The 144,179-nt window shown below is 46.7% G+C and overlaps 2 protein-coding genes across 4 annotated transcripts; one reads left to right on the top strand and one right to left on the bottom strand.

Annotated features, from left to right (window-relative positions):
- The first annotated feature begins 54,945 nt into the window (after positions 1 to 54,945).
- On the top strand, positions 54,946 to 86,683 carry DHRS7 (dehydrogenase/reductase 7). Its single transcript, XM_056851196.1, has 7 exons — positions 54,946 to 55,177; positions 67,803 to 67,955; positions 71,175 to 71,281; positions 73,900 to 74,139; positions 75,207 to 75,329; positions 85,512 to 85,727; positions 86,648 to 86,683. Exons 1-7 carry the CDS (start codon positions 54,946 to 54,948, stop codon positions 86,681 to 86,683), a joined length of 1,107 nt encoding a protein of 368 aa, XP_056707174.1.
- Positions 86,684 to 89,453: 2,770 nt separating this feature from the next.
- Positions 89,454 to 112,886, bottom strand: PCNX4 (pecanex 4). Of its 3 annotated transcripts, XM_056851713.1 has the most exons (12): positions 112,195 to 112,886; positions 110,927 to 111,106; positions 107,664 to 108,178; positions 105,440 to 105,540; positions 103,053 to 103,175; positions 102,027 to 102,390; positions 97,540 to 97,643; positions 96,325 to 96,804; positions 96,201 to 96,234; positions 95,585 to 96,131; positions 91,867 to 92,053; positions 89,454 to 89,705 (listed from the first exon to the last, which is right to left on the bottom strand). In XM_056851713.1, exons 1-12 carry the CDS (start codon positions 112,884 to 112,886, stop codon positions 89,454 to 89,456), a joined length of 3,579 nt encoding a protein of 1,192 aa, XP_056707691.1. The 3 variants fall into 3 exon arrangements, with proteins under 3 accessions (XP_056707691.1, XP_056707690.1, XP_056707692.1); XM_056851712.1 differs by lacking the exon at positions 96,201 to 96,234 and having other exon boundaries at positions 95,585 to 96,117; positions 96,292 to 96,804; XM_056851714.1 differs by lacking the exon at positions 96,201 to 96,234 and having other exon boundaries at positions 96,312 to 96,804.
- Positions 112,887 to 144,179: the final 31,293 nt, after the last annotated feature.

Raw genomic sequence — 144,179 nt, 5'->3', positions numbered from 1 at the left:
AGGGAGAGGGGGGGAACAGCCCATGGAAAGGGGGGGGAATCCTGCATTGGTAAGCTTGGAAGGCTTGCCACTGTCTTTGTAATGCATAATTAATCATATCATCAGCTTCTTGCTGAGTAAAATGGCGAATTCCCACCTCTTCAAGAGGGGGGGGGTACGTTACCAACTCCAGCCCTGGAGGGATCATCCACTGGAACAGGGGAGACAGCCGCTGGAGGAGTCGCGGGTGCTCTCACAGGCGCAGATACAGGGAAAGAATGAGGCTTCTTTCCCCCTTTCACCTTGTGGCTGGTAAGTTTTGAAGAACCGGCAGGCTTGGGGCCGCGTTTCTTCTTCCCGGGTCCGTATCTGGCTGGCGCGGACTTTCGCGCCTTTTTCGGCGCTGCTTGCAGCAGCTCGGACTCCGCGCTTCCCCGCGCGTCCTCCGCTTCAATCCCTAAGGGCTCGCTATTGCGGCCGTTGGGAGAATCGGGAGGAGCTTTGCCTGATTGTACCAGACCTAGCTGGTAATCCTCCACAGACAATAGGTCGTCTTCCCGGGGCTTAATGGCGTCGGCCATCTTGGATCGCTCCCCCGATCCCCTCAGCTTACAAAAAACCCCAGAGGGAGGTAGAAAACGCACACGGGGAAGGTTGGGAGGGTAAGAGAGGAGGATTAGAAAGATAGGAATAAAGTTTTAGACAGGAAGGAAGAGAAGTAAATAGTAAACTACGCTGACTAAGCACAGAGCTAGGTCAGAGACCTACTTTCCCCATACGAAGGCAGGAGGAAACTGGGCTGCTCCAGGCTATTTTCCCGCCAGGAAGACAGGAAGTTCGATTTTTTGTCCTGCCTTCCCCGGATGGATCAAGGAAAATAACCCATTGCTCAAGACGCCTGGAGCGTCAGAGGAGAACTGGATTTGTTTCCCCACTTCTCCGCATGAAGCCAGCCGGGTGACCTTGGACTAGTTATAGTTCTCTCAGCCCCACCTACCTCACAGGGTGTCTGTTGTGGGGAGGGAAGGTGATTGTAAGCCGAGTTGATTCTTCCTTAAGTGGTAGAGAAAGTCGGCATATAAAAACCAACTCCTTCTTCTACTTATAATGCAAATGAGACCACGTGGCTTTTTGCAAGGACATCTTTAATCAGTAACTTCTCACACTATCATTAGGTTTTTCAGTCTTGTACATCTCATATATACTACTGTAGAGATGTCTCAGTGTGTTGCCTTATTTACCAGGAATCCTCATTATTCTGTGGGGAAACTAAGATACAATCAGAGAAGTGCACACATTACAGGTTAAAACATGGTTGCCGCTCTTGTGCAAGACAGGTAGGCAACAGACAACAAAGTTTAGCCTGTAATAAAAGGACATCATACAGCTGTAGTGAAGACTTGGAGTATATTACTGTTATAAGCATGTTATTATCACATGAGCATATTACTGTTATTAGTACACATGAGATTGTTCCCAGCCCCAAGCTAGTTTACATGACCTTGGGGAAAACAGAGGAAGGGGAAAGGAGAACAGGAAAAGACAGGTAGCAAGAGATGAATGTAAGCAAGTGCGATTACTGATTATGCAAACTATAAATTATGCATTTTTGCTGTTAAATCAGCAAGAGTGGTTTAGGATAGCATGCAAGTATTGCATATATTTCCATTCCCCACCCCAAAACAATTCAAGTTTTTTTTCCTGTGACTGCAGACTTTCCAGAATTGTTATCTTTCTACATAGGGTCTATATTGTCAGGGTAACACTTCAGGTGTATTTATTATATGTATTTAGCACTTTACAATCTGAATCTTCCTCGGGAGGTGGTAAGCTCTCCTTCCCTGGAGGTTTTGAAGCAGAGGCTAGATGGCCTTCTGTCAGCAATGCTGATTCTATGGCCTTAAGCAGATGATGAGAGGAAGGGCCTATTGGCCATCTTCTGGGCATGGAGTAGGGGTCACTGGGGGTGTGGGGAGGAGGAAGTTGTGAATTTCCTGCATTGTGCAGGGGGTTGAACTAGATGACCCTGGTGGTCCTACTCTATGATTCTCACCTAGAATTTCCAAGGGTGCCAAAAGAGGGGTGATTTCCAGCAATTCCCCTCCCCAAGCTATCCTTGGGATCCCCTGACCCCCCAGGAGCAGAATTTCTGGGGGCATTTTGAGCTGCCAGATAAGAAAGCGGGGAGGGGCCGTGGCTCAGTGGCAGAGCATCTGCTTGGCATGCAGAAGGCCCCAGCTTCAATCCCCGGCATCTCCAGTTAAAGGGACTAGGCAGGCAGGTGATGTGAAAGACCCCTGCCTGAGACCCTGGAGAGCCGCTGCTGGTCTTAGACAATACTGACTTTGATGGACCAAGGGTCTGATTCAGTATAAGGCAGCTTCACTTGTGAAAATTGCCCCTGCTCCTTGTGCATACAAAAATGCTAGGTGAGAATAAACTTCTAAAGCTTCCAAAATGTTTGCTTGAATAGCTGTTTTCCCACCAGTTGCCCTTCATTATTTTCAGGGAAAAAACTCTTCTGTTAATCAAAAAGGACACCTTGGTGAAAAGACTAATAAGCACATATATACACACACATATACACCAAGATGATCATGAGGAAGTCCACACATATCCTCATTGCCACAACTATTTATTTGCTGCTAGTTTCTGTGTAAACTGCTACATGATTTTGGAAACCTAGCTTCAGCCCCAAACCAGCGAGTACAGGAAAATGAAAACACCCTAATGAGGATATAGTAATGGAAAAGTTTTCAAAGCGGCAGAAGGTATTTTCAGACATCATATTTACCCCATGACAACCAGCCACTTAAAGTGTCCAATGTTATCATCAGTTTGTTTATGGAAGCAGTACACATGTCCTTTTAATAACCGTGCCGATGTTGTCAGCGCTAGAGATTTGGACAAATCATCAGATATTATCTTCTGAGAAAGCTTTTATACAGCTATGTTTAAAAAAAAAAAAAAAAAAAAACAACTACCAGCACTCTCAGGATTGCTGAAAGGACAGATGAGAAGTGTGGTTTCAAAAGTAACATATGCCAAGGGGTATGACGAAGACCCCCAAATATTTTCTGTGTTGCCTACCATGCTATAAAGTGATGTGATGACAAATTGCTATACAGGATATTCTAGTGATTGCATGCATGCTTTGTGGAGGCTGCCAGCGCCGGAGAGTAAATATAGCTTCTAAAAGCACCCCCTCAGACAGGAAAGCGTAGGAATATACAGTCAATGTCATCAAGGTACAAGATCAACAGGGTATCTTAAGCTCCTGCATCCAAGCAACTTCTTTTAGCCACACGCTCACTCTCTATACTGAGGCACAGTGAGGCAGCAAAACTCGCACTCCGTGTGAGCAAACAAGTTAGCTAGCAAGCAAGCTCTTGTGACAAGCCTCCTCGGAGTAAATTTTAAAAGCATAGATATTCATTGTAAACATCAGAAAGCAGGTATGCCTAGATCCAGTTCCACAAGACAGCGCCCACCCCCTCCACAGCTTCCCATTGCCATGAATAAGAACAGAGGGAGGGCAGGAAGCTGCCCCCACCTCTCCATTGTTCCTGAATGTGCTCTGACTGACAGCATTAGGAGGAGTAGGAGGAGAGTTGGATTTTATATGCCGACTTTCTCTACTACTTAAGGCAGAATCAAACCGGCTTACAATCCCCTTCCCTTTCCCTCCCCACAACAGACACCCGGTGAGGTAGGTGGGGCCGAGAGAGTTCTTAATGGAACTGTGACTAGCCTAAGGTGTCCCAGCTGGCTTCATGTGGACGAGTGGGGAAACCAACCCGATTCACCAGATCAGAGTCCACCACTCCAAACCACCGCTCTTGACAATGCTTGACAATTCTATCTTTAATAACGCTTTCCACTAATTTACCCGGACCTGGACCCAGGTTAGCTCAAAATGCACCCCCCTCCTTGAGGAATATTTTTTACTGACCTTGGTCATTTCTTAGATTCTGACTCATGTGAGCCACTCTGGGTAAAGCAGGAGGATCTTATATTTAATTCTGCACATGACTGTAGATAGGGATTCTTGGATCTGCAGATTAAGGCCATGTACAGAGAGGGGAGATCTTTATAAGAAAGAAGAAAAACCAAAAGAACTAGAAAAGGCGGCACGGACTTAAAAGTCCCAGAACTTTCAAAAAAGACTCAGGACATCACAAGATTTCAGCTGCCACCTTGAGAGTTGTCAAGCGGTGCCAAGATGCTTTGGTGGGGATGGAGGAGACTTCTGGAATGGAAAAGACACAGGCAGCTGGGGAACGCAGGCGCTGAGCACCAGCAGAGTTTGGACAACTGCCACTGCCCCTCAGCCCTCTTCCACCTCCTCCTCACCACCAGGAGGCAAAGATGAGGTAGTTGTTAATTTCCTGCATTGTGCAGGGGGTTGAACTGAACCAGAGGACTGGAGAATGGCCAATGTAACACCCATTTATAAAAAAGGTTCCAGGGGGGACCCAGGAAATTACAGTCCAGTTAGCTTAACGTCTGTTCCGGGTAAATTAGTGGAAAGCGTTATTAAAGATAGAATTGTCAAGCATATAGAAGGGCAAGGTCTGCTGGGCAAAACCCAACATGGCTTCTGTAAGGGTAGGTCCTGTCTCACTAACCTATTAGAGTTTTTTGAAAGCGTCAATAAGCATGTGGACAGGAATGAGCCTGTGGATATTGTGATTTGGATTTCCAAAAAGTTTTGGACAAAGTCTCCCACCAAAGACTGCTAAGCAAACTTCATAGTCATGGGATAAGAGGACAAGTCCTCTTATGGATTGAGAGCTGGCTGAAAAATAGGAAGCAGAGAGTAGGAATCAATGGTCAGTTCTCCCAATGGCGGGATGTGAGCAGTGGGATGCCTCAGGGATCTGTGTTGGGACCGGAGCTTTTCAACCTGTTCATCAATGACCTGGAGTTGGGGTTAAACAGTGAAGTAGCCAAGTTTGCAGATGACACCAAATTATTTAGGGTGGTTGTGACGACTTTGGACCGTGTCCCTGGGTTCCACCCTAGCCGTGGCACTCCCTGTCCACTCGAGAGGAGTTTCCTTGGCCTCAGACCACTCAGCAGGCGAGTCTGAGCTGTCCTCGCCTACCGTGTCAGCCAGCGTGTCAGCCTGCAGAGCTTGCTCCAGCCACTGCCGCCCACTTGTCTCTGGCTCTCTCCTCCTCGGCCTCCACTCTCTCTCCCCTTATCTACCCTCGACCCTGCCCCCTCCCACCTTATAAGTGGGCAGCCTACTTCCGGCTCCGCCCCGCCTGTTCTCCGGTGGAAGAGTGGGCCGTGGCGCACGGAGGTTGCTCCTCCGCGCTCGCCCCCCGCCTGGTGGCACCTGCCGAACCCGGCCTCCCGGCTGGGACCCACTCCTTCCTAGCTGGCCCGTGGCTGCCAGCCCGTCGGGCCCATGCTCGCCTCTTCCCTGAGGCAGGGGCCGCCGCCTGCTGGGATCTCCAGCGGCGTCGCGCTCCCCCGCCCCCGCACAACCGCGTCCCGCACCATCTCCGCCTCCTCGCCCCTCCGCTGATGCGGCCGACCAGGCCGAGGCGCCTTGCCCGCCTGCGGCCTCCACTCCGGTGCCGGCCACCGAGGCGGCCACTCCCCGACCTCGCGCTGCCCTCAGAGGGCCAAGACACCGGCCCGGTCCCGTGCCCTGCCGGGACCCGCCACACCACACCTCGCTCTCCGCTGGTCTGAAGGTGAGTGGGGCTGTGGGAGGCCCGTCGGGGGGGTTCCTGCCAGAGTCCTGGGGCGGGCTTGAAGGCGACCCAGGACAGTGGTTAAAACAAAATCGGACTGTGAAGAGCTCCAAAAGGATCTCTACATACTGGAAGAATGGGCATTAAAATGGCAAATGGAATTCAATGTAAGTGTAAAGTGATGCATATTGGGGCAAAAAAATCCCAGCTTCACATATACACTGATGGGATCTGTGCTGGCAGCGACAGACCAAGAAAGGGATCTTGGGGTGGTAGTGGATAGCTCAATGAAGATGTCAACCCAGTGTGCGGCTGCTGTAAAAAAGGCAAATTCCATGCTGGCCATAATTAGATGAGGAATAGAGAATAAAACTGCTGATATCATACTGCCCTTGTACAAATCTATGGTGAGACCACATTGGAATACTGTGTACAGTTCTGGTCACCACACCTAAAAAAGGATATTACAGAGCTTGAGAAGGTGCAGAAAAGAGCAACCAAAATGATTAGGGGACTAGAGCAACTGTCCTATGGGGAGCGGTTAAGACGCTTAGGGCTGTTTAGCTTGGAAAGAAGGCGGCTGAGGGGAGACATGATAGAGATCTATAACGTTATGCATGGTTTGGAGAGAGTGGACATGGAGAAGTTTTTCTTCCTCTCCCATAATACTAGAACGCGGGGTCATCTGCTGAAGCTGGGGAGTGGACATATTCATGGAGGAAAGGGGTATTCATGACTATTAGTTAGAATGGATACTAGTCATGCTGCATACCTATTCTCTCTAGTATCAGATGAGCATGCCTATTATATTGGGTGCGGTGGAACACAGGCAGGATGGTGTTGCTGCAGTCGTCTTATTTGTGGCTTCCTAGAGGCACCTGGGTTGGTCACTGTGTGAACAGACTGCTGGACTTGATGGGCCTTGGTCTGATCCAGCAGGGCCTTTCTTATGTTCTTATGACCCTGGTGGTCCCTTCCAACTCTATGATTCTAGGAGAGCAGCAAGGAAAATTGGCCACAAGCATGCATGCTGTTTGGGCTGCCACCTTCCCCCTTCCTCCTCCCCATCATATCCCCTTCAGACCAGCAAACTCACAGATGATGGGTGCTGAATGTCAGTGGCGTGGTGGGCTGCAAGGGAGACTGGGCATCTGCAGTCAGCTGTCATCATCATCATCATTTATTTATTACGGTCAAAGACCAGTTTATACAAAAAGAGATATCATAATAATTAAAACAGAATGTCTGATATTTGGTAAAATAGTCTATTTAACATAAAAATCATTTTAGCAGCTTCTTTTGCCTTATTGCACATGCCCTAGCACAGAATCTCGCAACCTGATAGGTAATATCTTTAACAGAATCTTCTAATAATAGAGTGGTATAGCGAACTCCGTCTCTATCTGGGAAGCTAGACAAAATTGGATCAATGAGCATTTTGTGTATGTCTTGATAAAATGGGCAGTGTAATAGCACATGTTCAACAGTTTCCACCATTCCAGATTGGCATGGACAGAGGCGGAATTCGTAAGGGAGGCTGGCATACCTCCCGTCAAGAAGAGCAGATGGAAGGGCATTAAAACGTGCTAAGGTGAAGGCTCTCCGGTGTTTAGGGTGTTCTAAGGTATTGAGATAATTTGGAGGGGCCAAAATTTTTTTGCGGTTCTCCACTACTGGGACCGAGTAAGCCCTTGATTTGTCATCTTGAAGGGCAATGTCCCAAAGCCTCTGTTTGACTATTGCTTTTGCTCCTTGATAGCCAAGATTTAGAAGAGTTGTACTTGATAAACCTAAATGTTGGAGTTTATCCTCGATTAGATTAATCCATTTTGAGGAGAAATTATCTGCAAAGATTAGGGGAGTTAAACCAGATGAGGACAATTTAATCTTTAACCAATAAGAAATGGAATGGTACCAGGCTCGTGTTTCTAATGGTACCATCCCGGCTTCCAGTCTAATCAGTGCATTTGAAATACATTGAGGGACACCGAATAAGGATCTGAGAAATTTTGACTGGACTACTTCTAATTTGTGAAAACTGTTATAGAGGCATATCTGCGACCCAAACGTGAGTTGAGGGATCACTTTCCCCTGGAAGACTTTCATGGCAGAAGGTATATGGGCACCCCCTTTAGTAAGGGAGAATCTCAAAGTTGCCATGGCAGTCCTCTGGGATGTCTCAGACACTTGGGACAGCTGAGCTGACCATGAGCCAGAGGCTTGAAATGTTATGCCAAGGTATCTAAACATCTTGACTTGGTCGATCTCATGGCCATCTATCTGCCACTTATGTTTTCTGGTCTTGTGAGAGAAGACCATGATTTTGGTCTTAGTAAAATTAATTAATAAGTGCTCCTTTTTGCAGTAAAACGCCAAAGCTCTAAGGGCTCTTCTAAGTCCTACCTCTGTATGCGCTAAGATTACTGTGTCATCCGCATACAAGAGTGTGGAGATTGGTCTGTTTGCCATGATGGGTGGGTGGAAATTAGGGTTAGATAGGCATCGTACCATAGAGTTTACATAAAAGTTAAAGAGCAGTGGAGCTAAAATACATCCTTGCTTCACTCCTCTTTTAACTGGTATCTTGTGTGATAAATGGCCATGGATGTTACATCTCACTGCCAAATGATTATTTTCATGAAGTGTGCGTATGAGGACAAGCAGTCTCCGATCTATAGTAGAAGATTCTAATTTTTTCCAGAGTCTGTTACGCGAGATGCTATCGAATGCCATCTTGTAATCAACGAAGGCTGCATAAAGGCCCCCCCGCGATCTATCAGTGTATTTCTCCACCAAGTGGCGTAGAATCAGGCATTGGTCTATTATGGAACGGCCTCTTCTAAATCCAGCTTGTTCTTCTGCTAGAATCTCCTCTCTATCGAGCCAGTCCCAGAGCTTCCAGGACAGGTGTCTAGCATAAAGTTTGCTCACCACACTAAGAAGGCTTATAGGGCGATAATTTGATGGATCTGACTTCATCCCTTTTTTGTAAATTGGAATGATAATGGCCAAACCCCAGTCTCTGGGAATCTGTGCCGTTTGACCTATATAAGTGAAGAGCTTTGCGAGAACTGGTGCCCACCAGTCTATATCTGTCATGTCCTGGCAGTGCCAGCCCTCAGCAGTGCTGCAAACTTATTTAGGGGCAGTTGAGCACCAGCAGTGCTTCGACTGGGGGGGGGGGGAGAACCTGCAGCTCCCTGGACTCCCTCCCACCCCAAACACTGGTAGCACTCAGCGTCCACCTCTCTCAGCTGCCCCTCTCTTTCCCGTCTAGCAGCAGAGGCAGCATTTCCCCGCATGTTTTTCACAGGTCCCCGCTTGTAAAAATATAATAAAGGAAGAACAGTCTCTTCTCAGCTGGGAAGCATGGTTTAATACCCAGAACAGCACCCCCCCCAAAAAAAAAGGCTTAAAAGCTCTTTCCCTAACCCAAGAGGGAGAAGCTGCCTACTGGGTTGTGCTGATTCTGGGAAGGCATCTCCCCAACCTCCAAATCCCTACTTTCTGAGGCTCAAAAGCTCAACTTCTGCAATGGTGACTTGGGAAAGGAACTTGCATATTCCTGCAGACACATCTGTGGGCAATCCCAACGCAATGCTTGGCACCCACACAACTTAAGTAAAACATAAAGTGGTACTATGACAGGAATCATAGAATCAGAGTTGGAAAGGACCACCAGGGTCATCCAGTCCAACCCCCTGCACAATGCAGGAAATTCACAACTACCTCCCCCACACACACACACCCCAGCGACCAGAAGATGGCCAAGATGCCCTCCCTCTCATGATCTGCCTAAGGTAATAGAATCAGCATTGCTGACAGATGGCCATCTAGCCTCTGCTTCAAAACCTCCAGGGAAGGAGAGCCCACCACCTCCCGGAAACTCTTTTGATTTAATTTCAACCCGTTGGTTCTGGTCAGACCTTCTGGGGCAACAGAAAACATCTCGGCACTATCCTCTATTTGACAGCCCTTCAAGTAGTTGAAGATGGTTATCATATCACCTCTTCAGGCTAAACATACCCAGCTCCTTCAACCTTTACTCATAGGACTTGGTCTCCAGACCCCTCACCATCTTCGTTGCCCTCCTCTGGACACGTTCCAGCATGTCTACATCCTTCTTAAATTGCGGTGCCCAAAACTGAACACAATACTCTAGGTGAGGTCTAAGCAGAGCAGTGTAATTCTCCCCCTAAATAAAAATTTTTTGGGGGGGAGACACCCAACAAAAAAGAAATCCTATAAATGTGAAGCTAGACTGGTTAAGGAAGAGAGGGAAAACTGATGGCTTTTCTTTTTCGCCACATAAAAGCGTTTTTTGACCATCTCAAAAAAATGCACGTGTTCTAAACGGAATGGAGGTAACACTAGATGGGGCCTAGGTAAAGTCTCCAAAGATATACCTCTACTGTCACAAGAAACGGTTTTCAGATATTCTCTTAGGGGTTTAGGTAAAGTCTCCAAAGATATGCCTCTACTGTCACAAGAAACGGTTTTCAGATATTCTCTTAGGGGTTTTCTCTTATATTAGATGTTTCTCGTTTCCCTCTTACCGATTCTCTTGTTTTTGTTTAACATCCCTTGTACTGATTCTCTTGCTTCTGTTTAATAAACAAAACTGCTACTTCTGCCTTTGTTCCACAAACGTTCTACAAAAGTATGCTTACATGAGCACTCAGCAATCCAATCAACAATACTCACTCTTTACCCATGTAAAGAATGCGCCTCCCCCCTGTAACAATCCCCTAACTCCCATGACTTCTCCTCTTTGATCCTCTTGCAATCTCTCCAAAACAAATCTGCCATTCATGCTCTCATACCTCTCAAGCCTTCCATGTCTATTTAGGCCCTTGCAGCTTCTTTTGCTTGTGTGTAATCCAAGAACTGAGAGTAAGTCTTTTATAGGGCACAGCACCCAGCGGTCCCCCAGAGCTCTGAGAATGTAACCAGAACTAGCCGAATTCACTAGCTCCAGTTCCATTCACAGAGCTCAGTGATGAAACAGTTCTTCAGGATGTATTCAATTGCCCTGGCTCAGGGCTTTGGCAAGTTCTCAGCAAGGTAAGGGGCAGCCACCAAGAGCGCGTTTACACAAGCTTCTGTTCTCCACACATGACATTTAGATAGAATAATTAGAAGGGTGTTCTCGACTGCTCCAAAAAGATCACGGTGCGATAACCGAGGAGCCATTCTCTTAGGCAAGCTGGCCCCAATCATAAAAGGTTTATATAGGTCAGAACCACCACCCTGAATCATGCCAGGAAGAAAAGAGGAAGTCAGGTGAAACAGTGATGCAATGCACTCTTGATGTCTCACTAGGGTTGCCAACCTCCAGGTACTAGCTGGAGATCTCCCGCTATTACAACTGATCTCCAGTCGATAGAAATCAGTGCACCTGGAGAAAATGGCTGCCTTGGCAGTTGGACTCTATGGTATTGAAGTTCCTTCACTCCCCAAACCTCTCCCTCCTCAGGCTCTGCCCCCAAAAACCTCCTGAAGAGGTACCTGGCAACCCTATGCTCACCCATATCAGCAAGTGGACCACATTCTGTAACAACTGAGGCATTAGGACACTTTATCAGGGCAGCCCAATGTACAATGCCCTGCATCAACAGAACTTCAAGATTGTGAAGACACATATGGTCGATTATCAGGCACTGACTGAAAAGACTGCAGACTCAACTAGCTGAAGAGGTGGGAAAGGCAACCCTTGCCAGCATGCCAGGAGAGAATAAAAATTAAAAAGTGTATGAGTTCAACCGTTTCAAATGTTTGTAATGGCAAAGGAGGAAGAGCAAACTGCTAAATGTAAAACCCAATCAAATGTCGGAAGACATCAGAATCAGAAAACCAGTAAGGGTAATAGCTCCCTTAAATTACAAAAAGTAAAATGGGTGATGAAGTCTTTGCAGTATCACTAACTGCGAAGAAGTGAAACAAGTTCTTTACATCAGTCTTGGCTACCTATTAGACGAGATTATAGAGTTGGGCCATATAGGCCATCTAGTCCAATCCCCTAGTCAATAAAGGATCAGCCTAAAGCATCCCTGTCAAGTGTTTGTCCAGCCTCTGCTTAAGGACTGCCAGTGAAGGGGAGTTCACCACCTCCCTAGGCAGCCGATTCCACTGCTGAACAATTCTTATTGTGGGGAAAAAATTTCCCCTAATATCCATCCGGTACCTTTTCAACCCACTGGTGTGAGTCCTATCCTCTGCTGCCAATAGGAACAGCTCCCTGCCCTCCTCTAAGTGACAGCTCTTCTAATACTTAAAGAGAGCAATCATGATACTCACACTTGAAGCATTGTTCCTGAGGGGAATGCAACTAAAGGACCATGTCTAAAAGGATCAAAAGAAATTATAAATAACTGGCAAATTAAGAACAGCAATTAAGGGGGGATCATACGGAATTTACCCAGAAGTTATTAAATCTCATATGTAGTGTTAATTCTTTACAATGGGTGTGAGAATACAGCTAAGAAGCCAAGTACCTATTTTTCCCCACAGAAGACCCCAGGTTCAATCCCTAGCATCGTCACTTAAAAGGTTCAGCTAGTAGGTGATGTGAGAAACTTTAATCTGAAATCCTGGAGAGCTGTTGCCAATTATAGTAGCCAATACTGACCTTGACAGACCATTGTTCTGACTCTATATGAAGCAGCTACATGTGTTTATGTGTTTAGGTAAAAATCACCAGCCAGCTTTCCGGGCTGCCTTCCAATCCACAAAGAAGATCTTGGGGTCATAGTTCTTTGAAAACAGGTACAGTTAAGTGTGCTGTAGTAGCAAAACAGCCATTCAGCACTAGGAAAAAAGGTTAAAGTATCATAAAACCATTATATAAGTCTGCGGTTCAACCACATTCAGATTTTTGCCCATGCTGCTCCATCTTAAAAAGGATGTAGAGCCAGAAAAGGCAAGACAACCACAATGATAAAGGAGCTGAAGCATTTCTCTTATAAGAAAAACTAAACATGCTTAGCAAACAGTGAACTAGCAGATTAACATATTTCGAATGGTCCTGGGGGAGAATTTTTATAGGTATTTAGAACCAAAATACATGTTGTATTCCACCTCAAATTGACAACTTACGGAAAGAACTTTATCAATATGCAATTTCAGCTGCCAGAATTATCTCTGCTAGAAACTGGAAACTTTCAACAATACCAAGAATATCAGAGTGGAAGGATAAACTTTATGAATTTGCTTTAATGGCCAAGCTTACAAATCAAGTAAATATGAAAACTTCTGATTTATTTCAAGAGAGATGGAAGCTGTTTTATCATTATTGATTTTATTATGATTATTTCAAAATGATATTAGAGCTTATAATACACAGTAATATAGTAAATCATATTTTAAATTATATCGTAAATATCTACATGCAGTTTTACATATACAGGCATGTCTTACTGTGTTATTGTTTATTACAATTTAATGTGTTATAACTGAGTTTGTATATTAAGAAATGAAGAAAGGAAGATAAGACGAGAAAGAAAGACAGGACAAGAAGTGTTGAAAACATCCAATATTATTTTTAGTGGATAGTTTTTAATGTATTAGTTTATCGCAACATATTTTGGGTGCCAAGGAAGAAAGGAGAAAACAGTGTATTGTACATAATTCCTTATTATCTTTTCCTGACTTTTCCCCTCCCCTTTTCTATCTTTTTTTTTTAAATATTTAAAAAAAACTATTAAAAAAGTGAACAGGCAGATTAACGTATTTCAAATGTGCTGGGGGAGAATTTTTACAGATTACTCTCATATAATACCAGAACTAGGACCTAAGGTACATGTTATGAGGAATGCGCTGATGTCACCAAAGCACATCTCCCTATGTTTTCTGGGAAATATTTAATGCGAGAACAATTGCTATATTGCACACAGGTTTACTCTGCTCCTCTCCCCGCCCCCAGTTCAATTTCACTGGCAGCTGCTGCTTGAAGATAGAGAGAAAACTGAGCATGACAACATGGCTGACATCTTGATGCTCACCAAGGAGCACTTTGATGGGTTTCAGGTCATAACAAAAGCGTCTTCACGTAACATAATTTATATTTACTACCACAAATAGTGTGACTTCTTAACTAGGGTTGCCAACCTCCAGGTACTAGCTGGAGATCTCCTGCTATTCCAACTGATCGCCAACCGATAGAGATCAGTTCACCTAGAGAAAATGCCCACTTCGGCAACTGGACTCTACAGCAACTGGATTCTATGGCATTCAAGTCCCTCCCCTCCCCAAACCCTGCCCTCCGTAGGCTCCGACCCAAAAACCTCCCGCCCGTGGTGAAGAGGGACTTTGCCACCCTACTTCTAACTCCGATTACTTTCAAACCAAAATGATTACACAAACTAAGAGAAGGTAAGCTATCAGTCCTGGCAACGAAACCGGATCTATGTCCCCTGGTAGAATACAGTAGCTTCAATTATTAGATGATGGAGACAAATAAGGAGGCTATGAAGGTGGTAACTGTCCTTGCTCGTCAGCTTCCAGAGGCACCTGGCTGCCCACTGATGAAATGATTTTAGTCTTGTTTCAAGCAAGTTAATTCTTATACTCTCCATACGAACTCAGCACTACTGGTTTTGGCCACATATTTCCCCCATTTCTTAAGTGCAAACTGTTACCGGTAAATGTTTGGAAAAATCACCTGATTTACAAACCTTACCTCTCTCTCTCTCTCTCTCTAGTACCTGTTACTTACATATAAAGTACTTCTAAAACCTTTATAATCAAGCAAACTGATTTCACCTTCTACACAGTATGAAAACTGCAACACTGATGTAGCTATTCATCACAGCCAATAATAATGAAAGTCAGTTTATCAAAAATGAAATTCAAAAATTAGTTTTGGGCATTTGTAACAGCAATTGAGCCAATGAACTACTGTACAATTGTTTGAGGTCTGTTGAGAGCCAGCGTGTTGTAGTGGTTAAGAGCGGTGGTTTGGAGTGGTGGACTCTGATCTGGAGAACCAGGTTTAATTCCCCCACATGAGCGGCGGAAGCTAATCTGGTGAACTGGATTTGTTTCCCCGCTCCTCCACAAGAAGCCAGCTGGGTGACCTTGGGCTAGTCACAGCTCTCTCAGCCCCACCTACCTCACAGGGTGTCTGTTGTGGGGAGGGGAAGGGAAGGTGATCGTAAGCCGGTTTGAGTCTCCCTTAAGTGGTAGAGAAAGTCGGCATATAAAAACCAACTCTTCTTCTTCTTAATACAACTGTTATTTAACACTGCAGGAAAACATGTGAAATGAGTAGTTTTGTTTTTGTCCAGTGCACTGCTGCATTAGTTTCACTTAACAAGAGCCATAAAGTAGGTTAAAAAGATATCTTTCACTACACTATCCAGTGGCTAGCTGATCCAATAAGGTATTAATCTATGCTAAGACAATCACGTTTTAATTAAGAGCTTTTCCCTCCTCAGCTTAACAGGAGATTATCAATCATGATAAACATGTTTTGTCATCTGCTGGCAGGTTTTCAAGCCTAAAACATCATCCAGCAATAATGTGAATCACTATATTTCAGCTCTCAGTCCAGAAAACCAAATAAACATATGTATTTAAGGCTAGGTATTTAAAGTCAGTGGAACTTCTCACATACTTCTAAATTAAAATGTGCAGAGTAATATTTAGCTGAATAAAAGCCAAAATAAGACAAAATATATCACTTGACCTATGTTGTCTATTCTTTAACAGGTATTAAGAAATTTTACCATCTAATAGACAAAGTTAGAAATAGGTAAAGATGGATAGCCATGTTCATTTTAGTTTATGTTCATTTTACCACATCAGTTTTAAACTTTGTTGGAAGTGTGTGTTATGTGTGTTAAGTGCCGTCAAGTCGCTTCCGACTCATGGCGACCCTATGAATGAAAGTCCTCCAGAATGTCCTATCTTTGACAGCCTTGCTCAGACCTTGCAAATTGAAGGCTGTGGCTTCCTTTATTGAGTCAATCCATCTCTTGTTGGGTCTTCCTCTTTTCCTGCTGTTGGAAGTACAAAGCTTTAAACATGGACTGCTCCACACAGGAACTGTGGACGTATTTTGACTGAAGTGAACAAACAGGGATATTACTATTCCAAGAAGCATTTTATGCTGATCTCTGGACATGTTTGAAGATGTAGAACAGGGATGGAGAATGTCCGGCCCGGGGGCCGTATGTGGCCCCCAAGGACATTTTCAGTGGCCCTTGGGAGCTCCAGGGCCCAGCTGCGGAGGTGCAGCACAGCGCAGCCCTCCCAGAGGGTGTTCCTGGGGCCGTGGCGCCCTTTGGACCTCCTCTTGTTGACTGTTGGTTGGCGAGAGGAGGGGGGAGGGGGAGGGACGCTTCCCCCAAAGCTGCCCCCTACAGTCGCGGCATGCAGGAACTCCACGGCACACTGTAAGCCCCTCTCGCCACCTGTCAAGCGGAGGGGGGGGGGAGAGGCCGGTGGCGGAACATGTGCGCGGGAGCTGATCGGGCTTGGAGGGCCTTTTGTGGACTCGGGGTGGGAGGGCGTGGAGGCTGGGGCCCGGTCACGCAGGGCTGCGTGTGCTGCCGTGTGTGTTGGGGGAGGCGGGGAGCCTGGGGCCCGGTTGCGTGGGGCCGGCGGGTGTGTGTGTGGGGGGAAGGCTTTTCTTTCTTCCTCTTTTTCTGTCACTCTTTCTCCCCCTCATCTCTTTGTCTCCTTCCGTCCTTTTCTCCCCCTCCATTTCTCTGTTTTCCTTCCTTCCTTCCCTGAGGATCGGCTGCAGGCTGCGCCCCCCTGGCGCCTCATTTGCTCGGGGCCCACTGCTGGCAGCCCTCCCGCCTGGGAGGGGGGAGGGAGGGGGAGCGGGGTGCCCTCCTGGCCTTCTCTATGTGGCCTCCCCTGTGGTTGCCAACCTCCAGGTGGTGGCTGGAGACCGGGCAACCCTAGCCTCTCCCCCCCCCCCTGCGCCGGGAGAGCTACACCTGGTTATGGCCCCGAATGATGTTATAAATGAGCAAATGGCCCTTGGCAGGAAAAAGGTTCCCCACCCCTGATGTAGAGTTTTAAATCTTGTTTGTGCCATCAAGTCACAGCTGACTTATGGCGACCTTGTAGAGCAGGGATGTTAAACTCATTTGTTACAAGGGCCAGATATGACATAAATGTCATTTCGTTGGGCGGGGCCATGTGTACCAGCCCACAAAAGGCTCACCAGCCCAGATAGGGAGGGGGCCCCTGCTTCCTCAGCAGGTGAGCCCGTAGCACACCTGCCAGCCCAGATCGGGAGCGGCGGGGGGTAGCTTCCTCAGCTGGTGAGCCCAGTGCATACATCATCCTCCCCAGCCGCCCCTGACTTGGGAGGGGGGGAGGCAGCGGGGGAGGGCGATCTACGTGCTGGGCTGGAGCCCCCGCCTTCCCACCCCCACTGCCTGCAGGCTCAGATTTCCATGTGGAGGTCCCAGCTGGCAAGTGGCATGGATCAGAAGGCCCCTGCAGCCCAGAATCAGGAGCAGGGGAGGCTGCCTCAGCTCGTGTACCAAATAACACTCAAAGGGCCAGATACAGCTGGCGGGCTTTATCTTTGACACCCTCGCTGTAGAGTTTTCAAGGCAAGAGAGGTTCAGAGGTAGTTTGCCGTTGCCAGCCTCCGCGTCACAACCCTGGTGTTCCTTGGAGGTTTCCCATCCAAATATTCACCAAGGCCGACCCAGCTTGGCTTCTGAGTTCAGGCTAGCCTGGGGCTATCTAGGTCAGTGTGGAGAGATTCTGACGTAAATCTCAGGAACTCAAAAGGATGAGATGGAGGAAGGAAACCATGGGGTGGAAAGATGATCAGCACTGAAGGGAAGGAGTATAGAAAACAGGGACAACAAACCCTGGAGCTTTCGACTGCTGGGCCCAATTCCACGAGGCTCCTTCAACGTCCAAGTGACTTCTCAGTGACTACTTTCCATCTCTCACATATTAGAGCAGACAAATCCGTTTCCAATCCTCTGGAACTCAGGCAGCAGGGGGCCCCCAAATCTTCCCTCAGCTCTTACTTCTGAGCTACTACTGCTCCTCACCTCAGATTCTCTCTAGATGTAGACATTCTTCTATGAGGAACTGACCGATACATTTAGATACAGCCTGCAAACCATGTCACTGCCTCACAGAAAAGTAGTTCCCACTGGCTGAGACTCTCTAAACATTTTATTTATTGACTTCAATAAATTTATTTATTGACTTTCTCCCCAACTAGACCCAAAGCAACATCCTTCTCCATTTTGTCTTTGCAATGCCACTGTGATGCAGGTTAGGCCGAGAGCATGTGAGTGACTCAAGGTCACCCAGCCAGCTTCCCAAAATCCCAGCAGGCACCTAGGAATCTGAAGATATTTTCCATTGTAGTTCTGCGCCGTCATCTTAAAAAATTGATTTTGGTGATTCTGATACCCAAGAAATTGAAATGATTTTGAGACGAGTGGCAATTGTCCTATCGTTACTTTTTCTCCTATAGTACTTACAAAAACCTGACTTAAGAACAAAGAATGATCTCACTAGGAAATGGGGGCTTGTGATTGCATGATATATGCCTGCAGAATGCATTTTAACAATTGAAAAAATTAATCTCACAAGTCCCTCTGCAACATCTTCATTTCAAACATTACAGCATATTTACAGACTTTGTAGAATGATTTAAACTAATTTAAAAAGTTTAATATCTGCTGCTTAGTTTTCAGGCATTGCTTCTCTCGGGTTTGACTCTTCGCTTTTACAAAATCTGGGTATAACACAGCATGAATTGATAAAGGTACATTTGCTAAAATTTTGATATGCTTTCAATAGTGAGTTATATTACATTTGGTACAATATTGCCTGGATCCAGCAATATATATATGTATAATTGGGTGAAAATCCATATACCCAGAACATTCTCACACACATACGGTACCTTGCTCAGCCAGCAAGCTCCACCTCTGAAGAGGCAAAACATACCTTCCAAGTGATTTTTCCAAACTCTTGCTTCAAATGCTATATACTGCTTGTATGGGTAGATAACCCACGCACAGATAACCCACGCACACAAAAAGACAGAGCAGAAAGTGACCTGTGAACCAGCCCCAAGTTTGGATGTAGAATGGTTCTGCTTATTTCCCATCATAGCTCTAATCCATTCATTACATTACTTATGTTGTCACCTTCACTGATGGACTAAACTGCTTCTGCCTTATACAATGCTGACAGCAGCTATATAAACTTTGCACAACTCTACCTTTGTACTATATTTTGACTCAGAACATGTTTATTGTGTCTGTAGACTGTTGCATAAGCACTTAGACCGCACTTCCAAGAGGATAAGCTTGCTCTCCTTTTGAAACAACTGAGCCTGCTCTTGTTCAAACCAAATACATTGTATCAATTAACTGACTATTTTAAAAGCCAGGTCTTGGTTCAAGTCTATACAACTTTAAAAACCGTAACAAAAACTCTAAATTTCATTCTGCTTTATATGCAGAAAACTATTGTTAAATGAGTTACACCCTGATTTGAGCTAATTTGCATCTCAGTTCTAAGCATGCTGGGCATATGCTTGACTCACAGGCTCAATGCTTTTAGTGCATTTTCAAGACCCAATTAACGCCATAGGGTGAAATGCAACTGTTACGACATGGCAGCCTATGCCACTCACATGAGCTGTGGCTCAGTGGTAGAGCATCTGCTTGGCTTGCAGAAGGTCCCAGCTTCAATCCCTGGCATCTCCAGTTAAAGGGACTAGGCAAGTAGGTGATGTGAAAGACCTCTGCCTGAGATCTTGGAGAGCAGCTGCCGGTCAGAGTAGACAAGACTGACTTTGATGGACCAAGGGTCTGATTCAGTAGAAGGCAGCTTCATGTGTTCATGTGACCCAGGATATTGCGACAGTACTGCAGTCTAGGAATTGGCATCACTTTACCAGAACACCCTCCTTTGCGTCAAAGCACCAATAGGCAGAACTCCAAACTAACATACAGTCAAGCAGGATGGGTGCAGGACAAAGATGGGGTAAAACTTAGACAAAAGAGCCACCAACCTAAGTGCATTTTAATCTCTACAGAACGAGCCTCTACAGCTCACATTATGTACCTAGTGAGCTATCAGCATAGGGCTTCCCATTAAATGCAGGATGGTAGGAGAGATTGATTCCATTTAAGAACATAAGACAGGTCATGCTGGATCAGACCAAGGTCCACCAAGTCCAGCAGTCTGTTCACACAGGGGCCAACCAAGTGCCTCCAGGAAGCCCACAAACAAGATGACTGCAGCAGCATTGTCCTGCCTGTGTTCCAATGCACCTAATACAATAGGCATGCTCCTCTGATCCTGGAGAGAATAGATATGAATCATGACTAGCATCCATAGCCATGGATAGCCCTCTCCTCCATGAACATGTCCACTCCCCTCTTAAAGCCTTCCAAGTTGGCAGCCATCACCACATCCTGGGGCAGAGAGTTCCACAATTTAACTATCTCAGAGGGACGCCAAAGTTACATGGACACCTGCTGCTCTGCGCCCCATACCAGTTTTATCTTCAGGACGAAGGTAGAAATGCTTGATCCCAAAAACGTAACCTGAAAGTACAGTCAACTGAAATCAATAGAATCCCATATTTTTTTTCAGACAAACAGTAAAGAACCTAAAACATAAGCCAGCCAAAGCCTAGCCAGCTGGCTGACCAGAATATGTCTGGTCTATGGCTCTGACTACACACATCTGATGCCCCCTTTTCTCGGCTTCTGTGTTCTACTTTGGTGATCAGTTACACTTGGAGAAGGGGGGGTCTTGTCTTTGGTGGACTCTTCCCACTTCTTATCCTAGGTCAGAGGGATGCCAGGAGCTCATGAATATCACACTGCATTTGGGAAGCACCTGGAATGCTTTCAAAGCACAGTGTGACCACAAGGATCATTCTCTGCCATCCTTTGCATCTTCAAGCTTTGCAGAAAGGCAGGTGTTCATTGTTTTCTTAGCCAGCTATCCACAGTTCTATATCCAGCTTGACTTTGATGCAAATATGTGCAAGTAAATTATCCCCAGTTAATTCAATCCCATCAAATGCACTTTAAAGCATTAATGACTTCAATGGGACAATTAAGAATGTGCCTCTCCCCCTGAAAATAATTTGGAGCTAAAGGTGCTCAAATTTGGCTGGATCATGCTCACTGTATTCCAGGTAACACTGTCAGGCCTTTGCTGTTAGCAGGAGTAAAGGCTCTTGACATGAGTAGGCTACACGTCGTCCTTGGTTCTCATGCCTGTAACCTCTGTGTACAGTTTCGCTTGTCCTGTTTTCCACAGCTGCACTCTAATGTTTAGTTTTCCTTCCTGGGAATCGCTTATCTCGGGGTTGCTTAGCCATGTTTACCTTCACAGCCTGTAGTGCTTTTAAACATGTAACCTGCCTATGTTTCGCCATTACCAGCCTCACCTGCCTGTAGGAAGTCAGTCCTTTAATCTTGTCTTTTTGCTCCTAATAAAGTATTACTGCTTTAGAGCTACCTGCCTGGATGAGTTTGCTTATGGGATGCTAGGGACAGACGCCTGATCCTGACAAACACTACCAATCTCACTTAAGTCTGTGGAACTAGTAGCCTGAACAAACCACATAGGATAGGACATAATTTCCACTGTATTAGTATTCCATCATAATCTTAACCCACTGCATTTCACCAGTACACCACTGCAGTCCTCTTGCAACTCAGAAAATTCATAGTTTAAGATAATCAACTTTTCAATTAGCTTTTGAATACTCAGCAGCTCAAATTTATTTCGTTTACATTACAGAAATAAAAAGAAATATCCTGTTTAAAGAATCAAAAATTACACACTAAAAACCAAGCCCAATAAACTGGTGAACTGGCTGCCTATTGCTTGTTCATGGTTGAATACTGACAAATGTTGCATGAAGTCATGAACAGCCTTGTGTAAGGTGCAACCTGCCTTTTTAATTGAATCATGGTGTCCACCTAATAGACAAGAGCATAGATTCTTTGCTCCCAAGCCCTTGAGAAGTATGAATACACTACAGACTTCACTCTGCCACTCCCCTGCCTTATAACCACACTTAAGAACCGAATACATCTTCACTATCATTCCAGTAAGTTCATGTCTTAAATACTGAACCAATACTCAAATCATAGGAACAATCATTCTCAGGAACAAGTCATGTACCAATGAATAAAAGGATGAAGCCCTGGAAGCCAACCTAAGAAGTGTTGCCTCCAAGGTAGAATGGGGAGGGGAAGGGCTAAATTTTTGTCCTGCTGTTTCTTAGGATGATAGGAAGTCAGACTTGCATCTCCACTAGCCCCTTCCTTCCACCCATCCCACACAGACAGGAAAGCAGAACTGAATTCCAACCACTCCCTAGAGCAGCGGTTCCCAAACTGTGCTCCACGGAGAACTTGGTGCTTCGCGAAACATCTCCTAGTACTCCATGAAGATACTGGAAAGAAAAAAACTAGTGTCATTCAGTTTAGTATATAGGTGCTAGGTGAAAATTAATGCTCCGTGATTAATTTCTCTCCTGAAAAGTGCTCCGTGACTCAAAAAGTATGGGAACTGCTGCTCTATATAGTTAAAGAAGCAAAATACATTTAGGTTTGATAGGAAACCCAGCTTGCTGGGGGTAAAGGGAAGATGACTGGGGAAGGCACTGGCAAACCACCCCATAAACAAAGTCTGCCTAGGAAACGTTGGGATGTGACATCACCCCATGGGTCAGGAATGACCCGGTGCTTGCACAGGGGACTTTTACCTTTTTGATAGGAAAGTATTACATATATTTCCGTTTCCCCCAACATTTTCATCTTTTTCCAAAGAAGTTTTTCCATGGCTCTAAGATTTCTGGACATTTTAAATTTCTAACCCAGGAACAAGCTCCATTTCCATATCATTTGAGATATATCTGTATATTTATATTGTTGTTAAAACTGCAGCTATATTAACCTAACTTATAGGGGTGCTGAGTCCTACCTTGTAATTACCCTCTCTCATGGAGCAAGTCATTTGCTCTGAGCAACTATTTTATCGGACCTCTTGAGGAAAACTGTAGCACAGATGCATATGCAGATGGATAGATTGGTAAATCCATACTCATCTGAAAGGAGAACAAATATAGAAAATGTATAAAGAATCAGTGGGCAAAGATTACAAGAGCTACTGCAGTTCACTAGGTGAGAGAGATCATTTTTAGGCCTAGGAAAACACTGTCAACATACACAACAAACTTACTGTATAGCCTTCAGTTAAAAGACTATTATTGGGAGGGGCCGTGGCTCAGTGTTAGAGCATCTGCTTGGCATGCAGAAGGTCCCAGGTTCAATCCCGGTCTCTCCAATTAAAGGGTCTAGGCAAGTAGGTGATGTGAAAGGCCTCTGCCTGAGACCCTGGAGAGCCGCTGCCGGTCTGAGTAGACAATATTGACCTTGATGGACCAAGGGTCTGATTCAGTATAAGGAAACTTCATGTGTTCATTCAACCTCAGTTCCCCATCTATCAAATGAGAATATCCTACCATACCAAGTTAACAGCTAATCAAACTAATGAGAATGAAGTGCTTTTTGTACGTAACATATATAGGCTTGGGTCCACTACAGAATTTCCAAGGATGGAAAAATTTTCTCATCACCCCACCCAATCCGGCTCCTTTAGGGCAGCAGACCGCCAGGAGAACAATCCCTGGAACACTTGGGGCTGCAGCGGCGGGGGGAGGGAGAAAGGCATGCTCTGTGGTAGGAAATCCTTCCGCTGGATCCAAGCCATGATGGCCACAATATATTTTATACCGCTTTGCAATCAGAAATTGATCCTTAAAGCATCTCATTGGAACAAAACCCAAAACGAATCAATTTTTTATGAAAAATGACCCCTGCAGAAGAGATTCCAAGCTTAGCTGGATTCAGATACCACTGAGGGCTGCTTGGCTGCCTTCCCTCTGACACCCTTACCAATGGTAACTGGAAGAAGGGGGGAGGGGGTTCAACGAGAGCTAGTTTTGGCCACGATGGAGGGACATGTGGCCGCTTCCTGTCCTTCTTTAGTACCTTAATCCTAAATATACTCTTTAGGCTTGAAGGCAATGTGACTTGACTGCCTGAAAGATATTTCATGTCAGGGCGTTTAAAGTGTGCCATATTTAAAAAGGGAGAAGGAAAGTCTGCCACATGGGATCTAGCAGAAGAGGCCACGAACCCAGCTCCAATAGGTAGAAAACAGTATGAGGAGAGCTCTAAAATTATTTTGCCATGTTTAACATTACTCTCTAGCTGTCATCTGCATGTATAAATATTCCACCCATCTGGCTCTTGAAAGAAAGCAGAAACATGGAGGAAGGTTACCTGGCTTTGCTACATCTTTATATATTCAGCTATTTCCCCCCCACCCCAGAGCTTGCTTCCAAGAGCTCCCCTTGGACTGCTCCTTACAGCTTCATAAAGGAAGAGAAAGGAAACTGACAGACCTCTACGGTTCTACTGCTTCCTTCAGGGCTCTGGATAGGTAAGGCCCAAGAGGATCGCAATCTTAATTTCATTCTTGGAGCCCGACAACGCCTTCAGCAGCATAAGCACTGCAGCACTCTTGGTCTGCAGACTCAGGAGGGGAAAAAACTGCTGGGTCACATTTGGACTGCTGCTACTGTTATAATGAAGAAGCCCTTTGTAAAACAAGATTAGGCTTCATAAACCGGTTAAGTCAGATCACAGACACATACCAACAAAAAAGTGTCACGACCGAAAACTTAGATATTAAATTACAAGTTATTTCAACAAGACCCTTGTTGTTGTTGTTTTAGAAAATACAGCATTCAGATTAATGCCTGAACAGTGAGTCCTTAATAAGCACAAAGGTGCAATCCCAGTGAAAAGTCACATTAACTCAAAATAACTAATCAATCAGAAGCAAGACCAATAATTATCAGACTGAAGCAACTGCAAATGAACAACTGGGAATGCCCACACTTGCTGCTGTCCGTCTCTACAACTGCACATTTCTGAAGTCATACTTCCACCTCCACTTTGTGTTTTAAATCAATCCCAAAACCTGTGTTTTCGAAACACACCCTGCTGAGCAGAATTACGTACACCTCTGTCTTTGAAACTTTCAGCATCAGGGCGGTTGTGTATTCTGCAGTCACACCACACAACCACATGATTGCCTGTTGGGTGCAGCGCTCAGCATCCAGGCAACCTCCACTCTCCAGCTCTCTTTTACAACATCTATATCATTTATGGTTGTTAAGGGAGGCTTGGAAATGTGTGAGCAATGCCCCATGAGATCCGGGGATGAGAGAGGTAAGCAGGATTTCTAGCAATCTGGTACAGGACTTCTGTGCCCTGCATAACTTTTCCCCGTCCCAACTACTACCATAAATAGAATATACACATGTAAATCATATAAACAAATCCGCTTGACTCATAGAATTTACAGAGGCTTTCCTTGGTACAAAATCTGAATTGCTTTTCATGCAGAATAGATGGAGCCTTGACCATAACATGTAGACAAATAAATGCAGGAGCATTGCTTGGTAAAATATCACTTAAAACAGCTAATTTCAATGACAGCGTAAAAAAGAGCCATTTAATTACTTTCAGTATTTCATTGGGTGGTGATGCAATCCTCTCTTAAAATAACAAAGTCTCACGCCCAGTTCGAATATTTGAAATATGACAAGAGGCAGCATATTTACATAACCCTTTTTTGTTTGGGCTCATAATTCACCCCTTCCCACAACATTTTGTCTTTAAAAAGGCAGCCACAAGAAGCTGAGTATAGGAAAGCAATCACTGAAGCAGACTGCTTTATAAATATTACACATTTAAAAACATATACCTAGTGAAGTGGATTATCCAGCAGGGTGGGGTGCTTTATAAATAGATTTATTAATCGTTCTCTGAGCGACAGGAGAATGCTGAGCTGGAGGTGGGCTGAACGAGGAAAATGTGTACTTGCAACCATTATTAATAAATCCTGGCAGTCAAGGAGGCCTTTCGCCCACCGCGGCCGCCATCGCCCTCCAGGGAAAGGAACAGACATCGCGCTACGTCACCACAGGATTGGGCTGACACCAACAATGAATGCGGAGCAACCAAATCCCAGCTTGGCCTTTATCTTGAGGCCCCCATTCACTGATTAACTGAGGCTGCAAAGCACGCTTACCTGAAAACAAGTTAACCGATAAGGGCTTTTTCCTCCATGTGAGTGTGGACGGCATGATTTATAGGCCTCCATGTGTCACCCGAAGACTTGCTACCCACACTTGTTTTTTTTAAGCACTCTGAAGCATAGGACTCTTTTATGTTGACAGGTTTTAAAAAGAAAACCACCAACCACTGCGTTTCCAGCTTTTGAATGACAATCCCGATGCTCAGCCATTACCTGCTTTTGAAGCCCCTCTCTCACACTACCACCCCCTCCCCAGAGAGGGGAAAAAAGGCTGATGGAAAGGAATTCACCTCCACCTCTAAATGGCCACAGCTGCCCTCACCCCCTCTATTTCCCCCCTTCTTCCCTGCGCTTTAAACTGTACACTGCAAGCTCCTCAGGGCAGAGAACTTTTCATATTTCAAACAATCAAACTGGGTGCGAGACTGCAAGCTCCTCAGGGCAGAGACCAGTCTTCACCCCTTCTACTTCCCAACCCCTTCTGTTCCCCCCGCCCCTTCATCCCTGCACTTTAAATTTTACACTGCAAGCTCCTCAGGGCAGAGAACGTTTCATATTTCAAACACTCAAACTGGGTGCGAGACTGCAAGCTCCTCAGGGCAGAGACCAGTCCTCACCCCTTCTATTTCCCAACCCCTTCTGTTCCCCCCCCCCGCCCCTTCATCCCTGCACTTTAAATGTTACACTGCAAGCTCCTCAGGGCAGAGAACGTTTCCTATTTCAAACACTCAAGCTGGGTGCGAGACTGCAAGCTCCTCAGGGCAGAGACCAGTCCTCACCCCTTCTATTTCCCAACCCCTTCTGTTCCCCCCCGCCCCTTCATCCCTGCACTTTAAATGTTACACTGCAAGCTCCTCAGGGCAGAGAACGTTTCCTATTTCAAACACTCAAACTGGGTGCGAGACTGCAAGCTCCTCAGGGTGGAGACCAGCTCTCACCCCTTCCATTTCCCCCGCCCCTTCATCCCTGCACTTTAAATTTTACACTGCAAGCTCCTCAGGGCAGAGAACGTTTCATATTTCAAACACTCAAACTGGGTGCGAGACTGCAAGCTCCTCAGGGCAGAGACCAGTCCTTTTTGGGGAGGGGGGGGGAAGAAAAGAGTGCATTACTTCCAAACCAGCGTCATGCACGGTGACGACGGCGCAAAATAAAACCTGCAAGGAAAATGGGGAAGGAGAAAAGGGGGGGGGAGAGAAAGGATGCGTGTGTGCAGGGATAATTTTCTACTCAGTAGAGACGCAGCCCGTATTTCCAAAAAACGGGTTGCATCCATGCCCCCCCTTCCCAAGTGCCAGATGTTGGTGGGGGAGGGGGGCGATCCTTTGCAGAGGATTACGACCCCCACCCCCAGAGGCGCCCAGCCCCTTCCTCCACCCCCAAGCAAGCAGGGCCGCTTCCCCTCCTCTCCTCCGCTTGTTTACGGGCCCGGGGATCCGGATCCAGGCGGCGGCGGCGGCCTCCTCCTCGTAGCCCACCCACTCCCCCTTACCCCGTCCTCCTGCATTCACTCACCCCGCAGCCTCGGCGGCCAGAAAGGGGAGCGGTGGTGGTCGGTGGTGGTGCGGGGGGGGGGGGCTCGCCGGCGACCAGGGCCTCGCGTGGCTCAGTTCATTCGCACGGCGGAGGCGACGACAGCCGCCGCCGCCTCTCCTCCTGCCGCTGCTGCTCGCCCGCTCTGGCCCAGGGGGGGCACCGAGCGCTCATCGCTCCCGCCGAGCCCGACGCCTCCCGCACCCCCCGGCTCCGGCCGCCCCGGCCTTGCCTCGCCTCGCCCGCCGCCGCCGCCGCCCTCCCTTCTCCCCCCTCAGCGCCGCTCAATCCCCTCAGGCGGGCCTGGGCAGAGCGGGCGGGCGTCCACGCATGCGCGAGGAGAGAGGCGCGGGGAGGGGAAACTCCCCGCGCGAACCCCGCACGCGCAGAAGAGGAAGGGGGAAGGGAGGCCGCCCGCCCCGCGCGCACGTCCGGCCGGGCGCCGACCGCGCAGGCGCCGGCGGGATGCCCCTCCCTCTTTTTTTTCCTGCCTTCCCTAACCAATAAGCGCCGCCGCCTCCCTCGTCCCCCCCTCCCTTTCTCTCTTCCCCCTCCCTTTCTCTCTTCCCCCTCCCTTTTTTTTTCTCTTTAAAGCAGTTGCGTCAACTGGGTTTTTTTGCTTTTGCCGAGTCTGGCGCAGCGAGAGTCCCGGATGTGGGGAGCGGGGGAGGGGAGAGCGGCTCCGCTTCGCTGAGGCCGGGGTTCTTATTACGTCACCCTTGTGTGCTCTGCCGCGCCTGCGCGCTTCTCCGGGGCCGGAGAGGAAGGAAGCGAGAGGGGAATGGCGCTGGGAGGGCCTGGAGCGAGGCGAGGCAGCCGACGTCTCCCCCTCTCAGCTCCTGCCTCTTCAGACGTGCAAGGCTGCAGAGTGGGAGCTGTGGGGACAGCCAAAACACACACCACACCATTAAAAGTTGCCAAATGACAGGGTTAAGAAAGCCGGAAGAATTTGACTCTTAATATGGGAAATGGGGGGTGGGGGGTTAGAGGAAAAATGATAGCAACTTAATTTTTTACTTTTATAAAGCTTTTTAAGATCTATTCCGTTTTTTACGACAGATGAGTGACTGGAGAAAATTATGTTGATTAGTTTTGTTAGGTCTCTGTTTTTATTTTATTTTTTAATGATTTTCTTTTTTTCTCTTTATTATTAATACTATATTATTATTGCTTATCGAAATGTATTAAATAAAGGGAAAGTATAGCATTAAAATAATGACATAAGGATTAGAAAATATTAATACAAAGGAGACACCAGATATTTGTAGGGAGGGAGGAAGTCGGTGGGGAAGTCAATTATAATTAATTGTATTTAATACTGAAGACATACACCTAATAAGTCTTTTAATTTTTTATCAGTTCAAAGATTGGTATATAGGATGTACTGTCAAATGAGATGTATAGTAGTTATTGAAATATATATATATATATATATATATTTATATATATATATAAAAAGTTGCCAAATGACAAGCGCCTCCTTGCGTTATTCATTTCAGGGGCTAGGCTGTAGCTCAGGTGGGGAACTTTTTTTCCTCCAAGGGCCGTTTGGATATTTATAACATCATTCGCAGCCCGTACAAAATTATCAACTTAAACATTAGCCCGCCAAGCCCCAAGCCGCCGGCTGCCCCAGATGACCCGCACATGGGCAAGCAGGCAGGCATCCAACTGGTGGCGCACTCGCCCAACTGGTGGCACAGGATGGCCTGTTGCACCAGTCAGGCGTAGCTGTCCAGCTACACGCTGGAGTTGCTCTTGCTCTGCATGGTCGGGGCCGGATTCTACAGCCAGCTCCTGCTATCTCCACCTGCAGGGGTGAAGTGAGGACACGCTGGCTAGGAACTCCTTCCCCCGCCCCCCCCCCATGCATTCTGGCGCTGCCCCCCTTTAACCCCTCCATTGTCACCACTTCCGCCCCCTGCCCTCTTGCAGTACAGAGGGAATACGTTTCTCCATGACCCGGGTGGGAAAGGGTTAACACAGTTTCTTGGGCGGTCCTAGCAGCTCCATAGCTAAGGACTCTTCTGCAAGGGGGGGGGAAGTTTCCTTTTCTCAGCAAAACAAACTCACATCCGCCTTGAATAGAGGCTATTCCTGTGGTTGGATCACCAGTCTTAGATCCTTCTGAGCTAGAGATCTGCCAGGACCCACAAAGGGCCAGACCAAATGATTTCGCAGGCCTGATGTTTCCCACCCCTGCTGTAGCTTGTTCAGGGAATGGCTCCTAGCTGACCTGAGGCAGGTTGAAGCAAGAGTCCAGTAGCACCTTAAAGACTAACAAAATTTCTGGCAGGATATATGAGCTCAGGGCAGCCATGAAGGAGCTAGAAAATATTTTGAAGTGTAAGGATGTGTCACAGGCCACCAAGACTATATTAATTCGTGCCATCGTATTCCCTATTGCTATGTATGGGGGTGAAGGCTGGACAGTGAAGAAAGCTGATAGGAAGAAAGTAGATTCCTTTGAAATGTGGTGTTGGAGGAGAGTCTGACGGATTCCGTGGACTGCCAAAAAAACAAATCAGTGGGTCATAGATCAAATCCAGCCTGAACTGACCCTAGAAGCTAAAATGACTAAACTGAGGCTATCGTATTTTGGTCACGTCATGAGAAGACAAGAGTCACTGGAAAAGACGGTCATGCTAGGAAAAGTTGAGGGCAGCAGGAAAAGAGGAAGACCCAACAAGAGATGGACTGACTCAATAAAGAAAGCCACAGCCTTCAATTTGCAAGATCTGAGCAAGGCTGTCAAAGATAGGACATTTTGGGGGACTTTCATTCATAGGGTCGCCATGAGTCGGAAGCGACTTGACGGCACTTAACACACACGCATACACATATGAGCTTTCGGGAGCCACAGCTCACTTCTTCAGATACAGCTAGAATGTGAGTCCATCGATCCTTAAGTGGAGACGACTGAATTAGACACACAATGGCAATGTAAATGTTAACAGCAAGTAAATTAGAAACAATCAGCATAAGCCAAAAAGGTGCAATGTATCAAAAAGTATCACAACCAAAAAGTATATGTCAATAACACATTCACAGACAGAGCAATAAACAAATATATATCACATACTATAGAAATATTAAGACTGACACATAGTATTTTCTTGGTCTCTTGCAAGAGATGTGAACAATGAATAAATCACAGAAGAAAGGTAAGAGGAAAAATACTAGTCCATATGGCTTGAAGCTTGTATTTCCCCCCCACTTAAATACAGCTAGAATGTGAGTCCATTGATCCTTAAGTAGAGACGACTGAATTAGACACACAATGGCAATGTAAATGTCAAAAGCAAGTAAATGACATTAGCAGGCGTGATTGGATTAGGTGTGATATGCAGAGGGGTAGTAGGCATGGAGAAATTAGCATTGGTAAGGGGACAGGAATCCCAGATCTCTATTAAGTCCCAGAAAATTGCACAGTCTTGAGCTTCATTATTAGTTGTAGTTCAGCAGTCTCTCTTTCTAATCTCCCTTTGAAATCCCTTGGTAAGAGAACTGCTACTCAAGGCAGATTAGTTACCTCACAACTCCTAGCTATTTTATGCCATTAAAGGTATTGGTAACTCCTAGCTATTCTGTCATTTTGGGGTTTGCCCCCTTGAGGTGACCAGCTATAAATGACCCCCCACACACACACTGGAAAAATAATTGCATACACTAATTAGCACTCATAGATGCACATTTTTTTAATTTACACAATTGCTATAATTTAACACAGCAAGGGAAGGAGGCATGGTATAGCCTGATCTTGTGAGGTCTTGGAAGCTCAGCAGGGTCAGTATTTGAGAGCCAGCGTGGTGTACTGATTAAGAGCAGTGGTTTGGAGCAGTGGACTCTCATCTGGAGAACTGGATTTGTTTCCCCACTCCTCCACACGAAGCCAGCTGGGTGACCTTGGGCTAGTCACAGCTCTCTCAGCCTCACCTACCTCACAGGGTGTCTGCTGTGGGGAGGGGAAGGGGAGGTGATTGTAAGCCGGTTTGATTCTGCCTTAAGTGGTAGAGAAAGTCGGCATATAAAAACCAACTCTTCTTCTTTGAACGAGAGATCACCAAGGAAGAATGCAGAGGACAGCAATGGCAAACCACCTCTGCCTCTCTTGAAAGCCCCTTGCTGAGGCTGACATAAGTTGGAAGCTGAGCAGGGTCGGTACATGGATGGGAGACCACCAAGGAAGACTCTGCAGAGAAAGGCAATGGCAAACCACCTCTGCTCATCTCTTGCCTTGAAAGCCCCTTGCTGGGGCTGCCACTGGTCAGATACAACTTGACCGCACTTTACACATGTAATTTCATACAACTCACCATAGTGCCAGCAGCGCCTGGGACTGCCAGAAGAGCTCAGCTCCTTGAGTGATAACCTGTAATGCCAATGTCCATAAAATGCTTCAGGAAAAATAAAAACTTCAGCTGCAATTTAGTGAACGGAGGCAGAATTTAGACATTTCAGAGGACAGCCCTCAATGCAGAGGACTATCCCTGGTTAAAAATAAAAAAAGGTTGCCTGGCCAGCCTACTGCCACCAGTCTGCAACCAAGTGGACATTGCTGTGAACTGCCTTCTCTTGGGGAAAAAAACCCCATCAGATCAGATCTTACTCTAAAATATTTCTTTAGACTAATATGGTTATTAACTGCTTTTATGCCTAAACCGACACACTGCCCTAAAGCGATCAAATGGTTCAGAACATCCCTGTATTTTTAAACAGCTGTGGAGGAGTGTCGAGTTCAGAAAACTGCAGCATCATTCAGGATTTGGGGGAAAATTTAGCTCCTGCTAAAACTCCTTTTGAAGTGTAAGGATGTGTCACTGGCCACCAAGACTAGATTAATTCATGCCATCGTATTTCCTATGTATGGGTGTGAAAGCTGGACAGTGAAGAAAGCTGATAGGAAGAAAGTAGATTCATTTGAAATGTGGTGTTGGAGGAGTGTTACGGATACCGTGGACTGCCAAAAAAAAACAAATCAGTGGTCTCTAGATCAAATCAAGTCTGAACTGACCCTAGAAGCTAAAATGACTAAACTGAGGCTGTCGTACTTTGGTCACATCATGAGACGACAAGAGTCACTGGAAAAGACAGTCATGCTAGGAAAAGTTGAGGGCAGCAGGAAAAGAGGAAGACCCAACAAGAGATGGATGGACTCCATCAAGGAAGCCACAGCCCTCAATTTGCAAGATCTGAGCAAGGCTGTCAAAGATAGGAGATTTTGGAGGATTTTCATTCATGGGGTCGCCATGAGTCGGAAGCGACTTGACGGCACTTAACACACACACGAAACTCCTTCTGCTACGCAATTGAGTACAGGAAACCTCTTCCCTTGATTTGGATCATGAGTTGCGTTGGGGCTGTTAAAGACTGAAGCTGGGTCCCCAAATCTTTTGAGCCTGCAGGAGCCTTTGGATTAAAGACATAGGGTGGTGGGTACAACCACAAAACGACTGCCACAGGAGGTGGAATCAACAACATAATGGACTTGGTGGCCTTGTACCCACTGTTAGGTCTCTGTTAGGGTTGCCAGCTCCCAGGCACTTATGCTGAATTAACAATGTTCCAAGCCAAACAACAGCATACAGGCTCAACTTAACTTAAACGATTTATTAGCTTATTCTAAAGGCATCAATACTAACAATTAAAATACTAACAAAAATCCCTCCTACAACCATCCACTCATAACATAAACTAATTCCCACTGTTCTAGTACAGTACAGAAATATGCATCGAAAACACACTGAATGATAAAGTCAGATAAAAGTAATAGGATTATTGAAAAAAAAGATTTTTCACCACTAATTAGCAACAAAAGTGGTGCTGGAGACGGATAAGTTCACTACTAGAGGTTTTTTTCTTCTAGAAGAGATAGGAACCCTTGGTGGTCCAGTGTTCTCCGATTTTATGAGGTGATTTCACCTGTGGGGATTTGTGTTAAACATGGGCAATTCGCTAGAAAACATGTCTTTGTAGAGGAGACCAACTAGCTGATGAAGCTGGCGAAACGCACACTGATCTAGAGGTGGCGTCCGGGTTGGGCCCCACCTTTTGCAGTTTGATTTACCATCTTCTCTCATCGGGAGACAGGATGAGCTCCGGACAAGCTTCGACTTGATTTAGTACAACTTGTGAGCCTTGTGCTGTCCTTTTTGGATTTGACTTGCTGATTAATACAGCACAATTTCCTATTTCTCCAGCAGTACCCTAGCAACAGGACCTCTTTAGGGTGGAACTACAGATTGCAAAAGAAACAGACTCTGCTGAAGAAAATGTCTTCTGATGTCACTGCATGGGTATTCCCTCGCTCCTATTTCACATCATCTGTTGCCACTGGTGAAGGCGGGGAAACCCGTATCTTAATGACATCAGGACACGGAGCAATTTCAAGCTGGTATTACAGAGGCAGAGGAGGATTCCTGGCAGCCCTGCGTTGTTTGCCAGGCAGCGCCCCGCCCTTCTGTGCCCTCGGAGGAGCCGGGTTGGCACAGCGAGCCGAGGCATTTCCGCCCCCTCTCTGGCCTAGTTCTCACCAAGGCGGGATAACTGTGGCCAGGGCCTACAAGGGCACAGCGGCGGTGCCCTGGCTCTCTCCCAAGTTTCCAGCGCCAGCCCTGCCCACCATTTGGTGTGTCGCCTTGTTAATTTGGGGGTGGTTTCTTGCTACTGGGAGTCAGGCCAGCCCCACCCTGCCAAGCAGATCAGGCAGGGATTGATGGATTCCCCTCAGACTCCACCCCCCAAATCTCCAGCTATTTCCTAACCCAGAGCTGGCAACCCAACCTGTAATGGTGGCCAGCATTCTCCTGTTCACAGCCGACTGGCATCACTTAAAAGACGGAGCGGGCAGCAAAATACAGGTGTGGCCGCGAGCGTTTTTGTCGTCCACAACGCTTTCACGGAACGGAAGTGTTTCAAAGTGCAGGGGCTGCTGGTAAACCTCACAAACCACAGGGGAGGCCGGATTCCCCTTTCAGTGCCCATATTTGAATAACGACCGCAACGAGGAAGCTGGCAGAATTTCGGACCACAACGGATGGGAAGGTGTAGGCTGGCCAAAACAGAGGCCGTGTTGTTTACATTGACGCAGGTTGGAACAACCTTTGCTCTGTTGCCTCCAGTGTGCCGTCCGGTCGTTAGTCTTTTCACACGTTCGTGGGATGGCAGAGATCCGTATCAGATCTCCTGATGTCCTTGATTTTCTTTAAAAGCAGCCAGGTGGGGGGACAATTTGGATTGAGGCCAGCGCACTGTTAGGGTTGCCAACCTCCAGGTACTAGCTCATGTGGAGGAGTGGGGCATCAAACCCGGTTCTCCAGATTAGCCTCCGCCGCTCATGTGGAGAAGTGGGGAATCAAACCCGGTTCTCCAGATCAGAGTCCACCACTCCAAACCACTGCTCTTAACCACTACACCTCACTGGCTGAGAAGAAAAGTTGGTTTTTATGTGCCGATTTTCTCTACCTTTTAAGGAAAATCCAACCAGTTTACAATCTCCTTCCCTTCTTCTCCCCACAGCAAACACCCTGTGAAGTAGGTAGGACTGAGAGAGTGTGACTAGCCCAAGGTCACCCAGCTTGCTTCATGTGTAGGAGAGGGGAAACCAACCTGGTTTACCAGAGTCTGCTGCTCTTAACACTTGTGATAGGGGAAGTGCTTTTTAGATTAGGCTTCTCTCTCTTCCTTTCACGCTTCTATGACTGGGCAAACTCTACTATACTAACCAAATATCCCAATAACAACATGGCAAATGAGGTTCAATGTCTGTAAGTGTAAGGTGCTGCTCACTGGAACAAAAGAAATCATAACTTTGAACATATGCCAATAGGGTCATAACTGTCTAGGGCTGAAGTTGAAAGTGATCTTGGGTTTGTAGTGGGGGGGAGAGGAGGAGGAGGAGAAGAAGAAGAAGAAGAAGAGGAGGAGGAGGAGGAGGAGGAGTTGGTTTTTATATGCCAACTTTCTCTACCTTTTAAGGAGAATCAAACCAGCTTACAATCTCCTTCCCTTCCTCTCCCCACAACAGACACCTTGTGAGGTAGGTGAGGCTGAGGGAGTTCGGACAGAACGGTGACTACCCCATGATCACCAGCAGGCTTTGTGTGTAGGAATGGGGAAACCAACCCGGTTCACCAGATTACAGTCCACCGCTCCTAACCATTACACTACGCTGGACTTCTCAAAGTACATATTTGATGTGGCTTAGTGGTACATCGACAGACGGTCCCTGGCTCAAACCACAGAATCTACAGTTAAAAGGACTGGGTAATAGGTGATGTGAATACTTACCTTGATGGACCAAGGGTCTAATTCAGTATAAGGCTGCTTTATGTCTGAGGGTACAAGATAGTGGAGGGTGGTGGATAGGGTTGCCAGCTAGTGGCAGACAACTGGCGGGAGTCGGGGGGGGAGGATATGGGGAGTCAACATTGGCGATGAGTACTTTCCCTATCACAAGTGGCCGGCTGATCCGGCGTCATGTCTGTAGAAGTATGAGGCATTGTTCCTACAGGAGAGGCCTGTAGATACGTGTGACTCCATGAAAACCCATGTAGAAAGTGAGAAGAACGTAGAGAGAGAGAGGAGGGGTCAGAGGACAGCTCCCAGGTTAAGACAAAGAGAGGGACATCCCATTCAAGGAGATAACACTTAGAATCATGGAAGGGGCCATACAGGCCATCTAGTCCAACCCCCTGCTCAATGCACGATCAGCCTAGAGCAGAGATTCCCAAACTTTTTGAGTGATGGAGCCCTTTTCAGGAGAGAAATTCATCACGGAACACTAATTTTCACCTAGCACCTATATACTAAACCGAATGACAGTAGTATTTTTCTTTCCAATCTCTTCATGGAGCACTAGGAGATGTTTCGCAGAGCACCAAGTGCTCCTTGGAGCACCATTTGGGAACCTCTGGCCTAGAGCATCCCTGACAAGTGCTTGTCCAGCCTCTGCTTAAAGACTGCCGGTGAGGGGGAGCTCACCACCTCCCTAAGTAGCTGATTCCACTGTCGAACAACCCTTACTGTAAAAAAAACGTTTCCCTAATATCCAGCTAATATTTATACACACTTAGAGTGGTGTAGCACCCCCAATATCCAGGCATGCTGAGTCACTCACTCCAATACGCCCTCCAGACTCTGTAGGCCAGTGAGCTTCACAATGTTCAGGTTGTCGCACAGGCCTTGATATTTGTCTCTTGTAACAGTTTGGTGAATATGTCCTCTGTCATTTTCTCAGTGGGACGGTAGTGTGGCTTGACAACTCCTTGCCCCTGCGGGACCCTTACGCACAGGTTCCTGATTCTAATGTGCTTTGTCCGCACACTGTTCTTTCCTGAAAGAGAGGGCTATATAGCTCTGGTTATCCTCCAGCAGTTGAACTGGTGATGGTTCCTTAATACCAAAATGCTCTCGTAACGTTATAAGCTGGGCTAATTCTCTGCATGCTTTGGAAGAGGATACAAATTCTGCTTCAGTAGATGAGTGGGCAACCATTTCTTATTTACAACTTGCCAAGCTTATAGCAAAGGGGTGGGCAACGTCAGGCCCGGGGGCCGTTTAAGGCCTGCGAAATCATTTGGTCTGGCCCTTCATGGGTCCTGGCAGATCTCTAGCTCAGAAGGATCTAAGACTGGCGATCCGCCCCCTCCCACGGACAGGAATAGCCTCTATTCAAGGCGGATGTGAGTTAGTTTTGCCAAGAAAAGGAACCTCCCCCCCCCCTTGCAGAAGAATAGTTAGCTATGGAGTTGCTAGGACAGCCCAAGAAACTCTTTCCCACCCGGGCCATGGAGAAACGTATTCCCTCTGTACTAGAAGAGGCCTGGGAGTGGAAGTGGTGACAATGGAGGGGTAAAGGAGGCAGGGCCAGAATGTGCGGGGTGGGGGGCGATTTCTTAGCCAGTGTGTCTTCATTTCATCCCTGCAGGAGGAGTAAGCAGGAGCCAGCTGTAGAATCCGGCCCCTACCACGCAAAGCAGGAGCAACTCCGGCATGCGGCTGGACGGCTACGCCCGGCTGGTGCAACAGACCATCCTGTGCCATCAGGTGGGCGAGTGTGCCACCGGTTGGATGCCTACCTGGCCGCGTGAGGGGGGTCATCTGGGGCAGCTACCTGCTTGGGGCTTGGTGGGCTAATTTTTCAGTTGATAATTTTATATAGCCCGCAAATGATGTTATAAATATCCAAATGGCCCTTGGCAGAAAAAAGTTTCCCCACCCCTGCCATAGATGGTGCAGATGACCAATCTCGGTGATCTGTTTTCTCCCGTTCTGGAGGGGGCAGAATTATGCAAACTGGGCCTCCCGCATGGAGAGTCTTCCTCTGTACTGTAACAGGGAAGATGGGTGACCAACCCTCAGGCCGATAGCGCAATCCTAGGCAGCATTATTGGAGTAACGCTGTATAGGATTGCACCGCATGTGTCGGAACAGGCCCACAGTAACCTAAGAACGGAAACAGCCGCCAATGTGAAGGTGACTTTCCCCAATCAATCTAAGTTCCTTGATCTATGTGCCAGCATGAAGATAACCAGCGGGCGATAATAAAATGCTGAACGAATGGTATTTTTATCTAAACAGATGAGTACATTTTTTATGTTTTTACTCAAACAACTTCAGATGTAGTGTCTATAAAAACCTGTTCTGCAAAACCTGTTCTCCAAATTCTTTTTTAGGGGGGTTTGTGGGGGGCGTGGAGAGGGGGCAAAAATCCTTATTAAAGGGCTTGAACAATTTGTCCCATCAAACAAGACAATGGACAGTGTTGTGAGGACTTGCAATTAAAAATCTATCAAACGAAAATAGCACAATTACAACAAATCAGAGGAGCATGCCTATTAGGTGCTTTGGAACACTGGCAGGATAATGCTGCTGTGGTCGTCTTGCTTGTGGGCTTCCTAGAGGCACCAGTTGTTGGAAGGGAAGGACTTCGTGCTGCCTCTTAACCTCAGACTCCAGAGGGGGACAAGACTAGTGAGTCAGTGAGACAGAGAGGACAAGACACTGGGTCATCCTTTCTCTACTGCTCTCAACTATCCCTTTGATGTGTAGATTGCTACTCTTAGGGAAACTTCCTTCCTTCCTGCTTCTTCCTCACCTCACACACACTGTCCCTCTTCTGCATCTTGCCACCATGAGGGAAGGACGCATGTCCTGGATCTCCCTCCATCCTAGTTAAATAGAATAGAAAGGCAACTATACTTTATCCTGCCCAGAAATGGATTCCTACAATAAATGAACTATATTAGTTAAATAGACAAAAGGCTCCTAGAAATTTTGTTCCTGGCGCACACAGAGGTTTGGATGAGCGTCTCTGTGCACAACAGCCTTTGTGCACTCTGCTAATTTAACAAGGATTTGGGCACAACGAAGCCCTTCATAATCCAACACCAGCTTGGCCACTGTGTGAACAGACTGCTGGACTTGATGGGCCTTGGTCTGATCCAGCAGGGCCTTTCTTATGTTCTTATGGCACGGAAGGGTCAGAACTGTTTCCCTTACCAGCCCTGTTGCCCCCTTTCATGGAAGAGAGGGCTATTTGTGGCTACTACTCCAAATGAATACTGGTCATGACACACACCTATTCTCTCCAGTATCATAGGAGCATGCTTATTAGAACACAGGCAGGATGGTGTTGCTGCAGTTGTCTTGCTGGTGGGCTTCCTAGAGGCACCTAGTCAGCCACTCTGTGAACAGACTGCTGGAATTGATGGGCCTAGGTCTGATCCAACAGGGCCTTTCTTATGAATCTATAACACAAAATGTGACACACTTTAAATCAGGGATGTCGAACTCAATTGTTATGAGGGCTGGATATGACATAAATGTGACTCGGTCAGGCCAGCCCAGATCGAGAGTTGGGAGGGGGTGGCTGCCTCGGCTGGCTCACGGGCCGGATAAGAGCTCTCGAGGGGCTGGAACCGGCCCACGGGCATTATGTTTGACATCTAGGGTTACCAGGTCCCTCTTCGCCACTGGTGGTAGGTTTTTGGGGCGGAGCCTGAGGGTTTGAGAAGGGGACGGACTTCAATGCCACCGAATCCTATTGCCAAAGCGGCCCTTTTCTCCAGGGGAACCGATCTCTATTGGATGGAGATCAGTTGTAATAGCAGGAGATCTCCAGCTAGTACCTCAGAAAGCGCAAGCGACCATTATACAGGCAAGAATCAACTCGCAGACTACTATGTAGCATTAAGAAAGTAACAAGGCTGAAGAAGCCATTATTGATGAAAGCGTCTATTACCTGGAAGACGTTTCCATTTAACATTAAGTGCCAGCTTGGTCCTCGTTTGAATCTCCCGCAGCACACGGCCAGCGGATTAAAGAGTCTGATTCCTCACACGGACTTTATGAAAAATCCACAGGAATCTTTTCCACTTTTTGGACCAGCTCTTACAAAGACTGATATTATTACTGGAAGTCTTAAAGATTTAGAGGGAAACATTAGACTATGGGGGTTACCGCACTTTGTATTCCCAGCAATGTATCAAGACTTTGAAAATGTTGTAAAAAACATCGCTTTAAAAGGGTTTTTGGATACCACGGCTTATAAATGGTTGGAAGACGTCTTCACAGCTAAAGGGGCCAAACAAAGTGCGAACAGTATTTTTTATAACGTTTTCAAACTCTTAATACATTGGTGGGAATACTTAGAAAGTGCGAACAGTATTTTTTATAACATTTCCAAACTCTTAATACATTGCTGGGAATACAAGTGCGGTAACCCCCATAGATTTGTTATATATTATGTTCTTTGACTTGTTCTTCGATACTTGTACTATGTTCTCTTGTTTGACTATCGCTCACTTGTAGATATTGCGTGCACTACTTTTTGTACTGACTTTCTTCCTTTGAACATATGTATAGAACTGAGCCTAGTGTTGATCATTTTTTGCATTGCCTATTAGCATCGCACTGTGAATTGTTTTGCAGTACCTGGAGATTGGCAACCCTGTTGACACCCCTGCTTTAAATGGTTTTTTGGGAAAACGCTCCTGTAGCCCATTAAGCTAAGTAGCCAAATGCCTGTGTTATGATTGTCTTCTAAAATTGGGGCAGAGCCATCCGCTTGGGCCTTCCTGGGGTGGGAATTCCACCACTGGGATGCCACAACAAAGAAAGCCCCTCGCTCTCCCTATTGCCAACTGTGTACCTCTGGAAAGGAAAGTCTGTGCCACAGGGCCTTCTTTCCCAATCTTAAAGTGTGCAGGGATGTATGGAGTCACTGAGCTTACTTTGCTAGGGTTGCCAACCTCCAGGTGGGACCTGGAGATCTCCCAGGATTACAATGGATCTCCAAACAACCGTGATCAGTTCCCTGGGAGAAAACGCCTACTTCGGAGGGTGGGCTCCATGACATTATACCCCCCCAAGGTCCCTCCCCAAACCCTGCCCTCCTTAGGCCACACCTCCAAATCTCCAGGAACTTCCAAACATGGAGCTAGCAACCAAATACCTTGCCACTCCTCTCAGTGTGTGTTCCAAGAGAGGCCAGAGGGTGGAGCCCTTGCTCTGTACACATGCGCACTAGCTGCACGTCTTTCAAAAAAGCATCCGGGAAAACATGATAGCTCCATAACATCTCAGGACCCAGCATTAAAAAAAACCCTTTACATACCACTGGATCACAATAAAGATTGCTAACCTCCAGGTGGGGCCTGGAGATCTCCAGCTACTACAACTGATCTCCACACAATAGAGATCAGTTCCCCTGGAGAAAACGGCTACTTTGGAGGGCAGGGCTCTATGGTATTATACCCCCCTGAGGTCCCTCCCCTCCCCAAACCCCGCCCTCCCCAGGCTCCACCCCAGAAATCTCCAGGTATTTCCCAATCCAGAGCTGGAAATCCTAGCCACAATCCATGGGCTGAAGACCATTGTCCCAGAGCTTGGTCTTTATTTATTTTATTAAAATGTTTCTATCCCGGGCTTTGCCTCAGTCGTGGTCGGGCCTTGAGGCTGCACATCTTGTGTATACCACACAAAGTCTTTTTTGTTTGTTTGTTTGCAAACCTGGGCAGCATCTAAAGTTGCCGACTCCATGCTGGGAAATTCCTGGAGATTTTGGGAGTGGAGTCTGGGGACAGTGGGGTTTGGGGAGGGGAGGGGCCTCAGAAGGGTATAATGCCCTAGAGTCCACCCTCAAAAGCAGCTGTTTTCTCCCTGGGAATTGATCTCTTTCATCTGGAGATAAATGTAATTCTGGGTGGCCTCTAGGCTGCACCTGGAGGTTGGCAACCCTAGCAGCATGCTCGCTCCAAGTTTGCAGAACCCCCGCTGTTAAGAACATAAGAACGGCCCTGCTGGATCAGACCCAGGCCCATCAAGTCCAGCAGTCTCTTCACACAGTGGCCAACCGGGTGCCTCTAGGAAGCCCACAAACAAGACGGCTGCAGCAACACCATCCTGCCTGTGTAGGGTTGTCAGGTCCCTCTTCGCCACCGGCAGGAGGCTTTGGTGGGCGGAGCCTGAGGAGGGCGTGGTTTGGGGAGGGGAGGGACTTCAATGCCATCAAGTCCAATTGCCAAAACAGCCATTTTCTCCAGGTGAACTGATCTCTTATGGGCAGGAGATCAGTTGTAATAGCAGGAAATCTCCAGCTAGTACGCCAGTGCAGCAATGATTTGATTCTGGTTGACAAGAATCATTGGGAGATTGCTACATGGCATGGAGCAGTAAAATGATAATGTGGCGGCGGAGGCTTGGAACAAATCTTAAAGCGACAGTACATCATTAGGATGCTTGTAACAGGTTACTGAAGAAGAAAACAACAAAAACAGGGAGAAACTACCAGATACCTGTACCACCCTCTTCTTTGGACTTTTGCATCTTCTCCCCACCCCCTTTTTTGGACTGTTGCCACATGTATTAATTTAAGTTTTGGTAACTGAAAAGTTCTATGTGTATTATGTTATGCACTTCTAGAGATTGATGAAAACATAACTCGGTGGGAGTTCAGTTTAATATTGAAGCTATGTTTTGTTGCAACTCATTTAAATGCTAAACTATATGCCATAGTGGCTGCATATTCTTTTATCAATTACGATTTTGGCAGCTCGAGTTTTTATTTTGTATTGACTTTCCAAGTGTAGGCACACATGCACAGATGATCTTTCTAGATATTAGACCGTTTCAATTCCATTTCTTCAGTGGGCCACTTATAACTCATATCCAGTCTCAATAACTCATATGCTTAATTGCATCTTGGAATGCTATGTCATGCTCATGGCAACGCAAAGTGGTATCTGTGTGGTATCTCTGTGGTGTAGTGGTTAGTGTCGGACTAGGATCTGGGAGGCCCAGGTTCGAATCCCCACTCGCACCATGGAAGCCTGCTTGGGTGACCTTGGGCGCTCGCAGCCTAAACTACCTCACAGGGTTGTTGTGATGATAAAATGCAAGGGAAGAGGATGATGTAAGCCGCTCTGGGTCCCTGTTGGGAGGTAGGTGGGTTATAAAATAAGTCAGTCAATCGATATTTGATGCCAGCATTTTGCAGTTCTGTTCATGGTCATGAAATACTCAAACTGTGCTTTTGAAAGCCTGCAAAGTTCACTTCTTTCCATAGATTGCAATCCATTTGTGGGCTACCTTCTTGGTACCAGATTTCCAAATACGTACGGCTATAAGGTGCTCCAGCGTGGTGTAGTGGTTAAGAGTGGTGGCTTGGAGCAGTGGACTCTGATCTGGAGAACCGGGCTTGATTCCCCACTCCTCCACATGAGCAGAGGACTCTAATCTGCTGAACTGGATTTGTTTCCCCACTCCTACACACTAAGGCAGCTGGGTGACCTTATGCTAGTCACACACTCTCAGCCCCACCTACCTCACAGGGTGTCTGTTTTGGAGAGGGGAAGGGAAGGTGATTGTAAGCTGGTTTGATTCTTCCTTAAGTGGCAGAGAAAGTCGGCATATAAAAACCAACTCTTCTTCTTCCGATGTTACGACATTTGCCACAGGCAAATGCAGCTCTACTCCAGAGTAAAAATAACAGCTTTCAGAGAGAATTCCCTTTCCTTTTCTGGCATTTAGAATGGTTTGTGTTCTGTGGCGGAAGAACCAGTAGAGGGCGCACATGTCAACCTTCCAAGTTGCTTATGTCTCTATAAAGGTAAAGGCCCCATGGGGTGACGTCACATCACGACATTTACTTTTTGCCAAGAGTTTACCTGCGAAAAGAATTTTATTTCAAACAAGGATTACAGAATTCTACGGTGAGGCCACGTTTGGCATACTGTGCACAGTTCTGATCACCACACCTAAAAAAAGATATTGCAGAGAAGGTGCAGAAAAGAGCAACCAAAATGATCAGGGGGCTACAGCAACTGCCCCATAAGGAGCGGTTAAAATGCTAAGGGCTGCTTAGCCTGTAAAGAAGGTGGTTAAGGGGGTACATGATAGGGGTCTATTAAAATTATGCATGGTCTGGAGAGAGTGGACTGGGAGAAGCTTTTCTCCCTCATAATACTAGAACGTGGGGTCATCTGCTGAAGCTGGAGGGTGAGATATTCAAAACAGATAAAAGGAAGTTTTTCTTCACACAATGCATAGTTAAATTGTGGAACTCCCTGCCCCAGGATGTGGTGATGGCTGCCAACTTGGAAGGCTTGAAGAGGGGAGTGGACATGTTCACGGAGGAGAGGAATATTCATGGCTACTAGTCAAAATGGATACTAGTCATGATGCATACCTATTCTCTCCTGGATCAGAGGAGCAGGCCTGTTGTATTGATGTCCCCCCCATTAACATAGAGTCCAATGGAGTGAAATGAGGACAAGGAGGCTGGTGTGAGCTTCACTGCTTGCTTTATTGGCCAAGAAGTCATAACCAGGTGATCCAAGACACAGACAATGAGCTCTGCAGTCCTGTCACACAGAGGAAGGGGCAATGCAAGAGGTTTTATAGACATTTGACATTCCAGTCAACATTCGATTGCAGCTTGTCACTGCAACGTCATTAGTTTCTACAGTGCCAGCATCTACGAGGTCCTCTCGGTCCTTAATTGGGTGTTCATGCAACCTAACTATGAGGCTTATGCCCTAGTCCTTTGGTTGCATTGTTGCAGAATTGCAATTCCTATGTTTCAGACTGTCATGCACTCAATGTTTTGTATGTTTGTGTGTTGTGAGTTAGTTTATGATGTTAGCAAGTCTCAATAATTGGCATGATGTTAATGCCTAACATTGTCATTAAATTATGTTTGATATTCTACAGTATGCAGCCGGTATATGACCGTCAAGCCCGATTTGTGCGTCCCAAACACAGTCTGTGTGTTCGCGCACTCCTTCTTTCTCGTGACCCTAGTGATCCCTTCCAGCTCTATAATTCTAAGATGGGGAGGAATCGGAGGTCTGCAGCAGGAAGGGAAAACTGGCAAAAATCACCTTCCCTTTCAATTTGCAGAAGTTCCTCCGCTTAACCGACATCAAGACGAATTCCTCACAGCACAATCCCAAGAAGAGTTGCACCCTTCTAAGTCCACGGTGAAGCCAATGGACTTCAATCTATATGCAGAACATATAATTAGGAAAGCTGGATTAGATTTAGATGAAGGTGGAGTGAAAATTGGAGGGAGAAACATTAATAATTTGAGATATGCTGATGACACTACATTATTGGCAGAAAATAGTGAAGATTTGAAACGACTACTGCTGTAAGTTAAAAGAGAAAGTGCCAAAGCAGGACTACAGAACATCAAGAAAACAAAAGTCATGACTACAGGAGAATTACACAACTTTAAGGTTGACAATGAGGAAATTGAAATTGTTCAAGACTTTCTATTCCTTGGCTCCACCATCAACCAAAAGGGAGATTGCAGCCAAGAAATCAGAAGGAGATTGAGACTGGGAAGGGCAGCCATGAAGGAGCTAGAAAATATTTTGAAGTGTAAGGAGGTGTCACTGGCCACCAAGACTAGATTAATTCATGCCATCGTATTCCCTATTACTATGTATGGGTGTGAAAGCTGGACAGTGAAGAAAGCTGATAGGAAGAAAATAGATTCCTTTGAAATGTGGTGTTGGAGGAGAGTCTGACGGATTCCGTGGACTGCCAAAAAAACAAATCAGTGGGTTATAAATCAAATCAAGCCTGAACTGACCCTAGAAGCTAAAATGACTAAACTGAGGCTATCGTATTTTGGTTACATCATGAGATGACAAGAGTCACTGGAAAAGACAGTCATGCTAGAAAAAGTTGAGGGCAGCAGGAAAAGAAGAAGACCCAACAAGAGATGGATTGACTCAATAAAGGAAGCCGCGGCCTTCAATCTGCAGGATCTGAGCAAGGCTGTCAAAGATAGGAGATTTTGGAGGACATTCATTCATAGGGTCGCCATGAGTTGGAAGCGACTTGATGGCACTTAACACACACACACAAAACGCTGCTGAGGATTGCCCTGTTTGTGTTCTTGCAAGGGGCTTGTAAATATATACTCCCCTGACCTATGGCAAAACAGTAAAATATATTTTTTTTCATCGTTGACTAGTATTCCAAGTCACGTAGGCTCAATGTGTTAATTGCTCTCCTTTGTTTAAGACAGGAAGAGAAGCTGCCCCAGGCAGGCAGTCACACACACCTCTCTATGACAGCCCTTCAAGTACTTGAAGATGGTTATCATATTCCCCACTCCTCCACATGAAGCCTGCTGGGTGACCTTGGGCCAGTCACAGCTCTTAGAGCTCTCTCAGCCCCACCTACCTCACAGGTTTTCGGTTGTGGGAAGGGGAAAGGAAGGTGATTGTAAGCCAGTTTGATTCTTCCTTAAGGGGTAGAGAAAGTCGACACATAAAAACCAATTCTCCTCCTCCTCCTCCTCTCTGGGTTGGTGAGCCCACTGCTGAGGCAGCCCCTCCCCACTCCTGATGTGGGCTGGCGAGGCATGGCCTGGCCCAAGTGACATTTATGTCATATCTGGCCCTTGTAACAAATGAGTTCGACACCCCTGACCTAGAAGCTGGTGACCCTGTGCAAATGCCATCTCAGGGTGCTGAATTCATATGACACATAAAGCGCCGTTCAGTCCCTTCTCATAAGAACATAAGAAAGGCCCTGCTGGATCAGACCAAGGCCCATCAAGTCCAGCAGTCTGCGCACACAGTGGCCAACCAGGTGCCTCTAGGAAGCCCCCAAACAAGACGACTGCAGCAGCATTGTCCTGCCTGTGTTCCACAGCACCTGATATAACAGACATGCTCCTTTGATCCTGGAGAATAGCTATGCACCATGACTAGTATCCATTCTAACTAATAGCCACGAATACCCCTCTCCTCCATGAATATGTCCAGTCCCCTCTTAAAGCCCTCCAAGCTGGCAGCCATCACTACATCCTGGGGCAGGGAGTTCCACAATTTAACTATGTGTTGTGTGAAAAAAAAACTTCCTTTTATCTGTTTTGAATCTCTCACCCTCCAGCTTTAGCATTCTCCTCTTGTGAATGTGGAAAGACAGTTGCAAATGAGCCTGTCTCAGGTTTCTGAATCATCTGATGGCCATACTGGATGCAGAAAGTGGATCACAAAGGTCCAAAATAGGGTTGACAACCTCCAGGTAGTAGCTGGAGATCTCCCTCTATTACAACTGATCTCCAGCCGATCGAGATCAGTTCACGTGGAGAAAATGGCCGTTTTGGCAATTGGACTCTATGGCCTTGAGTCCCTCCCCTCCCCAAACCCCGCCTTCCTCAGGCTCCGCCCAACAAAGCTCCAGGTATTTCCCAACCCGGAGCTGGCAACTCTAGTCAAAAACAATGCAGTAAAAGCAAGGTGATGTATATAATACACCGCAATGTGCTACAATCTAGTGCCCTTATAAAAGCTGCTCTGTATACGACAATTGCCGTTTGTAAATTAACCAAAAGAAAACCTTAAGAACCAGGCCCGAACTTGACGTGACGGCCTCCACGCAGTGTCCACGAGGACACTGCCACATCTTGTTTGGCCCGCAATGTTCTGGAAGGCTCCGAATGGTGAGTGCTGCTGAGTCAGTGAATGGAAAAAGGGAAGGAATCACAGAGAGATAAGTTCCCTGGTATCTGACGAAGGGAGCTTTGATTCTCGAAAGGGTATACCCTGGTAAATTTTGTGGGTCTTTAAGGTGCTACTGGACTCAAATCTTGCTTGTCTATTGCGGACCAACAGGGCCACCCACATATAAGGAGGATGAGGAAGAGGAGGAAGAAGAAGAGTTGGTTTTTATATACCAACTTTCTTTGTGTGTGTGTTAAGTGCCGTCAAGTCGCTTCCGACTCATGGCGACCCTATGAATGAAAGTCCTCCAAAATCTCCTCTCTTTGGCAGCCTTGCTCAGATCCTGCAAATTGAAGGCTGTGGCTTCCTTTATTGAGTCAATCCATCTCTTGTTGGGTCTTCCTCTTTTCCTGCTGCCCTCAACTTTTCCTAGCATGACTGTCTTTTCCAGTGACTCTTGTCGTCTCATGACGTGACCACAATACGATATATGTTCTGCATATAGATTGAAGAGATAGGGAGATAAAATACATCCTTGTCTGACACCTTTCCCAATTGGAAACCATTCTGTTTTTCCATATTCTGTTCTAACTGTGGCCTCTTGTCCAGAGTACAGGTTGCGCATCAAAACGATCAGATGTAGTGGCACACTCATTTCCTTTAAAACCAGCCATAGTTTTCATGATCCACACAGTCAAAAGCTTTGCTGTAATCTATGAAACACAAGCTGATTTTCTTCTGAAATTCACTCGTATGCTCCAGTAACCAGCGTATATTTGCAATATGATCTCTAGTGCCTCTTCCTTTTCTAAAACCAGCTTGAACATCAGACATTTCTCGTTCCATATATGGTAACAGCCTTTGCTGTAAGATTTTGAGCATCACTTTACTTGCATGAGAAATTATGTGATGGTCTGATAGTTGCTGTAATCTTTGATGTCTCCTTTCTTGGGAATTGGAATGTAAATGGATCGTTTCCAGTCTGTGGGCCATTGTTTTGTTTTCAATATCTGTTGGCATATTCTTGTCAAGATTTTGATGGACTCCATTTGTGTGGCGTGGAATAGCTCTATTGATATCCCATCTGCTCCTGGTGATTTGTTTCTCCCGATTGCTCTCAATGCAGCTTTCACTTCATTTTCTAAAACTGTAGGTTCTTCTTCAAAAGATTCTTCTTGGAAAGAATCTACGTGCGAGTCGCTGGAACGTTGCACTTAGACTTTTGATTCTATTTCTGTCACCTTCTTTTGCTTCTCGTCTATCTCTGGCAATTTTAAGAGTTTCCTCAGACATCCATCGAGGTTTCCTTTTTTTTGCCAACTTTCTTTACCACTTAAGGAAGAATCAAACTGGCCTACAATCACCTTCCCTTCCCCTCTCCACAACAGACACCCTGTGAGGTAGGTGGGGCTGGGAGGTGGAGACAAACACGAAATGTCAGGGAGTGAGGTTATCCATAACTCTGATGGTAGCTCTTCAACATTTCTGGCTGAAACTCTGCTTGACTGGATGCCTTTTTAAATGAACTTATTATTTAAAAATATTTCCTCCCATATACTCAGCTGACCTTCAGTCATGCAGTGAAGATCCTTGTGCTGTAGAGATCCAGCGTGGTGTAATGGTTAAGGGCGGTGGTTTGGAGCGGTGGATTCTGATCTGGAGAACCAGGTTTGATTCCCCCCCCTTCCGCATGAGCAACGGAGGCTCATCTGGTGAACTGGGTTGGTTTCCCCACTCCTATACATGAAGCCAGCTGGGTGACCTTGGGCTAGTCACAGCTCTCTCAGCCTCACCTACCTCACAAGGTGTCTGCTGTGGGGAGGGCAGGTGAATGTAAGCCGGTTTGATTCTTCCTCAAGTGGTAGAGAAAGTCGGCGTATGAAAACCAACTCTTCTTCTTCTTCTGTGATGGCAGCTGTTGCCAAAGCAATGTTTTGAAAAATCTGCAATTCCAATCAGATTTCCAATGGCCAATTAGACGCCCTGCTGGCCAAACGCCCCCCTGACTCCACCCACTTTCTAAAAACACTTGGTGGGAGCCAGGAAACAGGTTGGCAGGTGCCATGGTGTCCACAGGCACCACATTGGGGACCCCTTCCGTAGACAATTGGAGTGGGCATTACTAAACTCGATGATCCAATGATGGTCCGACTGGTTGCATGGCTGCTTCTGATGGCCCACCTCTTACTAGTATTAGCTCCAGTGGGCTCAGGCGAGCGCTGGTTGTGCTGGAAGTCATAGCTCGTTTATCCATGGGTACTTTCACTCACGTTCGCCCCTGGTCTGTCTCAGTTGTTCTTTGGAGTTATGCATGAGTTTTCCCTCCATTAGAGATGACCTCGCTGCCAGCCCTCACAAATCCCGGATCTTCCCACTCCTCTGTTAACTGGATTCTTCCCTCTCACCTGATCTCAGCCCGGGTGAAATCCCCGTGCATAAGGCAAAGCGCAGGACACAGAAGCTTGGTTTCTCTCACAGCCAATTACAAAGCAGCGTGTAAAGAGGTGGGGATTCAAATGCTTCCTGCTTCCTGGGACCTCTTTCTGAGCAGAAGAAAGACTTTTTAAAATGAGCCTTGGATTTCTCCCCCCCCCCTTTCAGATTGCTCCCTTTTTAATGTTGTTGTTCTTAAAATGCTTTTTTATGCAGCAATCGGGTTTGGGGGGGATTTTCTCTCACAGTAAGTACTACAAGGCCCTGACCTGGATGGCCCAGGCTAGCCTGATCTCGTCAGATCTCAGAAGCTAAGCAGGGTCAGCCCTGGTTAGTATTTGGATGGGAGACCACCAAGGAATACCGGGGTTGCTGTGCAGAGGAAGGCACTGGCAAACCACCTCTGTTAGTCTCTTGCCATGAAAACCCCAAAAAAGGGTAGCCATAAGTTGACTGCGACTTGATGGCACTTCACACACACTTACCTTACACTGTGATCTTTGCAATATTTATGCAGATGACTACATGCAACTAGGTTGTAATTCAATCATTAGAATTACAGTTGTTAGTCATATTGATGGATAAATGACTACATTTTGAAATTATACGTGATGAAACATTTTGTGTGTGGGTGCTGTGTCGGCTTTCTCCAACCACTAAATCCAAAGAGTTTCGGTCTTGACATTAGGAAGAATTTTCTAACAGTTAGAGCAGTTCCTCAGTGGAACAGGCTTCCTCGGGAGGTGGCGAGCTCTCCTTCCCTGGAGGTTTTGAAGCAGAGGCTAGATGGCCATCTGTCAGCAATGCTGATTCGATGACCTTGGGCAGTTCATGGGAGGGAGGGCATCTTGGCCATCTTCTGGGCATGGAGTAGGGGTCACTGGGGGTGTGGGGGGAAGTAGTTGTGAATTTCCTGCATTGTGCAGGGGGGTTGGACTAGATGACCTCAGGGTGTTCCTTCCAACTTTAAGGCACACACACACAAGCACTACAAGTAAGCCAATTACAAAGCAGCATTTCAAGGGGCGGGACTTGATTTGAGCTTGGAGACTTCTGGTGCAGAGACTCCCAACAGGTAAGTGTGGGTCCAGCGAGCAACGACCTCAGGTAAAACTCCAATGCATAAACGACCATAATGATCCTTTGAGGACGGCTGTTATTAGTGGCAGGCATGCACTGTGGGGAAAGTATAGGACTTGAAGGTGGTGACGAAAGGGTGGTGAACTGTGTGGCAGGAAAGAACAGAAGAAGAGCACAGAAGGAGAGTTGAGGCGGAGAAGAAACTAGGAGGATGAGTTTGAGTGAGTCTTGAAGGGCAGGGAATCTATGGGCTGGCCATTTTTATTGGCCTCTGCTCCTTTGCCTGTAATAGCAGCTCAGTCTCCAGGCATTAGTCAAATAAAACAAGAATCCAGTGGCACCCTAGAGATAGTTGATTCCTGCCATGTTGAGTAACAGCTGACTTCCATCAGATGCATAGGAATGTAATTCATCCGGCCTGATTTATATGCACAACAGATTAAGATCTGCTGTTGACCACAGTTCTCCTCAAGAAGATCTTCAATGCAAAGCAAAAGTTTTGAATGAATATTCATCAAGAAGATTAACACTATCATCGTTATACCATTGTTTACTGTTAATAAGTTTCCCAGTACCAGGTGAGATAAACTACTAATATGATACAATGTCTGCTTGTATTCCATGTTTTTGTGATATCGCCAGATGCAAGGATGACAGATTTCTTCCAAGAAGAATCTTTTTAAGAAGAACCTCCCAGTTTTGGAAAGTGAAGCGAAAGCTGCCCTCAAAGTAATGGGAGAAACAAATCACCAGGAATAGATGGGCTAGCAATAGAGCTATTCTAAACCACAGATACGGAGTCCATCAACATCATACCAAGGATATGCCAACAAATATGGAAAACAAAACAATGGCTCACAGACTGGAAACATTCAATGTACATTCCAATTTCGAAAAAAGGAGACGTCAAAGACTGCAGCAACTATTAGACCATTGCATTAATTCCTCATGTGAGTAAAATGATGTTCAAAATCTTTAACAAAGACTGTTACCATATATGTAATGAGAAATGCCATATGTTCAAGCTGGATTCAGAAAAGAAAGAGGCGCTAGAGATCATATTGCAAATTTACATTGGTTACTGGAACATACAAGAGTATTTCAGAAGAAAACCAGCTTGTGTTTCATAGATTACAGCAAAGCTTTTGACCATGGGGATCATGAAAAGTTAGGGTTGGCTAATTTGTTTATATCAACAGTTTAGTTAGTCTCAAGATGATGATGAAATAACAAGATGTCAATATTCTATTGGTTAGCAATTTGCCATTGCAAACATGCCTAAAGTCACGGAGTCAGAATTGTCTTTATTGCCGTTCCTTTTGTTAAGGTAGTAAAAGTTTAGGGCAGTGGCAGTAGCAGTTTGAATTTCACAGATGCAAGATGCTTGTTTCAGCTCTCTTGAGCTGGGACACAAATAAAGAGACTTAAGCCATAGTTCCTGCTAGAATCTCTAGCAAGTTTTATAGGGAACTAGATAGTAAAGACTGTTATTTGTTTTCATCCCATGTACCCTACCTTATTTAGGAAAGTAAAGGATTTTTGTTTGATTAAGAGAAAATCTTTGACTCTGTTTTATTGTGTGCTCTGACCTGACTCTTTCTAACCACAATCACGATTCCATGGGCCTAATATCCAACAAACCTATATGCAAAACCACTCATAAAGAAAGATAGATTAGAAGATTGTCGAAGGCTTTCACGGTCAGAGTTCATTGGTTCTTGTAGGTTATCCGGGTTGTGTAACCGTGGTCTTGGTATTTTCTTTCCTGACGTTTCGCCAGCAGCTGTGGCAGGCATCTTCAGAGGAGTAACACTGAAGGACAGCCTGCCACAGCTGCTGGCGAAACGTCAGGAAAGAAAATACCAAGACCACGGTTACACAACCCGGATAACCTACAAGAACCAAAGATAGATTAGATTTAGATGAAGGTGGCATGCAAATTGGTGGAAGGAATGTTAACAATCTGAGATATGCAGATGACACATTACTGGCAGACTTGGAACAACTACTGCTGAAGGTTAAAGCAGAAAATGCCAATGCAGGGTTACAGCTGATCATCAAGAAGACAAATATAATGACTACTGGGGAATTATACAACTTTAAGGTTGACGATGAAGAGATTGAAATTATGAAAGATTGTCTATACCTTGGTTCAATCCTCAACCCAAAGGGAGTCTGCAACCAAGTAATCAGAAGGAGATTGAGGCAGGGAAGGGCAGCCATAAAGGAGCTAGAAAAGATTCTTAAGTGTAAGGATGTGTGACTGGTGACTAAGATCAAGTTAGTTCATTCCATAATATTCTTCATGACTATGTATGGATGTGAAAGTTGCACAGTGAAGAAAACAGCACATTTCCAAGGCATCTACTTTCTTCCTGTCTGCTTTCTTCACCATCCCACTCCATGTGCTTTTGGGTTAAGTGCCATCAAGTCGCTTCCAACTCATGGTGACCCTATGAATCAATGTCCTCCAAAATGTCCTATCTTCAACAGCCTTGCTCAGGTCTTGCAAATTGTGGACTGTGGCTTCCTTTATAGAGTCAATCCATCTCTTGTTGGGTCTTCCTCTTTTCCTGCTGCTTTTTCCTAGCATGATTGTCTTTCCCAGTGACTCTTGCCTTCTCATGATGTGACCAAAGTATGACAGCCTCAGTTTAGTTATTTTAGCTTCTGGAGTCAGTTCAGATTTGATCTATAATCCACTGATTTGTTGTTGTTGTTTGGCAGTCCACGGTATCCGCAACACTCTCCTCCAATACCACATTTCAAAGGAATCTACTTTCTTCCTATCAGCTTTCTTCATTGTCCAGCCTTCACACCCATACATAGTAATAGGGAATACTATGGCATCCCACTCCATAGTAATTGGGAATACCGGGGTATGAATTCTCTTGTTCTTGGCCGCCAGCAAGACTTCCTTACCTTTAGGGAAACCGAGGGAGCTTTCACACATGCTGAGTAATGCACTTTCAATGCCCTTTGCAGCTGGATTTTACTGTGCGAAATGGCAACATCCACTTGCAAACCATCGTTAAAGTACATTGAAAGTGGAATGGTGCAGGCAGGACAATGCTGCTGCAGTCGTCTTGTTTGTGGCTTCCTAGAGGCACCTGGCTGGCCATTGTGTGAACAGACTGCTGGACTTGATGGACCTTGGTCTGATCCAGCAGCCCTGGTTAGTATCTGGATGGGAGACCACCAAGGAATACCGGGGTTGCTGTGCAGAGGAAGGCACTGGCAAACCACCTGTTAGTCTCTTGCCATGAAAACCCCAAAAAGGGGTCGCCATAAGTCGACTGCGACTTGACGGCACTTCACACACACTTACCTTACACTGTGATCCTTGCAATATTTATGCAGATGACTGCATGCATCTAGGTTGTAATTCAATCATTAGAATTACAGTTGTTAGTCATATTGATGGATAAATGACTACATTTTGAAATTATACGTGCTGAAACATTTTGTGTGTGGGTGCTGTGTCGGCTTTCTCCAACCACTAAATCAAAAGAGTTTCGGTCTTGACATTAGGAAGAATTTTCTAACAGAGCGGTTCCTCAGTGGAACAGGCTTCCTCGGGAGGTGGCGGGCTCTCCTTCCCTGGAGGTTTTGAAGCAGAGGCTAGACGGCCATCTGTCAGCAATGCTGATTCGATGACCTTGGGCAGTTCACGGGAGGGAGGGCATCTTGGCCATCTTCTGGGCGTGGAGTAGGGGTCCCTGGGGGTGTGGGGGGGGAAGTAGCTGTGAATGTCCTGCATTGTGGAGGGGGTTGGGCTAGATGGCCTCGGGGGGTCCCTTCCAACTCCATGATTCTACTTATTGTACACAGTGGGGCTTTTTCCTCCGAACTCATGCATTAGTCGGCACGTGTGAAAACACTCCCGCGTCTGGAGGGTGACAAGAGGAAGCCAACGCCTGGCCCGGGCCTGGGAGAGGAGCCACGGCCGGCAGGCCAGACTCCTCCCCGCCCAGGGCGGGTCCAGGGTCCCTCCCCGCAGACGGAGGGCTGGCCGCCGTCCACTGGGCTTGGCCGGAGCGCTCATAAAGCGCGCCGCGGGGCTTGGGGCTGCTGCTGCTGCTGCTGCCGGGGCGACCATGGCCGAGGCTCTGCTGGCCCTGCTGCTCCCGCCGGCCCTGGCGGCCGCGGCGCTGCTCCTGCTGGCCCTCGCCCTGCTGCGCGCCGACGGCGACCTCACCCTGCGCTGGACGGAGTGGCGCGGCAAGAAGCCCGGTGAGCGCCGCGCGCGCCCCCGTGCCACGTGGCGGGGGGCGGCCCCGGGGCGAGCCCCTGCAGCTGCCAAGCGCGCCGCCTGCCTGCGCGTCGGGGGTGGGGAGAGGGGGAAGCAGCCGACTCTTTTGCCCCCTGGGCCAAACTTCGATCTGCGCGCGTGCAGCGTTTGTGGGCAGGGTTGCCAACCTCCAGGTGCTGGCTTAGGGTTGCCAGGTCCCTCTTCGCCACCGGCGGGAGGCTTTAGGGGAGGGGCCGTGGCTCAGTGGTAGAGCCTCTGCTTGGCATGCAGAAGGTAACCCAGGTTCAATCCCCGGCATCTCCAGTTAAAGGGACCAGGCGAGTAGGTGATGTGAAAGACCTCTGCCTGAGACCCTGGAGAGCCATGGAGAGGGGCCGTGGCTCAGTGGTAGAGCCTCTGCTTGGCATGCAGAAGGTAACCCAGGTTCAATCCCCGGCATCTCCAGTTAAAGGGACTAGGCAAGTAGGTGATGTGAAAGACCTCCGCCTGAGACCCTGGAGAGCCGGTCTGACTAGACAATGCTGACTTTGATGGACCCAGGGTCTGATTCAGTATAAGGGAGCTTCATGTGTTTGGGGAGGGGCTGTGGCTCAGCGGTGGAGCCTCTGCTTGGCATGCAGAAGGTCCCAGGTTCAGTCCCTGGCATCTCCAGTTAAGGGGACTAGGCAAGGAGGTGATGTGAAAGACCCCTGCCTGAGACCCTGGAGAGCCTCTGCCGGTCTGAGTAGACAATACTGACTTTGATGGACCCAGGGTCTGATTCAATATAAGGCAGCTTCATGTGTTTTGGGGATTTGGGAAGGGACTTCAGTGCCATAGAGTCCAATTGCCAGAGCGGCCGTTTTCTCCAGGGGAACTTATCGGCTGGAGATCTGTTGTAATAGCTGGAGATCTCCACCAGCCACCTGGAGGTTGGCAACTCTATACTAGCTGGAGATCTCCTGCTATTGTGGTGATGGCTGCCAACTTGGAAGGCTTGAAGAGGGGAGTGGGCATGTTCATGGAGGAGAGGGCTATCTACGGCTACTAGTAAAAATGGATACTAGTCACGATGCATACCTATTCTCTCCAGGATCAGAGGAGCAGGCCTGTTGTATTAAGTGCTGTGGAACACAGGCAGGACAATGCTGCTGCAGTCGTCTTGCTTGTGGGCTTCCTAGAGGTGCCTGGTTGGCCACGGTGTGATCAGACTGCTGGACTTGATGGACGGTCTGATCCAGCAGGGCTTTTCTTTTGTTCTTATGACAACTGATCTCTAGCTGATAGAGATCAGTTCCCCTGGAGAAAATGTCTGCTTTGGCAATTGGACTCCATGGCATTAAAGTCCCTTCCCTCCCCAAACCCTGCCTTCTTCAGGTCCCCCCCCAAAAAAAACCTCCCGCTGGTAGCACAGAGGAACCTGGCAACCCTATTTGTGTGTGTGAAGTGCCATCAAGTCGCTTCCGACTCATGGCGACACTATGAATCAGCATCCTCCAAAATGTCCTATCTTTGACAGCCTTGCTCACATCTTGCAAATTGTGGGCCGTGGCTTCCTTTATTGAGTAAATCCATCTCTTGTTGAGTCTTCCTGTTTTCCTGCTGCCCTCAACTTTTCCTAGTATGATTGTCTTTCCCAGTGACTCTTGTCTTCTCATATGTGACCAAAGTACGACAGCCTCAGTTTAGTCATTTGAGCTTCTAGGGTCAGTTCAGGCTTGATTTGATCTAGAACCCACTGATTTTTTTTGGGGGGGGCAGTCTACGGTATCCGTGCAGCATTTTTTTTTGTTTTTTTTGGGGGGGGGGAATCCACCGCTCACCTCCTTGAGGGTGGAGGGAGGGTGCCTTGCAAACCGACCGTCCAGTTTGCCAAGTCTGGAGGGGGGATTTTTTAGGTGGGTACTTTTATTGGCACTGTAATTGGGGAGGAAGCTGCACTTAAAAACATAGCATTGGAAGGTACCCCCAAGGGTCATCTAGTCCAACCTCCTGCACAACGCAGGAAATTCACAGCTATCTCCCCCCCCAGTGAATTCTTGATGGAATTCCCCTCCTAGATGCAAGAGTGTAGAGTGGTATAGCAGTTGGACTTTTGGCCTAGGATCCGGGAGACCCGCATTCAAATCCCTACTCTATCACAAAGCTCACTGATTGATCTTGGGCCAGTCATTTTCTCTTAGCCTAACCTACTTCACAGGGTTGTGGGGAAGATCAAGCAGGGAAAGGAGAACCTTATAGGCCCTGCCCTTAGATATGCCCTCCCTCTACTGCTCCAACTGGGAGTTTGCTCTGTGGAACAAAACCAAATCTGTCAAAAACCAAATCTGTGGAACGATAACAACATGTTAGCATCAAAAATGACAACAACATAATAGCACCAATAAAACATCCGAGATAAAAGTGTGACAATTAAAAATGCATCCAATTACAATGAAGTAAGATCTTAGAGTTTCTAGAAGAGCCTCTGAAACCACAACCTGAAAACAAAAATAGGGCGAGGTGGCTAAAGCAATTGCCAAGAATCCCAAAAGGGTGGAGAGAAGGAAAATGTTTTTCACCTTGTCCTAAAAGAAAACTCAAGTGCTGCCAGGCGAACCTTTGTGGATCGGGACTTCCAAAGCATTGGTTCCAGTAACAAGAAGGCCCTGCATCTCACTTGCTTAGCTTCCACACAGAGGTCTTTCTCCACTTTGGCTTCCAAACTGCATTGTTTTTGGTTTATTTATTCGTTAATTTCTGGAGCATCCACACAGTACCATGCTCAAATTGTCCTTTGCCTGTTCTCTGTATGCTTTTCCCCCCAAAGCTGTTTTCTTCTGATCTTTTGGCAAAGAGCTCCACTCAAGCGCACTGTCATGCCATCTAGATGGAGAAATGTGAATGTTCTTGCCTTGCAAAGGTTCTGCCCACATTGGCCCCATTTTTCCTACCATCAGCCCCCCCCTGCCCCAGCAGCCACCATTTCCCCTGCTGTGACACCAGAAGGCTTTTTAAGGGCCTGTTAAAAATATCAATCATTATTAAAACTCGATCATGGTGGGGAAAAGAGGCAGGGGAAAGGCTGGTTGATGGTGGAAAATTTCCAAAAATCCACTGTTATTAGGGTTGCCAGCTCCAAGTTGAGAAATACCTGGAGATTTGGGGGGTGGAGCTTGAGGAGGGCAGGTTTTGGGGAGGGGAGGGACTACAGTGTGGCATAATGCCATAGAGCCCACCTCCCAAAGTGTCCGTTTTCTCCAGGTGAATTGATCTCCGCTCTTAACCACTAAACCTTGCCCTCCTCAGGCTCCACCCCCAAACCTCCCGCCGGTAGTGAAGAGGGACCTGGCAACCCTAGTTCCCTGACAGAGGAGCATTGACTCTTGGAAGCTCGTAACACCCCCCCCCCCCAAATAAATCTTGTTGGTCTGTAAGGTGCTACTGGACTCGCATCTAGGTGGTCTTTGAAGATAGTGTAGGATTGCCAGCGCCGGGTTGGGAAATAGCTGCAGATTTTGGGGGTGGAGCCTGAGGAGGGTGGGGTTTGGGGAGGGGAGGGACTTCAGTGTGGCATAATACCATACAGCCCACCTCCCAAAGTGGCCGTTTTCTCCAGGAGAACCGATCTCTTTTGTCTGGAGATCAGTTTGTAATCCCTGGAGATCTCCAGCCACCACCTGGAGGTTGGTAACCCCAACTGTAGTGTGGAAGCTGCACTGCCAGTATGCATGCCTCTGTATTTGCAAAATGTAAAACAAAGAATCTTTGTAGAAGCAGGCCCTGTTTGGCTTCAGCCCGCATTCAGGAGAAAGGTTATATATGAAATCACGCTGTTGGGGAAACCCAGCGCTGTGCTCGTTTTACTTAGAATGAAGTCCCTCTGTTCAGTGGGTCCTACTTCCATGTAAGCAAGCATAGGGTTTCAGCTTTTCTGAATGCTGGTGCAAGGGAATCGCTATGACAATGTTGTTTTGTTTGCCGTATAATTCCAGAAATGTGATACCCCTGAAAATTGCTACCCTCTCTTTCTTTCTGGATTCTCAGTTCCTGTCTTAGTCGAACACCCCAACAGATGGAATGTGTATTCCAGCAGCTGCAAAAAACATGGCCAAAACAAACCATTTTGTCAAGCATGGTGTAGTGGTTAAGAGCGGTGGGCTCTGATCTGGAGAAGCGGGTTTGATTCCCCACTCCTCCATATGAACAGCAGAGGCTAACCTGGTGAACTGGATTTGGTTTCCCCTCTCCTCCACATGAAGCCAGCTGGGTGACCTTGGGTTAGTCACACTCTCTCAGCCCCACCTGCCTCACAGGGTGTCTGTTGTGGGGAGGGGAAGGGAAGGTGATTGTAAGCCGGTTTGATTCTTCCTTAAGTGGTAGAGAAAGTCAGCACATAAAAACCAAATCTTCCTCCTCCTCTTCTCCTCCTCCTCCTCCTCTTCCTCCCCTTTGTACAGTCCAAGGCAGTTAAACTGGAAGAAACTAACAAGGGTCACTATGCTTATCCCTTTCTAGAGGGTAAATAACTGTAAAGTGCTATGTCTTTTTTTTTTTTTTAAATAAAATCACTGACTAAGGGAAACAAAGAAGTCATTGTTGGAGGAAATGTGTGCGAGCGCATTCCAGAAGTTTCCCGAGCATTTGCAGAAGGCAAAATGTTTGCATGGGTGTGTTTGTAACATTCGGCCTTTGGCAGAAAGGAATGTTGCCCCAGTAAGTTGTGACCTATCAAGTCGAAGCGCCAGCTGCGTACTCAGTTCTGCCTGGCGCTTGAAACTGTGGTATAGTTCTCCGTTTCCCACCCTTTTTCAGTCTCTGGGTACCTTTGGAATCTGGACGCAGCATGATAGGCACAGCCACAAAAATGGCTGTCGCAGGAGTTGGAGCCAGCCACAAAATATCAGGGACATGTGCTACTGTTGTGCCGACCTAACCACATTCAGACACGCAAGCTACACGCATACCCGCAGAAGCCGCTTGTCAGTGCCCCCCCTTTCTTTCAGCAAGTAGGCACACACACACACATGCCAAAGGCTGGAATCTTTCCTCTCCCATAAGGGAACAGCCTTCCTCCCACCTATTCCTCCTTTAAGTTTCGCTTCACCCTGCAAGGGAACAATAGAGTTCTATTCATTAATGTAGCAATGCTCACGCAGGCGCTGTAGAAACTAATGACGTTGCATTGACAAGCTAACATCGAATGTTATTGGAATGTCAAATGTCTATAAAACCTCTTGCATTGCCCCTCCCTCGGTGTGACAGGATCGCGGACCTTTGTCGGGATCCTGGATCACCCAGTTATGACTTCCTGGCCAATAAAGCAAGCTGTAATCATCCAACCTCCTCTTAATTGTCTTTCATTGGACTCTATGGACAATTTTGGAGCTCATCGCTTCACTACTGACAAGCGGAGGCGGTGTAGCTCAGGTTTTCCAAAAGCTCGCACCCGTTCGGAGGTGAGGTCTGTCTCAGATTTGAGAGCTGCCGGTGTTGTTGCTCATCTGTTTTTTGATCCGTCTGGTAAAACATTTGGAAGTTCCTCTGTCAGAAGGCTCGGAGCGGCCCACAGCAACAAGTTGAAAACACTCCACAGATAAGATTGTATGTAAGCCGGCCTCAGTTAAACAAATTGCACCTGAACCGCATCTCCATATCTCATACAAATATTTTCTCGTAGGGGTGTATTACGACATCCGCATGAACATCACCCAAAGGCCTTTTCTGAAAAACAAAGCCCTGTCCTACATGTAGGGTTGACAGCCTCCAGGTACTAGCGGGAGATCTCCTGCTGTTACAACTGATCTCCAACCGATAGAGATCAGTTCACCTGGAGAAAATGGCTGCTTTGGCAATTGGACTCTATGGCATTAAAGTCCTTCCCCTCCCCAAACCCCACCCTCCTCAGGCTCTGCCCCAAAAAACCCCACCGGTAGCAAAGAGGGACCTGGCAACCCTACCTACAGACCCTTCTAAAAGCCCAAGGGGGGAGGGAATTGTCAAACTTCTTCTGGGATGTGATCCCAGAAATGGAGAGCTACTGCGGCAAACCTGCAGCGTGATGGACTCTAATCTGGAGAACCAGGTTTGATTCCCCGCTCCTCCACATGAAGCCAGCTGGGTGACCTTGGGCTGGTCATGGTTCCCTCCGAACTCTCTCAGACCCACCTACTTCGCCAGGTGTTTGTTGTGGGGTGAGGAAGGGAAGGAGATTGTAAGCCGCTTTGAGACTCCTTAAAGGGAGATAAAATCGGGGTATAAAAACCAACTCTTCTTCATAGAAATGAGGTGCAGTATCAGGTGAGACGGGGCCGAGAGAGTTTATATTTTGAGGCTGATCTAGTTGTGTGCCCAGAATGCACCGGGAGAGGAGGGTGTCCCTCAGACAGGCCAGGACTTTACAGGTAATAACCAACACCTTGAATTGAGCCCAGAAACAAATTGCTAGCCTGTGGAGTTGCCTCAGAATTGGTGCCCCGTGCTTAGATCTTCTCATTCCAGAAACTCCTTCCTCCTCCCACCCCAAAGGTCTGTTTAGGAAAAACAGTAAAAATAATATTTAATGTTTTCATAGTCCTTCACAAACATTATATTGTTATGATTCTTGCGACAGCCCTATAAGGTAGGCCTGTATTATCCCCATATTGGGGGCTGAGGGTGAGAGAGGACCTCAGCAAAACACAAGGTTACCTTGGTGAGCGTGTGGGCAGAAGTAAAGTCTGACCTGTAGACCTCGCCAACCCTTAATTCTTTTAGTTTCCATGACAAACCAGTGCCTACCTACCTGTTTCTATCCCCTCCCCATCCCTCTCCCAAGAATACATGGATCTCTCCTCCTGTCATTTTTTCCTTACGACCCTGTGAGAGAGGTTTGACACAGGGAGAAGGAACGAGAGAGACACTCCTAGCAAGCATCAGTTGGGGAGAGGCTGTGGCTCAATGGCAGAGCATCTGCTTGGCATGCAGAAGGTCCCAGGTTCAATCCCCAGCATCTCCTATTAAAGGTACTAGGCAAGTAGGTGATGTGAAAGACCTCCGCCTGAGACCCTGGAGAGCCACTTCCAGTCTGAGTAGACAAGACTGACTTTGATGGACCAAGGGTCTGGTTCAGTATAAGGCTGCTTGATCGTGGCCAAGAAGAAGAAGAGTTGGTTTTTATATGCCGACTTTCTCTTCCACTTAAGGGAGAATCAAATTGGCTTAAAATCGCCTTCCCTTCCCCTCCCCACAACAGACACCCTGTGAGGTAGGTGGGGCTGAGATAGTTCGGAGAGAATTGTGAGTAACCCAAGGTCACCCAGCTGGCTTCATGTGTAGGAGTGGGGGAACCAACCCAGTTCACCAGATTAGCCTCCGCCGCTCATGTGGAGGAGTGGGGAATCAAACCCGGTTCTCCAGATCAGAGTCCACCACTCCAAACCACCGCTCTTAACCACTACATCACGCTGGCCAAGTGGGGATTTGAGCCTGGTTCTCCCAGATCCTAATCCGGTTGCTCTAACCACTACACCACACTGCCTATCCTAGAAAAAGATGCTGCAGCTTGAGGTGCTGTGCGCCAGTGCCCCGTACAATCCCCCTTGGATCAAGGAGACGCAGCCTAAAGGCAGCACATATTGACTTCTGGCTCTAATCCCTTTTTGTTCGACGCAGCGTGAAAACATGGATCTCAGAGCAGATGGCAGGGACGGTCCGTTTTGCGGCTGCTCTCTGTCAGCCCACCAGGGCGTTCTTCTCAGGAGGAGCAGGCTGCTCTCCCCCCCCCCCCGCCACGTGCCAAGACAGCTCTGGCCTCCGTATCGGGCTGTGCAGCTGTTAGCTACAGGCGTTCATTCCCTTATCTACAGTGCCCCACCAACACCTCTGGTGCAACTTTCCCATTTCTTTTGGCCTGCTAAGTGGTATGTACATCTTTGCCACCTGTGACTGTTTACTTGAGCCGGATTTGCGCCTTTGGCAATCATGCATACCAAGCTCGTCGGCACTTGTAATGGCTTTTCACAGAATCCTTCGGCACTGAGAACCGGAAATGTCGGTCCTTCTGAGCAATAATTGTATATGGTCCGTCTCCCTCGGCCTTTCCCGTATGGTGCTTCAATGTCCAGCTTAGCTTTTTAGAGGCAGTGTGGTATAGTGGTGAGAATGTGGGAGGGAGATGAAGATCTAAATATGGGTTCCGGTCCCCACTCTGACACGAAGCTTGCTGGGTGACATAAGAACATAAGAAAAGCCCTGCTGGATCAGACCAAGGCCCATCAAGTCCAGCAGTCTGTTTAGACAGTGGCCAACCAGGTGCCTCTAGGAAGCCCACAAACAAGACAACTGCAGCAGCAGCACCCTGCCTGTGTTTCACAGCACCTAATATATTCAGCATGCTTCTCTGATCCTGGAGAGAATAGGTATGCATCATGCCTAGTATCCATTTTGACTAGTAGCCATGAATACTCCTCTCTTCCATGAACATGTCCATTCCCCTCTTAAAGCCTCCCAAGCTGGAAGCCATCACCACATCCTGGGGCAGGGAGTTCCACAATTTAACTATGCGTTGTGTAAAGAAATATATCCTTTTATCAGTTTTGAACCTCTCACCCTCCAGCTTCAGCAGATGACCTCCGTTCTAGTATTATGAGAGAGGGAGAAGAGCTTCTCCCTGTCCACTCTCTCCAAACCATGCATCATTTTGTAGACCTCTCTCATGTCTCCCCTTAACCGCCTTCTTTCCAGGCTAAACAGTCCTAGGCGTTTTAACCGCTCCTCATAGAGCAGTTGCTCTAGCTCCCTGATCATTTTGGCGACCTTGAACCTGGCACTCTTTTGGCATGGCCTATCTCACAGGACTGCTGTGAGGATAAAATGAGGTTGGGGGAATTGAGCTGCCCAGAAGAAGAGCAGGAAGAAAGGAATGAGAGGTCTAGTTTGTGGTTTCCTGTGGGGAATTCACACATTCTCCACATTACACGGGCCAGTCTTCCCAGTTACAAAGTCCCCATGTTTTTGGGGGGACGAATCAAGGACTTTGTATCAGACGTGAGAGCAGTTTTGTGCCTCCCAGATACACCCTGGCCTTTTCTGTTTGCAACTAGGGCACACAAGGAAGAAGAAGAAGAGTTGGTTTTTATATGCCGACTTTCTCTACCACTTAAGGAAGAAACAAACCGGCTTACAATCACCTTCCCTTCCCCTCAACAGACACCATGTGAGGGAGGTGAGGCTGAGAGAGTGTGACTAGCCCAAGGTCACCCAGCTGGCTTCATGTGTAGGAGTGGGGGAATAAATCCAGTTCACCAGATTAGCCTCCGCCGCTCATGTGGAGGAGTGGGAATCAAACCCGGTTCTCCAGATCAGAGTCCACCGCTCCAAACCACTATACCACACTGGCGAAGAAGATTCACCATCCCATGCTGTTTTCGTGTCCTTGAACTGTGCTGTGGAACCACAATTCCATTGTGATAATCATGTTACATGGTGTAATTTTCGCACCGGAGTCAATTGCAACACCATGGGGCAGTTTGGGGATTCAAAAATGGAAAGGGGGCGGGAGCCGAAGCCGCTTTCCCCCATGCGCCATACGGGCATCTGATCCAAAGTCCTCAAGTCGTTCCGCCCCCAAACCCGAGGACTTTAACCAGCAGAGGGGCCCATGGCCTGTCAATTCAGCCAATAACCTTTGTTTTTAAAAGCTCCCCACAGCACAGCAACAGCATGCGAAGCTGCCACTTTCCCAGTTATGTAGGCCACAGGTCACCCGCAGTGACTCACGTCGGCTGAGCAAAACACTGCCATTCGGTTTCATCACTGCCCCAGCCCGGGCGAGGGCAAAGCTTGGCATGAGTCGGATGTGGGGAGAAGGGCAGGACTGGCGAGAGTTAAATGCATGCATGGTCTGATTCATGCCGATGGCACCGTGGATAACTCTTGTGCTCCCCTGGTCTCCCCCTCTCCTTTTTACCCATTGCAAAACCAGGGTATGCAATCAAACAGTTAAAGATTACTTTTGTATGTCATGATGGTATCTGTGCTTGTCTCTTGACCGCTGGCCAGAATGGACTAGGCTGTCATTTAAGTCAGATAAACTTTAGAAATTGCAGTCGTGGGTAGTCTCAGTTTTCTCCTCTTCCTCCTCTGGTTGAGGGTTTTAGCCGCTGCTAAGCAAACAGCTTTGCGGGCCTCTTGTAAACAGTTATTACTGCCAGTACCCCTAGGGCAGTCATTTGTACTTCTGTGTTTTAAAAAAAAGTTGGATTTGCTCTCTTGCTTTCGAAAGCTTTTCGAGGGAGAGAACAGGCCGTGCTGGACTCTGCGACGTATGAACACGTAGCTGCAAAAGCCGCCCCCCCCTTCTTGGTTGTTCTTAGTGGAATGGAGACCTCTTTGCCCTGCCTAGAAAATTAATTGCAATCCTGTGTGGAGTTACGTCCTTCTAAGAATATTGAAATCGATGGGCTCATCTGCAAAGGATTGTGCTGAAAGTTACCCGTGGGCCGGATCCTAAGATTGTCATTCAGTCAGCATAATGGCAGTTCCACCGACAGAGCAACATTTGCGGAGGAAGGGAGAGAGGTTTTGCTGATTCTCCTCACCCAGGGTAGACCCCCCAGTTTGCCGATGCGTAAACAGAGATTCTCATCACAGGGTTTTCACAGTAAGGGTTGGTCGGAAGTGGTTTACCATTGCCTTATTCTGCGCAGTACTAACCAGGGTTAGAAGAAGAAGGAGCCGGTTTTCATATTCCAACTTTCTCTACCACTTAGGGCAGAATCAAACCGGCTTGCAATCACCTTCCCTTCCCTTCCCCACAACAGAAACCCTGTGAGGTAGGTGGGGCTGAGAGAGTGTGACTAGCCCAAGGTCACCCAGCTGGCTTCGTGTGTAGGAGTGGGGGAACCAATCCAGTGCACCAGACTAGCGTCTGCTGCTCATGTGGAGCAGTGGGGAACTGAACCTGTTTCTCCAGATCAGGGTCCACGGCTCCAAACCACCGCTCTTAACCCCCCAATTTGCCCCCACAACATTGGGTCCTGAGGAGCACAATTGGGAGAAGGGGGTCGTAGAAGGTTTCCCTGAAAAGAGGGAAGGCAGGAAAGGCCTGCTCCTCCTCTCGTGTAAATCCTGCTCACGCTGCTTAGAATCACAGCCTGTAACTCAGGGCCAAACCAGACGTAATGGAGTCCTCGTGGCCACCACAAGGATGCGGCCGCCATTTTAAAGTCATTTTAAAATGCCACGAGGGCCTAATCCAGATTAGGCCCACGGCGCAATCTTTTTGCTCCCCCTCACGCCTTGGGGCTGTTTCGGGATTTGATAAGGCGTGGGGGGGGGGGACGGGACAAATGAGGATTAGGCCCTCATGGCATTTTTTTAAACGACTTTAAAATGGCGGCCGTATCCTTGTGGGGACAAGAGTGCCTCAGCCGGCCATGCTGCAGGCCCGACGGGGCCTTCGAAGCTTTTTAAATGGACGAAAATGGCGGCAGGATCCTTGTGGCGGCCACAAGGAGACCGTCCTCTCTAGTTTGGCCCTCTGCTGTGTTACCAAGTTACCTTGTGCCAACATGGTCTCGGTAAAAGGTTATGTGGCATACACTGGCATCCTCGATGCTTAGGTAGGGGACGACCAATCTCTTAAACGTGGCGTTGTAAAATGGCGGTGTTTACTTATACGGTGTCATGAGTGCTATGTGGCATTTTATGGTTTGCACAAGCATATTTGATTAGTTTAAATATTTAGGCCTCTCTCTTCAAAGCGACACATACAACAAAACACAAAATACTATGTAAACTGAGATAAAGCAAACAGGCGCTTGAGACTTTGGGGTCAGGAAGCCATTTCCCCCCAGGCCAGATTGGCCAGGGATCCTGGAGGGTTCTTTCTTTCTTTATTGCCATCTTCTGGGCATGGAGTAGGGGGTCACTGGGGGTGTGGGGGGGGAGAGGTGGTTGTGAATTTCCTGCATTGTGCAGCGGGTTGGACTAGATGACCCTGGTGGTCCCTTCCAACTCTAGATTATTGGTTTCTGCTTCAAATTGTGAATTTATCATTATTGTAATGTACATACACAACACAAATAAATTGGAGGTACTTAATTAGTAATCAGTAGTCAAATAATAACTATTTCTGTACAATAAATACATGCACTTTTCATATATGTTTATGTTTTATATCATTTAGATTAAAACTACCAGCTTCAGGGGCTAAGTACTAGTTTGAGAGTCTGCCTTTCGCACACTACAAAACCCAAAAACTTAAGGCGCTTGAATAATTATTATATATATAGAAGAAAGTACTCGGAGGGTGCCGAGTTGTTTTCTGTTGCCCCAGAAGGTCGGACCAAAACCAACGGGTTGAAATTAAATCCAAAGAGTTTCTGTCTAGACATTAAGAAGGATTTTCTAACAGAGCGTTTCCTCGGTGGAACAGGCTTCCTCGGGAGGTGGTGAGCTCTCCTTCCCTGGAGGTTTTGAAGCAGAGGCTAGATGGCCATCTGTCAGCAATGCTGATTCTGTGACCATAGGCAGATCATGAGAGGGAGGGCACCTTGGCCATCTTCCGGGCATGAAGTAGGGGGTGTTGTGGGGGGAGGTAGTTGTGAAATTCCTGCATTGGGCAGGGGGTTGGACTAGATGACCCTGGTGATCCCTTCCAAGTCTATGATTCTTTGATTCTACTCCTGAAAGCACAAAGCCATCGTATCAAGTGGTTATTTGGCTATTTGTTTACCTGCTTTTCTCCCTCTCTCTGGGCAGAAAAGGAACTTCCCGGGAAAGTGGTCTGGATAACGGGAGCCTCCAGTGGGATCGGCGAGGAGATGGCCTACCAGCTAGCGAAGATCGGCTCGCTGCTTGTGATCTCGGCAAGACGGGAGAACGAACTGGAGAGGGTGAAAAAGAAGTGTCTGGGTGAGATTTTTTTTCTCAGGCTGCATGTCTTTATTTGAGAAAAATGTATATCTGGATCTCTTTTGCTTAATGGGTTACAATTGTAAAAAGCTTAAAGCTTAAAGGAGGGCAGGGAGCTGTTCCTGTTGGCAGCAGAGGATAGGACTCGCAACAGTGGGTTCAAATTGCGGGCAGAAAGGTACTGGCTGGCTATTAGGAAAAAGTTTTTACAGTAAGAGTTGTTCGACAGTGGAATCGGCTACCTAGGGGGGTGAGCCCGCTCCCCTCACTGGCAGTCTTTAAGCAGAGGCTGGACGATCACTTGTCAGGGATGCTCTAGGCTGATCCTGCATTGAGCCGGGGGTTGGACTAGATGGCCTGTGTGGCCCCTTCCAACTCTATGATTCTAAGTCTAAAATAGCTGTGCGAAACCTTTGCATGCCTTTATCGGCATGTTCTAGAAGTTCATCCTTATTCCAGCTAGGTGTTTGTTTTGCAAAGGTAAAATACAGAGGACGTTAATTAAATTTGGAAATGGTGTGTGGGGGGGGAGGCAGAATGTTGGCCCACCTGTCATACTACCCAATCCACTTGTGTGGGGTAGGATGCAGAATGCTGGGGAGGGGCTATGGCTCAGTGGTAGAGCATCTGCTCGGCACGCAGAAAGTCCCAGGTTCAATCCCCAGCATCTCCAGTTAAAGGGACTAGGCCAGTAGGTGATGTGAAAGACCTCTGCCTGAGACCCTGGAGAGCCACTGCCAGTCTGAGTAGACAATACTTACTTTGATGGACCCAGGGTCTGATTCAGTATAAGGCAGCTTCATGTGTGTGAGCCATGGCTCAGTGGTAGAGCATCTCCTTGGCATACAGAAGGTCTCAGGTTCGATCCCTGGCATCTCCACTTGAAAGTGATGGAAAAGACCTCCACCTGAGAACCTGGAAGGCTGCTGCCAGTCTACATAGGCAATACTGACCTTGATGTACCTTGATTCAGTATAAGGCAGCTGTGTATGACCTAGCCTCCCGGCTTTGTGGGACCAACTGTTATAAGGAGAAAGAGCTGCCCAGTTTCCCTTTCTTACCACAGGGCCAATTAGGACAAGATCGTCCTTTTGTGGTTCATTGAGGAGTATAGCGTTTAATCCAAGACTCCCTAGAACAAACCTCAACCCTCTAGGCACCGAATCCCACTGGTTCTCTTTGCTTAGTGTTGTCTGCAGCCAAAGTGAAGAACCAACTGGGAGTTTGCACAGCCATGTTAGAAACCTAGACTGATAAAGTTGGAAGGGACCACCAGGGTCATCTAGTCCAATCCCCTACACAGTGCAGGAAATTCACAACTACCTCCCCACACCCCAGTGACCCCTACTCCATGCCCAGAAGATTGCAACAAAACCCCTCCAGGATCCCTGGCTAATCTGCCTGGAGGAGAATTGCTTCCTGACCCCAAAGTGGCAATCGGCATTACCCTGGGCATGAAAGAAACAGCCACGAGACCCAAACACTGATTCAAACCTTCCTGCTCTCCCTCTCATAATCTGCCCAAGTTCACAGAATCAGCATTGCTGTCAGATGGCCATCTAGCCTCTGTTTCAAAACCTCCGAGGAAGGAGAGCCCACCACCTCCCGAGGAAGCCTGTTCCACTGAGGAACCGCTCTAACCGTCTGTTAATTAGCAACCAAACGGCTGCCAAATTTCCAGTCGTTTACTCCCTTTGTGAGCGGCACATCTGACGAAGTTGGAATTTGGCTTGCAAAAGTTTCTGCTGTGATAGGCAGCTTCCACCTGGGTCTTTTAGGCGAATTGCTTCCAGGTGCACGGTAACGGATGATCTCTAGGGGAAGGGTGACGGCCTTGGAAGCGCTGGCTTGTGCTCCAGGAGTCCAGTTCCATGTCATGTTTGCTCAGCAAACATGGGAAACCAGCGCTCGCTCCTGCTTGGCCCGTGGGAAGAACGATGAGGTTTAATTGTTAATTGGACGTTGTTGCCCAAAACTCTTTCATCATAGTCTTGACAAAAGGGACTCGTGGTAAGGTTGCCACCTCTGGGATGGGAACCCTTTCGTGTGCTTCCTTACGGCTGTTTTGCACAACGGAATAGGGAGGTTGCCTTGGGCTTCATGTGGAGGAGCGGGGAAACAAATCCAGTTCACCAGATTAGCATTGCTGCTCATGCCTTTCCTGCATTCCCTTACTGACCTTACTTCCTAGTTATGCTTTTAGTTATTGTTTTACACATTTATTTACTTACTTCATTTTGACCTCTCCTTTCTCCGCAATGGGGTCCCGCAACCGTTCATATCGTTCTCCTCTCTTTCATTCTTATCCTTACAACAACAACCCTCAGAGGTTGCTGAGAGCATGTGTGACTGGGCCCAAGGTACCCAGTAAGCTTCCATGCCAGAGAAGGAATTTGAACCTGGGCCTCCCAGATCCTAGCCCTGTACTGGCCATTGTTTATAATATAAACAGAACTGATAATGTTTTTTATCGATGCTTTCAGGGTCCTAATTGGTTGGAAAGGTGGAATAAAAATGTTTTCAGTGAACTTTTTTTACCTCGTAAACTGCCTTGAACAGTTTTCTAACTAATTTACTAACTAATGGGCAAAAAGGAGCATTTCTTCACAATGTTTTATGGTGTTTTTCTGCCACAAAATGTGTGAATGGCCACTGTGTAGATTATTTTTAAAATGGGACCAGGCAAGTCGGATGGTATCCTCCACCTGCCAGGACAAATAGGTGGAACCTCCATGTTCAAGCGCAGTATACCTCTGAATGCCACTTGGTGGGAAGCAACAGTGGAGGATGGGCTGTTGCCTTCTTCCTCTTCGTGGGCTTCTTAGAGTCACCTGGTTGGCCATTGTTGGAGTAGGGGTGTGTGTAGGTGTCTAACTGCGGACTTCCTCTGATTAAGTAGCATTTCTCATTTGAGAAAGAAGGGGCAGCGATTTGTCCGTTTCCCCTTCCCACTGCAGATCCCCACTTTGCCCATTGTGCTATCCCTGAGTATCAACTGGTCTGCCCAGGAACAAAATTTGAGGGGCTCAATAGCCAGAGTGAAGTCCGCAGGTGGTTGGAAACACACCAGAATGCTGGATGGGGTGAACTCGAATCAGATCTGGGAGGACCGTTCCTGGGGTCTTACGTTCAGAGATGAGTGCGGATAATAAATATGCGTGCTCCCCGTTGCTTTGAAAAATAATCCGTTTTCCCAATTTTTAATTTTGTTAAATTTAGAGATCAGTCGACTAAGTGACAAAGATATCCTTATTGTGCCGCTCGATCTGACCCAGAGGAGTACCCATGAACCTGCAACAAACACGGTCCTTAAGCATTTTGGAAAGGTGAGTCTTCCCTAACCGTCCTGTTTTTCAGTCCTACAACTCAGATAGGGCAGGGCTGTGCTGGGCATGCATTGGAGTGGGGCAGAAGATGGGTCTGATGCTAGCATTGCCTAATGGTACAATAATTTGTCTTTGTTTCCATGTGGAATAATGAGGCATGTTCTCAAAACAGACAGGGACTTTGGCTGAGGCTTAGAGTGGGCAGCAGGTCAGGCAGTGTGGCATCATGGCAGCTTGTCATCAGCCCTTTGCCTAAAGCCAGACACAGTAAAGTGATTCTTGCCTCCGAATAATGATGGCAGAGAGGAGAAAGTTATTACTATATGGTGGTGACGTTGAGCTGTGACATAAGCTAGCAGGACTTAAACTTCTGAGCATACACGTTGGAGAGCCAGCGTGGTGTAGTGGTTCAGACCGGTGGTTTGGAGCGGTGGACACTGATCTGGAGAACTGGGTTTGATTCCCCACTCTTCCATGTGAGTGGCGGTTGCTAATCTGGTGAATCGGGTTGGTTTCCCCACTCCTACACACGAAGCCAGCTGGGTGACCTTGGGCGAGTCACAGCTCTCTCAGCCCTACCTTCCTCACAGGGTGTCTGCTGTGGGGAGGGGAAAGAAAGGTGATTGTGAGCCGGTTTGATTCTTCCTTAAGGGGTATAGAAAGTCGGCATATAAAAACCAACTCTTCTTCTTCTTCATTGTAGAACCTGAGCAATGAGGATTTTGAAATTCAGCATTAGTGTCATCCTTTGCAGTTCAGCAGAGCCATGCCTTTCTAAGCCCATTGAATTCAGTGAATTTAGAAGAGTGTAATTCTGTTTAGGATTGCCCTGTTAGAGGTCCCCATTTTCAGTTTGCCCCACACTTAACCACCCCTTCATGGCCTGATTCCTGCAGAGAATTAACTCCTGAGTTATGCCTCTTTGCCTATTATAGATCAAATTCCTCTCGATGGCCCTTTTTGAAATTTGAGGCATGCGGGAAGTCAAGGCGGTTATTTCCCCCCAGGTGTAGAAATAGTTCGTTGCAACATTGAGCAATTTGCAGAAGATTCTTTCCTTTTTGTGGCTTTTCCCCCTAGTGCACAGCTCTCTCGCCCCGCCTTCCCCCCCCCCCCCCCGTCAGCAAAATGTAAGCCATGACCTTTATTCCAGTTATTTTCCTCCTCGCTGATACTTTTCATGTCCTAGTTGCCAAAACAATTGAAAGCATGGCTTTCGATGTTTCCAGTAAATAATAGCAGTTGCTACAAAGACGCACATGTCCAGCAGTGTGGCTGTTTACTGCAATTCCTACATTCCTGAATTTGGTTTTTTAATACAGTTCAGGTTATACACTTCTTCTCTTTGTTCTCCTTTTCTTCTCCGCACCACTGCTAATTCTGTACAAGCTACGGTCCAGTTCAGACACGACTCGAAACACTGGTGTATCTTAACTGCGGTTAGCTTGTAAATTTTTCTCCCTCTCCCAAAATACTTGAACTCGAGGGCATCCAATGAAGCTGATGGGCAGGAGATTCAGGACGGACAAAAGGAAATACTTCTTTATACAGCGAGTGATTAAAATGTGGACTTCGCTGCCAGAGGATGTAGTGATGGCCACAGGCATAGGCAGCTTCAAAAGCCAGATTCGTTGGAGGGAGAGGTCTATAAGAACATAAGAAAGGCCTTGCTGGATCAGACCAAGGCCCATCAAGTTCAGCAATCTGCTCACACACCTAAAAAAGGACATTGCAGAGCTAGAGAAGGCGCAGAAAAGAGCAACCAAAATGATCAGGGGACTAGAGCAACAGCCCTATGAGGAGCGGTTAAAACACTTAGGGCTGTTTAGTCTGGAAAGAAGGCGGTTAAGGGGAGACATGATAGAGGTCTATAAAATTATGCACGGTTTGGAAAGAGGCAAAAGCTTTTCTCTCTCTCTCATAATACTGGAAGGCTGGGTCATCTGTTGAAGCTGGAGGGTGAGAGATTCAGAACAGATAATAGGAAGTATTTCTTCACACAACGCATAGTTAAATTGTGGAACTCCCTACCCCAGGATGTGCTGATGGCTGCCAACTTGGAAGGCTTCAAGAGGGGAGTGGACATGTTCATGGAAGAGAGGGCTATCCATGGCTAATAGTCAAAATGGATACTAGTCACGATGCATCCCTGTTCTTTCCAGTATCAGAGGAGCATGCCGAATATATTAGGTGCTGTGGAACACAGGCAGGACAGTGCTGCTGCAGCTGTCGTGTTTGTGGGCTTCCTAGAGGCACCTGGTTGGCCACTGTGTGAACAGACTGCTGGACGTGATGGGCCTTGGTCTGATCCAGCATAGCTTTTCTTATGTCCTGTGTTACTGAAGTTAAGCTGTGGCAGTTGTTTGGTGGCCGGCTCCGCCTCCTGCGGCAGCCATTTTCCGAATTCCAAACATACCCACCGGCTCAAAAAAGTTGGGGAGCCCAGTCTTAATGTAAAGATGTGTTTCCCCCCCCCCCCATCTTTGGTTCTGTACCAAGCCATGTTGGCTCTAGTGCTATCAGTGGCAAACCCCCTGTACTTTGCCATTTGGCCTTGATTTAGCTGCTGACTCAGTCCTAAATGCAGCAGTAAAAGCTTAATCTGTTCCCCACCCCAGATCGACGTCCTGGTGAACAACGGCGGCCGATCCCAGCGTTCGCTCTTTGTGGACACCAGCATCGACGTCTACAACGCCATAATGGAGCTCAACTACCTGGGCACGATCTCCTTAACCAAGCATGTCCTGAATCACATGATTGAGAGGAAGCAAGGGAAGGTGGTCACCATAAGCAGCGTGATGGGGATCATGGGAGCTCCCCTGGCCACCGGCTACTGTGCCAGCAAACATGCCCTGCAGGTAAGTGGGGTTTTTCCTTGTTTTCTTCCCCAGTCCTCTGAGCCCAAGGTTTGCAGCAAAAAAACTTCCAAACAGAGGGAAGAGGTCATCCAAATTGGGGGGGGGGGAGGGAGAAACTAAAATAAAGACCTCTAAACAAAAAAGCAAGCAATAATGATATAAAAAAGTTACGTAAATGAAGAATCTTTCCAGAGGGGAGCCCTGTTGGTCTGCAGTAAAACGGTGAGATTCCAGACCAGTATCACCTTAGATACCAAAAAGCTTTTGAGAGTCAAAGCCAGCGTGGTGGTGTGGTTAAGAGTGGTGGTTTGGAGCGGTGGATGCTAATCTGGTGAACCAGGTTTGATTCTCCACTCCTCCAAATGCAGCCAGCTGGGTGACCTTGGGCTAGTCACAGGTCTCTTAGAGCTCTCTCAGCCTCACCTTCCTCACAGGGTGTCTGTTGTGGGGAGGGAAAGGGAAGGTGATTGCAAGCCGGTTTGATTCTTCCTTAAGTGGTTGAGAAAATCAGCATATAAAAACCGACAAGTAAGCCTGGACATTTTTCAGAAGTGCTAATGGGTGTGTCTCCTAGCTACCCAGAGACTTACTTTTGTTTGGCCTTAGAGACGAAACGGGAGTATGCAGACGATCTTTTTAACACCCTGCTTGTGGGTGGAGGGGAGACATGATAGCCATGTTTATATATTTGAAGGGATGTCATGTTGATGAGGGAACTAGCTTGTTCTCTGTTGCTCTAGAGACTAGGACCCAGAGTAATGGATTTAAACTAATAGAAAAGTGATTCCATCTAAACATTAGGAAGAACTTTCTGACGGTGAGGGCTGTTTGACGGTAGAATGTGCTGCCTCGGAGGGTGGTGGAGTCCCTGTCTTTGGAGGTCTTTAAGCAGAGGCTGGATGGCCATCTGTCGGGAGTGCTTTGATTGTGGGATCCTGCATGGCGGGGGAGGGTTGGGGTCACTGGGGATGTGGGGGGAGGTAGTTGTTAATTTCCTGCATTGTGCAGGGGGTTGGACTAGATGACCATGGTGGGCCCTTCCAACTCTGTGATTCTATGATTCCTAGGGTTTCTTCAACTCTCTCCGGCCTGAACTTACCGAATATCCCGAAATAAGCATCATCAACATTTGCCCGGGGCCTGTCCAGTCGCAGATAATCCAGAACGTGTTTACTGAAGAAGTTTCAAAGGTATGGTTGGTTGAAGTGCTTTTGAAAACGGCCTGCGTCTTACTGCTCCACTGTAAGAATAACAGCACCTTCCTCTGCCTTTTGCTTCGGGAGGGATGTGTTGCCATTAGCAGAGGTGAGCCGCCTCACTGGAAAGGGCCAATTGGCTGAAGATTCCCCAAAGAGCTTGTGGTGTTTGTTCCCATGATTCCTTTGGCCCTTTGAAGAGCCAGCATGGTGTGGTGGTTAAGAGTGGTGGACTATAATCTGGAGAACCGAGTTTGATTCCCTACTCCTCCACGTGAGCGGCAGAGGCTTATCTGGTGAACCGGGTTGGTTTCCCCACTCCTCCACATGAAGCCAGCTGGGTGACCTTGGGCTAGTCACAGTTCTTTCCAAACTCTCTCAGCCTCACCTACCTCAAAAGGTGTCTGTTGTGGGAGGGGAAGGGAAGGTGATTGTAAGCCTCTTTGAGACTCCTTAAAGGTAGAGAAAAACAAGGTATAAAAACCAACTCTCCTTCTTCTTCTTCTACTAACAACAATAACCAGCGTAGTGTAGTGATTAAGAGCAGTGGTTTGGAGCGGTGGACTCTGATCTGGAGAACCGAGTGATTCCCCACTCCTCCACATGAACGACGGAGGCTAATCTGGTGAACTGGATTTATTTCCCCACTCCTCCACATGAAGCCAGCTGGGTGACCTTGGGCTAGTCACACACTCTCAACCCCACCTACCTCACAGGGTGTCTATTGGGAGGGGAAGGGAAGGTGATTGTAAGCCGGTTTGATTCTGCCTTAAGTAATAGAGGAAGTCGGCATATAAAAACCGACTCTTCTTCTTCTTCTCCTTCCCCCTCCCCCAGCAGCGTGGTGGCTAACAACATTCCAATACATTAAAATCCAATGAAATACAACTAAATAAATGAAATACAATAAAAAGGAAAAAAGGGTGGATAAAGAAGGGGAAGAAAAGGAGGGGCAAGGGAGGCCAGCAAGATGGAAAACCATCGCTGTCCTCAGCTGTAGGCCTGGCGGAACATCTCCGTTTTACAGTTATCATCTGAGTGTTCTACTCTTGAGTTTGATGATTTTCGTCTAACACCCTGCGTTTGGCAGCTATGCCAAATGGGGGGCTCTCAGGCTAAGCCAGTTTCCTGTTTCTCATGCTTTCCCCTACCTGGGAAAATAAACAGGTTGCCATGGGCTCAGGACACACCCTCCCTCCCACACACACCATAATACTCCTGACTAGGGCTGCCAGGTAGGGCCTGGAGTTCTGGAATTGCAACTGATCTCCAAACTGCAGAAAGGAGTTCCCCTGGAGAAAATGGCAGCTTCATTCAGCGTGGTGTAGTGGTTAAGAGCGGTGGTTTGGAGCAGTGGACTCTGATCTGGAGAACCGGGTTCGATTCCCCACTCCTCCACATGAGCGGTGGAGGCTAATCCGGTGAACTGGATTTGTTTCCCTACTCCTACACACAAAGGCAGCTGGGTGACCCTTGGGCTAGTCACACTCTCTCAGCCCCACCTACCTCACAGGGTGTCTGTTGTGGGGAAGGGAAGGTGATTGTGAGCCGGTTTGAGTCTCCCTTAAGTGGTAGAGAAAGTCAGCATATAAAAACCAACTCTTCTTCTTCTTCATGGGGGCAGACTCTACAGCATCACATCCCTGCTGAGCTCTCTCCCCAAAGCCCACCCTCCCCACCTCCAAATCTGCAGGAATTTCCTTGGCTGGAGTTGGCAACTTTATTAATGGGGGCATTATTTGAAACAGTCACATGGAGATTTAAACCCCATGGGATGCATTAACGCAATGCATTAACCTCTGTGAATCACGAGCCTGTGTGACCTCAAACGGCCACCCTTGGAACAAAGATTCCATCCAGACTTTTGAGTGGAGGGAATCAGAATTTTGTTCATTCCAAGCTCAAAACGAAAACCGTTTCTTTCTCAAGAAACAAGTAGGAGGGTTCTTAAAAAAAAAAAACCTTAAAAATTGGTCCAGTTAGAAGCTGAAGCCAGTTGGGTAACATTACCCAGCAGATGGAGATCAATCTTGTTCCAGTTGAAGGATCTGTAGGCTGCAACAGCTACAGCATCTTTCTCCCATATCTTGAAAGCACCAATTTCTACCCCGTCCTCCTCTCTCTCTGTCTCTGTCTGTACCAAAAATTGAGCCCAAGTTCTGGTAAACTCAGAAACTTGCCCATTGTTTTGTGTTCTGCACTCCCTTGTAACTTCTTGGTTTACCCCTTTTCATACAAGCAACTTTCTCTACCACTTAAGGTAGAATCAAACCGGCTTACAATCGTCTTCCCTTCCCTTCCCCACAACAGACACCCTGTAAAGTAGGTGGGGCTGAGAGAGCTCTAAGAGAGCTGTGACTAGGCCAAGGTCACCCAGCTGGCTTCATGCGGAGGAGTGGGGAAACTAATCCAGTTCACCAAATTAGCGTCAGCCGCTCACGTGGAGCAGTGGGGAATTGACCCCGGTTCTTCAGATCAGAGTCCACCGCACCAAACCACCGTTCTTAACCACTACACTATGTTCTGTCATTCTTGCCAGCTTGGTGTAGTGGTTAGGAGCGGTCGACTCTGATCTGGAGAACCGGGTTTGTTTCCCCGCTCCCCATACACGAAGCCTTGCTAGATGACTTTGGGCTAGTCACAGTTCCCTCCGAACTCTTTCAGCCCCACCTACCTCACAAGGTGTCTGTTGTGGGAAGAGGAAGGGAAGGCTATTGTAAGCTGGTTTGATTCTCCTTAAAACAGAGAGAAAGTCGCCATTTAAAGGTGAATTCATTTGGTTGAGGCTGAGTAAAACAACTCTGATATACCATTAAATACCAATTCCGGGCAAAGGTCTTCAGCGGCTGCAACCGAGCACGCTCAGTAGCATTGGGCTACTGAATCTGACTGGTGGCTGTTCTGCAGGAGAAGACCAGACAATCTGGATGGACCATGGCTCAGTGGCAGAACATTTGCTTTGCATGCAGAAGGTCCCAGATTCAATCCCTGGCATCTCCAGTTAAAGGATCTGGCAGTAGGGAACGTGAAAGACCTCTGCCTGAGACCCTGGAGAACCGCTGCAGGTCTGAGTAGACAATACTGACTTTGATGGACCAAGGGTCTGATTCAGAATAAGGCAGCTTCATGTATTCATGGAAGCTGTGATCCAGGATGATAAGAACATATGAACATAAGAAAGGCCATGCTGGATCAGACCAAGGCCCATTAAGTCCAGCAGTCTGTTCCCATAGTGGCCAACCAGGTGTCTCTAGGAAGCCCCCAAACAAGGCGACTGCAGCAGCAGCATCCTTCCTGTGTTCTACAGCACCTGATATAATAGGCATGTTCTTGTGATGCTGGAGAGGATAGGTACGCATCATGACTTGCATCCATTTTGACTAGTAGCCATGGATAGCCCTCTCTTCCAAGAATATGTCCACTCACCTATTAAAGCCTTCCAAGTTGGCAGCTATCACCACATCCTGGGGCAGGGAGTTCCACAATTAAACTATGCGTTGTGCGAAGAAATACTTCCTTTTATCAGTTTTGAATCTCTCGCCCTCCAGCTTCAGCAGATGGCCCCGCATTCTAGCTTCCCTCTGTATTGCCACGGAGTATACACACGCAGCTACAGTTGGCCTGCACATTGCACACCAGTATCTCCTGGAGTTGACATTCTCACATGACGCGGAAGCCAAGCGGATTGGCAGCCTGTCCAGAATAACCATCAGAAATTCCTCTGCTACTTAGAAAAGTGTAGTTTATTTTACAGTGCAAAGATATATACAGATACCTCTTTCACTCACTCCGCTCATAGCATCCCGCATAGAACTTCAGTTTCACTCCAATATATATACACCTGGTGGACGCAGCCACCAATCACAGTAGATACCTAATCATCCTGACATTGCTACTGCATTGCATCAGCCACCTGGCTATAACTGGATCAGGCCAGCTTTCTCTAGCTCCCCAGGTACTTTCCAGGCTGATTACATCATCCTTAGATCCCTCTGATCTATCCTGCCCTGTCAGACGAATCTGACAGACTTGTAATCTTGACACTCCTTCTCAAGGATTTCAGATTAGTTTGATTAGCTTCATGAATCTATTGCAATCCACAATTTTCGTGAGTAGATCTGCCACATTACCAGCACTGGCACACTTTACAATATAGACCAAGCCTTTGTTCACAGCTTCAATTACATTGACATATCTTATTCTTATATGCTTACTTCTGCCTTTAAAGTTTTGCTCAGTCGCAAGTTGTAGCGCTGATTGACTGTCAGTATATATCCTTACTGGTAATTGTACAGACACATTGAGTTCTTTCATGAGATAGACAAACCATTCTACCTGGTTTATACATTCACTCACAGCACTATATTCTGCTTCACATGAACTCATGGCTACAAATGACTGTTTTACAGATTTCCAATGTACGGGTGCTTCACCAAAATACAACATATACCCGGTTGTTGATTTTGCGCTTCCCTGATCTGCCCATGATGCATCCGCATTTGCAGTCAGTTCCCCATTACATGCATTCAAGCATAACTGTTTGTTCACAGATCCCTTCAGGTATCTGAGTACACGCTTAGCTGCTTTCCAGTCACTCTGCTTTGGCGACATATTTTTCCTGCTCAGACAATGCACCGCCTGATATATGTCTGGGCGAGTCCAACAAGCAAGATATAACAAACTTCCTATCAGGGACTGATACAGAGATTTGTCACACTCTTCTTGTTCTTGAGACTCTTCACACAAATAACCTGTGACCATTGGGGTTTCAGCTGCATTAGTATCAAGCATGCTAAACTTTTCCAGCAACTGTTTTGTTTTTTTCTGTTTGAGACAAGTAAAATACACCTTTACTGACTCTGTTTATTTTTACCCCTAGATAATTTCTTATCTCTCCCAAACATTTCAGTTTAAAACGTTCTCCAAGCTGTCTCTGAAATTGTTCCTGGTCACTCTCATTATTTGTTATTACACATGAATCATCCACGTCAATCAACACGTATGACTCCTTCTGACCTGTGCACCTTGAAAACAAACAAGGATCAGCAATACTTTGTTTGAAGCCTAATTTTTTAACAGCATCAATTAAGCATTTGTGCCACTCTCTGGCCGATTGATGTAAACCATATAAAGCTCTGTTCAGCTTTAGTACCTTGGCTTCTTCCTTTAATTCAAACCCTGGAATTTGAGTCATGTATACTTCTTCTACCAAAGGTGTGTTTAGCTAAGCTGTCTGAATGTCATAGTGGAAAACTTTCAGACCTTTCAACCCTGCAACTGCCAGGGCTGATTTAATGGTTTCACAACGAACCATGGGTGAAAACGTTTCATCAAAGTTAACAAATTTCCTTTGAGCAAACCCTACAAACTAGTCTGGCTTTTTTTTGTACAGTACCGTCAGCCAACTGCTTGAGTTTGTAAACCCACCTGCAACCTATCACAGGTTGTCCCTTTGGTAAATGCATTGGTGTAATTACATTGTGCTCCTTCAAAGCATTCATTTCCACACCCATGGCTTGCAGCCATAAATCTCTCTATCACCAAGAGAAAGCACCTGCTTGTAACTTTCAGGCTCAATTACAGACACGTGGTTGATTAAGTCACAATCTTCAAAGCCATACCTTTGTGGAGGTACTCCTTTATTACTTCTGTCTGACCACCGTGCCACTACACTCCCCTCCTTCTGGAATCTCAACCTTTACTGTTTCCCTGCTTGCAACAACTTCAGGAAAAACACTTTCATCTGCCTCTGGCTGTCCATTAGCCGGCAAAAAAACTTCTTCAGAAACCTTATCAATGCCATGTAATCTTGGCCAATTAAAAGATTCTCCGAAGTTCGCAGATTTGCTAAATACCTGGTTCTGCTCATTAGCAAAGCGATAAGATTTTGCTGCATTCTGATATCCCAGAAAAATCAGCGGTTTGGATTTCTTGCCACCTGCTCTGCGGTTCTTTAAAGGTATATTCACCCAAGCCTTTGTACCAAACACTCTTAAATGCTTTAAAGAGGGATTTCTATTGTACAATGCCTTGTAGGGAATATTGTTAATGCTGGAGGTCCAAAGTCTATTTATCAAATAACAAGCCACCTTGATGCCTTCCCCCCAGAACCTGGGTTTTAGATTAGCATCCTCTATCAAAGCTTGCAACATTGACTTTAGGTAACCAATCCTCCTCTCAGCCACACCATTCTCCTGAGAAACACAGGGATTAGCCAATCTGTGCTCAATTCCCTTGCTCTCTAACCACTGGGTAAATGCATTAGAGACAAACTCACCGCCTCTGTCAGATTGTATACTGGATACCTTGAGGTCTAGCTGCCTTTCCACCCTCTTAATCCAATACTTGATGGTTTGGCATGCCTCACTTTTCTGCTTCAGCAGATACACCCAGCTAAAACGAGAAAAATCATCCACAATGCATAAAGCGTACCGGTTCTTAGACACACTCTCAGGAAATGGACCACAGAGATCTAAATGCGCAATTTGCAGAGGTCTGGTTGCCACCCTTTGGCTTACCTTAGCCACTGGACTACGTCTGCTTTTAACAGATTTGCAGACAGTGCAATCTAGGAAAGAATTATACTCATTTAACTTAATGTCATCCTTCCCTAACACACTCAGGGTCTTCTTTAGGATGGAATAGGAGGCGGGCCTGAAGCGCCTATGTAGAAGGTGTATGCACTCATCATGTGGATTTTTGTTCAAAGACTCCACTACCATAGAAGTTTCTCCTGTCCTTCTATGCACCACATAGACATCCTTTTGCAAGTGCCCTTCTAACATTACAACCTCTCCCTGGCTTATCTGGCAGGTGTTTCCTTCAAACTGCACCTTAAAACCAGCCTTAGCCAGCACAGAAACACTTAGCAAATTATGCTGTAACTCAGGCACACAAAGTACATCCTGAAACATATAATTCAACTCTGGGGAAAACACCTCCCCCTCAGAGTGTACCTTTAAGTGTTTCCCATCTGCTAGACTTACATTAGACTTAACAGACTGCTTTTGGAAGCTTTGTTAACAAAACATTTACTTGCCCCACTGTCCAAAAGCCAAATGTCCTCTTTGCTTCCAGCTTCTGCCAGCACAACAGCAGTGTAAGTTCCATTCACTGACTGTCTCTTTGGTTGCTTTTTCCTGGCCAACTGAGGACAATTTCTTTTCAAATGTTGCGAGGACCCACAAAGAAAACACTTTCTGACGAACATCACGCATTCCTCCTCTTGCTTGTAGCTCCTACTCTTCCGGTCTCCCTCACGCGCTTGCGTCTGAGTCATCTGCGCAGAGTAGAACGCTGCCCCTCTTCCTGGGTTGACTCCCTGCTGGGCTGATGACATTGGCGTTGACTGTGCATTGCCTCTCTGCCTGGGTTGATTTACACCGAACTGCACGGCACTTGACTCCCGCGACGACTCTGACGTACCTCTCGGATGAACCATGAACTCCTGGGCTGCAGTCATCTGCTTACGTCCTTCCTCCTGTCGTTCCTCGTCCTCCAGAATCTGTCCCGTCACGTATTCATAGGTTAGCTGCCCTGCTGCCAAACTCTCCAGCGAGGTTACTAAAACATCAAAGCTCGCATCCAGAGAACTCAAAAGCAAATACACCCGGTCTTCTGCAGCTGTATTCTTCCCTCTCAACTCCAGCTGTCTAAACAACTCTGCCAGAGTCTTCAAGTGGGCTGCGGCCGGCGTGTGCAGTGATTTATTGCATCTATAAAGTCGCCTCATTAATGCTAGCACCGTGCCTGCCGAGTCCCAGAGATACACTGTTCGTAGAGTCTCCCATGCAAGTTTTGCATGCTCTTTGCCTGCCACAAAGATAAGCTGGTCATCTCCCACCGACAAGGTGATATTGGCAAGGGCTTTTATGTCCTTGGCAATCTCGGCTGCTGTGGTAGGAAGTCTTTCCACAGTGTCCCATAAATCTTCCCTTTTCAGATATTGCTCGAGCCTCACAGACCAAACGTGGTAATTCTCAGAGGTGAGCTTATCCACCGGGATAATTGATTGTTGAGCCATTACTCACACACAGCCGTCACTTTTCCTCAGTAGCTTCTGAAAAATCCTGGACTCTGCTTATCTACCACCACACATAAACCTGCGCAGTGTAGCAGAAACACTCCTTTAACGTGGAGCTGGGCCCATAACCCTGACGCGGAAGCCAAGCGGATTGGCAGCCTGTCCAGAATAACCATCAGAAAGTCCTCTGCTACTTAGAAAAGTGTAGTTTATTTTACAGTGCAAAGATATATACAGATACCTCTTTCACACACTCCGCTCATAGCATCCCGCATAGAACTTCAGTTTCACTCCAATATATACACCTGATGGACGCAGCCACCAATCACAGTAGATACCTAATCATCCTGACATTGCTACTGCATTGCATCAGCCACCTGGCTATAACTGGATCAGGCCAGCTTTCCCTAGCTCCCCAGGTACTTTCCAGGCTGATTACATCATCCTTAGATCCCTCTGATCCACTGGTTCCCAACCAGGGGTCCGTGGACCCCCAGGGGTCCGTGAGAACTAAATTAAGGTCCGCAAAACAAAGTTATAAACCCATAATAAATTAATATTTTCAATTAAAAGTTCTCTATTATAAAAATATATATTCAAATATTATTCTAAGTTTAATGTTTAACTAACAGTTATGATTAAAGTTTCTTTTCAAGTTCTCAGAATTTTTATTTTGAACCTTGGGGTCCCTGCACCGAACAAAAAAGTCCTAGTGGTCCCTGGTCAAAAAAAGGTTGGGAACCACTGCTCTGATCTATCCTGCCCTGTCAAACGAATCTGACAGACTTGTAATCTTGACATCACAAGCTTCACAATGCAGGCGTTACGGCAGTTGTCCACACTAAAGGGGGTTTGGGAAACCCTCCTAAGAGAAACACGCTGTCCTGTTTGGAAGGAAGCTAGGCTAGCTTTCTTTTTGTGTGGATCTATTTTGACATCTGGGAGCTTTTGGCTATCGGGATCTTCCTGCCGCTGCGTCCAAACTCTGAGTCAGAGTGGGTTTTTGAAAATTCTGCAAACGTCACAAAGGCCATCTTTGTTTATACAGTCTCTCTGCCTCGTTGACTAATCTGCAGTCCACTAGCAGATTCTCCCCTTGCCAAGTCTAAATTGTGCCATCTGACTTCGGGTCAAATTTTTGTCAAGCGATTTTGTATCTCAGGTCTGCAAGACTGTTTCCTGTCTGAAAGATCGAGCAGAAAACTGGGCATTGAAACAACTTGTTGAAATAGCTCTGCACAGTCCAGATAGGGTTGCCAGGTCCCACTTCACCACCGTCGGGAGGTTTTTGGGGCGGAGTCTGAGGAGGGCGGGGTTTGGGGAGGGGAGGGACTTAAATGGCACAGAGTCCAATTGTTAAAGCGGCCATTTTCTCCATGGGAATTGATCTCTATTGGCTGGAGAGCAGTTATAATAGCAGGAAATCTCCAGCTAGTATCTGGAGGTTGGCAACCCTAGGTCCGGTGCTTTTCAACCTGTTTATCAGTGACCTGGAGTTGGGGGTGAACAGCGAGGTGGCCAAGTTTCAGATGACACCAAATTATTTAGGGTGGCTAAAACAAAATTGGACTGTGAAGAGCTCCAAAAGGATCTCTACAAACTGGAAGAATGGGCATTGGAAGGCTTTAAGGGAGTGGAGATGTTCATGAAGGAGAGGGGTATTCATGGCTACTAGTCAAAATGGATACTAGTCACGATGCATCCCTATTCTCTCCAGTCTCAGAGGAGCATGCCTGTTATATTAGGTGCTGTGGAACACAGGCAGGACAGTGCTGCTGCAGCCGTCTTGTTTGTGGGCTTCCTAGAGGCCCCTGGTTGGCCACTGTGTGAACAGGCTGCTGGACTTGATGGACCTTGGCCTGATCCAGCACGGTCTTTCATATATTCATTAGATGACTTTAGAGCTGTGAACTGAACCCACCTTGTTTCCTTCCTGGGAGGGGGATTTTTCTGGGTAATAGCATTGGGGGAAGGGGTTTATCCCCGTTGGCAGCCCTACCCAGAAGGTCCTGCTAGAAGGCACAGGACCTCACCGCCAAATGAAAAGGGGTTCGTTAATTTTTGAAATGTACAAAAAACTATGCTGCTCTTGCTGAAAGCGGGGAGCACAGGAATTGTTGGTCACTGTCCTTTTCTTTCTCTCTCCCATCTAGACAAATGTCAGCGTTGGAGACCAGTCCCATAAAATGACAACCGAACGCTGTGTCCAACTAACACTGGTCAGCACTGTCAACGACCTGAAAGAAGCATGGGTCAGCGACCAACCCTACCTGACAGTCTGTTACCTCTGGCAATATGCGCCCACCTGGGCCTGGTGGCTGCTGAACCGCATGGGAAAGAGGCGAATCCAGAATTTCAAGAGCGGGGTGGTATGTTCAGTTATTCACGCTACTATGGCACAATAAACCCGGAGCATTAGTCAGATAAAGCAATCAATAAACCATAAAAATTAGCTGCCAAACCTATTGCATTTAGGAGCTGTGGAACACAGGCAGGACAATGCTGCTGCTTCTTATGAGTGGACATGTTCATGGAGGAGAGGACTATCCATGGCTACTAGTCAAAATGGATACTAGTCATGATGCATACCTGTTCAGTACCAGAGGAGCATGCCCATTATATTAGGTGCTGTGGAACACAGGCAGGATGGTGCTGCTGCAGCCGTCTTATTTGTGGGCTTCCCAGAGGCATCTGGTTGGCCACGTTGTGAACAGACTGCTGGACTTGATGGGCCTCGGTCTGATCCGGCATGGCCTGTTCTAAGACCTTGGCCTCTGTACCCTATTGGCCCCCCAGAGTACTGGTTGGCTAGTGTGTGAGATGGGATGCTGATCTAGGTGGACCACTGGTCTGATCCAGCAGGGCCCTTCTGATGTTCTTATGAAGGCCTCAGCTTCTGTGCCCTGGGGTTGGCCCTCCAGAGGAACCACTGTGTGAGACGGGATGCTGGACTAGGTGGACCACTGGTCTGATCCAGCAGGGCTCTCCTTACGTTCTAGTTCGGAGTGTGTTTCCTCCTAAGCACAGACCAGCCAAGCTTCTAGCATAAGCTGCAAGATGTAGAATGCAGGTGTTGAATAAGGAGTGTTTTCTCATATGGTGCAGCGGAGGAGCCTAGCTCCCAACAAGCAGTGATTTAGTTGGCAAGAACATTCCCTGCCCATCTGTCAAAGAGCATTAGAGTACTCCTAACCTGTAGCAGATGAACGTGGCCGCTTGCCAAAAGGTCAGATACGTCTTGATGGTATGAGAAACAATCTCAGAATTTTATGTTTGTTGTTAATTACAGGATGCGGATGTTTCTTACTTCAAGAAGACTTCTTGAGGGGGCACTATCCTACCCGTTTGTACCAACATCAGACAGAGGAACGACAAACATCTTCCTCTGCCTCAATTCTCTCTTGCTCTCTTTTTTAAAAATATGTAGCTTTACTTCTGGCCACTGTATAATCTGACACATATCACGCCTGTTTAAATACATTCCTTTTAATAAATTTCTATATAGAATGCTGTTTGACACGGTCATACGGATAGCCGTAAATGTTTTTTTAAAGTATTCTCTGCACCCCCCCCCCCACTAATGCTGTCCCTCCACAGAATGGATAGTCTTAATGTGGACCAGGGATCCCCAATTTTTGTGACCCTGCGGGCACCTCTAAAATTCTGACACAAGCTGACAGGTGCAACCCCCAAAACACAGCTGCAGCAGGTGGAGCCCACCACAAAACGCCGGGGAGTGAAGTTATGCATAACTCTTAAGAGTAGCACTTCGACATTTCAGACAGGAGGTCTTAAACAAGATGCCTTTTGAAATGAAAATATTGTTTCAAAACACTTAAACCGGTCGTGCAGTGTAGATCCTTGAGCTGTGGTTGCTGCCAAAGCAACTTTTCAGCGTGGTGTAGTGGCTAAGAACGGTGGTTTGGAGTGGTGGAATCTGATCTGGAGAACCGGGTTTGATTCCCCACTCCTCCACATGAGTGGCGGAGGCTAATCTGGTGAACTGGAGCTGTTTCCTGTTCCTCCACATTAAGCCAGCTGAGTGACCTTGGGCTAGTCACAACTCTCCTAGAGCTCTCTCAGCCCCACCTGCATCACTGGGTGTCTGTTGTGGGGCGGGGAAGGTGATTGTAAGCCAGTTTGATGCTCCCTTAAGTGGTTGAGGAAGTCGACATATCAAAACCAACTCTTCTTCCTCAAAGATCTGCACAGCCAGTGAGAAGCCATTCTAGGCAGCTTCTCTGGCCCTGCCCACTTTCTAAAACACCTGGTGGGTGCCAGAAAAGGTGTCACCAGGCGCCATGGCGCCCATGAGCACCACGATGAGGACCCCCAGCTGTAGACTATTCAAAACCTACACCCCTCGCAAGACATTTTCTCACACAGCAAGGCCTTAGGCTACACGTAAGCTTTTAATATTGTACCTTCTACCTCTGAAATATGATAATACTAGTAGCTCAGGCTGTGAGGAATGCCTTGACTATCTAGAGAAGGAAATCGTGCTCCAAAGATTTTTCAGGTGCTGAATTAGATTAGATGCCTCCAGAGTAACAGACGGGAAGTCCAAAGGCAATGAGCACAAACGCGTTGTTTTTTTTTTTAAATGAAGCATCTACAAGCAGGACTATTTTACACCTCACGAGAAATCCTAGTAAGATTTCAAGCATGAGCCCCGGTCTCTAGGAGTGCTCTTTTTGGAATGGTTCTTGCAGAAATACCGTTCTATGGGGGGGAAAGTGTTTAGAAGACTGTTCCTGATTACATGAAGGACAACCACCCTCGACTGTGGGATGAGGGCAAATGTTCCCACTGAACGGGACCTTTTACCAAAGAAGTAATACCATGTTTGCGGCACTCAAACTGCTCATTTGGTGATGTGAAGAGATGTACGATTCAGCGTTTTCAAGTATTCCTTTTATGCAAATAAACTGTACACTATAAATAAACGGAAACATCTTCAGACTTTTTGTATCAAAGTGAGAAAAATAACCTTACTCGCCTCAGAATTTCGGTATTAATCCTTATGGCTTTACAATCTATAATACACTGTACCTTGCCCTTTAATGCAAGTCACCTGCCGGGGATACTGACTTCAGACAAATGAAGTTCACACAAAGTACGTGGGCAGAACAATCCACAAAGCGGGGGGGGGGTGCGAAGGGGGTCAGGAGCCAGTGTGACCCCTACACCGGCACAACTGGCGCCGGCATAGGGCTGGTTTCGCCAGGGAGTGTCGCAGAAGCACCATGCTCAGGCGCTGGAGCAGCTGCGGCAGGAACGTATCTTCGCCGCAAGGGCTCGCGCCGGTGCCACAGGGGGCCTTCCTGGGGGCGGGGCTGACCTTAGTCAGATCCCTAAAAGCCCTCTCGCCCCAGGAATGCCCCCTGAACTTGCGCCTGCAAAAACCATGCCGTGGCCCTGTGAAACTCTATGGAGGAGTTTCACGGGGCTTCGGGGGGGGATTAATTTTCTTTCTGCTAGGGCACTGCCGCAAGCTGCTGAGGAGGTGGCGCAGCGGCACCATCCCCGGGCTTTCCCCAACTTCCTCCCCCACTCAGGATTGCGCTCTTCAAGCTTACTGCGTATGTTAAAATTCCTTCCCAGGGTCTGCCGAATCACCAGTTGCTGGCAAAACCGTAGCACTGTGACTAAATGAAGTTGACATGAAAATGCAAGCCAGATCCTTCCATAATTCAGTCTTGTCCACAATACAAAATTTGTTGAGAAAATTATCTAAATATTGACTGTAAATTACACGTTAAAGAGTCAGTATTTGAATATTTACAAATTTTGTATTGTGGACAAGACTGAATTATAGAAGGATTCATGTAAACATTTAGTCTCAGTGCTACGGTTTTGCTATCCTCTTATCTTTAGCACGAGATTTTTTCCTTTTTTTGAATCACCAGTTGTGACTGGTCCGGGATCAGACTTCCTGGTACTGAACGAGAGACGACTCCCAAACCTTCCCAAAAAGAAAAAGTATTGTTCCGGAGGCATCTCCTCTTTGTAAGTAAGGTTTCCTTGCTTTTCCAGAGACAGCCTTTTTGGCAGACATGCAGTCTTTTGCATGTGGTTCTGCAGAAACCAGAGTCCTAGAGCAAAGGCACGTCGAGAGGTTCAGAGGAATAGACAGGGGAGCCGTGCGGAGGGTCCGCAGCTTGTATGGTGAGGTTCCTCAGGAGGAAGAGATGCGCCTGCATGCTGAAGCGTTCCTCGTCATCGTTGGTGGCATAGAGCATCTCCCAGGACAGGTTGGCCCACTGGCCTCGGACCGCTTCACCAGCAAGCTTCCCAACCGGCACAGGGAATTCCTGAAGGGTGAGCATGCGGCTGGTGCAAACGCCCTTAAAGACAAGTGCGTAGAGAGAGAAAGAATCACATGTGAAAAGTCGGTTTATGCATGGGTACTTTCACTCACGTTCACCCCCGGTCTGTCTTGGTTGTTCCTTGGAGTTCTGCATGAGTTTTCCCTCCATTAGAGATGACCTCGCTGCCAGCCCTCACAAATCCCGGACCTTCCCGTTCCTCTGTTAAGCTGATTCTTCCCTCTCCCAGGTGAGAGAAAGCCCGGGTGAAGTCCCCACGCATAAGGGAAAGCGCAGGACACAGAAGCTTGGTTTCTCTCACAGCCAATTACAAAGCAGCATGTCCAGAGGCAGGGATTCAAATACTTCCTGCTAGCTCTTTCTCAGACTAAGAAAAACTTTTTAAAACCGAGGCTTGGACTTCCCCACCCCCTTCCTTTCCTTTTCCTTTTATCCCTTAGAAGCTCCTTGACCAATTGATCTTGAGCAGCATATATCTAGTGTTGGAGGGATATAAGGATTGAAACAAATCTTGCCACTGACAATGTAGCCTTGGGTCCCTATCGCTTAGTAAAAAAGGCATTATGTCAGTCACAGAGGCATGGGATTTGTATATTAAAAGGGGGGAAATATAGTGCGATCGAAGTTCCTCGTAAAAGCGGCATTCCAAAAGGCCCCCTTCCTTTCAGATTGCTCCAGTTTTGTTGTTGTTCTTAAAATGCTTTTTTATGTGGCAACTGGGTTTGGGGGGGAATTTTCTCTCACAGTAAGCTCACAAAGTAAGCCAATTACAAAGCAGCATTTAAGAGGAGCAGGGACCTGATTTGAGCTTGGAGACTACTGGTGCAGAGATTCCCAACAGGAAAGTGTGGGTCCAGCGAGCAATGAACCTCAGGTAAAACTCCCATGCATAAACGACCAAAGTCATCCTTGCTCTTACACCTACAGTTTCTATATCGGCTCCTCCCTTTTCTCCCCCCCCCCCATTACATTAGCTCTGACCCGGATGGCCCAGGCTAGCCAGTCCTGGAAGCTAAGCAGGGTCAGCCCGTTAGTACTTGGATGAGAAACCACCAAGGAAGTCCAGAGGCAGGTAATGGCAAACTACTTCTGTTAGTATCTTGCCTTAACAACCCCACGGGGTCGCTGCCACCACCATTGCACTGAGATTTAAAGAATCATAGATTGACCCATCAGTCTGCCATGAAGATCCATTCCTCCCACCCCTTTTGGTGCAGAGCGGTGATTGGCTGGCCCTCCCTCAAGAAGGCACCTTTCTTTCCTCTGCCTGAGACAGCTTGAGTGTTATGGTAATACTGAAAAAAAAGTTTTCAAGAGTTTTCAAGAAAGGAAAGAATGCTGAACAAGTGAGAGCAGAGAAATGTGACAGGCACTTGGGGGGGCACTCAGTGGGGCTGTGGCTCAGTGGTAGAGCATCTGCTTTGCATGCAGAAGGTCCCAAGTTCAATCCCTGGCATCTCCAGTTAAAGGGACTAGGCAGGTAGGTGATGGGAAAGACCTCTGCCTGAGACCCTGGAGAGCAGCTGCCGCTCTGAGTAGACAATACTGACTTTGATGGACCAAGGGTCTGATTCAGTATAAGGAAGCTTCATGTGTAGGGAGGGGCTGTGGCTCAGTGGCAGAGCAGCTGCTTGGCATGCAGAAGGTCCCAAGTTCAATCCCCAGCATCTCCAGTTCAAGAGACTAGGCAGGTAGGTGATGGGAAAGACCTCTGCCTGAGACCCTGGAGAGCAGCTGCTGGTCTGAGTAGACAATACTGACCTCAATAGACCAATTGTCTGTTTCAGTATAAGGCAGCTTCGTGTGTTCATGACAGCCCCCTTGGATGCGTGCCAGGTGGCAAGGGGATGTCTGCTTGCAAACGGGGAGGCCGTTCCTGCCTCTTTTGAAAAGCAAAAGGCAAAACTTGCCCTGCAGCTGGAAAACAGCTCATTCCCCTGTGAAGAAGGTACAGCTGAACCGAGCAGACTGGCTCTCTAACTGAGCACTCACAATTTCATCTCGCAAAGCATCTCCCGTGCCATGCTGACTTGGGCCTCAGAACCGCATCCCCCCCCCCCCCGCCTCTTGGTTATTCCAAAAACACGTTGTCGTGTTCCTCATTTGTTTTTGCTTTTTAAGGTTTTGCAGTCAAATAAAAACCTGCTTTGATTTCCTGCTAGCCGCCTGTTCCACCTACCTTATCAGAATCAAACCCTAAGGAAAACAGAAATGGCCTTTCTTGCAAAACTGCCTGCTGCCACTCCTTTTCAGATGCCACCCCGATAAACCAGTCATTTTCATATCCTTCCAGACAGCTCAGCAGCTCCTTGAAGTTTTCAAAGGGACCCAGGCTTGCTTTATCCACCATCAGCTTCACCGTGTATCTGAAAGACCAGAACACAACTATGTAGAAAAAAGGGGGAAGAGGCCCTGCAGCATGATTTTGGACAGCTTTTATTTCTTACTTTGTTTACCCCGCTTTTCTCCCCGGTGGGGACCAAAAGGGGTTTACATCATTCTCCTCTCCTCCTTTATACCTTCACAACAAACCTGTGAGGTAGGTTAGGCTGAGGAGGTGTGACTGGCCCAAGGTCACCCCGTGAGCCTGCATGGTGTGGTGGTTAAGAGTAGTGATTTAGAGCAGTGGACTCTGATCTGGAGAACCGGGTTTGATCCCCCACCCCTCCACATGAATGGCGGAGGCCTAATCTGGAGAACCGGGTTAGTTTCCCCACTCCTACACATGAAGCCAGCTGGTGACCTCGGGCTAGTCACAGTTCTCTCCAAATCTCTCTCAGCCCCACCTGCCTTACAGGGTGTCTGTTGTGCGGAGGGAAAAGGAAGGTATTTGTAAGCTGGTTTGATTCTTCCTTAAGTGGCGGAGAAAGTCGGTATATAAAAACCAGCTCTTCTTCTTCCTACTGTGACTAGGCAGATCATGAGAGGGAGGGCATCTTGGCCATCTTCTTGGCATGGAGTAGGGGTCGCTGGAGGTGTGGTGGGGGAGGTAGTTGTGAATTTCCTGTATTGTGCAGGGGGTTGGACTAGATGACCCTGGCAGTCCCTTCCAACTCTATGATTCTATGATTCTTTCATGGCAGAGTAGGGATTCAAACCTGGGTCTCCCAAATCCTAGCCTGACACTCTAACTGCTACACAAAAGGAAGTCATGCATAGCCAGAACTGGATCCCCAATGCTCACCTTTCCCTGTAACTGTTTTGCTGGCGCAACAAACTGAGCTGTGAATCTGAAACTTCCCAGTTTGAATCTCAGCCCCTCGCTATAAATGTTCCTCTTGGTTCCCCCCTGCCTGTAATAAGAGTGATCTACCCTACAGGGCAGTTGCAAGCATTAAGAAGAGTTGGTTTTTATATGCTAACTTTCTCTACTTTTTAAGGAGAATCAAACCAGCTTACAATCTCCTTCCCTTCCCCACAACAGATACCCTGTGAGGTAGGTGAGGCTGAGAGAGCTCTAAGAGAACTGTGACTGGCCCAAGGTCACACAGCAGGCTTCATGTGGAGGAGTGGGGAAACCAACTCAGTCCTCCATATTAGAGTCCACCGCTCTTCACCACTACACCATACTGGCTCTCTTTAACGAAAAGTTAATGCACACAAAGTGCTTTGATCCCTCAGAAGTGTTATATAATTGTTAAATATTATAATTAATACTAATCAGGTGCAACATAGTGTCATTAGCCAAGTGTTAATTAATGTCTGCTCTGACTTTTCATCCAGGACACGAAACTCCGGTGTCGAAGCTGAACATCCTACCCTGGCTGATCTGTGCATGATATAAACACCACACAGTAAGTTGCCCAATCTTTCCATATCCTGTCCCGATTATAATTCCTATTTTTAGTATACGTGCTGCAGAAGTGAGCACACCTAATTATAACATCTCGGGAGGACCTGGGTTAATCTCTTGCAGCAAAACCAACAGCAGGAATCTAGTGGCACCATCTAGACCAGTGGTTCCCAAAGTGGGCAGTACCACCCCCTGGGGGCGGTGGGGTTACCTAGGGGGGCACTGAGAGGCAAGGGGGCAGCAGGGGCGTGCTAGAGGTGGGCCCCTTCAACTGTGTTGCTCACTAATTTACAATAGATGAAGCTATGGCACCATGCTGGCAAATTTGGTGGAAACAATCAGAATACGCCCCTGCCCCAGCTTTGACGAGTTGGTACCACTGGATAAAGTTCATTAGTTTTGTCGAATAAGTTTCAACTAAAAAGTTTTACGTAATTTGATTTTGAATAGATGTGTAATTAATTGCTACTGTTTTGAAATTTTATTGTTCTTATCTTATTTAATGCATTATGCAAACCCCTATTTTGAATAATGCTTTTTATAGTATAGGGTAGGGGGCGCTGGAGTTGAGTTTGTGGAACTAAGGGGGCGGTGGCCCAAAAGGTTTGGGAACCACTGATCTAGAACAACTTGTTTCTTAATTCTTGGAGGTGGTTTCATAGACTATCTGTCTGAAGGGAGCAGTAGTCAACAGAACTGCTGCTGTCTTCCTCCAGCGGGTGAACACTTGTATCATCTGGGGTTCCCTCAATGATCCCTCCTTTCTGCCCTGTATAATACATATTTTAGTTTTGGTTTTAATTGTTTTTTAATTAATTGTTTTTAGGGTGTTTTATAGTATTTTGTTAGATGCCTTGGTGGCCCTCATCGAGCAGAAAGGAGACGTGGAAATTTCGTAAATAAAAATCACATAAATGCTTGACAGTACCTACAAATTTTAGAAAGCAGCAGTGGCCTTTCATTGTTTCTGACTCTGGCTTTTTCATAATGTAACAGAAGAAGATGAAAAGTTGTTTTTTATATGACAACTTTCTCTACCACTTAAGGAAGAATCAAACCGGCTTACAATCACCTTCCCGTCCCCTTCCCACACAGGGGCCACCAATATGTTGAGCCTAGAAAAACGCTATCTAAAATAACTCTGATAAGAAGATCAGGAGCGACTGGAGATCAGCGACTGGAGATCAGGAATTCTTTTTAACAGCTTTACTATTCAATTGTACAAGTTAAACAGTACATGCTGGGATCAAGACTCTACCAGCCCAAGGTTCGAGAGAAGGAAAGGCCTCTCTCTACCCAAGAACAACCAGAGAAAATCACGCTGCTCGTTCTGAGAGCAGTTGCTTTATACAAAACAGTACAGACCATATTCAGTTGATACATTCTTTATAGCGTGATCCTAGCAAACAATAGACAAATGATTCTGGATTAAGCCAGCTCTGTAGCAGAGAGGAGCGAATGTCTTCTAGCTTTGCAACATTTGAAGGCGGTTAGTGTGTGTATGTGCTCATGCTGACATTGCTTGAATAACAAGCAGGCAGAGAAAATGGAGGAAAGCAAAGCTTTCTGGGGTATTTGCCCTCTGTTCATATACACAGGGGCATTCCAGAGTGCCATAGGTAAGATACCATTTAGGTGGGCACTTCACTAGTCACAGCTCTCTCAGCCCCACCTACCTCACAGGGTGAGGTAGGTGGGGAGGGGGAGGGAAGGTGATTGTAAGCCGGTTTGATTCTCCCTTAAAGTGGTAGAGAAAGCCAGCATTTAAAAACCAACTCTTCTTCTTCTTCTTCCTTAAAAGGTAGAGAAAACCTGGGTATAAAAAACCAGCTCTTCTTCTTCTGGTGAGATTTTTGCCAGATGGCCTTGCAGGCTTGGCAATCCTCCCCTTACCCCCAACAGCTAAACCACAGCTGACTTTTTAAAGAAAATAAAGCAAAGGCCAAAAAAAAAAAAAAAGGAGAGGAATTTAGAACACCGGCACTTAATCCATTCGATGGCAACCCCCTAAGCCCCGCCCCCCTCCACGGATTGGCTGCGGGCAGGAATTTCGAACGGAAGCCCTGCCCTCAACCGCCGCTCCGTTTCCGTTGAGGCCGTTTACCTGAACGCTTTCAACGCCAGCTGAAGCAGCTCCTGCTTCCCCGCCAGCCAATGCGTGCAGGCCGACCAGGGGACGTCTCCATTGTACATTCTCGCTATCTGGCCGGGAGACGGAAGGCCGTGATCCGCCCCAAACGTAGCGATCCAGCAGGGCAAGACCGCCTGGAGGTACGCTTCACGGAGAGCGGGATCATCTTCCGTGAGGTCGCCGAGCGAACTGAGACGGTCGTCTTTCGAGCGAGAGGAACGCAGCTGTCGAAGGACGAAGCGGAACCAGTCCTCTGGGAACGTTTGCCTCATTTCCTTCAGCTTGGCTTCTGGGAAAGGCGCCGTTCTCCATTGTGCAGGAACGGCCAACAGCTCAGAAGAGCGGCTACTGAACGCGACAGGGGTTGGCCCAGGGGGCGGCCTCGGCCACTGCTGCTTTCCAGTGCCTAAAGCAGGCGAGGCAGGAAGCGCCGATTTGTAAAATCTACCCACAGCACTGTCTCCTGCTGGCTCGCCTTCTATTTCTACTGATCCTGGCAGAGACTGCTGATCAGTCCGGGCTCTTTGCCGGCGGGGAAATTCTTGAGACCGCGGAAACCACCTTAAAACGTCCCCCTCCAGCCCCACACTTACACCTTGGGAGGGGGCGGCCGCTGCTTTGGCCTGCGGGGGTCGCCCCCCAAAAACTCCACTCCCGAGACAGCCTTGCCGATGGTGAACCAGTCGTTGATCTGCTCCACAGTGAGTTTGTGCTTCTGAGGTTCTCCTGCCCGGTTCGAGATCAAAAAGGTGGCCGTCGTCCGACCAGTCGTCCATTGACTCCATACTGAGACTGTCAGACCTGGACAAGCGGACGCTTGTCCTTTCTCTGGTCTTGCTGAAAACCTCAGGTGGTGTAAATGGGGGAGACTCTCGCTTGGGGGCTTCACCAGATGTCTGCGGCCTTCTTAACTTCTTATAGCAGTGGTGGACCAGCATCCATAAGAGGACTTTGACAAAGTCGTCTTTCATCTGCCGCCGGTTCTCCAGCAGATCGATGATTCCAGACAAGACATTCCTGGCATCTGAATAGAGTTTCACAGGCAGAACTGTGCACGGTGTCAAGACATTCCCAAAGTGATGGTTGAGGGAAGGCCTCCGAGGGCGGTCCTGGTATTCAAAAGCCGCTTCAAACATTTCGTCAACACGACGGACTTCAGCGCTATGACAAGAGGTCTCCTCCAGTTCCAGCCCCTGCGGAACAAACGATGGATCAGACAATGGCATTCAAGTATTTTGTATGGACAGACATCAATACGATGGCTTGGCTCAGTTGATCCTTAACACCAGGGTTTAGAGGGATGGTGGGCGCGGCCAAAAATGGCTGACATAAAATGGCTGCTGCAGGAGGTGGAGCCAGAGAAAATACGTCTGCTGCAGCTTACTTTGAGCCACACAGTGAAGATTTTTGTACTGAGGTGGCAGCCGCTGCCAAAGCGGCATTTAAAAAATCTGCACAGCCAATCTCCAATGGCCAATCAGAAGCCTTGCTGGCAAAAGCCCCACCTGGCCCCACCCACTTTCTAAAAGCACCTGGCAGACACCATGTTGGGGACCCCGGTACTGAGCGTTTGCCATAATGCCCACGTTTTGCTATTAAAGAAATAACATTATTTGTGAAGGGCTGGTTCTTGTAGCAGAAGAACAGAATGACTTAAATAAGGTGATCCTGTGTGGCACAGTTTTGGATTTCTGAGAGCACGCAAGGTTGCAGGCTTCCCTGTTGCATGCCGACTCCTTACCCGTTTCTGGGTTTCGGTGACATTCCAATTGGCCAAATGACGGCTTAACGGAAGACAGTGGGGGTCAGAGTGCAGGACTTTGTGGCCTGAGTCTGATATGGATTTCCCCACAAGCTAAAAAACAACGGGATTTTAAGGACTACGAGCCATACTTTGGGTTGACATTAAAGGAGTTACCAATTGTCACCTTGATATTAACACAGCAGTAAGCAAAGCCTCTCTCTAGCACGAGGATCCACACCAGTCTGTCCTGAAACCGGCACAAGTAGTGAGACCCAGCTAAGCAGAGGCCTTCGGAAAGGAACAAAAAATGGATTAATGGTCACTGTAAGCATTTCGTCAAAAACCACCATTTATGTTATGGACACAATCCTGATGCCGCTTGGCGAGAATTAGGGGAGTCCAGCTGCACCAGGGGAGCTATTGCATTAGGAAATCAGCTTACATGAGAAGCACAAGGTTAGTATATGCATGTGTGTACTTAGTGCAAAGAAGGTTTCCAGCTGGGGAAAGGGTAGTGATACAGTTTTCATAATTGCTCCAAAGCAACAATATTATGTGCTTCTGGAAAGACTTTCTGCTTAGAACTTCAAATGCTGGATTTTTATTCCTCTCAGCAAAAACAAAAGAGCCCCGTGGCACAAAGTGGTAAGCTGCAGTACTGCAGTCCAAGCTCTGCTCACAAACTGAGTTCGATCCCAATGGAAGTTGGTTTCACGTAGCCGCCTCAAGGTTGACTCAGCCTTCCATCCTTCCGAGGTCGGTAAAATGAATACCCAGCTTGCTGGGGGTAAAGTGTAGATGACTGGGGAAGGCACTGGCAAATCACCCCATAAACATAGTCTGCCTAGTAAAGGTTGGGATGTGATGTCACCCCAAGGGTCAGGAATGCCCCGGTACTTGCACAGGGGACTACCTTTACCAGCAAAAACAAGGCCCTATTCATGGTAAGAGCACCATTTCGGAACAACACTGGAAAGACGTCAAAATTGTTTAACGGAATCCTATGCCTATCATGGCCACAGGGTAAGGTTGCCATATTCAGGGCAATTACCAAGAAGGGAGAATTTTGGCTAATGCTGCTTCTCCAGTTACCTAGGATTCTGGATAAGGGAAAGCTGCCGTCTGCTGAAATCCTCTTCCCAACAACTATGCTCTTAAGCATACAAGAAGCCCATTACTGAACTGTACATGTTTCTAAGGGAATTCCTGGTGGGCTGGGTGTCGAGGTGGTCAGGCACTGAGCAGACCCAAACCACTCAGCTTCAGCAAGATGGGCGCACAGCGTAACCTCCATATTATTTTACAGGCCTAGCAAATGTTAACATTTTCTTTCCTGATGCACTGGAGGGGTATGAGGTTTGTCAGTAGTATGCTTGCTGGCTACATATCACTCATCATGAAATCTCCAGCAGTAGCCAAATAATCTCAGTTGGCACGGTTGAACTTAAGAGTTTCAGAATAATGTACGGCGTAACCAGGAAAACCATCCATTATATTAGTTAAAAATTAAAACAGCCTTTTCTACCTTCCCTAGCTAATGGAGTACATTCTCTTGCTAACATTTTTTATTTAAAAAAAAAATCTTAATTGTGCTTAGCTGCCAAAACTGATAAAATACACCTTGATCTTAAGACCTAAAGCATGCTAAGACACGTTTAGTCAAGGCTTCTCCCATTAAAGAGTAGGTAATTCTTTTTTTTCTGAAAACTAACTTTTAAAACCCATCTGGATCCCCAAGGCATACTTGCCCTAGAACTGCACTTTCAAATTAGTGAAGAGAAGAAGTTTCGCACCTGTATTTCTCTTCTCTGCCGTTAAGCTTCCTAACAAATTTCCCTTCAGGTCCACCTACCCCCATCAACATTGGCATAAGTATGGAAGCCATCCTGGCAAAAAATTAGTATCCTCTTACAGTTACAGGCTTATTCCATGATGGGTAGCCGTGTTAGTCTGTCACTAGCAGTAGAAAAGAGCAGGAGCCCAGTAGCACTTTAAAGGCTAACAAAATTTCTGGCAGGGTGTGAGCTTTTGTGAGTCACAGCTCATTTCTTCAGGCTTATTCCAGACATCTGTTAACACCAGAATAAGACCGCCGCATCCCACATGCGATAATGACTATGGGACAGGTCATGTGGGAGCCTGCGAATCCACCTCTGTGTACCCAGAAGCCTCACCCTGGCTGAACAAGGCTGCAGAACTCCTTACGCTCCTACAGTCAACTGGAGGCTTCTAGACGTTGCAGGGACCTTTATGGTTCACTTATGACCTTTCAAGGCTCTCACAATCTGGGACCCACATATTTGAAGGACCATCTCCTTCCATATATCCCTGTGCACCAGTTAAAGCTGTCAGGCTGCCATCTGTCGACTACCCCACCATTTAGGGTGGCCCGCCTGGCATCGACCAGAGCCTGGGCCTTTTCCATTGTGGCTCCAATTCTGTGAAACAGGCTCCGTGAAGAGGTGAGGGGAGTCCCCTCCTCCAGGTCCTGCCTGTTTGCCCAGGCTTTTGAGGGGGCTTGAATGGCCGGCATCTTTTAAGGGGGAGGGAGGGGAGAGATTTGGGGTTTGCTATTTTATTTTTTGGTTTTACACTGAAAATGTTTTTAACTGTTATTGCAAGCTGCCTTGAACCACGAGGAAAGGAAGGATATAAATGTTTTTAAAAATACATAAAAACACTGAGAGCTGAACTATGGTCCGGGCCTTTGGTAGAATCCTCACCCAACCAAGCTGCAATGTAGTCTATTTTAAAAAAGATAAAACTGCCTTACATCACTAATGGAGATAGATCACGACAGGTAGCCGTGTTAGTCTGTCCGTAGCAGCAAAAAAGAGCAAGAGTCCAGAAGCACCTTAGACCAGTGGTCGGCAAACTCATTAGTCAACAGAGCCAAATATCAACAGTAGAACAATTGAGATTTCTTTTGAGAGCCACCTAAACAAATAAAGGGAGAAGAAAGAGGGGGCAGGAAATCAGCTTGCTTTCCCCATCATTTCCCCCACCCTGCAGTTATTTATGGAGCAGTCAGCTCGCTTTTATTAAGTCCCATCAACATAAATAACACCGGTGGCGGAGAGGGGATCAAGAGGCGCCGCGCCGGCCCTGTGCGACCACCTGCCGCTGCCGCGCCCCTCCTCCTCCTCCGGGCATCATCCGGGGGTCGCCGGGGGTCCCTTCCCTGGGCCGGCCGGCTGCCCGCCTGGGGACCTTCTGCGCAGTCCGCGCTGATGCGCCTCCGCAATGTGCCGCCGCCTCTTCCTCCTCTCTGCTGGGGGGGGGTCTAAGGCTGCCCCGGGGACGGGGTCCAGCTGGCCAGCTGCCCTCCTCCGCCTCCTCGCGGGCAGGCTGGCTGTGGACAGCGCCTCTCTTCCCCGCAGAGCAACCGCTCCGGGCCGCAGGTGAGTGCTGCAGCCGCCGCAGCCGCCGCCAGGGGAAGAGGCCACCCTCGCCCGCCCCCCCGGCAGCCACCTCCCCCCCCCCATGCGCCGTCGCCACCTCCTGCTCGGTGGGGCTGTGGGGCCGGCAAGGCGCCTCTCCATGCACGCCGGGGTGGGCTGGCGCCTGCCGGGGCACGCACCACCCAGCCCCCCCCCCTGGCTTGGGCCTAGGCGCAGCCCTCGATCCCCAGCCTTTCCTGCAGGTGGACCCGCTCCCCAGCCCCAGCCTGGGGAGAAGTGCCGGCAGGAACCGCGGAAGCCCAGGCTCCAGGGGAGATGAAGCAGCAGGTATGGCGCTTAGGGGGAGAGCCGCACTCAAGGGGCCGAAGAGCCGCATGCGGCTCGCGAGCCGCGGTTTTCTGACCACTGCCTTAGACTAACACAATTTCTGGCAGGGCAAGAGCTTTTGTGAGTCACAGCTCACTTCTTCGGATATCTGAATGTGACCTGGGACACTTGGTAGCCCCGGCATCCCGGAACTCCCTCACGGCCCCTGCCTTCCCCTAACCTGACTGGTGGAGCCTGAAGCCACGCCGCATCCCACTGAGCAAGGCCCAAAGCAAAAGGGCGCCCTCCCTCCCTCCACAGGAGCCGCCGTGGGAGCAGGCCTGGCGTTGGGGTGACAGGATGGACTGTCCGCCCCAGAAGAGCTATGAGGCCTGTCCCTGCCCCCAGCCATAACTCTGCCCACTGCCGACCATCTGAGAGTAGGTTGAGTGATGCTGGGTGAGGGAAGAGCACCAGGAGCGCTCTGTTACAGGCTGGCATGGGGCTACGGCAAGTTCCCTCGCCATGCCCTTTCATTACCTGCAGGGAAGCGGATCCCAGGGGTAGGGCTGGGCGGGGTTTACCCAGACAGCTCCCTATTTAAGGCCAGAGGGAGTGGATGTCTGGGAGGAGAAGCCACGGGTTGTTGGGCATCTAGAGCGAACTGGGAACCGTGGCCGCCTCTGAAGGAGAGCTCTGCCTCCCCCTCAGAATAGCCTGAGGCCAAGGAGGGTCCCTCGGCCTGGGCCCCACCTGCCACGAAGGGTGCTGCTGGGAAAGGGGCGGAGTCAGCACCTCACAGAATGTATCTGACACAGTGAGCTGTGACTCGCGAAAGCTCCTACCCTACCTGAAATTGTTGTTTGTCTTGAAGGTGCTACTGGACTCTTGCTCTTTTCTGTTACGCCACTAAAAGAGGCAGTTTGTTGTTACATCTGACAACAAGCTTTTAGAGTGTACTTACCCAGACTCCCGGATGAGAAAGCAGCTTGCAAAGCCGTAGCCAAACTGGGAACCATTTGCTGATAATAGACGGTGTCATGACACATGTAGGCCGTCTCACCCACCCGTCCTGGCCAACTCCGGACAGGCCTAGGAAAGCTGATCAGAAATATGGGGAGGCTGAAAAGGGGCAGCACGGGGGAAGCCAGCAACGCAGAGAGGGCGATGAGGGTCAAGAGAACAGGGAAGAAGAGTATGTTGAGCGTTATCAGGGTCGCAGAGGAAGTCCGACGCTGTTTTTTCTCTGTCCACGATGTCCAGAGGACAGTGACCACAAACTGCAATTTTGAGAGAAACTGAAACAGTCGGTTCCGGATGAACCCAACCTAATTAAGGAAAGAAGAGGTTTTTTTAGAAAATTTATAGTCTGCTTTTCTTGCAGAGACACAAGGATTACAGGATATAAAACGGTGCCATCAGACAGCATAAGACAACTGAATGAACAATTAATTAAGATTAGGGTTGCAGAATGAAAGAGCATTTACTCTATTTTGCCAGCTGAAACCTTTTCCGATGAATATTAGAAGGGAATCGAGCGTATATTTAATTTATTTATTTAAGACATTTTTATGCTGCCTTTCCACCTAATCAGGGTCCCCAAGGCAGCATACATAAAAAAACGTTAAAACTTCTGAACAATTAAAAACAACATTTAAAACAATCAAATAATTCAATAAAAACACATAAACAAAACCCCTGAACCAGGGAGGAGGCCAGTAGCCGTTACTGGGGATACGCCAAACAAATCCAAAAAAAGGTCTTCACCCACTGGCAGAAGACACCGACAGAGAGAGACAGACTAATCTCCAAAGCTTTGGTGCCATAACCAAGAAGGCCGTTCTTCGGGTTGCCCCCCGTCTAGCTTCAGATGGTGGGGTGCAATCAAAGCAGGGCCTCCGAAGATGACTGGCCATACAGGGCTTTAAAAGTCAATACCACAAGTTTTTCTAACACTAAATATAAATAACGTGAATAAAAATTGATTTACCAGTAAGAGTCTGGTTCCCGTATTGAGGCTTCTGTTCCACCAAAGGTCAGTATTGAACATCAGCAGCTGTATTGCGGACACCAACACCACATCCAAGAGGGCACACTCCGTATTTTGCCATACCTAGGACAGAGACTGGTTTAAACTGGAGGTTTTTTAAAAAAAATACCACTGTAACCTTAACTAATTTTTAAAAAGTTAAAAACATAACATATTTTGCAGTGGATTTCCATAGCAATTGGAGTAAAACGGCTTTCAGAATTTCAGTCCCTCCAGCAAACCCCCTTCCCAGGTGGCTCTGGTCTTGTCCTGCCGAGATTCACACTCGGACATCTTTGTATGAAACTGTCCAGAGCTGCTGACCTGCCTGCTCCTTCTGATTTCTTCTGAACACAGTACTCCTCATGCCTTTTAAGAAGAACTATGAGAAGTTGTTTCTGCGAAGAACTTCAAATTCTAAATCAGGGGAAGAAACCCTGAGCTAACCTACAGGGTATCAGCTAGTTTCTGAGTAACTTTGCTCCCAAGAATCAGGTTCTCCATGAATTTGGAATTTTTTTAACCTAGGTGTAGAGGAAAGCTAGAGAAAAGAAGGGAATGAGGGCAGCATGATACAGTCCAATTTTGTCAGAGCTTGGAAGACAAGCAGGGTCATTGCTTGGAAGGGACACCTCCAAGGAAGACCCTGCAGAGGAAGGCAATGGCAAACCACCACGGCTTCTCACTTGCCTTAATAGCCCCTTGCTGGGGTCTTTGTAAGGTGTTTGCAACTTGACAGTGCATGGAGAGAAAAGGAGTGAATGGAAGAGTATGATGGATTTTGGGACAGGATAACCATCCATTATAATGGAAGGGGGAGAACAAATCACCAAAGCCCCTTGAAGACACTCAATTACTGTTATCAGTGACTAAATCTATAGGATTTATGCCTCACTAAAAGGTATGTTTCCTTGTTAGAATTAGTTACCCCAAGTAATGAGACAATCTAATTGAATCAGATTCTTTTTATTGCTAACCTCAGAATATATAAAAGTTACATTGTGTGAAACATTCAACAAAATATTACAAAATATAACAGACTATAAGCAAAATAGATTAATTACCGTATGTTACAGAATATGACAGATCTGTTCAGTAAAAATTACAGTAAAAATACAAAGTTCACACACCTCTGGATGGGCCATGCTGGGGAAAATTCGTTAGACAGACAGCATAGCAGCATAGTCTGCTAAAGAACTCCCAACTACTGAACAATTTCTAGCCCCTTATATACTCTTTTCCCATGGGAACCCTAATCTGTGTTTATTTATTACAATCTTCACACCAAATCTTCCCAAGGATTTGAAATATTCTCAGATATTAAAAAATACAAATCAGACAAAATTTCCCATTATCACTCTCAGAAGGCTATATTTGCAACGTTATATAATCAGCTGATAGATATACATTCATAATCAGATCTTCAGTGTCAAGCTAGATAACGATAAATGGCTAAATATAATATGGTGAGGAATACTTTTATTCACACAAAGGATGTGAGAAACGATGCTGAATGAATCTCTATTACCCCCACTGATATCAACGTTAAAGAGACATTCTAATCTTTTGTTTACTTTAGTGAAGGTCGTATTGGCTGAGCGCCTAGAATCAGAGGGAGCTTACTGTATTCGCTTCACTCTCAGTTCTTCGCAAAACAATGTACAATGGTCCTTGTCAAGTTCCCGACGGGAACTTAAAGCTTCAACGATCTAATTGCCGCAGTTTCCAACTATATTTAATGAGTTTCACCCTTTCATTTGTATAAGACCATAACACCCTCCCCATAGCAACTAATGGGACTTTCTCCTCAACCCCTCCCTGATTTCCAAGTAAGAATCAGGGCATCCTCATGGCCATAAAAGCACAGCAAACAGGATAATGGACATGTGTGGGTGGAGAGAAATGAAGAAGTTAGGTTTTTTGCAGGCACAGTTCTGGACCAAACACCAAAAAATTCCACACATGCAAGGCAATATTGCAGAAACACAGAACATATACAGACGACGCGTCATATTAGTGGTACGTCTTGCCTGGTATTGGGAACCATATTAACAGTCAAAAATGATATAGCACTCCCAAGTGGTTAAATACTTCAGATACATAATTTCTGTATTCCATACTGCAAGCCTAGTAAGAGATTAGCATACTACTTATGGGGCCAAGGCTGAGGACAGCGATTTGTCTACGGCCTCCAAACAGTAGACAGTAACTCTTCCATATCTCAACCAAAGGTGTATCCTCTGGCACCAGGATTTAAGCCCATGGGGTCTTTACAAGCCACAACTCCTGGGTTAAAGTCATCCTTTAGTATACTGGATATACGCTTTTGCACAATACTTGAAAATTACCATTCTAAAGCTTCTTGTGAATCCAATGGAAACAGACACAGACGGGATGTGATGCAGAGAATTGTCCAGGGAAAGAAACGCTATCATAGCAAATGGTGACACTGAAATTGAAAAGGGAAAGTAGAGAGATTGAAACGTTTTTCTCATAGAAACAAAGCTTAGAGCTGGAAGGGACCTCAAGGGTCATCTAGTCCAACCCCCTGCAAAACACAGGAAATTTACAATTACCTTCCCCCAGCCCCGCTCCTCCAGTGACCCCTGCACTATGCCCAATCAGGTCTGGAGGAAAATTTCGTCCTGACCCTACAGTGGCAATAGGCACTACCCTGGGCATGTAAGAAAGGGCCACAACAGCCAAGCACCGACTCATCCCTTCCTGCCCTTACACAAAGAAGTTCAACAAGTATATATGCAAGCTTTAGTCCTACGACTAATTTGATAACAGGGTCAAGCTTCAGAGACCCTCTTATCATAAACTACAACATTCTGTTGTCTGATTGGGATTCAGGGGCGGGAAGAGAGGGGACACAGCAATTTATGTTTTGCAACGCAGGGGACATTTCATTCACCCAAACAGAATCATAGAGTTGGAAGGGACCACCAGGGTCATCTAGTCCAACCCCCTGCACAATGCAGAAAATCCACAACCACCTCCCACACACACACCCAGTGACCCCTACATGCCCAGAAGATGCCCAAGATGCCCCCCCTTTCATGATCTGCCTAAGGTCATAGAATCAGCATTGCTGACAGATGGCCATCTAGCCTCTGCTAAAAAAAAACTCCAGGGGAGCTCACCACCTCCCGAGGAAGCCTGTTCCACTGAGGAACTGCTCTAACTGTCAGAAAGTTCTTTCTAATGTTTAGATGGAAACTCACTGGAGTATTGTATGCTCTTATTCCAAGAAAGGGAGTGTGTGTATGTGAACATGTAAGTTGTAAAGAGATATTACATAGGTGATGAAGGGCTGCTGTTTGAAAGAATCAGTAACTATAGTTAGAAAGTAAACCCATCTGGATTGGGGGGGGGTAAAGTGAGATTCTGGCATTATTGTCCAACTCATGAACACAAGAGCCCAACAAAAATCCATTATTTCTCAACTGGCTTGCATAGCAGATGTAACAGTACAGCACAAAACACTGCACAACCAGGGGTTTAGTTTATGCTACCTTGCAGCTTAAAGGATTTATGCATTTCTTACAATTTTATTCTCTTTCCTCCAAGGAAAGAACTGAACATATGGTTTCTGCCAACTCATAGTAACCCTATGAAGGAGGTTAACAAAATCTAAAGACTCCAAGTCACATACTGGAAGCTTCATGGAAGAATGAGGATTGAAAACCAGGTCTGATACTCTGCCCAGTACACAATACTGCTTCTCTCTTTAGTTACACACCAACGTTTTGCTTGCTTTAAGAATCAGTATGCACCTGCTCAGTAACTGAATGAATTATGACATGGGCAGCTATATCAATAGGTCTTCTTTTTTGGGGGGAGGGGGTATTTAAATCACAATCTCTATTGCAGATTTCAAATTGCCTTGATTTAAAAACAATCCACCCTATAAAATAGTGCGGCCAACTTTATAAAAAATAATGATGGATTAAATACCAAGCTACAAAACCTCTGTCCATCAACGGCTTTGATAGTACACGTTTGTCTGTTGTTCCGCAACCCTTAAGCCTTAGGTTTTGCATTAAAGGGCAAATTCTAAAATCTAAATGCAGTATCCAGCTAAGAGGACTGACATATTTTCTTGGCAAAAAAAGAAGCTGCGACTCATCTACTGTGCGGGGGGGGGGGAATAGCCCCTTCCCTTAAACATCTGCATCCCCAGAGTATTGAAAAGCCTGCCTCCCTTCTTGCTGATGCTAAGCATGAGGCCAACGACCTTTTCCATCTGCGCAGCCAATCAGAAGCCCTGCTGGGAAAAAGCCCCACCTATCCCCGCTCACTTTCTAAAAGCACTTGGCGGGCACCAGGAAAGCTGTTGGCAGGCACCCTGGCGCCCAGGGGCACCACACTGGGGATCCCAGCTTAAGATTACTGTGGCGTTTAATAACTGTGGAATACGATGGGATTGCTGCCCACAGCACAACTAGGTCTCAATGTCCATGTCAGGTGCCATGGCGTTTGCAACACAAGTTTTAGATGCCACACGTGCAGGTTTTAAGTGCTTGCTCCAAATCACCAGCAGGCACATAACACAGATGGCCGTCTTACCTACAGTTGTTAAAATCCTTCTGAAAGCACCGACTCTTGAAAGCCCTTTTTGCTTCTCCACAAGCCCGTTCACGACGGTGACATCCTTTGGGCAAAACGGGTTCCGGAAGATTCCAAACACATACACTGTCTGAATCTCTCGGAGAACCCACATGGCCAGGAGCAGGGCCATCAAGACGTAGCTCACAACCGCCTGGGGGCTGGTTTTAGAGAATGCCTGAGCGCCGAGCTCATGGTGCAACAGGCCAGCTTCTAGGAGAGCCAAAGTGAAGACGGTCAAATAAAAAAGTATTTCCTTCCATCGAGACTGTGTCCGACAACAAGCAGTCACGTCCTTAAATTTCTTAACAGCTACACAGCTGGCCGTGACATCCTTGAGGGCAAACCCAATCTTACTGAGGTTCAGACTCAGCGCAAATCCAAATCCAGTCATGAAAATGACGACCCCGACAGAGCTGGGGATGAAATAGGACGCAACGGCTGTTCCCACAGAAAGGAGAACCATTCCTAGCAGCCTGAAAGGGGTGGGGGGAGAGAGAGAGACAAAAAGAAAAAAAGGGAATTGCTTGGAGAAAAATAAGTTGTAAGCAGCTCAGATGGAGGGATGGGTCTATTTTACCCCATTCCTTCCCACAACAAGCAAGCTAGAGTGTCAGCAACTCTTTCTGTGCGGAGTTTCAACAAGCCCTCCCCTGCTGTGGCAAGATGGTTTCCCTACTCCATATATTATGGTGGCATCATGGCCTTCTGGGGGTACAACTTAAGCGTCAGAGGTTTAGGCTGTGACAGGTACTGTGCCCAAGATCTTCCAAAGGTGTCTCAGTGGCCTATACTCTATGGAGGTCCTCTTGTGGATTAAGAACTGATTAAGTGACAGTAGAAAAGAGCAAAAAGTCCAGTAGCACCTTAAAGGCTAACAAAATTTCTGGCAGGGTCCAAAAAAACAAAACAAAAAACCCTGCCAGAAATTTTGTTAGTCTTTAAGGTGCTACTGGACTCTTGCTCTTTTGTACTGTCATTTAACCAGTTTTTAATCCATAAAGTGAACAACAGAAATTAGTGATTGCAAACAAGTTAGCACGAACGTTAAAATAAGATAAGAATTCAATAAGGTTAGGTTTATTATGGAAGTGTAAAGTATATATATCATAAGAGTAAATGACTGAACAAAAAGTAACACACCTAACATCTTCAAACTAGAATAGTATAATCTAGGGAGGATTACAAAAAGGAAACAAAATCCCTGGGCTCACTCAGTTAATGCTTGTTTTTGTATATTTTAGACTCTATGTTTGTATTGTGTTGTTTATGTTGCATTGCTATGTATTCTATGTTTGTATTTTTAGGGATATGAAATAAAAACTTTTTAAAAAATCCTGACAGGGTAGGAGCTTTTATGAGCCACAGCTCCCTTCTTCAGAAGACAGGAAGAAAAGAGCAGCAATCAATGGACAGTCCTCGCAATGGAGGGAAGCAAGCAGTGGGATGCCACAAGTATCAGTATTTGATTTAAAAAATCCCATCTTCAAGTAAAGGCTAATGGGGTCTGAGCTTGCTGAGGCCAAGAGGGAAAGAGACCTCAGGGTCGTAGCAGATAGCTCAATGAAAACGTCAACCTCGTGTGCTGCAGCAGCGAAAAGGGCAAACCCTATGCTGGAGATTATTAAGAAAGGAATTGAAAATAAAACAGCCAATAGTATAATGCCCCTGTATTGATTGATGGTGTGGCCTCATTTGGAATAGCATGTGAAGTTCTGATCACCGTATCTCAAAAAGGACATTGCCGAGCTGGAGAAAGCACAGAAGAAGAATCCAAGATGATTAAGGGATTGGAGCACCTTCCCTATGAGGAAAAGCTGAAGAGCTGGGACTTCTCAGTTTAGAAAAGAGAAGACAAAGGAGGGATTTGATAGAGGTATATAAAATTATGCATGGGATAGAGAGTGGACAGACAGAACTTCTTCTCCCTCTTCCAAAATACTAGAACTCATAGGCATCCCATGAAGTGGATGGACAGCAGATTCAGAACAGACAAAAGTAAATACTTAGAATCATAGAGCTGGAAGGGGCCATACAGGCCATCTAGTCCAACCCCCTGCTCAATGCAGGATCAGCCTACAGCATCCCTTAAGTGTTTGTCCAGCCTCTGCTTAAACACCTCCAGTGAGGGGGAGCTCACCACCTCCCGAGGTAGCTGATTCCACTGTCGTACAACTCTTACTGTAAAAACATTTTTTCCTAATATCCAGCTGGTACCTTTCCGCCGCAATTTAAATCCACTGTTGTGAGTCCTATCCTCTGCTGCCAACAGGAACAGCTCCTTGCCCTCCTAAGTGACAGACCTTCAAATACTTCAAGAGAGCAATCACGTCCCCCCTCAGCCTCCTCTTCTCCAGACTAAGCATTCCCAACTCCCTCAGCCTTTCCTCATAGGGCTTGGTCTCTAGGCCCCTGATCATCCTTGTCGCTCTCCTCTGCACCCGCTCCATTCTGTCCACATCCTTTTTGAAGCGAGGCCTCCAGAACTACACACGGTACTCCAGGTGTGGCCTGACCAATGCAATGTACAGAGCAAGTGATTAAAATGTGGAGTTTGCTGCCAGAGGATGTAGTCACGGCCACATGCACAGGCAGCTTTAAAAGTGGATTGGACAGATTCATGAAGGACATGTACATGAGCGGCTAGTAGCCATGGTGACTAAATGGAAACTCCATTTTCAGACGCAGTAAACCTTTGATTACCATAGCCAGGAAGCACCATCAGGGGAAGGCCTTGGCCTCTATGCCGTGTTGTTGGCCCTCCAGATGAACTGGTTGGCTACTGTGTGAGACAGGATGCTGGCCTAGATGGACCACTGGTCTTCTGAGGTTTTCATGAAGGCCTCAGCCTCTATACCCTGCTGTTGGCCCTCCAGAGGAACTGGTTGGCCACTGAGTGAGATGGGATGCTGGACTAGATGGACCTCTGGTCTGACCCAGGAGGGCGCTTATGTTCTAATGAAGGCCTCGGCCTCTATGCCCTGTTGTTGGCCCTCCAGAGGAACTGGTTGGCTACTGTGTGAGACAGGATGCTGGACTAGATGGGCCACTGGTCTGATCCAGCAGGGCTCTTGTTAGGTTTTTATGAAGTTTTGCCAACCATCTGGAGGGCTCCAAAACACAGAGCGAAACAAAACCATGAAACCAGGCAGGCCTGCGTATAGTTCAAAGGCTAAAACCTGGGTAACCCCCCTCTCCCAGCCCCACAAGCTATAAGAAGTTACCTTATGTCACTGGACATGGGTGAACCTCCGAGACCAATCTCCAACATCTGCTCCATTCCCCAGAGAAAAAACGCGTCCAGAGGTGGCAGAACCCCCAGTGTCCATAGGAGAGGCAAAACCAAAAACACAATGTGCAAAATCTGGTTTGCCAGCTTTAACTCGGGTAGGCCAGCCGTAAACCTGGATGGAAATGGACATAGGTATCATTTCTATGACTGAAGGAAGGATTCGCTATATTTAAACACCTCTTTGCCCCATTGTGCAGCTTTACAGTCCCTTCAGGAATAATTCCAATTTTCTTTATAAAAAAAAATTAGTTAAAAAGAAATTTATTAATATTACAACATACAGATAAGAAGAAGAGTTGATTTTTATATGCCGACTTTCTCTACCTTTTAAGGAGAATCAAACTGGCCTACAATCCTCTTCCCTTTCCCGCAGCAGACACCTTGTGAGGTAGGTGGGGCCGAGAGAGCTCTAAGAGAACTGTGACTAGCCCAAGGTCCCCCCAGCGGGCTTCATGTGGAGGAGTGAGGAAACCAACCCGGCTCACCAGATTACAGTCTGCCGCTCATGTGGAGGAATGGAGAATCAAACCTGGTTCTCCAGATTAGAGTCTACCCCTCTTAACCACTACACCATACTGGCTCTCCAGCATGTGAGTTTGACATCTATATATAGTGAGTATGAGATCTATATATAGAACTTATTACTTAGCACTTCTAATAATTCTAATAATTCACTTCTATACTAAGTTACATTGCATTATTGTCTGATTTTCTTAATGAAATACAACTGCAGGAATTATCATAATGACGGCTGAGGTGAGAAGAATGGGAATTATTATACAATCGTTTTACTGTGTCCTATTATTACTTATTCTCAGCTTGTTTCACTCACTAATCAAATGTTAAAACGCTCAGTTTATGGATATTTATAATTCACCTGACTGATTGAGATATGCAATATCATGACAGATAGTTGTTTATGGCCCATTCGACTTACTGAGATATGTAAAATTGTAGCAGAATGTGTTTGCATGGTATATATAAAACAGCCAATAGTATACTTATAATGAGAACAATTTTAAAAAGAAATATAAGTATCACTAGAAGTGCTGTTATGTAAAATACTCATATAGATATCTATAAGGCTGGCAAAGGAAAACCATCTCTGAAAGTCTCTTTCCTTGAAAACCCTACAGAGCCTGCCTAAGTCAGTTGTGAACTGAAGCCAAAAAGGGGGGGAAAGACACGTAACCATTTTACCTGTCAGCGAGATCCACCGCAACAAAGACCAAAATGTAGAAAGGTCTCATCAGAGCCGTAATTTCGTAAGGGTCCAGTACTCGGAAAGCAGCCGTCTCCGCAGGAGTGCAGATGATCAAGGAGTATTCCCCTACGCAAAGGGTCAGCCATCCAAACACAAAGACCGTAATGGAAGCACCAACATCACCGCCATACAGCAAAGTGAGCCTGTTTGGTAGCAAGTACCAAGTCCCCAAGCCACACAGCCCCCCGGCGAGAATCGAGTGACCGACGGCGTTGGCGACATATTTCTTGCCGGGAATAAGGAACTTCACCGTTTCTGAACCCGCACAGCTGGAAAACTCCCACACGTCTTCATCCATCAGGTTATTGTGCATCGGTACTCTTTGCGCTGACGCCCTCCTCTGTCTCACGCCTAAAGCCGTCGCCTGGAAGACAGCGGCGGCAGCTAGCATGAGCGCCCCAGAAAGCGCGGCGGCCCAGTAGTCTTGCAGGACGACGAACTGATACAGAAGAGTGCCCACTCCCCCCAGCACCCATGGCATCAGGAACAGAATGACCTGGTTGACGTAGACGTAAGGAGGTGCGCTCTGCCCCAACTTCAATCGAGGGCCGCCCAAAACAGTCTGCGCGAGCCGCCTCAAGAGGAAGTCTCGTTTGTGGTAATCCAGCAAAGGCACGTCGGGGCCCATTCTCATCTGCCCGCATTCCGGGTGGATCTCATCCTCTCTGTAACGAAAGCGAGAGAAGTGGAGGAGGGACATTACAGTAGCACCCTATTTTGAACATTGTTGATTAAACAGTGTTGCCTAAACAGTATGAAGCTGTACGCCATTCTAAGCTTCAGTTCATCTTCAGGGACTGCACAATTCCCACATGGGACTGTGCAGATGACTCCTCGATAAACACCAGTTAAAGCTAAGTGCCATAAAGTCATCCTACAAATAATTTTAGGCATATGCAGCCGTCCTCCTATGAGTCTGAGGAGACAACTCAGGATAGAAATGTTTTAAATAAAGCAAACAAATTCTTAATCTGCTATCACAAACTCTTGTCTGCTAGTAGTGTTGATTGGGCAAACACAGGACTGACTATTTGCTTTAGTTTACAAATTTGCAAAACATGTACAAGTTTTACTTTCTCAGCTATAGAGACAGATCATGATGGGTAGCAATAGCAGTAGAAATGAGCAAGAGTCCAGTAGCACCTTAAAGACTAACAACATTTCTGGCAGGGTATCTGAAGAAGTGAGCTGTGGCTCATGAAAGCTCATACCCTACCAGAAATGTTAGTCTTTAAGGTGCTACTGGACTCTTGCTCTTTTCTCAGCTCTGTTCTCAGCTCCTTCCTTGGAGCAAGCATACTGAAAGGCAAGCCCTGCTGAGCAAAAACCAACATGGCTTCTACAAAGGTAGGTCCTGTCTCACTAACCTTTTAGAGATTGTTTTGAAAATATCAATAAGCATGTAGACAGAAATGAGCCCGTGAACATTGTGTATCTGGATTTCCAAAAGGCTTCTGACAAAGTCCCCACCAAAGACTGCTAAGCAATGTTCATAGTCATGGGATAAGAGGACAAAAACAGATTGTGAAAAGCTCCAAAGGGATCTCTCTAAACTGGAGGAATGGGCAATAAAATGGCAAATGAGATTCAGTGAGAGCAAGTGTAAAGTGATGCATATTAGGGTAAAAAAATCCCAACTTCACATATACTCTGATGGCAGCGACAGACCAAGAGAGGGATCTTGGGGTGGTAGTGGATAGCTTGATGAAGATGTCAATCCAGTGTGCATCTGCTGTGAAAAAGGCAAATTTCGTGCTGGCCATAATTAGACAACACACCTGATTAAATGCCAAAGGTGAGACAACTTGCAGGGGTCATATTCTGCTCAGAATCACCGTTTAACGGCCCAACAGCACAAAATACAATTAACTTTTTTTTTAAAGAAAAGGATAAGATGGACAAGATGGCTGCTAGTCAAAATGAATACTAGCCATGATGCATACCTATTCTCTCCAGTATCAGAGGAGCATGCCTATTATATTAGGTGCTGTGGAACTCGGGCAGGATAATACTACTGCAGTCATCTTGTTTGTGGGCTTCGTGGAGGCACCTGGTTGGCCACTGTGTGAACAGATTGCTGGACTTGGTGGGCCTTGGTCTGATCAGCATGGCCTTTCTTATGTTATTTCAAGGCAAGTGAGAAGCAGAGGTGGTTTGCCACTTCTTTCCTCTGTGGATTCTTCCTTGGAGGTCTCCCTTCCAAGTAATGACCATGCTTAGCTTCTGAGATCTGACGAGATCGGGCTATACTTTACTATTCCACATCCTAGTACCACATTAGTCAACTGGAATCGACCAAGAGTCAGCCATCAGCTACCAGAAGACCCAATGATGTAGAGAGGCTTACCTGACCTTTTAATGGTTGGGGTCCTGGCACTCTGTGAACAGACTGCCGGACTTGACGGGCCTTGGTCTGATCCAGCATGGCTTTTCTTACGTTCTTATGTCCTTGAGAGGGTTAAAATAACCACTTTCGTTCACTGCTCATCACTTGGCAACTGTAGAAACAAACAAAATGAAAATAGGTACACACCCGGAATGTAGATACAGATTGCCCGAGATCTGTGAATCATATGCATATAATCACAAATATAGTATATAAAGTTGCCACGTAGCAAGGGGGTGGGGTGGTTCAGTAATAGTGTCGTATAGTTCATGGGCAACAGTAGATTAAAGTCTAATAACTATTGATCAGAACTAATAAAAGAGCCTTGCTACACCCACCGCATGTATTATGGCACTCGGCTCCACCCACTTTCTAAAAAAACTAGGGAGGCACCAGGAAAGGTGTCCAGAACCAGGTTGGGGGACCCCTGTCCTAAGGCAACAAGTAGCCAGCGTGGTGTAGTGGTTAAAGAAGCGGTTTGGAGCAGTGGACTCTAATCTGGAGAACTGGGTTTGATCCCTGACTCCTCCGCCACATGAGCGGCGGATGCTAATCTGGTGAACCAGGTTCAATTCTTCACTTCTCCACATTAAGCCAGTTGGGTGACCTTGGGCTAGTCACAGTTCTCTCTAAACTCTCTCAGCCCCACCTACCTCACAGGGTGTCTGTCGTAGGGAGGGGAAGGGAAGGTGATTGTAAGCCGGTTTGATTCTTCCTTAAGTGGCAGAGAGAGTCGGCATATAAAAACCAAGTCTTCTTCAAGTAGGCAGAGAATGTATAGCTTTTGATCACCAGCGCAAGTCTGTGTAAACTTCAGCAGGCGTTAAGGCGGTTACTACATGCCTATTAAGTTATATGCAACAGGCCTTCGTTCTTTTGCTCCCCTCTGTGGCTGTTCACCATGATGGCCATCCTTCACGAACGGCCTGGCACTGGAACTATTACCTCTGGCCATGCAGGCTCCACCAAATACAGCACAACTGCTTAGGAGCAGCCAGTGTACCTGATTAAACACCAAAGGTGAGAAGCTGCAACGAGTCACAGGGGCTAGAGTCTGCTCAGAATCATTGTCGAACGTGCCGACCACCTAAAATAGGACGAACAATAACAAAAAAGAACAGAACAAGACAGAAAGGTTAAAATAACCACTTTCGTCGGCCACTGATCACTTGGCAACTGAAGAAACAAAGCACAAATATACACTGTGTGCGTGTATGTATGTATGCCAAGACCATTGCAATAGATGCACCATACCCAAACACACACACCCCGTTATTTATTTATTTGATTTTTATCCCACCCTTATTCCCGGCAAGCCGGGCTCAGAGTGGATCACAACAGCATCATAAAACATTGATTAAAACATTCATTAAAAAATACTTTAAAGACTCCTACTTCATATTACAATAAAACAAGATGGCATTTCATTTCAATCGTAGCCACTAGACAGGCCGGGTCAGCAGTTGGACCCCCAGGCCAGGTTGGGGAAGGAAGGGGCGGCCAGCAGTGATGAAATGGAAAAGGCTTGCGGCTGCCCTCAGGTGTAGGTTTGGAAGAAGTAATTGAGTTAACACACACCATTATGGTTCCAGCTTAACCTCTGAGCGTTGGCAGAGTGCAAACGAGCCACGAATGCCAAGACCCTTGCAATAGATGCACCATTCCCAAACACACATACACCGTTATGAATCATAAAAACATAGAGTTGGAAGGGACCACCAGGGTCATCTAGTCCAACCCCCTGCACAATGCAGGAAATTCACAACTACCTCTCCCCCCCACCCCCCCACCCCCCACCCCCAGTGACCCCCTACTCCAATCCCAGAAGATGGCCAAGATGCCCTCCCTCTCATCATCTGCCTAAGGTTCCAGCTTAACCTCTGAGTGTCCACAGAGCGCAAACAAGCCACGGACGCCAAGACCATTGCAATGGAAGCAACATACCCAAGCACACACACTGTTATGGTTCCAGCTTAGCCTCTGGGCAGTCGCAGAGGGCAAACGAGCCATAGACGCCAGGACCACTGCAATACACACACCATACCCAAGCACACACACACCGTTATGGTTCCAGCTTAGCCTCTGAGCGTTCGCAGAGTGCAAATGAGACCTGGACGCCAAGACCATTGCAACAGACGCACCATACCCAAACACACACACACATTGCTATGGTTCCAGTTTAACCTCTGAGCGTCGGCAGAGCGCAAACGAGCCGCGGACGCCAAGACCATTGCAGCAGACGCGCCATACCCAAACATCTAGTCCGCTATGGTTCCAGCTTAGCCTCTGAGCGTTCGCAGAGGGCAACGGAGCCATAGACGCCGAGACCATTGCAATACACGCACCCAAACACACACACACCGTTATGGCTCCAGGTTAACCTCTGAGCGTCGGCAGAGCGCACGGACGCCAAGGCCCTTGCAACGGACGCACCCTCACCCAAACACACACACCGTGATGGTTTCCACGGGCAACGTCAACCGAGCCGAGCCGAGCCAGGCCCGCAGCGAGCCGGGGCCGAGCCGCCGCCTCCCCTCCTCCGTGTGGGCGGCCGACTGCGGAAGGGGCGGCGGCGGCGGAGGCCAAGAAACCGCCAGGCCCTGGAGGAGGCAGCCCGGGAAGGAGGAGGAGGAGAGGGAGAAGCGGCCAGGGCGGGCGGCCCTCAGACCCAGTCCCCGCGTCGACCAGGAGGCCGCCCCTCCCCCCCCCCGCCGCCTTTCTCCTCAGAGGCGGCCGCCATTTTCCTCCAGTGTGTGTGTGGGGGGGAGAGGCGGTTCCCCCCTCCCGTCGCCCGGCAGCCTCGCTTACCCCGCCGCCGAAAGAGGCCGGCCGGTCCCGCCCGGGGCCTGCTCGGCCCTCCCGCTTTCCCCCCTCGCGGAGCCCGAAGGCGGCTTTCCTCAGCGCCGCCGGGGGAGGCGGCCTCCCCACAACAGACACCCTGGGAGGGAGGCGGGGCTGAGAGAACTGTGACTAGCCCACGGTCACCCAGCTGGCTTCGTGGGGGCGGCGGGGGGGTGGGCAGGCCACACGGCTCGCCCGCCTTGGCACGGAGGCCCGGCGGCTCCTAAGGAGGCTTGAAGGAAAGGGGGGGGGCTTGCTCCCGAGTAGACCTGCTTAGAAGAAGAGGGGTTGGTTTCCATAAACCGACTTTCTCTCCCACTGAAGGAAGGACCAGACCGGCTTTACCATCCCCTCCCCTCCTGGGAGGGAGGCGGGGCTGAGAGAGCTGTGACTAGCCCAAGGTCACCCAGCTGGCTTCGTGCGGAGGAGTGGGGAAACCAGTGCACTTTGTGTTCCCAGCGATGTATCAAGAGTTTGGAAATGTTATTAAAAAATTCTGTTCGCACTTGCAGTGTATTCCCACCGATGTAACAAGAGTTTGAAACTGTTATAAAAAAAATACTGACCGCACTTTGTTTGGCCCCTTTAGCTGTGAAGACGTCTTCCAGCCATTTTTTAGCCGTGGCATCCCAAAACCCTTTTAAAGCGATTTTTTTTATAACATTTATAACATAGTTGTAAAAAAACACATCGCTTTAAAAGGCTTTTGGGATGCCACGGCTTATAAATGGCTGGAAGACGTCTTCACAGCTAAAGGAGCCAAACTAATACTGTGCAAACAGTATTTTTTATAAAATTGATAACATTTCCAAACTTTTAATTCATCGCTGGGAATACAAGTGCGGTTAAACCCCCCCCCCCCCAGTTCACCAGATCAGGCTCCACCGCTCCAAACCACCGCTCTTAAACCACTACACCAGGCTGGCTTAGGATTCCTTCTCTCTCTGTCCCCACCACAAAGACATGAGATAATTGATTGCTAATAGCTTGGCAACTTCAAAAACAAACAGTAGAGTTAGGGGAGGGCCTGCGGCTCAGTGGTAGAGCATCTGCTTGGCGTGCAGAAGGTCCCAGGTTCAATTTCCGGCATCTCCAGTTAAAGGGACTAGGCAAGGAGGTGATGTGAAAGACCTCTGCTCGAGACCCTGAGGATCCGTTGATTCTGAACAAGTCGGGCTCTTGTCCATGAAAACTGATGCTGAAATAACCCTTATCAATCTTTTAAGATGCCATTGGGAATAATACCCAAAGAATGGGACAAAAACTATACCGAACTTTTCAATTACATGATGATGAAGGAGAAGAGTTGGTTTTTATATGCTGACTTTCTCTACCACTTAAGGAAGAATCAAACCAGCTTACAATCACCGTCCTCTCCCCACAACAGACACCCTGTGAGGTAGGTGGGGCTGAGAGAGCTGTGACTAGCCCAAGGTCACCCAGCTGGCTTCATGCGTAGGAGTGGGGAAACAGTAAGAAACTCACTCTTAGCACATTCAGAACTGGCTTTGCACACCTTAAGCTAATGCATACAAATTGGTTCAAAACAGCCTTTGGGGTGTCCCCCACCCCCCACCCCCGCACATAGTACAGCAGAAGAGGGGCAGAAAAAGGCTTGGTTCAAAACAGGCCTAAAGTGCTGGGAATGAAGGACAGCACAACATTTCTTTGCACCAAATGCAGGAGTACTGGATCGGGGACAATAGAACTGGTAAGGGAAACAATTTTGATCCTTCTGTGCCAGAAGAACAGAAGAAGAGTTGGTTTTTATATGCCAGCTTTCTCTACCATTTAAGGGAGAATCAAACCAGCTTACAATCACCTTCCCTTCCCCTCCCCACAACAGACATCCTGTGAGGTAGGTGGGGCTGAGAGAGCTGTGACTAGCCCAAGGTCACCCAGACCCAACCTGTGGGGAAACCAATCCAGTTTACCAGATTAGCGTCTGCTGCTCATGTGGAGGAGTGGGGAATCAAACCTGTTCTCCAGATCAGAGTCCACCGCTCCAAACCACCGCTGTTAACCACTACACCACAAGAAGCCATGCTTCTTTGAACTTCTGTCATTCTTACACTCACTAAAAGTAAGCCTCTTTGGCTGTAAGGGTGAACTGTGCCTCCAATTTTAATTAAGGGGGGCGGAGCTATCTGCGGTATCAGAAATGTTAGGAAACCTGATGTATTCCAGAGTGTGAAAGTATTGTGCGGAGATTATATTGTGGTATTTAATATGTGAAAACTACAAATTGTCAAAATATTAAAAATTGGCAGACGTCTACTGCTCTTTTTCCATACATTGATTTCTATGTCAATAATGGCTACTCTTTATTCCCCCCCCTCCCAAAAAAAGTTAATTTAACATGTCTTAATTGGGCTGATTTATTGTTTCCTGGCCGAGGCTGTGATTCATTTTAACAACTTCCCAAAATGGAACCTTTTGTTTCTTCCATTGCAGATGAGATCTCAAATAGACCTTCATTATTTTAGTCTCTAACTTCACTTAATACGTTTGGACAGATTCTCACAGTTTCCGTTGCTAATACGATTCCCCCGCAAATAGAGCAGAAGGCTCAGCAGAACAAAAGGAATGATCTAATTTTAGTAATGGGCCAAGCAATGTCAGCGTAATCGCATCCGCTCCCTTTTATCTCCCCCCACCCAAAGCCATTTCTGAATGTCAAAGCTTTTTCCTTCTTCCAGTTTCAACCAAATTCTTATTTGCATTCAGAGTGTGCCATTGCTGAGGGTTTTTCCCCCTGCCTTTGTCTGGAGCTTTATGCAGTAGTATCTGTTCAAAGGTATGTAATCACAGGGAAATTATCTACCTAATTGCAAAGAGGTGATTCTCTAAAAATGGGCTATCGTCACACACGATGGAATCAGAATTATGAAGCGGTATTCTACAACCCATAGGTGGGAACCATTGGTGGGTTGCCAGCCTCTATAGAAGAAGAAGAAGAAGAGTTGGTTTTTATATGATGATTTTCTACCTTTTAAGGAGAATCAAAGTGGCTTACAATCTCCTTCCCTTCCTCTCCCCACAACAGACACCTTGTGAGGTAGGTGAGGCTGAGAGAGCTGTGACTAGCCCAAGGTCACCCAGCTGGCTTCATGTGGAGGAGTGGGGAATCAGACCCTGTTTTCCAGATTAGAGTCCACCGCTCTTAACCACTACACACCACATTGGCCAACCACCCCCTTTTTTGTTACCTTTTGGAAAGAGATGTTGCATAGAGCTCACGGGTGACACATCTCCTACTTCTCCTAGCATGTATTATGAGAAGAATGGCGAGGTATAGTCGTATCATAGTGAAGAGGATTCCTTCATAATTGTAACCCTCACTATGCCTAACCTACCTCACAGAGTCGTTGTGAAGATAAAATACAGGAGAAGGGCATAAGCTGCATTAGGTTGTCACTGGGTATGTTGTTTTGAGGAGGAGGAGGAGGAGGAGGAGGAAGAAGAAGAAGAAGAGTTTTTATATGCTGAATTTCTCTACCACTTAAGGGAGAATCAAACCGGCTTGCATTCACCTTCCCTTCCCCTCCCCACAACAGGCACCCAGTGAGGTAAGTGGGGCTGAGAGAGCTCTAAGAAAGCTGTGACTAGCCCAAGGTCAACCAGCAGGCTTCATGTTGAGGAGTGTGGAAACAAATCCATTTCACCAGATTAGCATCCGCCACTCAATCCTTCCGAGGTCGGTAAAATGAGTACCCAGCTTGCTGGGGTAAAGGGAAGATGACTGGGGAAGGCACTGGCAAACCACCCCGTAAACAAAGTCTGCCTAGTAAACGTCGGGATGTGACATCGCCCCATGGGTCAGGAATGACCCGGTGCTTGCAACTGGAGATGCCGGGGGTTGAGCCTGGGACCTTCTTCATGCCAAGCAGATGCTCTACCACTGAGCCACAGCAACTGCCCTCACTGGGGGAAAGCAACTTGCCAGGCTCAGGACATGACATTTGTCACTCTTCCTTTGTCATGCACAGGACAGAAAACACACCATAACCTTGAGATCCACAGGGAGCCTTTTCTCTTTCAAATTCCATTCTGAAGTTTGCACCTCGTACCAAATTCCGTACTTGATGGACAAATACACACAGCCCCGGCTGATCGCAACCCACAACTCATCCTGCAGATCCACAAAACATTAGAACAAACTTACCAGATGTCTCCCCCCCCATCCCCTTCCCCCCACGAATGCCAGAAGAATGCCATCACTCTTTGTAAGGAAGCTTTGACACCAAAGGAATCTTTTAAAGAGCATTAAAAAAGGCCAGCCTGAGTTAATATGTTTTAATCTTACGGTGTGTTTTGGGAGGCAAGAGAAGCTTTTTTTTTTTTTTTTTTAATTAGAAAGAAATGCCACTCATCCTTCTTGAGAGGATGCAGAAAGTAGAAGGGAAGCCCTGTTGCTATGGGATTATTTTGAATGGCTGTTGTCACAGCGTCTCCTCTTCCATCAAAGGTTAGCAGGAAGATGGATTCTCGGAGGTGTTCGAGTTTAAACTGCCTTGCAGTGCCCTCTTCAGGCCAAATACCATCATGTCAACCAGGTAAACTTTTCCTTCTCTTGGACATAGATCACGATGGGTAGCCGTCTCAGTCTGCCTGTAGCAGTAGAAAAGAGCAAGAGTCCAGCAGCACCTTAAAGACTAACACAATTTCTGGTAGGGTATGAGATTTCATGAGTCACAGCTCACTTCTTCAGATACAGCTAGAATGTGAGTCCATCTATCCTGAAGTAGAGAAGAGTGAATATAAACAGTGAAGAATGCATTGTCTTGAGCTTCATTATTAGTTGCAATTCAGCAGTCTAATAATGAAGCTCAAGACAATGCATTCTCCTGGATTGAATAGAGACCTGGGATTCCTGTCTCATGACCAATGCTGATTTTTCCTCGCCTACTACCCCTCTACATATCCTAACTAATCCAATCACCTCTGCTCATGTCATTTACCTGCTATTGACACTGGGTGTCTGAATTCTCTCTTCCCTCCTTAAGGATAGATGGACTCACATTCTAGCTGTATCTGAAGAAGTGAGCTGTGACTCATGAAAGCTCTCTGGCGGGGCTTGGGGAGGGAGGGACTTCAACGTCATAGTGTCCAATTGCCAAAGCAGCCATTTTCTCCAGGGGAACTGATCTCTATCAGCTGGAGATCAGCTGTAATAGCAGGAGATCTCAAGCTAGTGCCTGGAGGTTGGCAAACCTACATTGAGGTCCCTCCCCTCACCAAACTCTGCCCTCCTCAGGCTCTGCCCCCAAAACCTCCCGCTGGTGGCAAAGAGGGACCTGGCAACCCTAACTTTACTTAAGAATGAATTACATCTCAGAACAGGGATTTTGGAGAGAACTGAGATTTGTCATGTCATCATAGAGGAGGAGAAGCGGGGGTTAGTGAATCCACCGTGCTCTTTTCTTGTTGGATTCTCGTGCATGTTGCATTTTCTAATAACCCAGTGGTTTCTCATATTACCTACTTGCAGGGCCAGGAATAAGTTTGGTGTAGGCTTACCAGTTGTCCGTCCTTAGTAGGCAACCCCCTTCCCCCCCCAGGTAGGGTTACCAGCTCTAGGTTGGGAAATACCTGGAGATTTTAGGGGTGGAGCCTGATGATGGTGGGGTTTGGGAAGGGGAGGGACTTTCATGGGTCATAATGCCGTAAAGTACACCTACCAAAGCGGCCATTTTCACCAGGTGAACTGATCTCTGTCGCCTGGAGAGCAGATGTAATAGCGGGAGATCTCCAGCCACCACCTGGAGGTTGGCAACCCTAACTCAGGTTGAGCACCGGGAGGTTATGTCAGAGTGTCCACAGTGGTCTAGGAACTTCCCCAAATCTCTATGTTTTTTAACCACAGAGATAGGGGGAGTTCCTAGAATATCACAGATGCTGCGACACTCACCCAGAAGTGACATTACGGAGTAAGCAACACTCCCCCTCGCCAGGCTCCACTCTCAAACATTCCCAGGTGTTGCCTGGGCAGGTTATATGGGCAAAGCATCAGGACATGACCCTCATCCCCCAGAGATGGATCCAGTCATCTGGTGGTGTGATCTTCCTCACTGGAGCAGAGGCTGGATATCTATCCCTCATAAATGCTCAAGTGTTGGGTTTCCTGCATTGACCTGGATGTTGGTCTGGATGGAGAGCCAGTGTGGTGCAGCGGTTAAGAGTGGGGGCTCTAATCTGGAGAACCGGGTTTGATTCCCCACTCTTCCACATGAGCTCTAATGTGACCTTAGGCCAGTCACAGTTCCCTCCGAACAATCTCAGCCCCACCTACCTCACAAGGTGTCTGTTGTGGGGAGAGGAAGGGAAGGAGATTGTAAACTGGATTGATTCTCCTTAAAAGATAAAGTCGGCATATAAAAACCTTCTTCTTCCTTCTTCCTTCTTTTTTCTTCTTCTTCTCCTCTTCCTCCAGAGTTACAGCTCTGTTAGAGCTCTCTCAGCCCCAGGGTGTCTTTTGTGGGGAGGGGAAGGTGATTGTAAGCAGGTTTGAGTCTCCCTTCAGTGGTAGAGAAAGTCAGCATATAAAAACCAACTCTCCTCCTCCTCCTCCAAAGCTGTTTCCAGGTCTGTGATTCTAGGAATGATTTCTGAGTTATTGACTCCTGCTGGTTTAGGAGGCATTGTGTTTCACATTGTGGAATCCACATGAGACCTCTGCCTCAGGGGCTCTGGAGTGACTCTTGGGCTCTACAAAGATATAGCCCGCGGTTCCACCCGCTGCGAGAAAATTTCTGAACGCAACAAAATCACTCTTCTCCATCTGTCTCTGACCAGAACCGAGAACATTGGGAAGACAAGGGCTTTTGCCCACGCCGGGAAGTTCAGGCCAGCCCTGTGGTGTTGGCGTAGACCACTCTGCGGCCAGCGTTTCAAGAGTCTCGGCCAAAATAATGCGCCTAAAATGTCCTCAGACCTAAACACCAGGCTGCAATGCTTCTGCTGAATTAGCACCTACCCTCCTGCAAGCCCCCACCGAGAAACAATTGGCACCAGGCATTAACTCTCCCCTTAAGAATATGCTTATAATGAATAAGGGCTCCCCAAGCTGCTTGAACAGGCTGTTATTTAAATACTCTTTAAGGTCAATTAAAATAAACCAAATTTTAAAGGCCAACTGACACACAAGGTCTCCCGCTGTCCTAATGGTCAAGTGATTTGCTGCTTAAGCCTTTCTTTGATTCTTTGGGGAAACAGAGCTGTCAGGGGGGGTGGTAAAAAAAGAAAAATCCCGGCTGTTCCCCTCGAAGGTGATTTTTTTCGCAGGCTCGGAAAGTGACAGAGCAGCACAAACAGCAATCAGAGACAATTAAGAAAAGAAGGGACGAGTGGAGTTTTCTTTTCCCAACAACCCCACGTGGGAAATTGCGCTTTCCGCCTCTTGGCCTCGTCTTGTTTCCAATCAGGCACCCAGCTAAGTCGCGGTGGGTTTTTCCTCCCCCCTTTTCCCAAGCCTGGCTCCAATCAAAAGGTAATGCTGAAAATTTTCCTATTACGGCCCGAGTGAAAGGGGTGATTTTCTATGCTGATGAATCCAGAAGATTATCTTGGGTAGAATTGGACGGTTTTCACGAGTATGGAACGGCCCTATTACAATGCTATTACAAGCCCTGCAGAAGACAGAGAGGCCGGAACGTCAAAACGAAGGAATAAAAAAAGAAGAAGAGGAAGAAGAAGAGGAAGAAGAAGAGGAGGAAGAAGAAGAGCTGGTTTTTATATGCTGACTTTCTCTACCACTTAAGGAAGTATCAAACCGGCTTACAATCTCCTTCCCTTCCCCACCCCACAAGAGACACCCTGTGAGGTAGGTGGGGCTGAGAGAGTGTGACTAGCCCAAGGTCACCCAGCTGGCTTCATGTGGAGGAGTGGGGAAACAAATCCAGTTCACCAGATTAGCCTCCTCCGCTCATGTGGAGGAGTGGGGAATCAAACCCGGTTCTCCAGATCAGAGTCCACCGCTGCAAACCACCGCTCTTAACCACTACACCATGCTGGCGTAAAAGGTAACACGTCTGCACTGCTCATGGGTCTAGTATGGGTTTCTGCTCTGTAGAAGAGAAACAGTGCAGATAGATTAGTGGAGTGGTAGCTTTTTGGGGGGAGGGGGTTATGCGTACACTTCCTTTTAAAATGTCTCAGGGGACAGTTCACACACATACACGTTTTTCATGTGAGGCAGTTGAGTTTTCTCCACCTAAAACATCTGGCAAACACAACGATAATGTGTGGAAGACGTTCGGACACGATGAAGTGAAGTCACACATGAACATGTGAAGCTGCCTTATACTGAATCAGACCCTTGGTCAATCAAAGTCAGTACCGTCTACTCAGACCGGCAGCGGCTCTCCAGGGTCTCAGGCAGGGGTCTTTCCCTTCACCGACTTGCCTGGTCCCTTTATCTGGAGATTGAACCTGGGACCTTCCGACTGCCAAGCAGATGCTCTCCCACTGAGCCACGGCCCCTCCCCATCAGTTCATTCACTAGACTCCTCCAACTGTGGAAGGAAAGGTGGTCCTTTCTCCATTGTCTTTCTCTGCCAGCCACTTTACATAGTCAATCACCCAAGGTGTTTTTTTCTCTAGGTGTTCAATGACCCTTTAGTACTGAGAGGTGGGCAGCTGTGTTAGTGTGTTGCAGCAAAAATAAACAGGAATTCTATTGCACCGTGCCTTGACCTGTCTAGCCTTATTTTTCTCAGATGTCAGAAGCTAAGCAGGGTCCACCCTAGTTAGTAGAATCATAGAGTTGGAAGGAGCCATGCAGGCCATCTAGTCCAACCCCCTGCTCATGACAGGATCAGCCTAGAGCAGCCCTGACAAGTGTTTGTCCGGCCGCTGCTTGAGGACTGCCAGAGAAGGGGAGTTTACCAGCTCCTTAGGCAGCCGATTCCACTGTCGAACAAATGTAAAAAAATTCCCCCCTAATATCCAGCCGGTACTTTTCCACCCAGTATTTAAACCCATTATTGTAAATCCTATCCTCTACTACCAACAAGAACAGCTCCCTGCCTTCCTCTAAGTGACAGCCCTTCAAATACTCAAAGAGAGCCATCATGTCCCCCACCCTCAACCTCCTCTTTAGTACTTGTATGGGAGACTGCAGAAGAAGTCCAGGGTCAGTCCACAGAGACAGGCAATGGCAAACCTTCTTTGAACATCTATCGTCTTGAAAACCCTACAGGTTTGCCATAATTCAGCTGCAAGTTGATGGTCCTTATTCCAGCATCAACTAGCACCCACTTCTTTGGATGCAATGAATGGATCCTTATGAGACAGATAATTTATGCAGGAGGTACAGAAAAGGGGGGTCACAGCAGGGTCAAATGTAATAATTATGTGAAATTCAAATGTAGTCAAGAAAAATACAGGGACCATCCACTAGTTCAAAGCTTCTTAAACTGTGGGTCGCGACCCCATATAGAGTCGCATAACTGAATGTGGGGGTCGTGAAAACTTTGGCAACAGTATGCAAATTGGTATGCAAATTTGCTTTCATTTTTAATAAATATATGTATACCAAAGAATTGTTTTAAAATAAATTTCTTTGATTTATTATCAGTAAATGTTTGATTTGTATACCTATTTTATATACCTATATACCCGGGGTCGCGTAAAAATTTCTCAGGTGAAAGGGGTTGCGAGTGGGAAATGTTTAAGAATCCCTACACTAGTCAACACCTGTAATGAGTGGAGAGACCTGGGTGCTTGCTAAGAAAGACCATCTGATAAAAAACTCAATTCCTAGTTCAACCTGGTTTCCAGGTCCCTCTTTGCCACCAGTGGGAGTTTTTGGGGCAAAGACTGAGGACGGGTCCAATTACCAAAGTGGCCATTTTCTCCAGTTGTGAACCACTAGCCCTGTGGGGAACGGAGCAAGAAGAAAGGATGCAATATTTTGTTTATTGATGGAATAAATTGTATGAACTAAGAGAATATATATTGCTGGTATTGTGTATATTAAGTTCTGGAGGAATTTGTGGTGATGGTTTTGTGTATTATTATATAAGAAGGGGAGCCTTATGAAGAGGAACAGATGAAGGACATCGAAAGGGTGTGACTCGAGAATATCTGTCTTCCTTCTACATACAACTAAGCACCCCCTATGGAATGAGGGTTTGAATTACTTTCATCTATGCCTATCTGCATATCAGCATATTCCCTATGGAATAAGGGACTATATTTTGTTTTCAGAAAATCTAACTGAAATAACTAGAGAATGTTGTTGTGGATATGAATAGATTCTTTGATTTGTACTGATTGTTGAAATGTGGTCATTGTGTGCCGTTCTGTGTTGGGTTTGCTTTGTCTCTTAACATACAACACAGGGGTGTCAACCCTATTTATGAACCCTAGTTGGCAACCCTATTTGTGAAGGACTTTGATGACGCATCAATACAGGCTGAATATCCCTTATCCGGACATCCGATAACCGAACTGATCCGAAAACCGGACCTTTTGATGCAGGCCTTACTCACAGGCCCTCAGCAGGGCCACTGATGGTTCAGTGTTTACAAAGTTATTAAAAAATATTGTTTAAAATTACTTTCAGGCTATGTGTAGAAAGTACATATAAAACAGAAATGAATTTTGTGTTTAGACTTGGGTCCCATTCCCAAGATATTTCGTTATGTATATGCAGACATTCCAAAACATTCCAAAATACGGAAAGATCCGAAATATGGACCTCTTCCAGTCCCAAGCAGCCCAGATATGGGATACTCAACCTGTATAAGCAATAGCTGACCAGATTTCCCTCCGTATCGAGACACAAAGGAGGGTTACCTTCATGGTCTCACGCCTGCGGTACCCTTTTGCCCTATGACTTATAGACGTGCTCTGTGTCTTGTTTTGAGGCTTAATACAATTTGGGGGGGGTCTTTCCTCACCCAATTAACCAGTTACTGTAGAAATAAAAATGATTACATTTGGCGGGGAGAGAAAAGGAATTAATGCAAAGACGATCCGGGAGACGGGCTGGGTCTTGCGTTTTCCTTAACAGTCCAATTACGTACCCCCGTAGCAGCTCACACAAAGCCATTGGAAGGAATTATCATGCAATCAGGTTGGCCACAAAGACACTGAGGAGATGAGTGGTTTTATTTATTTTTTTCTCCCTTCAATCTTCTTAGATTTAAGAAGGGTTTTGGCAAACAAATTAATTGTGTGTGTGTGTGTTTTAGGGGGCGGAAATCCTCCTTTAGGGATCACGCAGAGGATAAAGAGGGAAAATGGGGACCGTCTGGTGCAGCGAGTCAGATGTTCTTTTGGAGTTGCAGTGATTTTCGCTTTTAATTCCTTGTCTTGCTGACATCGACGTTTAAAGAATAACGAGGGCTGTGGGTTTTAATACCCCCCAAACACACCCTTGTACACTTTAAAGACCCGGCATGAGATGGACTGACTCAATCAAGGAAGCCGCGGGCCGCGGGCCTCAGTTTGCAAGACCTGAGCAAGGCTGTTAACAATAGGAAATTTTGGAGGACATTAATTCATAGGGTTGTCGTAAGTCAGAAGCGACTTGACGGCACTTAACACACACATACTTTATGCTTCGAGCCAACTATAAAGGTTGATTCCTTAGGTAGGCAAGATGTGAAAAACAACCACAGTGAACATGAAACATGTTGAGCTGACATGCTGCCATAAAACTACTACAGACTGCCAAGGCCTGGCCCGTTTCTATGCTGTCATCTAGCTTTACGGTTCTCAAACAATGTATGGCGAAATTAGAACAGTAAATTCAGTAAAGCAATACCAATGTAATAAAGCACGCTAGGAACCCAGAGGAGGTTATTAAAAGCAAGGGCGGAGTGTAGGGTTGCCAACCTTCAGGTAGTAACAGATCACCTGCTACTACAACTGATCTCCAACCAATAGGGATCAGTTCACCTGGAGAAAATAGCTGCTTTGGCAATTGGACTCTATGGCATTGAAGTCCCTCCCCTCCCCACACCCCACCCTCCTCAGGCTTCGCCCCCAAAACCTCCCGCTGGTGGCAAAGAGGGACATGGTAACCCTAGTGAAGCGGGCCGGTTAACTGATCAGGAAAATTCCTGGTGGATAGGGTTGCCATGTCCCTCTTTGCTACTGGTGGGAGGTTGTTGGGGTGGAGTCTGAGAAGAGCGGGGTTTGGGAAGGGGTTTGGGAACCCCCTCCACTTTCTTCATGTCATAGAGTCCAATTGCCAAAGTGGCCATTTTCTCCAGGTGAACTGATCTCTATAGGCTGGAGATCAGTTGTAATAGTGGGGGATCTCCAGCCATTAACTGGAGGTTGGCAACCCTACTGGTGGCCTCTGCTCTTGATGGTGACCACTGGTAGCCAGAAGCAAGATGAGTCAAATGACCCCAGTGGTTTTGGCAACACTGCAGAATTTGCCTGGCTCAGACCCAGGCCATGGTGTAGATGCTGTGGCTCAATAGTAGAGCATCTGCTTGGCATGCAGAAGGTCCCAGGTTCAATCCCCAGCATCTCCAGTTAAAGGGACCAGGCAAGTAGGTGATGTGAGAGACCCCTGCCTGAGACCCTGGAGAGCTACTGCCAGTCGGGGTAGACAATACTGACTTTGATGGACCAGAGGGTCTGATTCAGTATAAGGCTGTTTCATCTGTTCATGCCTATACCAGCCTGTTGCCAGCTTACAATCTCCTTCCCTTCCTCTCCCCACAGCAGACACCTTGTGAGGTAGGTGGGGCTGAGAGAGCTCTTAATAGAACTGTGACTAGCCCAAGGTCACCCAGCTGGTGTAGGAGTGGGGAAACTAACCTGGTTCACCAGATTAGAGACCGCCGCTCATGTGGAGGAGTGGGGAATCAAACCCGCTTCTCCAAATTAGAGTCCACCACTCCAAACCACCGGTCTTAACCACTACACCACGCTGGCTCCCACACTGGCTGGAAAGGAAACCCCCTCCACTTTCTTCATGTTCTGGCTGCTGTTTTCAGGTTCATCGCTCCTCCTTGGGAAAAGCGGGCTTGCCTTAAACGGTATTTAATCCCTTCCTTTCCCATCTAGAGCCATCTCCGTATGTTGATACAGATTTCCTCAGCAAACGTCTTCACCCACTAGAATTAGCCTCCCTTTCTTCTGGGCGAATGGTTTCCAAAGTGACTTCTGTCATTTCCATGTATCCCGAGCGTTTAAAATAAATAAATAAATGCCTCACCTCCCAACTTTCACAAGGAATGAAAGAAATCTTTACCATCCTATCTTCAGACTGTTTACACAGATATTTCTCTCGCATCCAGGGAAGCCTACCACATTTCTAGCACTTTTAAAACTGAAGTGTCTAAGCCTTTGTAATAAAGAATAGTTTTATTTTTCGATAAGTCGCCTCAAATACCGGTTTGGTTAAAAGAGGGACCCCGGGTCAGGGCCCGTGCCACGCTTGCTAGGCAGGGCTTCTAAGAAATCGACGGAAAACCAGTGATTTCCTCATAAAGGATGGACAGAAATGTCTAGAGCCAGCTTTGAGTCCATTAGCACCTTAAGGGAACAAAAAGATTTCCCAGGTACAAGCTTTCGTATCTGATGAAGGGAGCTTTGACTCTCAAAAGCTTATATCCCGAAAATCTTGTTGGACTGGTGTGCAGCTCTTCCGCGGCAGTCCAGCGTGGCTCCCCTCTGAAACTGCCTTCGTAGACATTTCTATTCATGTGTCTTTTCACCAAGACCCAGAATTCAGGTGTAGCTTACATGAATCAGAAACAGAATGGCCGAATGTTATATTTTAATAATTATCTATAATGAGCACTTTCTTTAAACAGTGGGCGAAAACGCATGGTCACTTTAGCCTCCTTTATTCCCTGTTTCAGCCAGGATTCAGCCAGGATTGAACGCACGTTCAGCGAAATGCATGCGTTCGATCCTGGCTGAATCCTGGCTGAAACAGGGAATAAAGGAGGCTAAAGCGACCATGCATTTTCGCCCAGTGTGTCCTACAAGTAACCTCACCCATACCTTTTTAAGCATTCTGCTTTTGTTGATCGTAACGCCTATACAAGGAATTGTTATTCAGAATCACTTAACAAAGGTGATAGGGATCTTACAAATGTTCACTGTGCACATATTGGTCGAGCATTACCTCTTGTGAGGGGTCTGTGTGTGTCACCAACGGCTACTATTTTTTTCGTATTCAAAAACCCCCCAAGATCTTATTTGTCAAATGCGAGCAATCAGCATTAATGTTTTTATTTATTCTCACGTATCTATCTTACTTCTTCACCAAAACCAGTTCTCAAAGCAGCACCCATTAGTTAAAGTATACAAAAATGCAAACAAATTTAATGAACCTGTTAAAATACCATAGTCGAACAGACTTTTTATGACACTGTCAAAAAGGTAAGCGTACTGAATGTGATCTTATTTTTATCCTTTATCAACAGGAGCATTTCCCATGCCATGAATGTAAATGTTAAAAAAGAAAAACATGCCCCATACTGGCATTTCCTGCAGTCCCTCCCCCAAATCTCCAGTCCATGTCGACATTTACTATACATTTTTTTCCTTTTCTTAATTTGAAATTTATTAAGAGATTTTATTTTTGGAATTGCCAGCACAACATTTTAAGAGAGAGAAGGTATGGGGGAGAAATTAGGATTACAAATCTAAATTAGCGATAAACGTGGGTTACAGGACGGTAAGAGGTGAAGTCATGGTTGTAAATGATTAAAAAACAATATATATGTTAATATCAAAAGCAGATCCACAAATTCAGACCAAATGTTAAGACATTTCAGTGTTCGTTCTTGCAGATTAAAGGAAACTCTATTTTTGACATTTGAGTACTATATCTCAAAGCACGGTTCCTCCAGATCAATAATAATAAAAAATAATAATCTTGCTTTATTTTGGTTTTAAAACATTTTGTGTTTTGCCATTCCTTCTAAGATTCCATGGCAGCTAACAACACTGCATAAAAAAAAGTTTAAAACACCTAAATCCAATAAATACACCAGTGTGACAGCTCATATTGATATGCATACAAAAACTAATCTGTTCTTGTGGGATAGGACCATTGCTTCTGATTAATTTGTACGGACAGAAATAATTTTTGCTTTTCAAAGAGAAGTTGATTAACTAAAATCGGGGTCTAAATACCTGCCAAGTACGTATGTTTTCCCATTTTCAAACTGTATCTTGAATATAAGGTGGGGGCTAGCATTTAAATGACGAAAAAAAACATTTTTATTTCCGTTTTTGTTTGGGGCCTTATCAGCTGGTAAAAAAAACCCTAACTGAAATGTTCCAATTTTTCTTTTATTTCTGAAGGTTTCTTTTAACATGTCTCCAATTGCCTGCCAAAAAAAAAACCACACAACAACCCAGGGAAAGCGCATAAACACCTATCAATAGCGTTGTTAAGTTCCCAATTCTTTCCGATTCCTTCCCACCAATTTGTCTGAAAAACAGGTATTTGCAAACATGGGTCGCCTCATTTCTTACAGCCCTTTCATTTTTCATGAAGTGTTTTCAAAAGACCTCAATCAGCCCTAATGGCACATTTTTAGTTAAGGAAACAGAATGGGAGAGAAGTCAATTTAAGCTCCCCGATGAACAAGGGTCTGCAGAAAGGGGGGGGGGGAGAGAGAGAGAAAAGCATAAATGGGTTTAGAAAAGGCAGCCAAGACGAAAGATGCGCCGTGCACAGAGCACTCATGGAAAACCGCAGCACAATAGAAAAGAGTAAAACGCTGCAGAGCTTTATAAACTACAGACAATTGGAACAATAGGCCGGGCTTAGACATCTGTGTTAAACTGTGAGGAGGCAGGTGAAAAAGGAGGCGGGCGCGCCATAGAGAGGGCTTGAAAACATCAGAATGGGAAGGGGGCTTAAAGCAGCGGCTAAATGAATGCGAAGAGTCGACAGGGCTAGAAATCAAAATTGGCATATTTTGTGGTTTAATTCGCCTCTTAAAGAATTGGCTCCTCTCTCTCTGTTCTGTTTTGCTCTTTTTTTTAAAAAAAAGAAGCTACGAAGGCATTATTTGGAATTGTTCCTTTTCATCCCACCTCTGGAATAAATCACGCTCTTTCGAAGGCCTCTGGTTTCCTCCTGTGGTGCTATAAAGCCACCGAATTATATTAGGTAATGTGGCTTTGGCAGGAATCTTCTGGCGTCCCCCGTCAAAATCCACACAAAAGCCTAAGCAAGAAGTTGTTGTTATTATTTTTCCTCCCTCTGTGCCTCTATGGCATTGTCAAAAGGATAAGTTATATACACTCTAAAGGGCTGGAGATAAAGGACTTCGTCGGGCCATCTCTCCTGCACAAGGTCATGTTCGTTTCAATGGGACTTCTGCAGGAGAACCACCCTCAAGATTCGGTCCAAAGTAACTACATCAACTAAACTTGTTTGCTGACCTCCATTTTTAATTGCTTCAGTTGAGCTGGTTTTGACCTTTAAAAAGCCTGAGCAGTCCAGATGTAGGATATTTAGGGAACCCCTTCTCCTATATGAATAGGGTTGCCAGCTCCGGGTTGGGAAATACTTGGAGATTTGGAGGGCTGAGCCTAAGAAAGGCAGGGTTTGGGGAGAGGAGGGACTTCAATGCCAGAGAGTCCAATTGCCAAAGTGGCCATTTTCTCCAGGAGAACTGATCTCTGTCGCCTAGAAATGAAAATCGGTCTTGTGTGCATCATATGTAGTTTGTTGCATTGTTAGCTAGTTTTGCAATTTGGTTCTGGGACATTGCTTGTATATACCATATTGTTCTTTGTGCATCGTTTTCCAATTTTGTAATCCACGTGAACACATGAAGCTACCCGATACTGAATCAGACCCTTGCTCCATCAAAGTCAGTATTGTCTACTCAGTCCAGCAGCGGCTGTCCAGGGTCTCAGGCAGAGGTCTTTCACATCACCTACTTGCCTGGTCCCTTTAACTGGAGATGCCAGGGATTGAACCTGGGACCTTCTGCATGCCAAGCAGATGCTCTACCACTGAGCCACGGCCCCTCCCCAAATCCAGTTTTATTCTCCGTTGGTGGCGGGTTTTCTACGGTTCTTATCCCATTGTTGTAAACTGGGTAATCTGCTTTGAGCCTTGGTGAGAAAGGTTGTCTAGAAATGAAGTAAATAAATGATTTTTGGCAGACACATATGGTGTGGTCACTTCCACCTTCGCCACAGGTCAATTGAAACTTGGTGTGGCTGAGCATCATGGGCTGGCTGGTTGCCCCACTGGAGGACAACCTCTTCAACCCACGGTCCATCCCAAGGATGGGTCTGGTCTGCCTCAACAGTGCCATGTAGGGTTGCCAACCTTCAGGTGGGGCCTGGAGAACCCCCCAGGATTACAGCTGATCTCCAGTCTACAAAAATCAGCTTCCCTGGAGAAAATGGCAGCTTTGGAGGATAGACACTATGGTGTTGCAGTGGTTAAGAAGCGGTGGTTAGGAGCAGCAGACTCTAATCTGGAGAACCGAGTTTGATTCCCCACTCCTTCACATGAGCAGCGGATACTAATCTGGTAAACCAGGGTGGTTTCCCCACTCCTACACATGAAGCCAGCTGGGTGACCTTGGGCTAGTCACAGCTCTCTTCGAGCTCTCTCAGCCCCACCTACCTCACAGGGTGTCTGCTGAGGGGAGGGGCAGGTGATTGTAAGCCAGTTTGATTCTTCCTTAAGTGGTAGAGAAAGTCGGCATATAAAAACCAACTGTCAGGCCTGCTTTCCACAGCTCTAAGCAGCCTGTCAGACTCTGACTGTTTTAGTTTCGATTCCGCCAGGTGCCTCTCAAGGCCGAACTGGCTAACCGCTGAATTCCTATTCCAGTGCTATCTCCCGTGGGAACAGCTCCTCAGTAGAGGAAGGGGGGGCTTGACCTGTTGTAACTGATACTTTCCCTTATATGCCTACCCTGTACTCCCAATTGCCATTCGTGCCAATGTACCTGTAAGCTCTGCATACCTGTATGTTTTCCATTAAATCAGTTCATTTTTGGACTCTTTGTCTCTGGATGCTGTTTGTGGGATTACCACAGGACAAGTGCTTACATCAACTCTCTTCTTCTTCTGTTGTATTTTACTGAGGTCCCTCCCCTCCCCAAACCCTCCCCTCCACCCCCGTGGTAACCAAAATAGTTCTCCCTTTCCCCCATTTTATCCTCAAAACAACCCTGTGAGGTAGATGAGGTCCTAGGGTTACCAGCTTCCAGGAGGAGTTCGACCAGAATTACAATTGATCTCCAGACTACAGAGATCAGTTACCCTGGAGGAAGTGGCAGCTTTGGAGGGCGGGTCTATGCCCCCAGGAAGATCCCCAGGAAGATCCCTAGTTGAAGATGGCAACCCTGGATGAGGCCCAGAGAGACACTGGCCCAAATAAACCCAGGGAGCTTCATGGCAGAGTGGAGACTTGAGCCCCGGGAGCCTGGTCTGTTACTCTAACCACTACACCACATTGGCTCTTGGTAAAAACAACTCTGAAAGGTTGGTTGCTATTATCATCACCAAATGGCAGATGACTGAGGATGGGAGAGACTTTTGCCTTCGGCTGAGATTTGAATGATGGGCTTCCTGGATCACAGCCCAGTCTCTTAGGCATTGAGCTGCAAGCATTATTTTCCAAAATCCAATTTCAGGCTCGGTGCATTGCTGACGTTTTGGCAGCGAAACATAAGTAAGTACTCACACAACAAGTCTCGCTTTTCTGAATGAGTTTTAGGAACTGTCATCATAATCATAACTTTTAAATCATTGTGTGCCTTGTTACCAGTACGTTAAATTTATTTTTCTTCCGGAAGGACACAACCCACAACTCACTTTCTCAACCTGTTGATTCTAATCCGATCCGACTGGGTTAAATCAGGTTGAAGATCATGAGTTGGATGTTTTTGAAAAATTCGTTTGGCCAGGGCTGTCGGAAAGCTAAAAGCGCCAAATCCCCAAAATTGTTTCCCTATGTTTGAGTTGGTTCAATATGTGACTCACTTCTTTCAAAAGCAACTGGAACAAAAGAACTAAAGTGTCTATGTGGGGAACCCCCAACTCATTCTGCTTGTTAAGAATTTCTTCTGTAATATAATTTTAATAGAATCCAGGCAATATTTTTCCAGTCCAACCTGTCTATTCCCTGATGGAATACAGGGAAGTTCACATTGAACCTTTCTTTAATGGAAGGGAAAAGAGCATCAAGAGATCAACGAGAAAAGAATCTAAGTACACGGAGGTCATTTGAAAGCTATGAGTTCTGTAGCAGCAGTATAAGGAAAACCTGTCAGCTTCCATCCCATTAAACAAGCTATGAGCCATGGGTTAGATTCAGCGTGACTATGGGCAAATCTCTACCCAGTGACAAGCAGCCTATGAGCTATCAATTATTCAAGTCCTTTTATGCAAATCATGTTTTAAGGAAGCAACAGGGAATCCATAATAAGAGGAGGGAAAGTAACATCCACTTAGAAGATTTAAATACCAGGTGAAACTTGCAGAATTTTTAGAGGCAAAAGCTTCTGGGATGTGTACAAAATCGGCGTTTTGAAAGGTCTGCAGCAGCGCACAGATACGTATTTGGGGGGTCTTCTTTTCTCCCTAAACCAGATCCCCAAAGAAAAGACTATTCCAAAGAGACAGTAGCCCGCATTCAAAAACATCCACAGCAGGTTGTAAGATTTATTTTGTGTTGGGAACAAAGCACGAACCTTTTTTTTAAATAAAAGGCTGTATTTGATTTATGAAAGGTTAGATGGCATAAACATGGAGAAACGGTACAAACGGAAAGCATTGTTTTCTGAAACGATCATCTGAGTCAAAGTGGCATTGGAAGAACAAAACCCTTGTCAGTCTATTAGCACCATTATAGAAATTATGACTTTTCCAGTAAAGAGTGTACTCGAAGCTATCTTTTAAAAAAATGAAGAGAAAGAATAACAGCATTTAAAACACACAACCTAAAGGAGGCATTTTTCTGCTCCACTCAGCTCATGATGGCACCTTTCTCTGGTACTAGGAACCTGATAGTTGACCAAAATAGCAGGCTACATTCCACTGGAATTGGATCAGGCAAAATCAGTTTAACATACAAAGATTATATCAACTAGCAGAAGGAATTGCTCGTTGAAATATCCTTTCCCATACATTCCCTCCCGTCCCCAAAGATCTGTGGTCTCTGCCTTGCTCAGTATACCTTTCTTTCCCCCAGATGAGAGGCTAAAAACTAGAGATGACTGCATACTTCTCTTCCTTTCTCTCCCCATTTTGATTTCACTTCTCCTTTCTGTAAATCAAACCTTTATTTGCCTACCGAATTTCCCCATAAACTGTAGGCATTTGTCGGTGTTTTTCGTACACCAAGAAATCAGCATTATTACGGTAATATACGTATGCAAAAGTTATGCATACACCTTCTTCAGTTTTGTAACCCAATTTATTGTATAAATTACAGTTTTTCTCTAGTGTATTCTCTATACACAGAGAATACTGCTTTCTTTCTTTCCTTCTTTCTCTCTTTCTTTCAAAAATTGTCTTTTGGGGATAAATGCAGTCTGACCTGGGTGTATTACCTTGTCTATCTTCTTCTTCAACCTTTCTGCTATTATTGAGACAAATAATTTGTAATCCACATTTGGTAAATATATTGGTCTTAAAGCTGAAGGCAGGGTGGGATCATTTCCTTCTTTTGAGATTAATGAAATATAAGCCTCTTGCCATGACTGAGGAGTTTTACCAGTCTGTGCTATATCATTCATAGTTTTCTGGAGATTAAGTACTATTCTTCAAAAACTTTGTAGTATTTTGCCAAAAGTCCGTCTGGTCCTGGTGCTTTGTCGAGTTTGATACTGTTTTCTTTTGTGTTGTTTTTACTGTGTAATCTGCCTTAGTAATAAAAGGCAGACTATAAATGAAGTAAATAAAATCAATTTATCAATCAAAGCCTACATGGATGCATGAGGCAAAGAAATTAAAAAAAAAAAACCAAATAGATGAAGAGCACAGAGAACATTTGCTCGTGTCCAGGCAAAAATTAGATGTGATCTCATCAGAGGCATATTAAGCAGCACACATAAGTGGAGATATTTTTACTTAATCAGATAATTTATATGCTGCCTCTCCAAAGACCAGCTCAAAGCAGCTCAAAAAGTAAAAACAATGCAATAATACCAAAAAGCAACAAAGTAAGAATGATCAGTAAATGTTCACCTCACTTCTTCCAGATACCCTTCAACAGAACTTTCTCCTTGCCAGACTATTTCTGCTGGTTAGAAATGCTTAAGTTCAGACGAGCTTTCTTATTGGCGAGATGTAATGCCCTAGACTCAGCGTTACAATAAAATTATTGAGGAACGAAAATGCCCTTTTTTGTCTGTATCAAATAGACTCCCTAGCCCACAATGTTTTATTTAGCATGTCCACAAAATAATATTGCAGGAAATAAATATATCACTCCCTGGATAAAATAAAGACTCTTTCTGAGAAGCCGATACTGCGTTATCTGCTGCCAAATAGATCGGTCGATTCAGTTAAGGTCATTTATAGGAAGTTCTGCTCTGCAGATCTACCTTCTGAGTTTAGGTAAGATTGCGATGACAGACAGTGTCTTTTACATTGTGGTACCCAAACTCTGAAATTCCCTTCCTATAGCTATTTCCTGGTGCCAGGATGGATGTGTTTGTGGCACATTTCTTTCAGGCTGTTTTTCCTCCCTGCTCCCATTGTAAATCATAGCTTCACCACCCGTGTTTAAGCGACATTGGCTGTAATTAGAGCCGCCAACATTGCATCAGCAAATGCCAGGAGATTTCTGAGGGTGGTACTTAGGGAGGGTGGAATTTAATTTTGTAATTTTATTTAGCAGAAAAAGAAGAGTTGGTTTTTATATGCCGACTTTATCTGCCACTTAAGGGAGACTCAAACCAGCTTACAATCCCCTTCCCTTCCCCACAACAGACATCCTGTGAGGTAGGTGGGGCTGAGAGAGCTCTTAATACAACTGTAACTTGCCCAAGATCACCCAGCTGGCTTCATGTGCAGGAGCGGGGAAACAAATCCAGTTCACCAGATTAGCATCCGCCGCTCATGTGGAGGAGTGGGGGAATCAAACCCGGTTCTCCAGATCAGAGTCTACCACTCCAAACCACTCTTAACCACTACACCATGCTGGCCCCATTGATACCCCGCTTTTCTCCCCAGTGGGGCCCCAATGGGGCTTACATCATTCTCCTGCAGCCTGACAATCCTCCATTTTAGCCTCACAGCAACCTTGTGAAGGTAGGTGAGGCTGAGACTGTGTGACTGCTCCAAAGGCACCCAGCAAGCTTCCGTGGCATGAATGGGGGATTTGAACTGGGGTCTCTCAGCTACTAGTCTGACACTCTTAACCACTACACCACACTGGTGCTCTCTTGCTCTCTCTGGAATGACACTTCCAGTTGATGGTGTAGGTAAAGACCACAAAGGCAAGGGGAAATTCTTAGAGCATCACTGGAGGCCATTTTCCTATGATTTTTTCCTCTCCTGCTTCAAGTTCTCACTTTCTCGAAGCTGGGGGATTGGGCTAATGGTGGGGTTTTAGCTGCTACAGGTAGGTAAATGGCAATTCTAGCTGCAATGTATTCGGCTACGATTGTATTTATTTGAACACAAGTTCGGCTTACCAAGGTTTGCTTGTGTGATTCACTTTTCACCATTCCCTTTGCTATTGTTTTCTTGGGCCTTTTATGCATAGCTGTTTCCCTCGCAGTCACCCCTCCGACGACTCAGGTCTTTGTTTTGATTATGCCTGCCGTTTCCGACCATCAGAGGTCTCCTCGCTCTCCCCCTGTGTTTCCCCACGTTTTGCCCATGTTTTCGGAGACCTGTTTTATCTCAAATTTAAAAACACAGAGAAACGCAGGGGAAGGTGAGGCGACCTCTGACGGTTGGAATCAGTCATAGGAGGGGTGACTGCAAGGGAAACAGCCATGCATAAAGGGCCTTGGTGGTTTTTAATCGTTTTACTTAGGCAGATCATGAGAGGGAGGGCACCTTGGCCATCTTCTGGACATGAAGTATGGGTCACTGAGGGGAGGTAGTTTGGAATTTCTTGCATTGTGCAGGGGGTTGGACTAGATGACCCTGGTGGTCCCTTCCAACTGTACGATTGTATTCTACTTGTTTTAATAATGCTGAAATCTGCCATAGGGAGCTGTTGTGGCTGAGAATTCAAAAGTTGGGGAATGATGCAGGGAGTAGAAGGAAGGGAAAGATGTGCCACTGTGAATATTTTCCTGCTCACACAACCAAATACGGTTGCCAACCTCCAGGTGGTGACTGGAGATCTCCTGCTATTATAACTGATCTCCAGCCGATCGAGATCAGTTCACCTGGAGAAAATGGACACTTTGGCAATTGGACTCTACAACACTGAAGTCCCTCCCCTCCCCAAACCCTGCCCTCCTCAGGCTCCGCCCCCAAAACCTCCTGCTGGTGGCAAAGAGGGACCTGCCAACCCTATAGATGAGAGTGAAACATTAGAGGGTTTGAGGTTTAGAGGCGAGGGCATTTGGGGCTGTTTCAGTCTTATGGGGCATATTTGCAAATTCCACCATTGGGATTTGGCTTTGATTAAACAGTTTACCCTACCTCACCCAATTTGCATGAAAGCAACTATGAGAAATGGATGATAAGTTTCTTTGAAGTTATAGTTCTCATAATCAAAGTTTCTCAAATGCCCCTTGTTCCCCCTCACATTCCAGGAAAGCCTTGATCAGAAGAAGAGGAAGAAGAGGAGGAGGAAGAGGAGTAGTAGTTGGTTTTTATCTACCGACTTTCTCTTCCGCTTAAGGGAGAATCAAACCAGCTTAAACAAATAATCTTTTATCAATATTTTCCCTTTACATCTATCCTCTTCCAACATATGCTGAATGAAAGTTACCAACGGTTCTCCTGGAACCATTAAAGCGAGGAATGATTGCGGAAGGCCGCATTGAGAAATAAAAATACAGATTTCGTAAAAATGGAGAATCCAGATCTTCTCGCCAGCAACGACATAGTAAGTCTAGTGTCAACAGTCACTTCCAACATATCCTTCCTTTGCAAATCCATTGATAAGAAGGCCCCTAGTACACAATGGACCTGACCTGGATGGCCCAGGCTAGCCTGATCTCGTCAGATCTCAGAAGCTAAGCAGGGTCAGCTCTGGTTAATATTTGGATGGGAGACCACCAAGGAAGTCCAGGGTTGCTGTGCAGAGGAAGGCACTGGCAAACCACCTCGGTTAGTCTCTTGCCATGAAAACCCCTCAAAAGGGGTCGCCATAAGTCGGCTGAGACTTGAAGGCACTTTACACACACACAGTACACAATGGGGGGCTTAAAACGAATTAAGATAAGGATCAATAGTGCAATTTTGTTGTTTTTATTTGCAAAGCAGTCTTTGCAGAATGGAGGAGGAACTTTAACCCTTTCCCTTCCTGTGATTTTTCTGTCCAAAACTGCATTTCTCTCAGCTGCTTTTCTCTCTGTAAATTTTACAGCCTTCCCATCACAGGAGGGAAATGGCTTGGAAGGTGGTGGTGGAAAGGAATTCCAGTGTTGTGTGGATTCTGGCAAAGGCTGCTTTACAGTAGAATAAAGCCACCCTCGAACAGTTGGGGGAAAGAAGCACACAATTGTCTCACGTCGTTTGTGTTTTATGAGTGGAATTTCCTCCAGAATATTTTGATCATAAAAACTAGGTATGTTTCATCAGCTTTAAGAAACCTAATTAGCTTCTTCACATTCGAAGGCCCGCGATCTATGATATAAAAATGTGAAACGGGGGTGGGGGACATTCAAATCCATGAAGTGAACATCTCGGCTAAATTCCATGTCATACTAATGTCTGTTACCGTCCCAGCTATTTACACGATCGTTGGTCTAGAAGCATTGTCCAGTTTCCTGAAAAAAACAGATGGGCAGTCAAAATCAGAACAGTCGCAAGTTATTAATTCAAACCTGAGTTGCATTGTCAACTACTGCGCTACCATCAAAGGGAGATTAGAAAGAGAGACTGCTGAATTACCCCTAACAATGAAGCTGAAGACTATGCATTCTTCGGGACTTAATAGAGATCTGGGATTCCTGTCTCATTACCAATGCTGATTTCTCCAAGCCTACTACCCCTCTGCACATCACACCTAATCCAATCATGCCTGCTAATGTCACTTACTCGCTTTTTACATTTACATTGCCATTGTGTGTCTAATTCACTGCTTAAGGATAGATGGAATCACAACTGAAGAAGTGAGCTGTGGCTCACGAAATCTCATACCCTGCCAGAAATTTTGTTATAAGGTGCTACTGGACTCCTACTCTTTCCTACTGCGCTACCATTAGGGCATCTAGGCCATCTTCTGGGCATGAAGTAGGGGTCACTAGGGGTGCGGGGGGGGGGAGGTAGTTGTGAATGAATGAATGTTTATTAATACAGCACAAGCCAGACAACAATATAGATAAACTCCTATAAAATACAAAATTAAAAGACGCCTGGGATACCTTATTATAACAATATAAAATTCCATGCATGGCAAGAGGTTAAAAGATTAGTGTTTATTTAAGTTTCTGAGTCCCACTCTTAGGTGGTGATTCTTACAAATAAATGCACAAAATCTAGTGACCTGCTTTATGGCTAGGGCATCCCCCTCCCAAAGTAAGTACTTGGTTTTTCCCTCTTCGGAGCTAGCAGTAGTTTTTTTGAGTAAGGGACCTATGAACTTTAGTCTGGCTTCCTCACTAAGGGGAATTTCCTGCACTGTGCAGGGGGTTGGACTAGATGACCCTGGTGGTCCCTTCCAACCCTATGATTCAATGGTTCTATGATTACACTGCAGCTATCATTTACAACTGGATTTTCCCATAGCAGGCAAGACGATCCGGTAACAAATGGCTGCTGTAGCACAAAGACAGTGGCAGCTTTCAACGATGCGTGGGTATGTTATGGCCCCAGAAATGTGAAAGCCATTTATTCCCTTCATCTGCTCTTTATTCTGGGGGTTACCGCACTTGTATTCCCAGCAATGTATTAAGGGTTTGAAAACATTATAAAAAATACTGTTTGCACTTTCTATGTATTCCCGCCAATGTATTAAGAGTTTGAAAACGTTATAAAAAATACTGTTCGCACTTTGTTTGGCCCCTTTAGCTGTGAAGACGTCTTCCAACCATTTATAAGCCGTGCTATCCAAAAACCCTTTTAAAGCAATGTTTTTTATAACGTTTTCAAACTCTTAATACATCGCTGGGAATACAAAACCCCCTCTGTTTCCCAGTTTCTGAAAATGATTTTTTTTCTGCATGTATTAAGAATTTCTTATTCAGCCTTACTTTTACAAGGTCTGCTCCAATCTTTTAATGAAAAGGGGAAAGCATTTCCTCATTTGTTTGTGTTTTGACACTCTGCATGAATGATTTAAGATAAAGTACCTCCCAATCTGGGCTTTCCGCCAAAGAAGCTACACCAAGGTTCTTGTTGCAAAACCGGTGGACATCAATGCCAGGCCTCAGGCTTGCAACTCAAGGCTCTAAGCTGATAACACCCAGTCAGACCCAGGTCTCACAAACAGAAAACAAAGGTGAAACGATCAGCCTGAGATAAGGAGGCAGCCGTTTTTAAACAGGTCCTGATTCTAGACAGGTCCTGAAGGGTTTGGGTCTGCATCTCAGTGAGCACAAGATTTCCCCAGGATAAGCTTTTGAGAGTCGAAGCTCAGATATGAGT

This window comes from Euleptes europaea, chromosome 6, assembly GCF_029931775.1.
Source record: "Euleptes europaea isolate rEulEur1 chromosome 6, rEulEur1.hap1, whole genome shotgun sequence".
NCBI lineage: Eukaryota > Metazoa > Chordata > Lepidosauria > Squamata > Sphaerodactylidae > Euleptes > Euleptes europaea.
This window is presented reverse-complemented; position numbering and strand designations above follow the sequence as displayed.

Excerpts from the sequence above, each read along its gene's own strand:
- PCNX4 (XM_056851713.1), bottom strand. The coding sequence starts at position 112,886 with ATGGGCCCCGACGTGCCTTTGCTGGATTACCACAAACGAGACTTCCTC. Across the intron at positions 96,235-96,324 it reads CGGGCAGGAGAACCTCAGAA|GCCAAAGCAGCGGCCGCCCC; the intron begins GCACAAACTCAC and ends CGACCCCCGCAG. Across the intron at positions 96,132-96,200 it reads CGCCCCCTCCCAAGGTGTAA|CCCGGACTGATCAGCAGTCT; the intron begins GTGTGGGGCTGG and ends GCCGGCAAAGAG.
- DHRS7 (XM_056851196.1), top strand. The coding sequence starts at position 54,946 with ATGGCCGAGGCTCTGCTGGCCCTGCTGCTCCCGCCGGCCCTGGCGGCC. Across the intron at positions 55,178-67,802 it reads CGCCTGCCTGCGCGTCGGGG|AAAAGGAACTTCCCGGGAAA; the intron begins GTGGGGAGAGGG and ends CTCTCTGGGCAG. Across the intron at positions 71,282-73,899 it reads TCCTTAAGCATTTTGGAAAG|ATCGACGTCCTGGTGAACAA; the intron begins GTGAGTCTTCCC and ends TCCCCACCCCAG.